Source organism: Aythya ferina (genome assembly GCF_964211825.1).
Source record: "Aythya ferina genome assembly, chromosome: 8".
NCBI classification, from domain to species: Eukaryota; Metazoa; Chordata; class Aves; order Anseriformes; family Anatidae; genus Aythya; species Aythya ferina.
In genome coordinates, this window is record NC_140304.1 from 32,104,720 (window position 1) to 32,243,866 (window position 139,147).

Below are 139,147 nucleotides of genomic sequence, written 5' to 3' on the forward strand. Positions count from 1 at the left end.
TGTCTTTGTATATCTTTATCTGATTCTGAACTGCTTGAGCACACTGTTCACTAGCTTTTGCAGCGAGAAATTTGCTTTAGTGTTATTTTGGAAGATTTACTCAAAACTGTAAAGTTGAATGAGTATCAAGCAGTCTAAACACCAAGGGTTTTCCAGAAGTATCTTCCCAGGACTGGCTGTGATTCTGCTCGGTGTTTTGACTACTAAATGTTAATTCTGTAAACATAATGAAAATCTTGGAAAGAACTGGGCTTTAAAACTACGTATGACAAGGTCCTACCCAACTAGCTGTTAAAGACATTTATTGCCCAGATCTAGATAGCAAGGAGCGGGTACACAAAATCCCTATCACCTTAAGCTGTCCATTGTTTTAGAATTGATATAGCCAGCCCTAAGGACCTTCATTAGCCCAACTTCTATGCAAAGGTCAGAACTAATACTGTCACTGTGATTTATAGGCTTCCGTGAAAGTCAGTGATTACAGAGTGCAAAATAGTGCCTGGAAGAGCATAACCCTCTCTTATTCTTGTGGTTTGGTCTCTTTGTGACTGCAGTCATCATGGCAGCTGAGCTCCAGCTGGAATAGCAAATATAGACTTAAAATACAAGATAATACTTTAAAGGCTACAGCACGTTACATCATTTCAGAGAGATTTGAAATCCTAAATTTTAGTCATTTCAGGATTTTTACCTATGTAGCCTATTCAATGTCTTGTTTGTTTGCTTCAAAATACAGTCATTAATTCTGCTCCCTTTTTTCTTTGACATCCAGTGCCCACTGGTCTCTTAGATGTCTGGTACAAAATGCAGGATGTGGACTCTCAAACACAGAACATTTCTCTTTTTTGGAAGGTAAGACATTTAGGTAAAACTAGAGCATATACAGTAATAATCAGCAACTTTGGAGAGTGAACTCTACTTTACATATTTGCTGGAAGGGTGTTTAACCAGATAGAGCACAGGGCTCTTACCACTGCTTTGTCCAGAGATATAGAATAACTCTGCTACCCGAGGCTTTCCTCAGCAAGATTTAAACAAATCTTTTTCTGTCTAGAATGTCCCTTTAAAAGTTTCCAAAGCTTTCCAGCGTATCATGTCAGTGAAAAGCAGATAATGGCCGCCCAAAGTAGAAGTATCACATTCAGTTACCACCTTTCTCTTGAAGACAGACGTTCCCTTCCCCCTTTCACACTGCGTCTAGAGGAGGTGATTTATTTTTAAAGGCCTTTATTATAACCAAACTATATAAAACTTTTTAAAGCTGGATATAGTCTGGGAAATTGAAATTGTTTTGTCTGTGTTGGTGCTTTGTCAGTGGTCAGTTGAATCTCATCATACTGCAGGAGCAGAAGGAAACTATTTTTCTGTACAGGTGTGAAACAAGCAACAGGCAAGCCACATGCAAAATAGTTGGCTAATAATAAAGCTGCAAATCTGAAACTGGACAAACTCAGTGCAAGTATTTTCATATACAAGGGGCAGAAAATATTTGGTTGTTTGGGTCTGCTCAGTAAGCTGGAGGGCTGGTGGCTGAGGCCTTATAAAGGAAATTATGATGTCCCAAATGGAAAGTAGCTTCAAAAGAATTCAGATTAAAACTCACTTGAATAACCTGTGGATTAAAAATTCCACATTACTACACAATTTGGGCTCTTTTCTAACAACATGCTCAGTGAAAGTTTGTCTTCAGGCAGCAAGGAGCTGTCAGTGACATCTCTCCCACAACATGCTTCAGATCCTGACCTCAGGGACCGCATTAACAGAGAGAAGCAAGGCAGCCAGCCATAAATAAAAACGCGTTGCTGGGCTTTACAGGCTCCTTATTGCATCCTTTCTGTGGAACTTGATGCAGAAAGGTGCCACCCAAGGTGCTCAGTAACTCAGTTTCTCCAGTCTTACTGATACAGCACTAAGAAGTCAGGTCGTAGGAGGGGTGTTCAGATTGTGGGGTGTTTGTTGCAGTGTTTTTTTCAAACCCATTAAGATTTTTATTTTTTTTTAAGCTTACATTTTCTTTGACTTGCAGTTTTCAATCTGTAGTTAATCTTCCAAATGCTATATCTTCTCTCCACAACAAGTAGTACTACACTGTAAGTGAAAGCAGCAATTCTCGGGTAATTATTTGACTTTGTGGCTTTAAGATGTTTACCTTGCAGTAGAGTGCTGGCAACACTTTCTTTATCTACACGGACTTCCTGTAGTATCATTCATAAAATGGGTGTGATACGTTGTTTTTATAGTTTTCAGAACAGACCCAAGGCAGAAGACGCAGACAGTACAATGTATTACCAGTGTATGTTTTCGTGTTTTCCCATTAATTAATACCAAGGAAACTAGTGCCAGTTTAGTTTCATCAGGGTTTCAGAAGGTTTTCAGAATAGGTTCAGACACTGTATTTGTCCTGAGACACTGCCAAAGTGTTTGCAAAACTGCAAACATTTTCCTATTTTTAAGGGTTTTTTCCCCACTTCCTTTTGTTTAGTTTTGTTTAGTTATGACCAAAAAAAAAATCAACAAAAACCCAAACAGCCAAACAAATTAACTAACTACGTAGGAACTGTAGGAAACTGTGAAACTGATAGTATGAAGAGTGCGTTCAGTCACCCAGAGTGGAAAAAACAGCTACAGAAGTGTTAAAAGTGACAGTATAGATTGACTCTTCAAAGCGATGTGTATTTAAGTGGTTGCGTTTAAATAGTTCTTTATCTCATTGTGGCTTTTATCAAAATTCTAGATTTCACCGAAATCAAAACTTGCTCATTTTTACATATCTAGCTATGAAGTCAGTGCTCTTTTTCCCCTTGTGAGAAGTGTGACTTCAATCTGAAGAAACAGAAATCGGTATCTTTCACTGCCCCTGGGTATGTTTCTGTTCGGAAGGGCAGCAGTTCACCAGCTAAAGAGCTTCACTAAACTGGACTTACACAGGAATATATAAATAAATAAGAAATGAAAAGAAAGATATGTAACCTTAAGAGAGAATTTCAGGTAAAATGTGTGCTCTTGTCCCTATAATTAGGGAATTAACTCAGTTACACTTTTGCTTCAAAAAAAAAACAAACCCAGCAATCTGGTATGAAGAACACCCAACGTGACAAAGATGCAGGGTCTAATAAATTTAGCGAGGGAGAGATTCCAGGGGTCCTTCTTTCGGAGGGTCATAACTGCTACCAGGGAACTCTGTTCGGCAACTGAACGCTGGGCATACAAAATGGGAAACATCTTTGTGGAGGCACTAAATCGTCAGGTAGCACATTATCATGTTGTGATCTGGAGAAGGAGAAGAATGTGGCACTTACCAAAAGGTGAGATGGGAAAAATGTGGGCAGATGCTGCGGATTCCTAAGAGAAGAGCAATGAAGGAGCTGGAAAAAGGTTTGGGAATGGAAAGGACAGGTCACAGGGCTGGGCTACAGCAAAATCAAAGGGAGAACTCAACATAGGTGTTACATCGTGCAGCTGTTACACAGACGTGCAAAATAATGGGAAAAGGGAAACTGCAGCCAGTATACTAGTCGATAAAGCTGGGCTGTTTGGAAAGTACATTTATTTATTTTTTTAGTAATAAAAATACCAGTTCATTTGTGAATAGTATTCTCAGGCTGGTACTGAGGAGGAACTATATTGTCTTTAAAATGCCATAACTATACTCAACAAGATGACCAAGCAATCCCTCTAGCATTGTCATGCCATATTTCATCCCTCTAGCATCGCCATGCCATGTTTCCTCTTGCTTTTAGAAAAGAAAATAGTAAAAACTGCTCATCTGATACCAAGAACATTAGCTGGAATTTGCTATTGTCCAGCCAGTAACATTGTCACTGTAACTAGCCTCTTCTGTGTTAGAACAAAAAGGGAGGAATAAAAGATTACCTTCAGGTGAAAGCTTCTGACTTACACTGGGTACCTTGAGCATTTGAACTGGGGAGATGCTCTGAAGCACCATCACAGGGCAGGAGATCTGGAGTTCCAGAAAAAGAGGCTTTTTTTGGAGGGCTGATAGCAGGCTGATAGCCTGTACAAGGCAGGTGATCTGTCTGATCTTCTAATTATGATCACTGGCTCCCAGGACGTGGTAAAATATTACTTTGGATGTAGTATTTCTTGGAAAGGAAGAAAAACATGTTGATTCATTATTGCCAGGAAATAATGAGCATCCCAGCCGCCTTCGCAGAAGGGTCTGAAAGTAGGGCTTGCCTCAGTTCATGGTCTTGTGTGGAAAAGGCTCCGTGGCCATTGCTCGGCTGGGAATCACGCTCTGAGTGCACAAACTGCGGCCAAGTGAGTGTGGGAGAGCCTTCAGGAGGCCTTACAGGTGTAACAAAGATCCCTTTCATGACAGAAGGTTAGTTTTGAAGGAGGTGAAATACTTGTTTCACGTTACTGGATTACCTGGCTGAGCTAGTCGCTTTGGTGGTGGCTGAAGAAAGGCTTTTTTCTGTGCTTAAATTCACCGTGGGGAGCTGCTTAAATTCACCGTGGGGAGCTGTGCAGGTGCTGCAGCTGTGGGGTGCACTCACTGCATGCTCATCCCGCAGAGAGGCAGCAAACCAGCTGGTTTTGGCAATGCACACCCCTTTTTGGGAGCCAAACCAGTGCCTCCCTCCTGGGGCAGTTCTGAAACCCTCCCAGGCAGCTCCTCCATTTAGTACAATCAAAGGGTGTTTGCAATGCACCGAATGATGGTTATTGTTTTATTGTTATTTATTATTCCCCCGTCTCCCAGTCCTTGCTGCTGTCAGAAGACTGAAAATGCTAAGAAATGTGTTTTCTTTTCAGGCTCTGAGCAAGTCAGAAGCAAAAGGAAGAATCCTGCAGTACACGGTGACCTTGGAAGCACTAAATCGCGGCGGTTCCGAAGCAGAGGTTACCACACAAACCAGTTACACCAGAACCACTGCAAAGATGGACTACAGGATAACAGTCACTGCTGACAACTCGAGGGGAAGCTCACCTCCTGCAGTCATCGTGACTGACCTAGGCATCGGGGGTAAGGGTCTGAGCCACGGGAAATAATATTCGTGCCACAGAAGCATCCAGATCCTACCACTTTGTGCTCCTTAGGGTTGATCTCAGTGAATCTGCAGTGGCTGGAGTTTAGATCCAGTTACAAATATTGTCAAGGGCAAGGGTGCAGGTTCGTGACAAGTCAAGTTGCCCTGAATTAGTCCAGCTGTGACTGTAACTCCTTCTGCTGACATGGGTGGAAGCCTCCCTGTAAGCTAGGCAGGCTGACACAGCAGAAAAGAAACTATGCAAAATTAAATAAAATAAAAATAAAAATCATGGGAGAGGGCAGAACTGCAGGGAGAGTGATGGTGAGGGGAAATCACAGCAGAAATAGAACTGCATGTAATTTCATGGAGGCAGTAAGGCAAGGACTGTTTTGCAGGCTGAGTCGAACTGTGTTTGTTACCAAAAAAAAACGTTCGGAAAAGATGTTGGTGTTTTGAAAAACTGGGGACTTTCCCCACATTTTCTCCTGCAGGACAAAGTAAGCAGGGCCTGTCTGTGAAAGGAAGAAGTTTGGTCTTGTGGGAAGCTTGCGTGTTTGTGGTTGTAAGGCAGGAGCAGGGGCATTACTGGGTGCTGTGATGGGATCTTTCTAGGGCTTGGGGGTGGCAGAAACAAAGCTATGTATGTTCAGACCACCACACCATGAGACAAGGTAAAGCTATGGCTGTATTCCTGTCAGCACAGGCAGATTTCACCCTAGTAATCACGACCTTTTCTTCCAATCTTAGTTTATTTTCATACACTGCATAGCATCAAACTGGATGAAACACAGTAAAACACATGTAGCAAACTTATCAAGTCAACCTGGCTAAGGCAGTTTGTGCTGATGGTGTGGTTTTTGTTTGGTTGTTCTTTCTTCCATGTAAGATTTACCTCCTCCTCAGAAAGTCTCTGCTATACCCATGGGAAACGGCAGCATCTTTGTCAGCTGGAAACCTCCCAATAAATCCACTGCATTCATCAATGGATATGTAGTGGAATGGATGGACACACACCGAAAGAAGAGCCTAGCACCTCCTCCGACCTGGATAAAGCTCGTAGCATCCAACCTGTCTACAGTGATATCAGGTAACTGCCACATAGAGATAGGACGGTGCTGAAGTGCCATTTTATTTTGGAAACTGTTTAGGAAAAAAGTCAGGTTCTAATTTTTACTTATTCAGCATAAGAAACTATGGTATTTAAAGCTTTCTATATAGGAAGAAAAAAAGTCAATGGCTGCTTGGAGTTCAACTCAGCAAGTCCCTCAACTGAGATTTATACCTTGTAAGTAGAATGCCTCAAAAAAAAAAAAAATCAGTCCTTCTGAAATGAAACAAGACATTCAAAACTCAGCTGGAACACAAGATGAAAGACTTAACAGTATTTCCATTGTAGCAGTTATTTGCTATCGATCCAAACCAGTGTCTGTATTCTTTATATCAGCTATAGCTGTGAAGTTACAGAGGGACAGCCAGTGTTGTTCTAGTTAGGCTTTCCCGTTTTCCATCCTGGTGTTGTGCCTCCCTGGATTTTAAATCCCTGCTCTTGGGCAACTGGAAAAAAACTAACCAGCAAGTTCATGCTATTACTTCGTAGTCCGTTTTGAAAAATAGAAAAATAAATTAATGTCACTCATTCATAACCCCCATTAAACGTTTTTTGGGGACGATGTTCGTATGAAGTCATGAGGAAGAAAGGTTGTTAGGTTTGTGTGCCTCCTTGGTGACCTTACACATAGCAAAACCCTCTGTGGCATATTGTAGAGTAATAAGCTGTGTAATAGCCACTTTCCTCCTCTGCTTACCTTGAGCACAAAACGTGGTCCAAGGTTTGCTTTGGAGGATCCAGGTCTTCTGACAGCCACTGCTTCATGAAACAGCAAAGGGTTTCACCCTTGAGGAGTGTCAGGATGGCTTTTTAATACACGGTGAGGTTGTGCCAAGCTAAATAGGAGACCATGATGCATTTTTTTTTCTTACTTTATGAAAGACGTGTAATAAATGAGACAGTTCATCTCAGATCTCTCAGGTAATAGTCTCATCTCATACTCATATATAACAGTCATCTCATACTCGCAGGTAATGAAAATATTTAGCCATAACTGTAAATACTTTCTTTGGGTAATTATCCACTTTTATTTTTATTTTTATTTAGAACACATAAAAGATAACGTGTGCTATGACATCAGTGTATTTGCACTTTATCAGGACAGAGCTGGACGAGTGGCATCAGTCAGGGGATACTCGAGAGAAAAAGGTAAATCGCGGTAATACCCTTCCAGAGATTTTTAAGCCAGCTTAAATCGTTCAGCTTTAAAAGTCAGTCTTGTCTTTTGTAGCACCATCAGCTGGGCCCCAGATGTACACAACACCGCAGACAAATGGTGTCCTGGTTTCGTGGGAGGACATCCCTTCCCACCAGCAAATGGGCTGCATCACGGCGTACAACATATACCTGCGAAAAAAGGACAGCGAGGTAGCTCCGGCTGTCTACAGTAGGTATCTGGTGAAAAATGACGTGGTGTGCACGTGCTGTGCATTGAGGGGAGAGAGGTGGGAGGCGAGATGCCTTCAGACAGCTCTATATTGCTGAGGAGTCACAGACAGACACTCTATAGTGAGGTTTAGCAGCAGGATTCAGATGCAGGGCTCTGCTACAGCTGTTCACAAACAGCTTCTCCATGCTCCAAGTTCTGGAAACCCCATTCTTTAGCATTAAACACAGTAAAAACGTGTGCTAGATGCTTCATTTTCTTCTCCCTCTTTTCCTTTCAGCCATTTCTAATGCAACTTCCCAACGCGAATTTTACATCACAAACCTACAACGCGGTGAGAACTACATCCTCTGGATGACAGCGTCAACGGCTGCTGGGGAGAGCCCCTGGGGCAACAGGGAGCTGGTTTGCTTGGAAAGTAATGAAGCTTTTGGTCTCTTGCCCCCAGCAGAGAGGTTCTGTCCCTGGCCCAGTGTTTTCCATACACTAGAAATGCTTTATGCACTTTTTAAGTGCTGAAGATCTCTTGTTTCAGCTGGGTTTAAGATGCACCATACTTTTCTTTGTCTCCCACCTCCGGTTTTGTGCTAAGCGTTTATCTGCATCATTGATAGTTCATGGCTAGCAGCCTTGCTTATTGCAAAGAGGGAAAGAAGGGTTTGACACTTTCAAATTGCTTGCCCAGGTGTTTGTGCACATCAGGTTCTGGCACAGATAACTATGTACACAGATATCTATGTACAGGTCTTGCTTGCCTCAAAGCCTCACATGGGAACCCTCACTGTGGTACAGGAGCAGCTGTCACCTCAAAGACATAGGGAGCACAGAATTACGAGTGAGCTTGTGTAGTGTGCAAGGCTATCTTATGTGGTCCCTGCTTCTGTGCTGCCCAAGGGATGCAAAAACAAGCCCCTTGACAAAAGATTTTTGGCCACAGACAACAGAAGTAATCGGGTTTTGTCCTGCAAGGTGAATTGTTTTGATCATGTTTGTTTTGAGCCCAGATTAAAAAAAAAAAAAAAAAAAATTAAAGGTATTAGATTTAAAATTTGTATTAATTTAAATTAAATTTGTGCTCAAGTACTGTCAAAAAGTTTTTTCTGCTCAATTTCCCCACAATGTGCCACAACAGGAATCAGGGTGGAGAATGGGAACCTGACCTGTACATACAGCACATTGCAGCAGCTGCAGCAGGCACAGGCTCATGCACTTGGAGCACGAACTATTGCCAACAGCTCTGGTTTAACAGCTCCATGCTGTGCAGACCCACATGCAAACTGAGAGAAGGCTCTAACTTCTAAGGAGCCGAGCTGTACGAGTTCAGAAATACATCGCCACAGCCTGGCGATGCTGCATAGCCCTCTGGAGGCACGCTTGTTTCATGGTCTCAGAAGAAGCCTAGGGAGTTAAAACAATCTGGACAAGTTAAAAGTTTTCCCAGCAGAAAAGTGTGGATTTCTGAAAGTTACATTTAAAATAAATGGTGCAAGCATATTGAAGCAAAGCTATTCACTGAGACCAGTTAAGCCAGTGATAGTTTATTAAACACGTACTAAAAAGCTCCCTAAGATCTTCTCTACTTAACACCACTCCCTTGACTTCCTCTGCCAGGGGCAGGTTCAGTACTAGAGGAGAGACCAGCAATTGCACGTTTTGGATTCAGGGCTATCTCGAGAGGCAGCAGTAGACCTTCTAATGTGACAATGGACCGTTTTCTCCAAAAGCCATCAGTCCATTCAGATTCCTGATTTTAAGCCTAAAAATTTTTGCTATCTTTTATGAGTACAAGCACTAGTCAAGCCATGGTTGTTGTCCAATTTGAACACAGATATTTATTTTTTTTTCTTATTTAAAAATACCAAAATGTGTGTGTTCTGTATTTCAGGTGCTGTGGACTGGCTCGTCGTCGTACTTACGTGCAGCTTCTTCGTGTTTTCAGTCTGCGTGTGCTCCATGCGTCCTGCAAGAAAAGTGTGAGTACATTGACCTGCTTTGGTTCAATAAAAGATAGCAGATAAATAAATAAAAGATAGTTCTGTTAGAAGGCGCAGGAATGTGCTTTCAGGACATCTTGGGGAAGAAAGAGGATTGTTTTGAAGAAAGGTTTCAGATTACGAGTGTAAGAACACAAACTGTGCTTAAAATACAGCAGTAGTTCATATCTCAGATGGTTTAATCTAGAGCTTAAGGCCTGCTTCCACTGAAATGAATTTGTACAATCCTTGGTAACTCCCTGGGAATGAAGTCAGACTGTGACTAAAAGCCATTTTTCTTTACAGCAACATGAACACCTCCCCAAGCTGCCCTTCCAGGACTGCAGGTCGGGGCCGTGCCTAGCACGCTGTGCTAGGTGCTGCTATTACTCATAAACAGCTAACGAGGGCTGGCAGGAAGAAGATGCTGTGCAGCATTTATTTTTGCTAAATCAGGAGTTGCTCAGCATTACCTCACCCCTGGCCTTGTACCTGGGAAACGTGAGCACCCAGAGCAAGCACCCCCTGATTTGAACTAAGACTGGGGGATTTGAACTAAGATTTGAACTAAGACCGGGGGAATTATTGTATGCTCTTGAAGTGTTGCGATGGCCCCAAACAGTTGAAAAAGCATAAGTCAAAAGCTGTTCTGTCCAGTCAGCCAAAACCAATGCATTCCCCAAAATTTCATCAAGATCCATCTGTCCCATGCAGGCTGGGTTTCTGCTGATCTCTGCTAACGCAGACCTGTGATTAACAGAACTCGTCAGTAATTACACGTGCAAGCAGCACAGCCCAGTGCAGCGGCACTCACAGGTATCAGCATTCATGCTTTTAATTTCTCTTGTTCCATTTGCAGATTGTACTCTCTGCTTTCTGCCACCGTGCCCCAGTGGCACAACAAAGCCATCCCAGATCCAGCTAACGCCACGTGGGCTAAGAGTTACGCTGCTGTGAAGGTAAATCACGCTTTGCTTCTTCTCCTAATCCCCCCATCTTCAACGGAAAAAGCAATCAGAGCCTTGTACGTCGGTAAGCTCTTAATGCAGCAAATCCAGCAATTTCTGGCGCTGGATAAGCCCTGCTCCACGTTGCATTGGGCTGCAGTGTGCATCACACAAAGGCAAGCACAACGCAGAGTTTTTTGCTTCTAGCAGTAGCTGCTGTGCGGAGGTGCTTGCATTTCAGGGGTGGGAGGTCGCAAGGTACTGCCTGCAGGATTAATGCGGCTGCTGTCCGTGTGCCCCTCACCAGGGCGAGCTGAGCGTGCCCTCCAGCCTGTTCCTGCGGGACACAAGCAGCTTCGAAGAGCCCGAAACCATAGAAGTAGAGGAGGGCTTCACGAAGACAGACTCCCAGATTTTCCACGACAAGCTCGTCCTCGGCAAGGTTCATGGCAGAGAAAATCACGACTGGCAATCGGAAAGCAGCTTCGGGAAGCAGGAGTCGGAGTACGAGGCTCTGCCCAGCACAACGGACGGGGACAGCTACGAACACCAGCTCCCGTATTTGTACAGAAGGATGGCAGAGGTGACAGAACAGATGCAGCCTGCTTCCGAGTACCTCGCCAACCCCATCTCCGACAGAGCTCCAGGCTACCTGCCCGCAGGCATCCTGGCCCCTGCCACAGACACCGCTGCCGAGCAGCAGGAGCTGGAGTGCAGCCCGATCTCTGTCTTCCCAACAACTTTTTTGACGCCCGTGTTTTCCTACGGAGGGAAACTGAATTTGGACACGGTGAGGCTGAACTGCAGCTCTTTCACGAGGTAGGGGGGCAGAACGGCCTGGCCTTGATTTCTGCACTTGGTGGAGTATTTCAGTGCGTTTCACTGCAGCCGGTACAACAACTTGTATGGGACACCTCCAGGGGACAACAGCCAACTCCCAAACCTCTCCAGCAGTGCCACTCATGCCTTACATCGCAACGCAGCAGCTCTTCGCCCACAGAGCACACTAAGGTAGAATTAAAGACAGAAGAGCCAGGATTGCTGGGGCTCAGCAGCCTGGCTTTTTGAGAGTTTAATTGCTCAGGCTGCCTTTATACAGACTGGGTACCCTCAGGTCCCTGTCCCACCAACCACAAGCAACTAAGTCTGGCTTGAACTACATCAGACAAGCTAAAAATCATTTAAAATGATGCTTGCCCAGAAGAAAAAGTGCTGATTTCAGTAAGGGTGAGCCCTCAGCATCTGACAGGATCACGGTTGCAGCCTGTGCTCCAGCTGCACCCAAGTGAGAAATGCAACATTTGGAAATCTGCATGAGCTGGTGCTAAACCTACATGCCCAATACCCCACAAACAGCATTCCTCAAAGAGAGGGAACACTGGCACGAAGTCGTTGCATCCCCATGACCCTGGTGCTACAGCCCCACGTGGGCCCCAAAGGATGTGAGATTTGTTTCTGCAGCAGGGCTGAGCAGCTCCATCAGCCCCCATGGCTCAGTTTGGAGAAATCCTCACCAGAAATAAAGGAAGAGGCAGCACATGGGTACAGTAAGTCAAATGGACCGTGGAGAATTTAAATGATTTATTGAAGCGTTCTAATTACAGGCTTGAAGCACGTGTTACACACGTAATGATTCTGTTTACTCGGTGTAGATATGTAATGCATATTTATAAATAGGATGTTGGGAACCTGCAGTTTTCTTGTTTTCTCTGTTCAAGCTCAAGTGCAGCTGGGCACAGGACAAAACACCCTTAAAAGCAAAGCTGGAGGTTTGCTCCTAGGGGTGAGGTTGTCCAGATTTGACCTTACCTGGAGCACCAGCTCTTTATCTCCTTTCCCTGTCTCAGGTGACTCCCCCACCCCCAGCCGGCCATACAAGCTGCTAAGCAGTGGCATAAATTCATGCAACAGCCTCCTGTGACACTAAAATCTGCTACCTAGCTTGAGGAGGAGACAATCCTTGGCAGCTCTGCAAACATCTCCTTTTAAAGCAGAAACAAATGTACCTGCAGCACAAGACTGCTGCTTCAAGGCCACAGCTCTCCCCACCACGTTTCCCTTAAATTAAAAATTTTAACTTCACCGCTGCATTAGGGGGATCTCTTTGCCCATTCCCCTAGTTTTTATTCCAGATCCAGCTACATTATCTTCTACAGGAGCTCTATAAACTGCGTACTGAGAACAAAGTAGAGCCAACATTGAGCCAAATGCTGGTAGATTTGCTCTATAGCTGTGCACCCCGCAGCAGCCCCCAGGAATGCAGAGCACACCATCACCCAGCGGCCTCGTGCTGTGCTCCTCGGGGCTCCTCCAACAGCAAAAACAGCTTCTGAGAAGCGGGATCCTGGGGAGCATCCCCCTGCTCTGCCTGCACCCGGCACGGGTGGGCGCAGTGCCCAGGCCCTCCTGCAGGCATCCCAAGGGATCCTCCTCTTACTGGGGCTGTGGCAAGGTTTGTTCTTCCCGTCCATCACCTCGGCAGTCCCTTTTGGGTGAGGATATTTCCCTTACTCTCCAGCCACTTGACACGAGCTCACCGCGTTCGTGGCAAACACTGTGATGAAGAAAAAGTGACCCCCAGATGTCACCAAGCCTCTTGCTCAGGACACACACACACACGAACTCATGAAGGCTCAGTGCAATCTGCCTCACCATGAGCAATGCACACTCCCCCCTTCCATCCCAAATTCCAACAGGGCTTTAAAAACCCGCGGGATCTGCTACCTGCAGACCCCAATGAAGCCACGTGCCAGGAGGCCCCACAGCAGCTCCTGCAGCACAGCCCTGCTCACGGCGTTGCTGCGGGCTTGGCCTGGAGCTGTATTTCCAAACAGTGTTTCAGAACAGTATTTGGAACAGTATTCCAGCTCTGGGACTCGCTCACCCCCTCACGGCCACCCCCAAAGCCCCGTAAGGTCTCCGAGCAGCTGGGCACAGCCTGAGCAGTGCATGGGCCCAGCAGCCCCAGCACCGAGGGCACCGGGACCTGCCCGGGGGCTCCACGGCCCCGCAGAGAACAAAGCAGGGCTGCTTGTGGGTTTGCTCAGCACAAGAAGGCAGCTTCCTTCCTGTAGTGCATTTTTTTCATTATCAGGCATTTCACCCTCAAGAACAGCAGACCCAAGAATCAGCTTGGAAAGTTCCCTTTTGGGATCTGCAGCTTGTCCCAGGTGCTGGCCCCAGCCCGGTGCTCAGACTGCTCCCAGGGGTGCAGGCATTGCCCAGCAGCAGACATCTCATGCCCAAGGTGTCAGAGCTCCCCTCTGCTCCACTCATCAGACAGCTCTCCATCTGTCAGCTGCACACAACCCAACCAGCCACCCCTTCCCAAAGCAGTTTTTCTTCAAAAAGGTTAGAAAAGAGCACTGCTGCCAGCAAATCGTCAGCAACCTACCTGTGCGCACTGACCTTCGACTTCAGGCACGTTGCTAGCTGCTTCCAAAATCACTCATCACAGCACGCCAGGACGCATTCATTCCCTTAAAGTACCAGGATCCCACATGGGGCTCCCCAAAAGTCCTGCTCCAACTTGAGGAGACAAACGGCACCACGGGTAGGGGTAAGAGCCAGCTACTGAACTCCTGAGGGTCTCCTAGCGAGGCCACACAACCCCTTTTCCCCCCGTCAGGCTCAAGCTCCCCAGCACGAGCACTGCACTCGGCTTTTCCAGCCAACCTCTGTGCCGGGGCACTCGGTCCTGGCTCAATTTTACCCCAAACCAGGCAAGGGCAGAGCAGACGCAGGTGTGCAATGAAGGCAGCGTGGTCTCTGTAGTGACTGCAGGACAAGCAGCAGGTTATAGCAGCTGCTGAAGTGTCAGCTCCAGGCGTACGTCCTGCATTTATTAAAGCAAGGTGTGGCTACACAAACCCATCCCAACGGGCAAAATTGCTATAGGTTTGAGGGGTGTCAACTCCCACATATTCACACCACTTTCTCATGTTCCATTTTCCTCAGAAAAACATCTTTTCTGACCTGTTCCCTGAGTCCCTCCCCAGCAAGGGGAAGATCTGGACCACTCAGGGCAGGACCTAGATGACACGCTGCTAACCTAGGCGTTTTCACCTCCGTGTGTTTCATGACATTTCTAAAAGAGCATGAAAATAAACCTTTATTTCAGTTAACACCCACCAGTATTAAAGATAGACGTTCACAGTTTTAGTTCTCGACAGGAATGGACTGAAAGAGGCAAATTTACATCTAGCAGAGCAGACAGACCAGGGATAAGCTCAAGCTGTCCTGAAAGTCATCCGTGACATGCCACCAGGAAACTGCTCTCTATCCTACAGCAGGGAGAGGGAAAGCTTCTGGCCAAGTCCAGCCAGCAGGGCCCCGAGGGACTGGAGGGCCCCGAAGTGTTTCTGCACATCAAGGTGTTTGTTTAGTTGTATTATAAGAGGTTTCCCTAACGCTGGAAGTGCAGCACGTCCTACCAAAGGAGGCAGAAGAGAAACAGCTCGGTGCCAGAAGTAGCACAGCCTGTGTCAGATCTGCTTGGTCAGAAGTGAACCGGGAGAGATCCCCATCCACTGCTTGAAAGCTCGCCCCTTCTCACAGCCTGGTACCTCCACTGACAGGTGAGCACACTAAGGAGTCTAATTGATGGTATTAACAGTGGTTTGCAACAAAAACTTCTGTAGAAAATAGCTCGGGTAAATCAAGCCAGCTAAACCCCGCCGTTAAGGAGTTGGGTATTACATATTCAAAGGTCTCTGATACTTTTTGCCTGTCCTGTACAGCTTTTAAAAAAATAGGGCATTACCATTTGTTTCCTACCTACCTAGTTAAGAAACTACAAATGTTATAAGCTGTCCAAAGTGTAAAACATTAAATAAAATGAAAACCCCGCTTCTAGTCTCCTAACGAATGCTGCAGATAAAACCCCAAGAAACCCTCGTTATTTGTCCTTCTCTCATCTCCTTTTGGGTACCGCGTGGTAATGTTCCTGTTCACAGGGATTAAACTAAACCTACGAGTTCCTACGGCAGTCTGAAGAACTTCTTACAATCGCTCTCTGGAAAACATTCCTTTGTCAGCTAGCAATCAGCACTGCACAAAATCCAGAACTAAATCCAGATGAAAAGGGGAAATGTCAGGGGTCGTTTTGCCTTTTTTTTTTTTTTTTTTTTTGTATCACACACAGATTGCAACGCCCCTGCTTGATACAGAAGCCAGGACTCCCTCCTGCCACACCAACCTCAGCCCGTGGCTGCTGCTGCTTCAGAACTGCCGCTGCGGGAGCGGTGCTGCGAGCACATCAGATGCTGATGCACTTCTCACTGCTGCTTAATCCCACGGCCCAGCCGTAGTCCGGACAGACTACCAAACAGCAGCTACCACCTTCCCCCCCTCCCGGCTCCAAACAGGAAAGGTCACTCATCTGCAGGGTGTTCTCCCAAAGAAAAAGCATAGGTAATTTAAAAACTTCTTTTCTTTTTGCCAACAAAGCATCTTGTTCTGTTGAAGGGACAAGGAGGAGGGAATAAAGGTAAAAAGGGTGAGTGAAAGGTGTAATACATTAACTTTAAAAAACTGTTTAGACCAATTATCCACACATCATCGCTGGATCGATACACAGGTATGCAACTACAAACCAATGTGCTTTGAGTATTTTTCAAGTATCTGGTATCAATTTTGTATAAAGATTTTGCGTAAACAAACTACCGAACAGATGAAAATGACTGCTTCTCCAAGTCTGAAATTAAGCTTAAAACTAAAGTACTCCAGGAGTTAGCACTCCGTACAGCACTACCAGTCTGCCAAATTAAAGGTTCGTGTATTCCAGAAGACCATGGGCTGGTAAAAACCCGCTGAACAGGAATTAAGGAAACAGGAATAGTGTGCAATAATTAAAAACCAGTTTGCAGTTTGGGGGGGAAAACGTCTAAAATCCTGAATTAAAAAACACAAATGAAGTGAAAGCTTTTAACTGGTACACACTGTTCACACCTATATTTCAAGTTTGGAAACGCATATTTTCAAGCAGCAATACAAAAAAGTATCCATGAAGAATGCATAATCTCTGAAAAAATTATGAAAACATCCCTGCTACCATTACATTTCTAAATACAAAACTGACTACCATATTGTTGCTTCTGTGTAGCGAGAGAAGTTCATTTTTCAAAACAGATAAAATTCAGTCTTTAGGTGTGAATGGTATGAATGACAGTCTCTTTTTTTCTTTTTTTTTTTTTTGTTTTAAATTTCTTAGTTGTTTAGGATCCTTAAGCATGCAAGCCTCGGAGAGGAAGGCCCGACGAGGGCAGGGTTGGCTTATGACATCCAGTTTAGGACAGAGCTGGGAAAGCCTCTGGGTCATCTACATCAGGAGCAGAAGCACTCGACTGGAAGAGAAACATTGGAGAGTTATTTTATTACCCTCAGCAGCACCAAGCCCTGCCACATCCCTAGCCCCTCGCCCATCACCATGTCCTGCTGTCAGTGCTGCCCACCTACCCCGCAGGCACAGCACCTTGTTTTCTTTTTCCTGAAGAGAAGTTGGCCATGGATATGTTTTTTAATTGAAACCATCTTTAGAGACACTGGAGAAATCAAGTGGGCTATATTTGTACATGATTATAGCACTAGCTTACATCGTGCTTTTTTTTTTCCCCCATTCTTCACAAGCTCCCTACAGGGAGCAGCAGCACACAACCATCAGCTCTTACTGATGGACACGACTGAAGTGTTACAGACAAGGCCTGTTCACAGCACAGATCGAGTTCCCCACATTTAACGTTCCTCATTCAGCAGCTGGTTGTTAATAAAAAAAATTTGTATCAGTCAGACAGTACCCAGAAATCTCCTCAGTACTTCCCTAGCAGTTTTTTTTTTTAAATTATTGTTGCTCTGTTTTTAAAAGGCTCTGTGCCACGCCTGAAAAAACAGCACTGCAATGAAATGCAGAAAGGAAGCACTGGAGAATCACCTTGCATGAGAAACGCGGATAGGAAGAAGAGTGGAAAGAGAATAGTGGAAATTTCTGTAAACTTCTACATTTAACAGGACAGAAATTAAACCATCCCGATAAAACCTGTGTCAGCAGCCACAGGAAGGACTAAGTCCCTGCAGAAGCGGCCAGGCCACAGACTGGCTGCCTCGCTGCGGGGTAGAGCAGAGGGCAGGCCGAGGCAGGCTGCCTGCTGAGGGAGGGGAGCTGCTCCCTGCAGCGGGACGGCCGTGCTCAGGGGTAGGGGAAGCGCCAGCAGAGATCACCAACCTGGTTGGGCGTGTGGATCACGTCAAACTCCTTCACCAACTGGAAGGAAAGGAACACCGTCAGCAGAAAGTTAGCTGCAGGTCTCAAAGTGCTTAACTACTTCATGACAGCAGCCTCGAAGAGGATGCCACGTTAGCGAGACAACTCGGAGCAAAACCCACCCCCGTTTAGGATCAATTCCTTATCATTTTCCTGAACTGATCTTCCTGTGCTGTTATCAGGGGAGATTTTCTAACTAGTAAATCTAAAAACTTAGAGATGCAGCAAAAAGAAAGCCAGCATCCTGCAAGAGGCTAAAACAAACAAGCCTGGTTTATGTGAAAGAAGTCAGGCCACCCAGCCTGAACTCATTTCCTAGCAGGCAGCGATCTGAGTAACTGCATTTATGGCAAGTAAGTGACCTGCATTTGGGCAGACCTTTCCCACAGCTGTCCTACAGCCCTTCAGCCTTACACGCTCTCCCCAGGCCCCCTGCAATACTTTTTCTCATCATTTCTTTAGGGCTTTAGGACTAAAGTGAAAAACTCCTGCACACTAGGAAAAATACAGCAAGTCCTACTTCTGCGTGAATGCCCCTCATTTCCTCAAATTCGAGGTAGATCACGCTGCCATAAAACTAGTCACCTTCAGCCTCAAAGGCTCACTGAGTACACGTGGCCCTGAGTGCATCCAAAATCTCCAGCACACCGTGGTTCTGCTCAAGTAGCAACAAGAGTGTCTGTCAGTGCTCAGACCCACCCACAGCAGAGCCATTTTTCAGGTTCAGATCCAGCTTTCCAAGAGGGGCCTTTTTTAGCCCAACCTACTCCCCACTCTCTCCCTTTTTGTGTGTAATAGGAACGCTGCTAAAACCCTCCTCCTTTTGCCCTAACAGTAAACTAGTTCAAAGTCAGCTTGCAAAAAACACACGTTCTACTTGGTTTTAACCTGCAGCTCAATTCCTGAGTGATTCCCCCAGAAATAAAGACACCCAGGACAGCATGCAAGAGCCCCAGTGTCATGTATGCTGCCCTGCAGACGAAGCTGCAGCTACCCACCTTGTCAGTCCTGCCTCCGCGGCTGGCCCTGCCACCACGCCCTCGGCCACCCCGTCCCCCTCGGCCACCGCGTCCGGGGCGGCCAAGGTCTCCAAAGTTGATCTCCAGCTGGGACGTGATGTCGTTCGCGGGCTTACGGAAGTGGTGATCCATTACAGAGTCCTCAGCATGAGCCTGCAACGAGGGGTGTGAGTGAGCGAGAGCAACCACCAAGGAAATGTCTTCAGCTGCAGCTGCACTCTCACCAGAGCAGGGCTGCTACGAACCGAGCGGTACCACAAAGCGCACACAGGTCACATTCTCTGAGTTTAAGCACTCCAACAAAGCCATTTCACATCTTCAGGATATTGAGGGAAAGTCTAGAGCTCCTTCACAGGAACGAGGCCAGGCTCACCTGAGACCAAACTGACTATGGAGCCAAAAAGAGCCCTACTTTCTAGCTTTTCACTTCCTATTCTGAGGAATCTTTGGGTTCTGCCAATTCATTTATTTTTAAGTACTCAGCAATCCATCTCAATTTTGCTCAGTGAGTGGTTTACACTCCATTTGCCTGGCTTTGTGTAAATATTTAAAGCAAGAGAGACCGCAAGGACCCCTTACTGTTTGTAGTAGCCACAACAGGCAGCGAGAAGAGGCACCACCACCCTCCAGATAGGGTAACTGGGGTAACCAGCACATTTCTGCTAAAACAGAGAACTGATCACACAAATCACGCTGAGAAATGACTCCTGTGACTCGTACCACCTCTGCCACGATCAAACAGCCTCTCACAGCTCCTTGTTCCCAATGCATGAAGGATGAGAAACCCGAGCCCAAGAGCAAGGTGTGTGCTGACCGGTTCCACCTAACGCCCTGGGCGCAGCTCGGCAGCACAGCCCTGAGCACAACAAGCACCAGCTATGTTTATTTCTCCTACTTTGCACAGAACGATTTCTCCGTCTGATAAGTCCGGTTTTGGCACTACAAAGACAAACAGAAGGCAGAACTGCCCGCACAGGATCAGGCTGGGTTTATCCTGCTGCCTCCTACAAAGCCCACTCGTGGTGTTTGGCAGCAGCCCTTCCTCCCCTGCAGCCTCCCAGCTCCTGCAGTATCAAGGGTAAGCGCCCTGCAATCAGGGGGGACACCTTTAATTACCACTTGTTGATCCTGCTCAAGGCAGCAGTGGATACAGAGGGGGCTGCAGCCCAAAGGCTGAAAGCTGCTCTCGGAGATGCCTCGGGTCAGCCCCAACACCCCAAAGTCTCTGCCCCCATGGATTTTTTTTTATTTATTAACCCCTTTCCAGGCCCAGCTGTGCCCGTGGCCTCCCCAGCACCCCGCAGAGGAGGGCACAGGGACAGCTCCCACTCCACGCTGCTTCATTTCAAACACATCCCATCGGGGTATTTATTCCAGGTAACTGCTGCTCCCTGGCCAATTCCACCAATTCCACTCCCACCCCTGAGAGCTCTTTTCCAAGCCCCAGAAGTCAGCCTCAGCAGGTTGTTAGGAGAACCTCGCATGGAGCAGAGCTCTGATAGCCCAGCGCAGGTGCTGCAGCAATCCCCAGAGCTGCCACCACCACCTTTTGGCATGGTTTCACTTCCTCTCTCGTTACCTACTGTTTTCACCTGCTGCTTTGGTCCCTGCAAGGTATTAAGATGGTACTTTCAGCTGTCTGGTAGTTCAACGACTTCTTTCTGAGAGGTGGTATCGTATCAGTGCCTTGGTACAGCAGCCCTGTGCGTTTCCTTCCCTACACTGTTACTGCACGAAAAATTAACTGCAGTCTACCAAAACATTGTATTTTTACAATTTCACTTGGATTTAACCACTAAACTCACCAAGCAGCAGATTTTATGTGTAACCTACGGAATTTTTTACCCCGAATAACTCAAGATGATGTAAAACACTAGATGATGACTTGGCACCTCTTCCTTGTTCTCTTCCCGATGTTGGGTGGTAACACACAGTCCCAGACACGCCACAGCACTGCTTATTGTGAATCAGCTTGGGAAGTATTTAATTGGCACGCACTGCAGCTCTCGGCCGTGCTCTGATCTAGTAACTGATAGCTTCCTGAAGGCATCGGGTGCTGCTCGTGTGGGTCCCAGGGAAGGCTGTCGAAAATGTTAAGAACAAGCTGCTAACGGGAAGGGAGCCAAAGCAGAGAGATGGAAAACAGCAACAACAAAACGCAAGAGATTCATGACAGAAGAATTTGTGGTAAGGCTGGAATTCAGCTTCGTTAGGAGCAGAGGTACTAATTACGAGGAGTCCTACGTGGTGCATGGTGAGACAACAGGCATGGACAGAAGAGCTTCGTATTTGCTAGTTTTGTGACTTCTTTGCATCAAAGACCTTCGTTTGAGAAGGGGCTCGGATCAAAACCCACACTGCCAGTTAGATATAAAGGATCAGTACCTCATTCGACTCCAGCTGACTCCCCTGCATTTCTGTCATCGCCTTTGTCTGATGAAAGTTGCGTGTCCACGCCCAAGTGACAAAAGAACAAGGGGAGAAAACAAAAGGGAGAGATGAGACTCAGCTACACACAGAAACAACAGGTAACAAGGTCGCACGAGCTTGGGTACGGGTGGCACTGAGCACTCGCGGCAGCAGAAGGATGAGAGCAAGTTGTGCAGCCAGAAGGAGCAGAGGATGGACTTGTAGGGGGAGACAGACATCTCGGATCAGGAATAAGAAGTTTAATGCAAGCTGCTGGGAGCTCCCCGAGGCACAGAGCTGCAAGAGATGGTGGAGCTGGGGGCTGGCTTTGTTCAGAATAATTCCTGTTAATGGAACAAGGCCTTCTGCACGGCCTGGATTCAAGAGCGACTCCTCTCCGTTTTGAGAGGATGAACTATTTTCCAAAACACGTTTCCCAGCCCTCCATTGTGATCTGCCCTCTAAGGAAATGATCAGAGCAGCAAGAAAGCCTCAAGTCCCGGAGAAGGGGCCCAGCACAGCAGATGAACAGAGCAGGAACCGATGTACCACGAGGTGAATTGTTCCAAGGAACTTGCAGCGAATTCTCAACAAGTTTTAAGATCTCATCTCAGTTTAACTCCTTCCCATTTTTTTGTTCAGCTGCATCAGCAGAACAAAATACTGAAGACATTACGCCAGCTGCAGAGAAGAAGGATCTCTTACGACGTGACCCAGCCTTCTGGAAGGAGGCTCAGCACACGAGGGCTGCCAGCACATTTGGATTTGAAGTAGACAGCAACAATCTGAGAGGGTATGAGGAGTTCACTGCACGTAATGTGTCACTTTCTGGTAACTGCATGGCAAGGGGGAAAGAGAGGGAAGACCCAAGACACAGCCGAGCATTTCAGCCCTCGGTGAGGAACAGGAGGAGGAGGAGGGCAGCCCTTTCACTAGACTGAGGCAGATGAGCAGTGCTAGATCCCCACATGCTTCCTAGGGCGTTCTCCCAGGAGATCTCGAGCTACAAGAACAAGGGAGGTTCTTGCAACACTGAACTCCCAATTTCTCAGAAAAATCTGCTGGTACACATTGCGATTACTCAAGTACAGAAGTTTTGGGGCTGAAACCCAGAATTTACCTACAAACCAAGTCACTTGCACGTGTCAACACCCTTCTTATCACTGTCACAGAAGCCTTACACCAACCTCACCTCAAGACTCAAAGGGATGTCCAAGAAGACGGAGAGCAAGAGCAGTGGATGATGAGGAGGCTTTGTTCCTAACTTCTCATCATTCCACCCTCTCTAACTCTTCACAAGAGAACTGCAGCCAAAGCTTTGCTAACACCTGTGTTTCAAGAACTGTCCTGCTCTAAAACTCGCAGAAGAACACACGCTGTCTCCCAGGGGATCAGCGAACAATGAATTACTGCAGTGGGCAGGGACGTTTGCTGGATAGAGTCTGGAAGCTTCTAGATTTGAAGGCACTTTTCTTGGTTTCTCACTTCTGTGCTTATACAGCAAGGAACAGTTAACTTAGGCAAGTGTTAAACGTACCCAATTCATTCATACCAGAGTAAATTAACTGGATAAACCTCAAAAAGAACAACCTACTAATTACTGAAGTAATTTGATTACTCCTTCTCCTTATCTATTAACTGATTTATTTTTTGGATGGAGTTTTGCAGCTTTTAACTACCCAAGAACACAACCATCTTCTTACATTTGTACGTTTAAGAAAATACTGCGTGCCACTAACTGAACATCACACACAGCTGCTCCAGAGACTGGAGCTGGGGGGAATTTCTTGACACTCGCAGGATTCCAGTTTCATACATCCTGGTAAAGTCAGTGAGACCTTCTGCTCAACTTCATTGTCCTAGTACGCAGCAGCATTGAGTCTAGCCCTGTTTCAGAGGAAGCAGCGTTTTATGAAGATTTCAAGCACTAAGCAGCTTCAGGAAAACAACAGAACTACTGCACACGGTAGGAAAAGAAAGTGGCATGGTTGTGGCAAACTCATTCTGAGTTCAATGAGATCAGAAATGGAGTTCTCATGGCAAAGTGATGAACAGCGCTTCCCATTGCACACCAGGCCCCAGCTTACAAGAAAAAAGTGACAAGGTGTAAACAGCAGAAATGCACATCGGAAGACCAAGCAGCACATTACACAGTGTTGAGTTACTTCAAAGGGAGTCAAAACCATCTGCTGAACAGAGCCAAAGGCCATCTCAGATATTACAGAGTGTTAAAAGCAAGAGATTAAAAGGTCCTGACAGTTCTGGAACTGAATCCAGCTGCCATCACCCTGCATTAGGGAACAGAGCTCTCAGCACCTCCCTCCCTCTGAAGTGGGACAGATGTGTCTCTCCCGGGCACGCTCACTATTTATGAAGGAAATTACACTTTGTAATGACCACAATGGGTACGGTTGAGAAACTACAGTGTTAAAGTGATTCTGCAGCAACTACGTGCAGAATCGCTGCAGCATACAAACATCATTCACCTGGTGGCTACAGGAACTTCAGAGGCACATGGCCATGGAGTGTTACAGAACCAGAAGCCACAAACTTCAGGCACCGAGGTGGCTGAGACACCACCACTATTTATTTCTTCAGTCTGACACAGAGTTTAGCAGGCAGGCAGTCTGCAGGCTGAGTGAGGCTAACAGAAGTGGGAACCCTTTTTAAAAAGCGAGAAAATTTAATTGTGATGAATGAACTTCTGAAGAAATGCTCACCACGGGACAGTCCTTACGCCATGACCCAGCAGCACTGCAGTCTCCACTCGGAGAGGTTAGGTTGTAACACAGCATTTACACATCAGCCCAAGGACATGCACCAAACACAAGAACAAACCATTTGAAGAGCAGCTACTGCTGCACAGCCTCAACTTTACGATGAGAAATGTTATTCTCACTCGATAAACTTTCAGCAGCAGGTCAGCCTGTTGGAGCAGAGCTTTCCCCTCCAGAAATATGCATCAATAGACAAGCCTAAACAATCTGGACACTAGCAAATATCGAAAATCACTTTACCTCCTCGCTCTTTGACTTGTGAAGAACAAATCCTTTTTTCCATTGCCCATCAGCACCCTCATTTGGTTTACGGATGTTGAACTCAACTTTTGCACGATCCTTACTTTGAATAGCTTTCCATTCGTCCAGGGTCATTTCCTTAGGACCTTCCTCCTTAACTTCTTCAACCTCATTCTCCCTGTGGTAAATTCACGGATACCATGATCATCACTTGGAATTCGTACTCCATACACAGAGAATTCAAAAGCAGTTCCTCATCAGCACCAGATTATAATAACCATTTCCATTGTTACAAAAAAAGCATTGAAATGTGTGTATTTATCTAAAACCCAATTCCCCCTCTCTCACTGATGCTGTCTGTTCTCCATATTAATTGCAATTTGCTTTCCAACGTGGGAGCCCACCTTCTCCAACAGACTGTAACAAGTTTCTCAACCTTTTCCAAGACCTTCCTCACGTTTCAAGTTGGACAGTGAGATGGAGCTTGTTCTTACCGTAATGTTCAGAATTTTATTTTTAATAATCAGCTTCCTTTATTCCAAGACAGTTATTAACATCCCAGGTAACCAATTTTTACTCTCAGCTAACTTGACAAAGCAAGCGCACACAACTCAGTGACTTGAGATGTATCACCTCATTGTAAATCCTCTCCAGCTCCTGCCAAAGAGCTATTTTTAAGTAAAACACAGCCACCATGTTCAGTAACAGATCGTGTTCCAGCTATACAGGCAGTCAATCCTCTCGTCATTCTTCTGCGTGCTTATGCAACTCCATTTGATTTACGAGGTATTTTGACATTACAGAAGGGTAGTGTCACATGTGCAGCACAAACATCACAAAAGCATCAACTTAGAAGAAAAGGTTTTTCTGCAGCCATTAATTTTGATGTAATAACAAAGAGGTTTTGCATCAAAATTATTCTATTTCAGATTTTTCGCATTCCACAGAACAGAATCATTTTTTTTAAATGTTACATATTCAAAAGCATGCTTATTGCTCGGTGCAAAGACACTACTCCTTGGTATTCCCCCTACTTTAATCCACTAAAACCTCCCACAGTTCTACTGAAATATTTAAATTAGCGATCCAGAATAGACAAACTGGAAATTAACCCGTGTGAAGATGCTTGTAAATGTAACTGTTGGATTGCAGCAGAAGTGGTATACTTGAAACCACAAAGAACACGCATTTTCTGCAGATCTGAGGAAGAAAAAAAACTCATCAGAACTTTGCAGATGGCTGATCTGCACAAGGACGGGCTGGTATCTGTTGAAGCACCAGGACACTACTACTGAAGACCCAGAAAATACTGCATACACAGCTAATTTCGTAGATCCAGATTTGTAACACAATTTTTTTCCAGGACTAGCTAGTTTGTATTTTCTGACCAACGCTGAAGCTGTAGTTGCTTAAAAATCCTTGGGCTCCTTCTGTTTACAAGACAACTTTACCCTTGGACACCCAGAACCTCAGAGAAATGACAGCATTTAGTGATGTAATTAAAAGTAATCACTTAATCTCTACTGAGCAGTTGTCTCCCCTTTACCACTAACTGAGGAAATCAAGCTACAGATGACTGCACACTAAAAATTGTGGGCAAACAAGTATTTAATATACCCATTTGCCATTTTCTTTTGAATGCACCATAGAACACGCATTAAAATACTGCACTTCCCTAAAAAATGGTATTCCACTAAATGAAGTTCAGGTCCCACAGCTGACCACTCTGCTTCTCTGAAGTTATCTGATTCACCCAGTCACTGGCTTCTTCTCTAACAGTGTCCAAGTGAAATGAGAAGCAACTTCACTTCTCAGCTGCCCAGAAGCCAGAGAATGGAAGAGTGAGACACATCCCTGCTTCCACAACACCAGCCACACTGTCTCAGCAGTTGTTTTGAAAAGCTAAGTTAAAAGAGTTGCCTTCCACTGTCAGAAGAACATCCTATCCCCTCTGCTTGGTTGTTCTAAGTAGTTATGAGCGTGGTTGCTTTTGGATTTGGTATTTGCAATTGCAATCCTGAGATCCTAAGCACATTACAACTGATTATTAATAACTAAATCTGAAAGTGACCTAAGAGCTTGTGTGACATTAACAGAAAGTTCAAGATAACTTCTACAGATGCAGATTATTTTTTTAAGAGACAGGTTTTCAGCTAGATTGTGATTCTGGATCTACTAAAGGACATAATCTGGATGTTTTAAAAGCAGAAGAAGGAAAATGATCAGAAGTTAAAGGCAAATCATTGATACCTTTGAAGCAATCAAAGAACATCTGAAAAGAGGGGGCTACTCACTTATTTTCAGAGTCAGCAGGCGGATGTTCCTCTCCCTCTGGCGTTTCCTCAGTTACAGCCGACTGATCCAACTCGCTGTAATTACATTTTTTAAATTTAAAGTTCATCCCTACTTCAAACTATGCAAGACGAATGACTAGGTTCTATAGGACATAGTTCTTTTTAAAGAAGAGTAGGCTGTGTCTGTTTCATTAAAAATTGCTGCCCTCCCCACCGGTACAATTCTGTCTTCCATCTTCCCTTGTTTTTCCCCACTGAGAAGCTCCCATTCTGAATGCCTCCCATTATACCTTGAGACACTAAAGGCATCTAGACATTGACAACATTGTTTTCTCTGTAATACTTGGAGAAAAGTATGCTTAACGTGATAAAAAAGCTGTGAAAACTCAGCTGTTCTTAGTAAAAGAAGTACAAGACAGCCCCCATTCCAAACTTCAAAAAAAAAATCCCCATTTTAGAAGTCAAAGCCATCTCATCCATTACTAAGTTTGTAATTTTTTGAATTCTGCAAAGGCTTCTTTACTAGTTTACCAAAAATTAGCAAAACCAAAGGCAAAAAAGCAGCCTTGGTTTACGTTTTGCAAGGTGTAGCAATTCAGATTTATTAACACAGTGCTAATTCTGAGGAATTAGTGATTACTAACGTTAGCTCATCTTTGACGGTTCCCCAGTTGTGTGATCCACTGCCACCACGCTTGTCCTCATGCTTCAGGCCGCTGAAATGTGAATGTGAAACAGAACTAACAAAACTGAGTTAACATCATAGTGTCCAGATACAGGAATTCAAAGGCAAACTTAAAAACATAATTACTGTAAAGAACAGCCAAAGAAGCAGTAGAGGAAGACTTACGATCTATCGCTGCCACTATGTCTGTCAAATTCACGCTTGCCACGAGAGTCAAACCCATCTCCTCTGCCCATGCCACGGCCACGGCCACGTCCTCTTCCAAGTCCACCACGTCCACGCATAGGTCGGTCAAGAATGGGTCTAGATGGAACAGGCAAACTGCAGTACTTCACCACCAGGAGTTTATGACACGGCTCTTACGGTTTTCTTTTTTTCCTCTAGTGAGGATTTTATTTACTTACTTCTCCTCTGATAATTATTTTTGTGCTTATGTCAGGACTCTCAACTTCTAAGGAAAAATTGCCTCCCTGCGTGGCGTGGGCTCCCTGGGGGCGGTTGGTGCCCCATGCCTGGCAGGGTGCAGGAGGTGTTTGGGTGACGGCCTCGGGAATGTGATGGCCTGGGGGTGGGCAGGCAGCTGGGCTGCAGGGTCTTTGGGGGGCCCTTCCAAAGGGACTCATTTTATGTGCAGTTCAACACCAAACCCACGTGCAGCCTGCATTTTACTATCTGGAAGAAACACTCTTCTGGGTTACTACTTGCATCTTCTGCCCACTATTCCAACCCAGTGTTTGTACTGTGTCACACCACTAGCTGATGCCATGATTTCCACTCATCTCATGCTCACCCAAATTTAGAAGTATTTTAGCAGTGACTATCACACGACACTTCGAACACCTGAGCCGTAAGATGGCTTCATCACTTCCAGATCTGAAGCCACTGCAGCCAAGGTGTGAACACCTACACAGCCAAACTTGAAGTCAGCTGTATGGATTTAAGCAACAGCCGTAAGAGCAAACATCTCAGGCTGCAGGCAAGAGCTACACTTGAGCTCCTCTTCTCTCTGAAATGGATTGTGAGGAGTGTGGTGGGTACCCAACTGATTTAAGCCATGCCTCCTGTTAAACCAACAGGACTGTTCACATTACGTGATTCCTGGTCTAGAACTTGAGCCACGTTTGCCACTAAGGTCATGCAAAAGGAAAGAGAAGTGTTTTGACACAGGCTCTTCTTGTGACTGACAAATCCAATTCCATCTATTAAATTTTGAGTGGAACAGTGGGGTTTGTTTTTTTTTTAAGCTTAGTAGCAGAAGATAGGACAGCCCCGCTCCAGAATATCACAAAGCTCCTCCTCACACAAGAGAAGTTCTTACTTATCAACGGAAAATTCTCCTCCTTCGCCCTTCTCATCAGCAGGTTTATCAAATCGGCGCTCGCGAGGAGGTCGCCGCTCCGGTCTCCTTTCGATGGGCTTGCCTTCCCCCTGCTGCTGCTGCTGCTGTTGCTGCTGCTGGTCAGGCCTCCTGCCAATGCGCCTTATCCCTGAAACATCAGGCAAAACACATCAGCAGAATGCGGAGCTGCTCCGGGAGAGATACTGGTTGTAGCACTGTGACTGGAAGCAGGAATTCAAGTTTTTCTTCTAACCCTGTGACCACACAACCACCGGAACAATACCTTTATAAAAAGGTCACTGCAGACCATTTGACTCTTCTACTCCACGTTTTTAGGCAATCAAGCTGCATTTCATACAAGCGTACGCTCTTACAGTGCTGCAGAAACCAAGACCTGTCAGAGCACACACACGTTAGTGACCTGTGTAAGCGGCCAGCTTGCAGAGGGGCGAGAGAAGTTTTGGTTTTCCCTGAAGGGCACTTCTCAGGCAGCCCCTGGGCTTCTCCTTTGGTAGGCACCAAAGGGTCAGCAACTTCACTGCAACTACGTCCCTGTGACAGCCGCCTTGCTTCATCCTAACGCGTGCTGCCCGGAGATATTTGTGGCCAGCAGGAGTACCCAGGCAGCAGGAGCACCCTAAGGAGCGGCGAGCCCCCTACAAAAGGGGCTGCTCACTGCGTGGAGCGCTGCCCCACACTGCCCCACGTGCTCCAACACACTCCCTTTGGGGTGCGAGAGGGCTCTCACACAGCTTTCTTCTCCACTCGCCTCCCGACAGGCCTGTTCCACAGCTCTTCCTGCAGAACTCTGCCACTCACCCCTCTCTTTATACCGCCCGATTTCCAAAACATTTAAGGAAGAAAATCCTCCCCAAACCGCCACCCACTCTGGCTGCCTCGAGAAGCGCGAGCTATCTTTTAAATTTTAAAAAAAAGCCACTTTTTAATATTCTCCAAGAGAGAAGTTCCTGCCTAACAAGCAATGCCGTGCTGGGTGGGGCCCCAGAAGTTGCAGCTGTAATGATATCCAAGCCAACACACCCAGATGAACAATGTCTTCCTCACCTTACAAGCTGTACTTAGCATGAAGTTTGCATGACATGCGCTGCTTTTAGGGAGCCCTCGCTCCCCGAGGAACACGGGGGGGTTAAATTTACCCTGAGAAGAGCTCTGGAGCTGAGAGGGACCATTTGATTCGGAGGCACAGGCTAGCAAGGGAAGCCAGCAGGCCGGTGGCAGACGGGAGGCATGCTGCAGGACTGGAATGAACAATCCACAGCTTTCAAATTTCAAGCCCTGCACTCACAAAAACCTGCTTCCAGGGGAGCCTCACCACAGTGAGAGATTTTTTGTGAGTAGCACAAAACTTTGACCTGGTATCTCACTAGCCAAATCACCTGCACCTCTCCAGAGCAGGGCAGTAGTTTGGACAGAAATATATTCACTCAGAAACAAACCCCGGCACTGCCATGGCACCCAACACCCTGCCAGATGTGACCACTGTCTCCTACAGCAAGCAGAAATTTTCAATCCGGAAAGTGAGTCTTCACTCCAGCGCTCCGGACACACTGCTGCAGAAGCAGGTCTGATTTTCTCCGTTTCACTGCTATAATAAGCCCCAAAATGCTATTTTTTTCCTCCGTAATGCAGTGTTTGCTCTTGAAAGTAAACACGAGAGCTGGGAGGTAAATATGAACAACTCGTCCTAGCAAAAAAACCAAGCCCTCGCGTTCTGTTGTGTCGGCCAAAAACACTGCCCATGTTTCAGGCTTGCCTCACGAGGGCTAACGCCATTAATCTGCATCTGACTAACATTTACAGAGGACGCAGGCTTAGTAAATTGCCACTTGGGACAAATTACTGCATTCCTCACGGGAAAAAAGCTCTCGAGTGTCACGCTTTAAAGTACAAAACATCCACAGGCAGCGAGTGCTGCAACACAGCTCCCAACTTCTGCTTGTTGCAGAGCGGTTTGGGGTTTTTTGCAGGTATTGCTTTGCACAGGAACGCGTTTTTACGCCGTATTAGAAAAGTTAAGGCGTGGTGGGGGCCGTTTGGCACTGTGGGAAGGGCGAAAGCGGCACCGCGCTTCCACGCAGCCCCACGTTCTGGGCTGGGGGCATTTCTGTGAAGATCAGGGGAGTGAACTGCAGTTAGAAAATCAGCTCCTCGCTCGCACACCGAGTTTTCCCCAGGCTCTGGCACAGCCTGAGGGCCCCAGCAGCTCGCTGGGCGCCGCGGCCGCGCTGCCCGCCACGGGAGCACGTGGAGGGCCGACACCTACCGCTTGTCACGCAGCGCCCTGTCACAGCCCTCGCTGCACCCTGGCTGTATTTATTTACTCTATTTGCACTCTGATTGCTTTTCTTTTACACGGAGTGAAGGCAGAACCCCTTGGCTCACCTGTCCAGAGAGGCCTGCTGGCTTCGCAGAGCCGTGTGGGGCGCACAGAGCCCACCCCCACCCCCATGGCCGCACAGCATTTTGTGGGGGACCTTTTTTAGGGCGTGCTGAGCCCCGTCCCGAGCCGTGCCCCCAGCCCCGAGCCCAGCCCCAGCCCCAACCCCAGCCCCGGCTCCATTTTGGGCGCCTCGCGGGCGGCCACGTGCGGCGGCCCCGCGGGGCTCCAGAGGCCGGGCCCTGCCCCAGCAGGTGCCGAGAGAGCCCCGCTCCCAACCCCATTCCCCTAGGGGGGCCTCCAGCAGGACCCCACCCCCCAAAATAACAAAAAAAACACCCCAAAACCCGCATCCCCTTTGTGCTGAGCCCCCCCCCCCGTCCCCGCTCACCCTCCTTGCGCAGCGGGGCTCCGGGCTGCCCGCTCCCCTCCTCACGGCGGTCGGCGGCGCCCCCGGCCGAGGCGGCGAAGGGGGGCAGCGGGTTCTTGCGCTCCTTCTGCGACTCCCGGCGCAGCTGCTTGGCCGCGCTGCCGGCTCCCCCGCCGGCTCCCGCCTGGCCCGGGCCTCCGCCGCCGCCTCCAGCTCCGCCGCCCGTGGAGCCGCTCTGGGCCCCGGCCGGGCCCCCTCGGGCCCCTCCGCCCCCTTGGTGGCCGCCGCCGCCGCCGCTCTCTTTCCGCCGCGTCTCGGCCGCCCGCAGCACCTCGAAGGGGTCGGACTCGTCATCGAAGAGCTGGTCGAAGCGGTTGGTGACGACGCAGCCGAAGCCCTCCTGCAGGTGTCCGGGCATGATGGGGCCCCGTCGGCGGGATCCTGCTGCGATGCTGCCGGGCCCCCCCCCCCCCTTCTCTCCGCGCCCTGCCGCCTGCCGCACAAGATGGCCGGCCCCGAGCAGACGCGCTTCTCTTCCGGCGCCCGGCCGCATCCGGGCACCTCGCCCCCGCGCGGGGACTCACGGGACTTGGAGGCGGCCCGAGCCCGCCGCCGCCCGCGCCCGCCCGCTGGACTACAACTCCCGGCGTGCCCCGCGCCTCCTTTAATGGGGGGGGGTTAAAAAAAAAAAGGGGGGGGGGTGTCATGGCGGTGCCCCCCCCCCCCCCCACCGAGGTGGCCTCAGGGAGGGCGGTGGGCACAGGGCGCTGCTGAGGGGGCTCCGCGCGCAGCCCCGTCGCCCCCGCCAGAGGTGGCGTGGCAGCGGTGAATTGAGTCAAATTCGAGGCCCTGTCAATAAACAGTCCCCAAATCTGGAGTAAAACGCCACGTTTTTGAACACACTGTGCCCCACAAGTGTCACAAAGCACCTGGACATGCGGGTACTGAGCTGGGAGGCAGGCCGGCCGCAGCAGAGCGCCGTTCCCCATACACCACCCCACCGTCCCGTAGGGTTTTTCACTGGAATGGCAGTCACAGCAGCTCTGTTTTGTTGGTTTTGCAAGGACCGTGCATATTTCACCTCCGCTTGTTGTACTGGTTCCATGCGAAGAGCTCTGCACTCTAGTGTCTTCTAGCCACCTAACAAAATCCCACTGTAGACAAAGCCAGCTGAAATATATTCAGTATTCCTATTGCTCTGAGGGGAATGTGCCCCAGTCATGGACCCACACATCGCCCTCAGACATGTCCAGAGGGAAAATTGTGCCCAGGGAGTAGCTCCATGTCCCTACAGCCACCCTGCAACCCCTAAAAATCTTTTGGGACAGGAAGGCCACGGGGGCAGGCGGTGGCATGGGTGCCCTGGGTACCCAAGGCCTCTGTGTGCTTGTCCCCGTGGCGGGTGTCAGCAGCACCGCTCCCTGTCCCCCTGTGGGGAGTCTGATTTTACAATAAAATCATGCACATTGTGAACATCACACGTCGTGCGGGTGAATATTGTTACAGGAACACACTGCACGTGGAGGCTGGGCAAGCTGGAGCGTGGACGCAGTGCTGCTGTCAAGAGATGGAGTTAACTGAGGGATGCGTTGCTCTTGGGAAGATAGTGTTTGTTTTTGCATTCAAAAGCTGTGAATCTGACGCCGCACACTAGCACTAAATGGCTTTTTAAAGCACGGCACTGCGATAAATGTGTCATTGAATGCAACTTCAGTGACACTGGTTTAAGAGGTTTGCTGCTATAACCAATAAAACTTGTTGTTTCACAACCTCAAAGATTTACCTTGAGCTTAGAGGTATAATATTTCCGTCTTCCATTAACAATTATGTTCTTCTAATTAGCAGATACAATTAGAAGACAATATCAAGTTGTCAGAAAAACAAGATGGTAAATATTAGCAGTACTAATTAGTCGTTAGTTCTTTTTATACTCAGTGGAAATTATAAACATCCTAAAAGTTAAAACATACGTAACTGGCACATACTTGACATCTCCTTCTAAAATACTTTTTTTCTCTACATATATTTATTTTCTAAAATACATGTTTTCTATATGTCAGAGCCTTGTGGTACCTGATTGTATATTTGTGTTTATCCCCAGCAAGGATAATATTTCTAATATCTCTGAGGAAGCCCCCCTTGAAGCTCCGGATCTCTCGCATAAGAAGCTCACGCTCTTCTTGGGATATTTTAAGTGATTCCCGCAAATGAAATCCTCAGAACTCAATATATTTTCCTCAAGCAAGCCTGTTTGCTTTTGGAATGAATCAAATACCACCAAATGATACATGCACATAATTAACAGTCAGGGCAAAAGTTTTCTGGAAAAAGCTGGAACCCATTTCAGCACCCTGCTCCGTCACAGGCACTGAGCCTGCATTGCATCACATACATTTTATTAATAAAATACAAGCATTCGCACTCAGAGCCTTGAAGCGCTGCTTGCCAGATGGCATGGACGGCTTCGTGGTTGTACGATGGCATTCGATTACACAAATGGATTTTTCAGTCACCTGCCTGTAGGATTTTTCACTCAAATGGAAGCCACAGCAACTCTGTTTTGTTGGTTTTGCAAGGACCGTGCATATTTCACCTCCGCTTGTTACACTGGTTCCATACGAAGAGCTCTGCACTCTAGTGCCTTCTAACCACCTAATGAAATCCCACCGTAGACAAAGAAAGCCGAGATATATTCAGTATTCCCAAATTTCCCAAGTGAAGTTATGGCCTAATGGGTTTTGAGTCACACCTTGAATCAAGCACACACAAAACAGATTCAAAATGCTTTAATATAAACTGAAAAATAAACTGGCTATTGTATTACATGCTCACCAACAGCCAGATGTGTTTATTCCACACAGCAAGAAGCCAAAGTTGAAGGGTGCATGGTAGGAAGCCGCGTGCTTTGTCACACACTGTGCTTGCACATGGACATTTGCAATAAAGAGGCCTAATTACCAGCCACACGGGGCCCAGTTTTCAGGCACTTTGTATTTGAAAAGCAAATTCATTGATCGCCACGTTCACAGTGATAACTTCTGCCTCTCTGGACAGGCACACCCAGTGCAGTGCTGCAGAAATCCCAACCCAGATGTTTACGTGGCAGCTCCCTTCTCCGGCCTCTCCTGCTCAGGACTGCACCTTGCAGTTGTGCATCATCCCCCGGAGAAATGCAGCAGCTGGGGAGGCCTCAGGTCCACGTTTACCTGAGGAACTAGGAGCTGAAAGGCCACCGAGGGGATCAGGCAGGGCTCTGGAGCCTGGCCAGGCGGGCGGGCTGTGGTCTGTGGGGAAAACAGGCAGGAAACGCGATGGGGTGTGAAGGGCGGCTGGCTGCATCCCTCAAACACAAAATGAAGAAAATGTTGGGTCTAATAAGTGACTGTGAGCTGCAGAACTGAAAGGCCAGGCTGCCTACACCTGGGGAGCTCTGGGTGGGCTCCCGAGGGCTCGCTGGTATCTCGCAGAGGCCAGAGCGTTGCCCTCCTGCGGGGGCATCAGCTGGGCCCAGCTGCCTGGTGCACAAGGCTGCCGGGAAGATAAGGCTCCCCAAAGCGCCGCTGCTCCGTCAAATCTGCTGGGCAGCGGGCTCAAAGGAGACCGGGAGGGGGGCTGGGGCTGGGGTTTGGGCATGCCTTGCTTCCCTAGCAAGCTTGGCCGACACACGTTTTCTCCTGGGCACAGCCAGGGAAAAAGGAATTGGTGGAAAAGGTGGTTTTCTGCCTGCTGTTTTTTTGGGTGGTGCTGCTGCAGATAAGCAGGGCCGGCTTCCAGCGCAGGGCGAAGGGGCAGCACCCATTGCACCGCACCAGGCAGCTCGGCACAGCCAGCAGCAACCACGGCCAAACCCTCCACACAGCACTTTTTGGAGAAATGGCCCCAGCTCCCCTGCAGGCCACGGGCACAGTTTGCTCACACATACGGGGACAGGCACATCCCTCCGTGCTCCTGCCTAGCAGAGCTGCTGGGGGATCGCAGCTCCCCACGTCCTGGTGCTCAGGACAGGGCTGATGGACACTCAGGACATAGCTGATGCTATGGCCAGCCCAGAGGAGGGCTGGTGACAAGGTTTGGGGCTTTGTGACTCTGTCGACGTTGGCTGAATGACAAAATTTGCAGCCAGAGGACCATTTGTGCACGCTCAGTGATGCCCAACTGCAATCGATCCTGAAAATCTGAACCGCGGACAGCCATAGCCTGGGAATTAAATAGCCAAGGACTATTAACACGGCACTTCGGCTTCTAATCAGGGCTGTAACTTTTATGTTACGGCTTCCAAATCGCCGAAACCCCGCACGGCAGTCTCAGGACAGTTATTTCGTTAGCGCTGTTTGCTGATGCGGTCGTTAGAGGCTGATTGAAACGCACACGGGCGGCTTCCAAGAGCTGGCATCAATGACAGGATATCAGTACTGGGTTTTGGGGGAGCAGAGCCTGATTTTATCCATTATTGCTCAGGCCCAGCACAGAAGCAGCGCTCCCAGGGGCTGCGGGTGCTATTTGTGGCCGGGGCAGGCAGCCTGAAGCTGGCCTATAGATAACCCAGCGAGGGAGCTCCTGCCCAAAAGAGGCTCGGCGTGCTGTGTGACACGCTGCACCCAGGCTATTTTCAAGCCTTTGCCAGCAGCTGTCGGCTGTCTGCTTATGAAGCAAGAGGAGGAAACGCGGCAAGTTCAGGGCAGGGGGAGACGAACCCGTCTGGGTCTTTGTTCCATCTCTGAGGTGCATTTTTCCTTTTTTTTTTTTTTTTTGGCTGAAGGACGTTTACAAAGCCGTGCTGCTGGTTTTCTCCAGATGCATGCACCCCTCCCCGCCAGAACACACAGCACGCCGAGCAGGAGGAGGTTGTTCAGGCTCTCTTCGAGGTGGATCTCTTCCCAGGCCGTACAAAACGCTCCGGTTTCTTATACAAAAAACCATGACATTTGCTTCTGAATGAAGTCAGGTACGGCCAGGACTTCAGAACAGGACGGAAAACTTCACATACCGCGCAATCACGGCACCACAAAGTACCTTCAGCAACTTTCTGCTCGTTTTTTTTGCAGTTGTTTCCACCGGGTTTTCGACTTGCTGCATGAAGACACCGAGTGTCCAAAACGCATTGCACAACTCCAGCAGGGACAGCTCGGGGGGAGAAGTGTGCCGGATGGCCTACTTGTGGCAGGTCTTGTGGGTGAAGAGTATGGGTGCCGGCGAGTGTGAAATAGCAGACGGTGGAAGAAAACCAAGCAGCCTACCTACGGCTAATTTTTTGCAATTAAAAGCACGCTGCGTTAACTCAGAGGCACCTGCTGCTGCTGGCTCACCGCGGTGAATACAGCAGGCAGCACGCACACCGAGCACTTTTTACGGAGATGTTCGCATCAGTGGGTTCGTGGCACAGGGCTTCTGATTGGGATAAAGTCCCAGGATTACACAGCGCTGAGCAGGGCAGCGGGGATGACCAGGAGGGGTCCGGCAGAGCTCAGGAAAGCTGCACCGCACGAGCTGCACCGCGGCTTTGTCCTCCCGGATATTCTGCTCATTTCAGCACGGCTCTGGGCTTTTTTTTTTTTTTTTTCAGAGCAGAAAAACCAGCAGAGGCATTATGAGGAGGGCTGTAAACACGCGGATAACAACACCAAGTACGTGCACGGAGGAGTAAAAAAGGCCCATCGAAATGTGCACCGGGCAAGGGAACACACCGTGCAGCCGCAGAGCTTTGCCTGCACATTCAGCCAGGCTCTTTCTTCCCTCGAATCCCAAACAACCTGCAAAGAGGGAGTTCCTCCTTAACAGCAGCCAAGGTAAAAGGTATTTTTAGCTCCGAAAACGAGCGCTGGAACAGTAAGAAAGAAGCAGAAGGTCAGGGAGCCCGAGCGCTGCTTTTATCAGCCCCCTCCGCGGGGCTCGTTCCTGCCGGCCCTGCTCTGCGCGCCCCTCGGCACTGCTCAGAAGATGGAAAAGGGGAGAGAAAAACATTTCCTCCGAGATCTGCAGAGCATTGGCTGGGGGGGAATTAAAACCCGCAGCGGTGGGGCGAGCGGTGCCGTGGGAGCCCAGCCCGAGCACGCAGCAGGCGCAGCACCCGCGGTGCCTCTTCCCACGGGTGGCACTGGGGAAAAGAGCAGGGAACGCAGAGGTGCCGCGGCGAAAGGGCCAGCAGCAGTGCTGGGAAGCCCGGGACAAGCCAAAGCAAATCCTGCAGGCTGGCGGGTGGCTGCCCGGGCAGAGAGCTGCTCTTCCCTGCCGGCTGAACCGGCCTCCGCGGCCACGGGCACTTTCCCATCGCCACGGCTGCTGTTCTGCAGGAAAAAAGCAAGCACGCTTTTTTTTTCTTTTTTTTTTCTTTTTTTTTTTTTTTTCCTTCTGGTCCGTGTTATTATTTTTAAGCTGGATCAGCTCTCTGGCAATACAAGGGGGAAAAAGGGAGTGGTGCTGCCTGGTTTTGGGGGCAGGCCTGGCCGCTGCTTCCCTGCAGCGCGTGCTCGGTGCTCTGCTGCTGCGCCGTGCCGGTGGCCGTCCCCTGGAAGCCGACCCAGAGCAGCCTGCAGCCCGTGCATTTTTGGGGAAAGCCATCGGCACGGCCCCCAGCGCCTGCCAGGCGTGGAGCCCACGGCTTCATGAGGTGTCCCCCTCCCCGTCCCCAGCCTGCCTGCAGCCACCGAGCCTCGCAGCCTCCAGGATCCAGCCTCACTGCCTCCCCGTAGAGCCCTCTCCGTGGTGCAAAGAGAAGGGACCTGCTGGTTTCGCCGTGCCAACATCTCCCCCGGCTCATTCCTGGTTGCGCTGGGAGCGTGGCACACCAAGAAATCACCTCCTTAACGCGTTAGAAAAAGTGCTCCCAGCCCAGCCCTGCAGCTCGCCCTCCCACCGCTGAAATTTTTCCTAAAAAGCAGCTCAGACTGACTGCAGGACCTTTGCCAGCACTGCCTGCACGCGCTGCTCCCTGCGGGGATGAGGACGGCGCACGGGCACGACCCCCAGCCCCCCGTGTCCCCCCACACCACCCCCAGGCCCCTTTTTTGAGGGCACAAACAGTGCAGGCGGCGTCGGGAGGCCAAGGGAAGCCCTCTGCCATCCCGCGCGGCGCTCCTGGGAAGAAGGCGTTGCACTTTGTGCGTTTCTGGGCGTTTTCCTGCATTTTGCCACTGGCAGACCCGAGTTTCGAGGCCGCCCTCCCAGCCGGAGGAGGAGCGAGGGGAGGACACGCAGCGCGTTCAGGCTGGGGGACGGGGAGCAGAGATGAGCCCTGGGTGCCCGTGCTGGCTCTGAGGCACCAAGCTTCATACGTGAAGGCAGCAAGAAGCAACAAGGGGAACCCCAAAACCTGCTGCAGATTCCCTTGGCACCAGCACGCACCGGGCAGGCGGGGGTGCCCAGGAGCGCCCTGCTCAGCCCCATGTCGGGCTGGGGCAATTAGCCCGAGCCATTAGTGCTGGTGCTGTCGCTCACTAATGAGGTTTGAGCTCCCAGGAGGCGAGGAGGGAGCACGCAGAGCGTTTCGGGGCGCTGCCGGACCCCGGCCCCGGTGAACGTGCCGCTGCTGGGCGCGCTCGGCCCGCACGTGCTCCGGCACGCACGCTGCGGCAGCAGGCTCGCCCCGGCGGGGAAATTCGGGGAGAACAAGATCAAACAGCCTGAAAACAGGTCACGGCATCGCCTCTGCTGCAGATGGGCAAGACAAGTGCTCATTAGGGTGATTACAGGCGGGGGAACTACCCCGGCTCTCTGCTAATGAGCAGCGTGGGGCTGCCTGACCGGTGCAGCCCAAACAAAGCCCGGGGCTGTTGTCGCATGCTGGGCTCTGCTCCCAAGGCTTCCTCCCTGCTCCTGCTCCTCCCCGTCCCCATCACAGGCACCACAGGTCCAGGTCCCATGGCTGCAGCGGCCAGGCCGGGAGCTTACGGGGGCCGAAGCATGTGGGAGGTGCCCCGTGGGGTCAGTCACTGCTCTGGGACCTGCTGCTTGGGGACATGCGCTGGTGGCACCGCCTGGCGTGGGCTCAGGCAAGGTTTGCAGAGATCCCGAGCATCCTCAGCTCCTGGCCGAGCGGTGCAGCCTTTGGGGGGGCAGTGCTGCTGGGATGGATAAAGCAGCACGGGGGCTGTTGGCTGTGATAAGCACGGTGCCGAGCCCGAGGTCCCGGTTCCCAGCACGGGGCACCCGCTGCGATAACGGGGTGCGTGTCCCAGGGCTGCAGGGGGCACGGGGGGAACACGCCTCGGCACAGCCCGACCACAAAAGTCTCCAGAGACAGATTTCGAGGCCTGGAAGAAGAGTTGGAGGATTCAGGTGGATGGGGTTGGTGCGTCCCTGTGCCCGATGCACGGCAAGGGACACCGGCGTGCCCGCTCTGCAACCCAGGCAGCGCGCACGCGTGCGAGAACAGAGAAAAAAAAAAAGCAAAAAAAAAAGCAAAAAAAAAAAGCATTTGCATTCACCGTGGGCGTGCTGCACACCCAAATCACCGCCCGCGAGTTGCTCCGAGTGCCGCTGATGAAAGAGGCGCAGCACAGGGTGCTGGGAGCAGCTTGGCTGCAGCAGGCGGCTACGTGGGGAACGGCACCCGCGCCCGGCCGGCCGCCCTGCGGGGGGAATGGCCGCGTCCTGCCCACCCCTCGGCACCCGGCCTGCCAGCTCCTCCAGCCCCAAGGCACCGTTCCTAAAGGGATCTCCTCTTCCTGGGCTTCAGCCAGCCCTCGTGTGGTGCTTAAATCCAGGGCCATGATGCCAGCATCATCCCCATCTCCTGCAGAGCATCCCCCCCATCCCGTGCCCTCCTTCACCTGCTCCCGTACAGCCTCAAAGCCAACCCATCCGTGGTGTGCCAGATCTGGCATTAAATATTTAGGGATATCGTTCCATACCCATATTCTCCACAGCGTATTGTTGCATATTTCATATATAATTATCCTATAGATGCCATGTGTGTATCATTTGCACACAGCTGTCAATATATGGACTACACCCCTATAAATCAGTTCAATATCAGCTCCCCAGGTGCACCAGCACCCCGTGCCCAGCCGGGAGATGGGAAAAGCCAGACCCCAAAAGGGATTCCCATGGAAAAGAGGAGCCCCCGGCCCGGCCCTGAGGTTCCAGCACTGCAGGGCCACGCGGGGGCTCGTCGCAGCCGCTCTTCCCCGGCGAAAATCCTGCAGTTAATTAGCTGCTGGGAGGTGCTGGCAGCTCCCACCGGGCAGGAAAATAAAACCAGCGGGGCCGGCTGCTGCCAGCATCCCGAGCGGGGCGGCCGGGGAGGGCTGGGGTTTGGGGAGGCTGCCTGGGGACAGGGGGGAGCCTGCGGCACCCCGCACCCGGAGCAGCACCAGCATTTTCTTAACCAAATAAAATGCTAATTTTATTAAAAATAATAAAAAAAAAAAAGATAAAATGCTGCTAATAATGATAATAACAACCCTTTTATGGCGCTCCTTAGGACCTTGAGCGGGGGCTCAGCCCCTGGCCGCCTTGCTGATGCTGATATGGGCAGGGGGCCGGGGGTCTCCGGGGGGGCTGGAGGGACCCCGAGGTGCCCCCTGTGCTGAGCTCCTACCCGGGGGATGCTGCGGGAGGAGGGATGCCAGGGGCTGAGCGAGCTCTGCGGGGGCTTTTTGGTGCTCAGCGTGCGGGCAGCATGGGTCTGTGGCCAAAACACAAAGCCCAGGACCCTCACGGAGCAGGGCTGGGGGAAAACGGGGGCTCAGCGGGGTGGGTGAGAGGCTCAGCCAGCCCCAAGGGGACACGGCCCTGGGAACGGATGGGGACATTGCTGCAAAACAGGGCCAGCAAGGAGCCAGGTGGAGGGGGAGCTGCAGGGGCAGGGGGCAGCCCGGGGGCAGGGGATGTGGGGTAGGGACGCGGTCAGCTCGGGGCCAAGGCAAACCCTGCAGATGGCATCCCCGCCCGGGGCTGGGGCAGAGGGCAGGCCGGGCAGAGGGATGCTGCTGCGGGTATTTTGCAGATGGGGGTGAGTAATGAGGACTCACTTCCCTCGCTCTGAGCGAACCAGCCTGATTTTCTCGTCCCTGCCTGGCTATGCCGGGTTATTCACCTGCCGGCCTCGGCCTTCCCTGCAGGCCTGGTGCCGAGCGGCTGCGCGCATCCCACCACGGCTGCTGGTTAAGTTTTGGGGAATTTAATAAAAACCTTAAACAACTCGGTGCTCTGACGTGCAGGACACCCACCCCGTGCTGGCGCAGCACCTCCTCCTGCAGCACCCATCAGGCACGGGCACAGGACCCCGAGGAGACCCCTCCTCGATCATCCTGCACCACCAGAGCTCCCCAGGGCCAGCAGGAGGCTGGAGACACGGCCCAGGGCACCGCCGATACCCGGCGAGACCCCGAACCGGCCCCGGCTGCTGGTCGGCTCCCTCCCAGACAGATCGGGGGCTCCGGTTGCCATGAGAGATGGGGCAAATGAAGCGGATTTAATTGGGAGGCCACCGAACAAAGCTCCCACCTGTTGCGCCGGGGCCCTGCCATCTGCCGCCCCCACCTGAGCGCTTCTCGGGGGTCAGGCAGCGCCGTGGGGCAGTGGGATCGGCCGGGGACAACCTTCGGGCACCCTCCTGGGGATCCCCAAAGGGGTTTGTTTGGCAGTGTCTGCACCCAGGGATTTGTGTTTGGCTGCGCAGAGCCCTTCCAGAAGGAAAGGGTGCCCTGAGAGGGGGTGAGGTGATGGCAGGCAGCATGCCCGGTGCTCAGCATCACCTGGTGCTGAGCGTATCCCAGAGAGGAGCATATCCTAAAGCTGAGCATATCCCAAAACTGAGCATATCCCAGAGCTGAGCATATCCTAAAGCTGAGCATATCCCAGAGCTGAGAATATCCCAAAACTGAGCATATCCCAGAGAGGAGCATATCCTAAAGCTGAGTATCACCCAGAGCTGAGCATTGCCCAGAGAGGAGCATATCCCAAAACTGAGCATATCCCAGTGCTGAGCATATCCCAGAGAGGAGCATACCCTAAAGCTGAGCATATCCCAAAACTGAGCATCCCTCGGTGCTGAGCACATCCCAGAGCTGAGCACATCCCAAAACTGAGCATCCCTCGGTGCTGAGTATATCCCAAAACCGAGCACATCCCAGAGCTGAGCATATCCCAAAACTGAGCATCCCCCAGCCATGTGCTGGGGTCACGGGCCCAGCTCCTGAGCCTTATCCTGGCACCACTTTGGGAAATGGGCACCCAGGAGCAGCAGCAGCAGCAGCAGCAGGAGGAGCAGGAGGAGGAGGAGGAGCAGGAGGAAGGCTCCGGGGAGCACCCGGACCCGCTGGGACCCAGCAGCCGGGGGGAGCCCGCGGCGCCCTGCCCGGGATGGCGCGCCGCAAGCCCCGCCCCTTTCCATACAGACCCCTCCCCCTTCCCCAAACCACGCCCCTTTCTTCCCTCATCCAATCAGCGGCGGCGCCCCCTCCGGTTCCCGTGGCAGCCTCGCGGGGTGCGCTCGGGGGATAAAAGGCGAAAGGCCGGGAGGGGGGGGGGGAGGGGGCGTGGCCTCATTTGCATGGCCCAATGGCGCGGGGGCATGCAAATGAGGGCGGCGCGGGGCAGGACAACGCCCGCGGGGAGCCTTTGTCCGCAGAGGCGGCGGCGGCGCGGGGCGAGCGGGGACGGGGCCGGCACCGGGATCGGGATCCGGATCGGGATCCGGATTAGGACCGGGATCCGAATCCGGATCCGTAATCGGGCCCGGGAGCGGCCCCGGGGCTGGCGGCGGCGCTGCCCTGCCCTGCTGCCGCACTATGACTCTGGAGGGGCTGCCTGGCGAGCACCGCACGGCCGGCAGGTAGGGACCGGCACCGGCACCGGCACCGGCACCGGGACCGGGGGGTGTGTGGGGGGTCTCCCGGTGCTCCCCCCGGTGCTCCCCAACGCCGTGTGCCCTCCCGCAGGATGGAGCAGGCGGGGGACGCGCTGGAGGAGGTGCTGAGCAAGGCGCTGAGCCAGCGGAGCCTCACCCTGGGCGTCTACGAGGCGGCCAAACTGCTCAACGTGTGAGTGCTGCCCCCCGGGGACCCCCCAGCCCCCGCTATTCCCGGTGACACCCCCCCCCCCCCCCACCCCCAGTGCTCCTGGTGACCCCCACGGTGACCCCGGTAACCCCCCCTTGGTGCTCCGGTGACCCCTCCCGGTGACCCCTTTCCCCCTGGTAAACCCCCCCCCGGTGCCCCCGCAGGGACCCGGACAACGTGGTGCTGTGCCTGCTGGCGGCGGACGAGGAGGAAGCGGAGGACGCGGCGCTGCAGATCCACTTCACCCTCATCCAGGCTTTCTGCTGCGAGAACGACATCAACATCCTGCGGGTCAGCAACCCGGCCCGCCTGGCGCAGCTCCTGCTGCCCCACACCGCCACCGAGCCCCCCACCGACCTCCACTGCGTCCTGGTCACGGTGAGGACGGGGGTGAAGCAAAGCCTGGGTCCCCGGGACCCTCCCGCTGTTTGCACCCGGATTTAGGGTTTTAATTCCCCGTGCTGACCCCTCTTCTCGTTCCAGAACCCCCACGCGTCCCAGTGGAAGGACCCGGCGCTGAGTCAGCTCATGTGTTTCTGCCGGGAGCGGCGCTACGCCGACCAGTGGGTGCCGGTCATCAACCTCCCCGAGCGGTGACAGCGCTGCACCGGGGTCGGTGGGATGCTTTCCGTGCGTTGGCGCTTAGCTCAGGAAGGAAAAAAAAATCCCCCTTGCCCTCATGCGAGGACGCAGCAGGGGAAGGGGAGGGGGGGGGGGGATAAAGGTTTTAAAAAAAAACAAAAAAAAATCGTCCAAAAAAAGGAAAAAAAAAAAAAAAAAAAAGGATTTAAAAATAATATCGAGGGGTTGAGCTGCGTGGGATGGATGGAGGACGAGCGACGCGGCCCGGGAAGTGAAGGGAAGGAGGCTGGGAGGAGCCGGAGCCTGCCCCAGGAGCGAGGACGCCGCCGAACGCCCCTCGAGGTTCCCTGAAGTGCGACTCGCTCGCAGGTTGTGGCTCGACTCCGCGAGGAGCTCGGCGGTTGATCGGAACGCTTTGCAGCCGATTTTTAGCGTGTTTCTGGGATGTTCAGTCTCGAGTTTTTAATGCTAAGATATATAGTAAGTTATTTTATGATATTGACTTTAAAAAAAAAAAAAAAAGTTATTTATACCCTGCGGTCTCTGAAGCAGGCACCCCTGCAGCAGCTGGTCCTGGCCGACGCCACCTCTTAACAGGAGGCTGCTGAGAGCTGCCCTACTGGCGGTGTTGGAAAGTGGATAATGCTTTGTTCTGGGGTGTTTTTTTCTTCTTTTTTTTTGTTTTTTCTTTTGTGTTTTATTTTTTTTTTTGAATAAAGTTGACTCTCGGATCCTCTGTGCTGTTGTGTTGCCTTCCTTGGCTCGCTCGGCGGGTCCTGGTCCTGGTGCACGGGTCCCGGAACGGCACCTGGGCTCCTGCCGCACCCCGCCCCAAACCAGCCACCGAAAAAGCAGCCGGCGCTCTGCAGGAAATGGTAGCTATTTTTCTTCCACCCCGCCACTTAAAAGCATAGTTTGAACACCAGGAAGCGTTTAGGGACGCCCTGAAAGCCCCGGGGGGGGGGTTGAGTCTTCTGGAAAATTGGGGGAACTCGGCTCCTTTCTGCAGGAACCCTTCATGTGCTGCGCCCCCAGCGCGGTGCAGCACGCCCCGCCAGCTGCGCCCCTTTCTTCCCTGCTGGCTTCGTTCCCCGAGCCTCTCCGCGGCCAGGCAGGGCCCCGCCAGCAGCTGCTTTCCTTCTTCTTGTCGCACACCACACAAAGCCGAGCTCCGCGGGGCAGAAATCCCCAATCCTGGCCCCAAAGGAGCCGGGCAGCTGGCGGCGGCACCGTGCCGGCACAGCAGCGCCCACGCTCTGCCCCAGGCCAAGGTGGGAGGCTCCGGGGACACCGCTGACCTACATCCTGCCTGCCGAGATGCCCTGCTTTCTGCAGCCCCGGCTCGGGGGGCTGGGACACCGACCCTACATTATTTTTTCATTATTTTTTCATTATTTTTTCATTATTTTTTTCCCCGGTCCAGGCGCTGGGGACAGCTCGGGTTGTGCTGGGGCACCGCCGCCGCACCGAACGGGAGCTTTCTGAGCTCGTTGTTTTTTTTTTTTAGCTTTGTTTTTACAGCACGTGGCCGGCGTCAGCACTTCTAAAGCCAACGTGTGTGCGTGTTCACACAGCCCCCTCCCGCTGCGTGGTGCTTGGGAAGCACAAATTTGGGAACGGGGGAAAAGGCTGAAGGTGGGGCCAAAGATACCTGGGGGTACAGCGCCGGGCCTGCCTTTCGGGACAAGCTGGGGCTGCTGCTTGGGGCCAGCCCCATAGCAGGGGGTGGTTCAGGCCCCACTTCCATAAACCCAGTAACAGACAGCTCCTGAAAGACCCCCCCCCATATGTACATATTTATGTGTATTTATAGACACGCACACGCATAAAACTAAAGGCTTTTTGCTCCCAAAGCCTCCTTTTCTGGGCTTGTAACAAACATCGGGCCTTTGCCTCCAAACCAAAGTGCCTCGATGAGAAGTACAGAGGAAAACAAAGCCACCTGAGGGGCTGCTTAGTCTGTGGGGCAGGACACCAGCACACAATGGGGTGGCAGTGGGGCCTCCTGGCATCAGGGCCTGGAGGTGGGAGCACCCCGAGGCAGGGCCCTGCCCCATCCTGCCCCGCCAGAACCCCCCGGCTGCTGCCCATGGCACTGGTTTCGTTTCTCCTTTTTCATTTTACTGATTACGAGTCCGTGATTCTTCAGAGCTGCACAACTCCTGTTGTTTCATGGAGTATTTATAGCAAAGGAGCAAAGTTACAAGCGGAGACGGGTGTGCGGCCACACCCCCCCCCGTGCAGTGCAGGTACAAGCACAGAAAGTACCTGAGCAGCCATAAAGCACATTGCCAGAAGCTGCCACCCGCGTGCTGCTGGGCGAGCTGACACCCTCGGGTGGGCTGCCTGAACTGAGAAGCACCTGGAGGAAAACCTGCAGCGTTCCTAATCCCACGTCTCTGACCAACGACGTGTCGCGCGCACGCATCATCTTCCAACGTGGAAGCAAGAACAAAGGAGATACTGGGATAAATCTTCGCCCCTGAGCTGCAAAGAGTTCAAAATTGTATGAAGAAGCAGAAAAATGCACCTTGTAGGGAACAGGTCTGTAGGACACGATGGATTTCCCATAGGCAGAGGCACCCTCGGCCAGCAGCCCCAGGGAAATGCCAGGGATCTGTGTGTGAGCAGTAACAGAGCCGAGGGCAGCGCCGTGCCAAATGTCTTTATTAGAAAGTACAAGGTTAGGCGCCTCGTGCAGCAGGGGGACGTGGCTCAGTGAAACAGTACAGGGAAAAAGCACGGGACAGGATGCCATCCTTGTGTCCACACAGCTCCAACAGGCTGGCAGAACACCCCGCGGGCAGCCTCCCCTCGCCCCCGAGCTGCTCAGGCCCCCTGGTGCCCCTGGCCCTTTCCACCCACCCGCAGCCAAGGGCTGTTCTCAGCTAGGTGCCTTATAAAATGAGAGTAAAAAAAACTCAGCGTGGATCTACGTCATTGTTGTGAAATTGTCACTAGAAAAATAGTTGTAAAAATAATTTGAAGGTGAGCAGAGAATGAGCAGTACGGCTCCCTCACTGCCAGCCCCGCGTTCGGATTTAGAGCTGTGGGTTAAGGAGGCTCGTTAAACAAAGATATCATTTCTCAATGTATTATCAACAGTGCGTATATAATTTAATATAGAAATGACAAATAGGCAATGTAAGACAGTAAATTACAAGTGGTTAATAAGTTCCGTAGACGTGGTTACAGAAATGCACGGTTATGGCAGATCAGGACTTCAGCCTCCCAACCACCGGCTACAGGGAAAGGCAAAGAGCATCGGGAGCCTGCTGAAGTCGGGATTGTTTCAAATCCCCTCGAAGTTTTCTGTTAATATGCAATGTTTGTATAAATATTCTATTAAAGTTTATACACACACACACACAAGGAGGTTTTTATTATGTATATATATAAAATCACGTACTTGATGGAAAGGCTCCCCAATTATATTTGCATAACCACAATCTGGAGACAATTTGGCATTTTTTTCCCCCTCTAAAAAGGAATTTAAAAGAGAGCCAAATTCTGAATCCCTGTGCAAAACACAGACGAGGCTTGGAGTGACAGAACCGTACCTCTACCTCAGCCACAAAGCCAGGGAAACGTGAGCTTGCAGCCTTTGATTCTTTTGACAACTTTTTTGAATACCAACACAGAGGTTTAATTAGAGAAAGCAGAAAAGCAGAATCGAGCAGAACTGAAGCTGAGAACTCTGCTTTTTCAACTCCTCTTGAGGAGCTACGAAAAACCCCTCAGACACCTGACTCCTGACACTTCAGGTTTCGCACTTACAAACCCATCAAGAGAAAGAGGCATAACAGAGATGTAGGCATGAGTCGCTGGAGCTCGCCAGCAGTTGCTACAATGGTTTTCAAGGCAGCTGTTGCTAAATAATGCACTTGGACGTGTGCATGTGCACGAGGGCACGGCTGTGCGCTCCCCAGGCAGGCAGCGCTGCCCGCCCTGCGTGCACGCACGGTCTAAAAAACTGAAACAAACGATGGTTAATTGGGATTCCCAATCTGTCCCTGTTCTGTCGGCAAAGCCAGGCAACTTTGGTGGTGTTTGTGGAACTCGGGAGCGGGGCCGGAGCCGAGCAGCTCCCCGGGCACACGGGCGGCTCTCACGGCGCAGCCAGCCCCGCGCCCGCCGGCCCAGAGGGCAATTAATTCTGTTTGAGACCTGCTTCCTAATGAAGACCGGGAAGAGAGGAAATGCTTTAGAAAGCTTAAGAAACCATTTATACACGTGGAAAAAGAAGAGTTACTAGCAGGTACCTTACGGGTTATTTGTCTATACATCTGCCTGCGCCTCGCCCCGCGTCGCAGAGCGGCGGTAGCGCGGGCGCTCCTATAACAACACGCACGTCTTCTTGTCCTTGAAGGGGTTCTCAGAGGCAGGAATGCCCATTAGCAACGGATCTTTCTTGGCATGCTCTTCGCAATAGAGCATTAGGTCTGCCGACGCCTTTGACACCTGCGGAAGACAGAAAAAAAGAAACATGAAATGGCCACGGATTTCCCCGCAATTAGCAAGACGAGCTGCCCACTGGGGAAAAGCCCTGTGCACAAACAGATTGATGCTGGGCATTCAACACGTTGTTTGGGCCCAGACCCTGTTTCCTGCAAAAGGCAGACTGCCCTGGGTGTCACGCTGGGGCCAGCTTTATCTGCAGGGAGAAGAAGAAGATGAATCCCGGTGCCATGCTCCTCCTGGGGCTAGCTTGCGGCAGCAGGTGAAAGTGCTGCTCAGCTTTTATGCAGCTCCTGCTGAAAACCATAAACAAACAGGAGGGGTTCGAAATATCCAGCAGCTTTGTAACAAGGAACTTATCACCTGTAAAGCTGGGGAGAACAAACAGAGGTGTCCTGAGATGACTAACACTTTCTACAATGCTGTATGCGGTCCCTCCTTGCGTAACGCCGCCCTGCAGCCAGCATGGACACGGCACCTTTGCTGCGTGCACCCGGGGCTTTGTGCTGCTGGCCTCCACGAGGGGCTGGGCAATAATTCGAGAAGCCAAACAGACAACATCTGTCCAGGCAATGTTAGCAACGTACCCAGTATCCCATCCCTTCCAGCTGGGAAAAGAGCCGGGCTTCTTTTGTGCCTTGAAAAGCCGTTTCAGTGACCTTCCTTTCGGTGACACAAAGGTGCAGACGCAACCTGCAGCCATTGGAAGGATGTAGCAAAATCCCACAAGGAACACAACACATCAAACTGGAAGCTTACACCTGGTTTTTGGTTGTTTTTTGTTTTTTCCCTTTTGACCTGCATTCACGTTTTGCTTCGGTCCATTTTGCAAGCCCAGGAAACACCGAAGTACCCGAGGCCACCTCTCAGAGCGGCCCCAAGACTGAGCTGTGCTCAGGTTTCCCGGGCTGCAGCACAAAGGTCAAGCTCCAAATGGGGAAAAAAAAAAAAATCAAACAGCGTGCCCCCACGCACAGCACTCCGAGGGCAAAACAGGAGGAAAGGAGGGGTGAAGCAGGACGTGCCCCCACCTTTATCCGCTCTATCGAGGCTTCTATTCTCAGCTGCTGGACGGTCCTGCGGGCCTGAGCGATGTTGTTGGTGGTGCTCGCCGTTTTGCCAGACATCTTCAGGGATCTGGAGGCGCTCTGTTGGAAAGACAGCGGGTTATTTGCCCAGGAGCTGGCCCGGCGCTTTGCACCCCGACAAAGAGGCAACAGCAACACACTGAAAAAAGTGTTTTTTTTCTTATTTTACACGATGGGAGCTGCCAGCTGCGTGTCAGCTAGCTAAATCCCCAGGAAAACTGCATGGAGCCCTCCTGTAGGATGCTGCCACCGCCACCCCAGCGGGTCCCCTGCCCTGCCCCATCTGCTTGGGCTGTTCCAGGCCTGCAGCAGCTTTGTGACACAGCCGAGGGAAAAAAAAAACCACCACGCACACACAGAACAACAGGCAAAGTTCACAGAAACACTGCCAGCTGCCGTCTGCTCCCATATGGCCGTGCAGGCAAAAAAAATAAAAGAGCAGCCCTGGGACTTTCCTGCTCTGGGTAAGAAGGCAAAGCACCGGCCCGGTGGCCTCCGTGGCTCTGAGATGACAGCAGAGCAGCCCCAGCTGCTGCCCCGAGCCCCCGAGAGCCCCTTGCAGCCCAAGCCCGGGGGTTCCCAAGGCAGGAACCCTGCTGCCTGCCCAAAGCCCCCCAGCAGGCAGCTTGCACCCGGGGCTCAGCCAAGCAGGCAAGAAGCAGGTTATCCGCCAAAAAGAGAGTGTGGGGAGGCCGTGACAGCGTCGGCTGACTTGGAGAAAACAACTTTGTATCCATTAAAGACATCTTTAAATGATTAACTAGGCTGCGATGATTAACTTTGGGCTAAGCAGCTCGTGGTGTGGCACTGAGGGCCGTACCAACAGGTATTTCACGCTTCGCAGCTCCCAGCTGCCTCGTGCAGCCCCTGGGGAGCCTCCAGCAGGGCACGGGGCAGCTTCTGAGCCTCCTTGAGCTCGGGTTGGGAGCAGCCGTGCTGGCAGGACGCGGGAGGGCTGCCTGCACGGCGCTGCCCTGGCTCACGGTGATCGCAAGGTGCGAGGGATGCCTCCTGCTCACACGCAGGCCAGCAATCACTGGTGCTGGGATTACAACCCTATATGACAATCCTGTGTCCCTAAACAACCAGTGAAACACTTTTACGAATCTCCCTGATCCTTGTGGCCGCAGAGCAGCCGCCTCCTGTGCTGCTGGCTGCTTTCCTGCTGCGTGCAGCCGGGAGGAGGCAGGCGCGGAGCAGAACCGGTTCAAACGCCACACGCACGCCGAGTGCCAACCCCGGGGTAAGCGGGGGAAGTGCATTTTTTTTTTTTTTTTTTTAAGTTCAGAGTCTTTAAACGTGTGCCAGTTCAAAGATCACGGCGCCAAGCAAGTGCTCGGCAGCAGACGAGGCTGTAGGTGGCTGCAGGAAGGCGCTGCGCTTGCAGCAGCAACCCTGAGCGTGCCCGTCCCGCTGTCCTGCCTGCAGCTGCCCGGGGAGAGCTGCAGAGAAGCTGCAGGGATGTGAGCAGAGGAGCCCCCCGTGCCCCTGGGCAGGGCAACAAGCAGCTGAATCATGGCAGCATGCAGCAGCCTGCATACAGGTGGCTGTGCTGCTGCCACAGCCGGGTCAACACCCGCATTTTGGCTGCCCCTCTCCCCACGAACCCCCCGCTCCCCAAAGCAGAAGCAAGGGAAGAGGAGCAGGAGGCTCCTTGCAGCGCTCAGCCCGCGGGGCAGCAGCACCAGGAGGTGCAGCAGGAGCCCTGCTCGGCACCCTGCAGGCTGAGAGCTGCTGCTGGGGCCGGGACGTGGCCGCGCTGGCAGCGCGCAGCGCACCGCGAGCAGCCCTGGGCGCAGGCAGCCAGCATCAAGGAGCATCAACGCCGCCCGCCGAGCGGGAGGCAGGCAGGCAGGCAGGGCTGTCTGCACGGCAGCAGCTCGCCCTGCAGCGCTGCAAGCCTGCTCCAGCCCGCATGGAGAAGCAGGAGGCGAGGCAGCCACGCCGTGAGTCAGCCAGCGCCGGGGCGGGGATGGCGCCGCGAGCAGCTCCGGCCGGGGAGCAAAGTCCGGCTGTGCCTCCGGGGCGAAGGGGGGACGTGTGGTGTCCCAGAGCTGTGCACACACCACCAGCAGGTCACAGTGACAGCCAGCTACGCCCTACACAGCGCCGTGCTGCTGCCAGGACCGTGCTCAGCACCGGGATGTGGTCCCCAGTGAGCACCGTGCGTGCTGGATCACCAGCGCTGCGCCGCCCGAGCCAGGCACGGCGCTGGGTGATCCAGGCTGCAGGAGAGAAGCTGAGTGACACTGACACCTTGGTCTGGGACAGTCACAGCCTGCTCACCCAGGTTCATTTCCAGGTGCTTCGCCTTCCTGCTGGGACAGGGGACGGCGCGGGGCCTGTCTGCCACTGGGAAGGGGAGGGAGGGGCACGCTGGACGCGTTCCACCTTACCTGTCAAATGCAATCAAAGTGAAAACGCTCCCAGGAATTCGAGGCAAAAGCCACGGCACATTAACCTGGAGACCTGTGAGTCACACGCAGGAGCCTTTTCCAACTGCAGTCGGTGACGGGCAGCCCAGCCAGCCAGGCAGGCTGACGCAGCAGCGCGCAACGCAGGAGCACGCCGGGGGTCACCACACAGAAAAGCAAAGCAGAGCTGTGTGAATTTGGGGGAGAGACCCTGCCCGTGAGGAGGGCTGGCAGGGAGAGGGGTGCTGAGCTCCTTCACCCGAGAGCAAGGGGAAGAGGCAGGACCAGCACAGGGCACGGGGCTGTTCCTCCGGGCAGGTCCCGCTGCTGCCCCGTGGCCCCCGCTGTTTTTTTTTGAGCAGTGCCCCCCTGGCACTTCAGTTGTAAAAACACGGGGTTAAAACCCGTCACCACAGACCTAAAACCCAGTTCTAAAAGCTCCCGTTTTGCTGGCAGCTGTAGGGTTTGTGCTGCCCCTGCTCCCCGCGCCCCCAGCCTCTGTCACCGAGTGCCCCCTCCCTGAAGGAACGGCCTCGTTCCCAAAGCTGCCGTGCTTATTTTCCCGGCTGCATTAGCAAATGAGATGTTTCAAAACCATGTAACATTAGAAAATCAGCGTGCTGCATCTCCTCCTCGCGCAAACAGAAGCGGCGTTGCCCTGACGGCCCTCCTAGGGTTACCGAACCCCTCCTGCAGAGATCTGCCAACAACTGGGTCAGCTCCCGAGCTGCTTCCCCGAGCCCTCAGCACGCCGGGCAGCTTTGATTTCCCCTTCTGAATACGAGGAGCCTGCAGGAGCAGAAAGGTGCAGCCTGATTGCTGCAAGATCAGCGATCAGCTTCTGCTGCAGGAGCCAGCACCCCCAGCAGGATTCAGCTCCAGATCCCAGCTCACCACGCACCGTGGCACAGCTGCCGTGCGCTCGGGGTCACCTCGTGCCCTCTGCCAGCAGTCCCCAACCCTCCTGCTCTGTTTGTTACTGCGTCTCCCACTCCTCCATCGTGAAAGGACGGCATTAACTGCCCTGGAGAACACTTTTACAGTCCATAATCCCCTCTAAAGGGACACAGCCCAGGGCACCAGATGTGCAGAAATGCTACAAGCTCTCCTGAGCACGCCGTGAGGCTCTAGGATGAAGTTATTACGGGGGAGGGATGCCCACCAGCAGCATTTTTTTTACTAAGTAAGACCAGAAATGGCCAGGAGCAGGTGGAGCTGCCTCTCCTGCCTCCAAGCACCCTGCTTGTAAGGCTCTGCCCTACCTCTCCGCGCAGGCGGTCAGCGAGGAGGTCAGGATGCAGCAGGCGCTCGGCACCACGGCCCGGCAGGTCCCCAGCTGGGCATGAAGGCAAATTAAAGCCCAATTTGTGCCTCGTGCTCCCCCGGCTCCGAGCGCTGGCCCTGCTGAGCTCGCTGTGATTACCCGGCCCCGCGTTACGTAAAGGCAGCTCGGGCACAGCAGCTGCACGGGGCTCAGGCGGGTGTCCCCTTACTGCTCCTGGGGAAGGAAAACAGCTTTTAAGCCGGGTAACTCAAAACTGCAGGTCAGCCAGGCAGATTAAACCACACCTGGAGGGGCTGTGATAAGAAAGGCGGCGTGCAGAGGCGCACAAGGTGCTCACAGCCCTCTGCGGGGACCTTACCCCCACACCGCCCTCCTGGGCACCCTCTCAGTAAGAAAACAGCAGGAAAACCCACATCCAGCCACCCCTCTCCTCTTACCTGCACAGTGCTAACAGGAATAAAAGGCCAGAGCTCGCTCCTACCTCCACGCTCAGCGATTTTGCTCACCCCTCTCCAGCCCCAGGCACTGAGGGCACGGCACGGCTTGCATCAGGAGCTGGAAGCCAGGACGGGCACCGAGCGTGGTGCACAACGTGGTGAGGAGGGAGAGGAAGGAGAACAGCTTCCCCCATCCGTCAGCCTGCTGACACCTTCAGCATTTCCCTGCCTGCCTCCTGGGCAGCGCTGCTCGTCCCATCCACAGCTCCAGAGGCCACGCTACGGAAGCCACCCATGGTGGGGACCCCGCTGTCCTGGCTGCAGCCCTAAATAGAGAGCACCCGAAGGAGGGGAGGTGTCCAGCCCTCCTCCAGCTCGGCAGGGGGGAACAGCACCTTCAGCACCCTGCCCCTGGGGCTGCCCGAGGGACAGACAGAGGGACAGACGGACAGAGAGGAGCTCAGCCCTGCGCGGGGCCGCACTGACACCCAGTGGAAAGCAGGGCGAGACGCCTGGCGGAGGGGAAGGCAGCTGCTGAGCCTCCTCCTTCTGCCAGACACAGCAGGAAACAGCGCTGGGTGAGTGGGAACACAGCCGAACCCTGCCCTCCTCACACAGCAGCGTAAGGGGCAAAACCCAGCGTGGCCTGGAGATGGTTTCTGACCCTTCTGCCTGCACGGAGAGGGCGCAGGGACGTTTGTGCACGGTGCTGCCCTGAGCACAGCTCCCTTGGTGCAAGCCCTGGGGTCTTGCACCAAGACCTGCTCCTGAGCGATTTCTAAATCGCTTTTTTAACAGGAAATGCACAGCAACCACAAACTCTCCTTTCACCTGCAGCTCTTTCTAACACGCACAGCAACCCCCAATAATCCGAAATGAAAAATAGACAGCTGCCAAGATCTTCACACGGATTTGGCCACCTGGGCTCTCCGTTAAGGACTTGTTCCCTCTCCAGTCCAACTGCTTTCCACCAGTTAGCCCAGTACAGCCCTGACTGAGGCTGGGCTCCAGCTACGCTGGATTTCAAAGCCAGCCTCCCAGCACGTGATTCTGACAAGCCCAATTTACTTCTTGGGAAAGGAGCAGTGGAAAAACCTGCTTGTATTTTCCTCTGTGTTTTTACTGCCTGGCCTTTTTATGTCTTCAGTGTAAATTAGAGCCATGAAAACTCACTTCCAGATCCAGGTTACCTTGAGAAACATCTGAGGATTGATGTTTTCAAGTCACCAGCCCGATGCCCTGAGGAAAGGCAACCTGCTCCCTGCCAAACGGGGGCGCAGCTTCCCCCGGGATGGGAGCTGCTCCTCCCCGCGCAGCGCTGCCCCGCTTGTGCACAACAGAAAAAGACAAAAACCATCTACAGAAACGTGCAGAGAGACGTGGGCTGTACCAAAAGCAGCTGGTCTTACGGCATGTAAAGCAGGAACAGCCCGCGGTCAAAGCTCCAGACGGGGAGGGAGTCACGAGATGCAGCCCGGCCGCAGGTTTTACGTGACCTTGAGCGAATTCTTCAGTCTGAAAGAGAGATAAAGGAGAGCTGGGTGGGAGATGCTCTGCGGAGAGCTCCAAGGCTCCTGGGTCAAAGCCACTAAAGGGGTGCACAGCAGCACGCGAGGTGCTTGGCTGCAGGATATCCGAGTGTTTCCTTTGAGAAAAGGGAGAATTAGGAGGAAATTAGTAGGAAAGCGATAATTAGGAATGCACTTCAAGTACTGAAGTTATGGAGGGCTCCGTGCCACCTCTGGCTAACTGACGCAGCCCTCTGCAAAGAGCCTGAGTGTTTTCTGATGGTTTTGCTCCAGAATTAAATGAAATCACAGGGGTTTGGGCCTTGCCGTGCTGCTTGGCGTTCTGCAATGAAGAAAGGAGCGTGTGTGTGCCGGACACTCACCTACATAGGCAGCCCCGGTGCTTGTCCGCCTGGCTTGGATTTTATTTGTGCAGCGAGCCTGAAACAGAGAAAAACAACTGTAAGGAGAGCAGGAAAGCTGAAGCAAAGAGGAAAGAGCACCTGGGGTTTATTTCTAGTCGCAAGGACGGCAGCATTTTGAGCCAGGCCCCCCAAAACATCTCCCTCAAGCCTTCCCTCCACCCAGCTCCGTGCCCCCTGCCAGCCGTGCGGGGAGCCAGCACATTCTCACTGCCACCACTGGGGAAGATAAGTAAATTAACAAGCACACTTGACTACAGGATTACAAGAAACGAGATTAACGCAGCACTGGTCGCAAACCTTGCTCTGTATCACAGAAAAATGAACGCAGACCCGCGGGTGGTGCTCCCCCACTGCAGGAGCCCCGTGCCAGCCTCGCAGCACAGCAGCACCACGCTCCCGCAGTTTGGCCAACCTGAAAAGCACAAAACTCCTGCTCCGGGCGCCGTTCCCTGCCGTAAGATGCTGGGGTGGGAGAGGCGATGCCAAGGCGACCCACCTGCTGTGGGAGCAAGAGCAGGGCCTTCTCTCCAGGCTGCTTTTTTAGTCTCCTTGCCTTGGTTCTGCTCTCAACTTTGCGACCCCGGGGGCGTGCAGCACACCTTCAGGCTGTGCAGCCAGCAGGAGGCCTCTGGCCCTGGCTGTGATCATCACATTCACCTCCCCTGGCATTTACAATGCAAATTTATACAGCCCTGTCCCTGCAGAGCCCGCACCGTGCCAGCCGCCGACCACCCGCCCTTTTTTCAGGGCAAATCCCCCCAATCTCACAGCGACACAAACCAGGGCAGGCTTCCAGAGCTGCCTTCTGCTCAGCCCGGCTCGAGCAGAGACCCAAACACCCGAGTCCTTTGGCTTGATCCTACAACCTTGCCATCGCGCTCGCTCAACTTCCCTCCGCAGCGCTGAGACCAACACCTCAACACCTTTCCCAGTGGTTTAAATCACGGATTCTCTTCTCATTATTTGATTCAGAAATCAGTGCCCTCTGGGCTTCTGCATCACCAGTACCTGGCTCTAAACCCACACCTAATGTTGGTTTACGTGTCCCTCAGGCACGGCCTGCAGCAGCGCTGTGCCCGCGGAGGTTCAGGCCAGCCGAAGGGAGAGGGCACAGCAAACTCTGTGTTTTTTTGGTGATTTCCAGGCTGCTAGATGCCCGAGAGGTTTTTACAAGCTCGGCACTAAACCAAACCTATACACAAATGCAATCTTACCTCCTCTCGTGATGCATTAGCCTGCCTAAACCATACTTGCCCGAGTCTGAAACTCTCTAAGAGTTTCGAGGAGGGGGCAGCCCCATCCCCACACACAGAGAGCACGTTTGAAGGCACAGCAGTGCTGCAAGGGCTCCTTCAGGAGAACCTCATTTCCCCAACACAAGCTGGAGTGAACCACCCTGGGCAGAACCTCTTCCACGTTTACTCTAAAGTGGCAGCACAGAAAAAAAAAAAAATCAGGTGTCAACGCCTCCTGTGTTGGTCTGATTTTATTTTTAAAACCAGAAAGGAGATTTTCTTCTGGAAGTACACCTCACTGAAGTGATTGATGGCCTTGCAAAGAGCCTTTTCCTCTTTTATTAGCTTAAAAGGCATACGCAGACACATCAAACTCCTCAGACGTGCAGACTGCACCACGATCGGGGAAGCTGAAGCACAGAGAGCTGAGAGGGCAGGACAGAAATCCAAACACGTCCCACGAGGGACAGGAGGCTCAGGAGCGGGCCTGCTTCCTATGTTATAACCTATTTAAAACCGAAGCTTTAAACAATTAAAATTGCCTTGTTGCTGTCCGATACCCCCGTGTAATAACGCACACGGTCGGTGCTGTGAAAGCTTTGCAGGGACACGAAGCAGTGAAAAGCAGCAGAAGCGTTGCAGTGACCACGGGCCGAGGGGTTTCTTCCTTACAGCGAGGCTCTGCGCTTCAGAAACGCTGCAGGCGCTGCTGCAGTCACTGGGTGATCCCTCCCAGCTCTTACACCCTTCCTTGGGGCTGGAGCTGCTGCCCGTGAGGCTTTTCCAACCCACCCAGGGCCGCCGCTGCAGGTCCTGCTCTGCAAGCCAGACTCCAACAACAGGTTTCCCCATCCCCTGCCCACACCTTCCCTTCCGAACGACACCCACTGCTTCCGAGGAGAACGCCCTGCTCACGCCCTGCCCGCCCCGCTCCGAAATCCCCAGTGTGAAGCCAGCCCTGGGCCCATGTGCATGAGGCTGGGGACGGTGCCACGGGCTGGGGACAGTACCATGGGCTGGGGACAGTGCCATGGGCTGGGGCTGGGGTCCAGCCCCTGACCAATGCTTACCTGGAAGCTCTGCTTGCACAGGGGTATGCTGGAGGAGGCACGACAGGCGAGGCAGTAAATGGGGTTTAGTGGCATTACCCACACCCTGCTGATTTATTCGGCAGGCAACCATCTGAATCTGTCCTCTCGCAGCCTGCCACACTACCCATTTGTCCATATTTAGGGTTTTCCTCTGCTAACCCCTACTTTTACCTGCCTCCAGAGAACCCCGCAGAGAATTCTAGTGTAGCTTCGAGGACTGCTGTCACTCCTGCTCCTTCTCATTAATCCTTAGAGAACACAGAGTAGAAATCTTTTGCTCATGCCTTCAGGATTTGCTCTTCTCCCTCCCTCCTATAATCCTCAACAGATTTCAGAGGAGAGCACCGTGGCAAACGCAGTGCCGGTGCTCGGGTTGGGAACCCAAACTCTCAGCGTGTGCGAGCACAAAACGCGGAGCACAGCCGCACGATTCCAGCAGCGATTAACTCCGGGCAAATCCCAAGAGCCACCCAACATCTGCAGCTGCAGTTTCCCAAGAACCGGCAAGCCCACAGCTACTTCCCAGATCCGGGGAGCTCGCCTGCTGCTTTCGTTACAGCCAGTGAAAGTTTTACTACCGATTCCTATCTCGGCGAGATAAGGGATTTTCTGTGCTGGAACACGAGCCCCGCTCCTTGCTGGGAGACAACCTATTTGCAGCAGTACAAGCCTTTGAAGCACGCTGCTAAATAATCTGGCCAATATTATCGGGGCAAGCTTCGGTGCTAATTAAAACTGCTTCGGAAGCCCCTCGTTCTGCCCCTGACGGCATGGCTTGCGCTGAGATCTTTGCCCTGGTGGGGGGACGAAGCGATGCAGCCCACGGTGGGGATTTACGGGGCTGCCCCGCGGGCTCCCGGAGAGGTCTGAACTTGCTTTTGCAGTGAGCCTCGTCACCAGACGATGCGTTTTGGGAGGAAAGCTCGCTCCCACCCGGAAGGGCCGTGGCGCTCGCTGTGTCCCCGGCGGGCTGAGGGCCTCGGGAACAGCCGGAGGTATTGTGGAGCCCGCGTCGCCCACGTCGCTGTGTAGGAACTCCTCGTGAGCTGGGCTCAAGTATTCCGAGTATTTGGAGGCAGGCAGCCTGCGAAATGAACTTCGAGCGTTCATAGAAGAGTTGTTACGTAGCCACGGGGCGAGATTGGAAACGGCAGCGGTGTCTGAAACGCGGTGGCTGTGCTAAAACACAGGGGATGCTGGCGGTGATGCCGATCAGCAGCGACTGCTGTCTGGGGGGCCTTGATGTCTTCGTTATGATGTTAACGAGTGCTTCGTTAGCAAGCAAAGGTGGTCCCCTCAGCTGTGTGACCACAGCAGCCAGCCTTACAGCACGGCTCAGCCCTCGCAAGGCACTCCCTTTTTGAATTTATTTCCCACTTCAGCGCTCGATCAAAGACACCCCAAGTTACCGCAACGCACCCGGAGCGAGGATGAAGCACGGGATTGAGAAGTCATTAACCGCGTGCTAATCCCTTAATCCCATTCAGTGGCACAGCAGAGGCACAAAACACCACTACAGCCACCCGGTACTCCACATTTACTCACACAATTTTCTCTCGAAGTGCCGGCGAGCAGCCTGACGGGGGGCACCCAACCCAACGCAACACACGGCTCTACCCAAACCGTGCCATTCACTAGGACCTCCTGGTCCCCCCGGTCCCACTGCAGCCCCTGGGCCATGGGGACGGCCCTGTCCTGGCCCCATTTCCCAGTGCTGGTCCCGGTGCTGGTCCCAGTCCCGGTGCTGGTCCCGGTCTCACCATCGCCCTCCTGCCGAGCACATGTGGCTGGCGGGGCGAGGCTGTGCAGGCGACGCCAGGGTTTGTACAGCCACGCCGGGCGGGCAGGGCGCATTTCCCCTTTTTTTGCCCCAAACCGAGCGAATCTCGCAGCGTGGGGGCAGAATTTCCAATTTACATCCTGCAGCCCCCAGCGGGGCCGGCACGCGGCGGGCAAAGCGTCAATGGGGACGGGAAAAAAAAAAAAAAAAAAAAAAAAAAAAAAAAGGAAAAAGGAAAAACCACAAAAAGCAGCAAAAAGCGGCAAAATAAATAAATAAATTAAAAAAAAAAAAAAAAAAAGCTACAAACTGCGCTCCGGGCCCACCCGAGGCCGGGCCCACCCGCTGCCCTGCGCCGCCACCGCCCCGGGCACGGCTCCAGCCCCCGACCCACCGTCGGTCTGTCCCTCGGTCCGTCTGTCCCTCGGTCTGCCTGTCCGTCTGTCCGTCCCCCGGTCCGTCCGTCCTTCCGGCCCCTCCGCCCGTCTCCAGGGGCGACCGGAGCGGGCGGGCGGCCGGGCCCCGCGCTCCGCCTCCTCCGCCCCGCTCCGCCCGCGCTCGCCCCGCCTGGCCCGGCCCCGGGAGGCCCCGGGGAGGATCCGGGAGGATCCCGGAGGATCCCGGAGGAGGCCCCCGGAGGCTCCGAGAGGCCCCGGTCCGGTCCCGCAGCGCCCCGAGGAGGCCGGGGCTGGGGCCGGGGGCTGCGCGCTGGGGGGTGCCGGGTGCTGCCGGTGCTGCCACGCGGTTTGGGGCTGTCGGAAATAAACGTTTTTTGTGTTAAAAATGAGGCTTTTCTCTTGTTTTGGGGGCGGTGAGGGGCTGTCGGAGTGCTGTGGTGTATGGGGGGCTTCACACAGCCCGGCTCCTGCTGTCCCCAGCAGCAGGACGGTGACAGCGGGGTTCGGGGTTTGGGGTGGCACAGCAGCCCCAAGCACTTCACAGACAAATTTTGGCAATTCTTTGGCGTTTTACCAAGCTCAGTGGCCTCACTCTGAGAGACCAGAATGGGGGCTGAGCGAGCCCTCAGAACCCCAAAAATACTCCATGTCTATGGCACCAGGCCCTGGCTAGCAGCCTCCATGGGGACTTGGTGCCAGGAGGCACCAACCACGGCACCACAGCCTGGCTCTGTGCCGGGACGCCCCTGATAACACCCCGATACAGAGCCAGGGCCTCCTCCAGCCCTGCGAGCGGTTGCGCCACCAAACCCGGTCCCTCCAGTTCCCCCAGTGCGGCTGCGGAGGCAGGAGCTGGGCTGTGCTGGGCTGTCAGGGCTTGCCCGGTGCCCCCGTGGCCTGAAAATCGTTGTTTGTTGGCAGGGGAAGGTGCTGGTGGAAATCCGAACGCAGGCCTGGAAGCCTGTGGCAATGCTTGTTAGATCACGTTCAGTTTGGGGTTTGTTCCCGGGTGATTTCTGTGAGGATCGAGGGGGACGCAAGCGGCTGCCTTCACCCTGCAAAGGGCCTGAAGGAGGCACTGGGGAAGGAGCAAACTGCGGCCCCATCGTGGCCGTGGCTTTCTGAGACCAATGCTGGGGAAGCTGCTGTGCTATCAGCAGGGATTTGGTGCAGAGAGCATCCCCCGAGCTGCAGCCCCGCAGTCTGGCAGAGGTGACGGTCCCAGGGACGGCCGTCCTGTCCTCTAATTCCCACAGCCGAGCTGGCTTTGACGCCTTCCCAGCGCAGCCAAGCCCTGATTCTCCTGGCAGAGCCGGGTCTGGGCACGGTGTCAGCCCCTCCGCAGGCAGGGAGGTGTCACCCCCACCGGGGCCAGAAACAACACAGCCCAAAAAAAGGGCTCTGCACCCAAAAACCATCACCCGACACACACCTGTGGGCATCCCACAGCAGGACGGTGTCCCCCTGCCACCTTGTTTGGTGTCCCCATTGGCAGGGAGGGATGGGGACAGAGCGGGCACAGGGCTGTGTGGCTCTGGTTTTCTGCCTAGCTTGGGGGAAAATGGGTCTTTTCACCCCAGGTGCACTCCCACTGCATTTCTGGCAGCAGTTTTTATTACAAACATAAGTTTTCAGGCTTCTGACAATGGCAAGAATCCTGATCTGGTTTTTCAAGTTTTTGTTAGGGCTTATTTTTCCCAAATTAGTGTAAAGGTGTCTGTTTTTCTCTTAAGTGAGCTGGCTTTTAAAGACCACTGTTTGCATTTTGATGTAAAAGCAACAGAGATTAAAAAAAAAAAAAAAGTCAAAAGAGAGTGAACTCATGCAATTTCTAATTAAAAAGACAATTTTCCTCCAGCTTCGCAGGCAGCCAGCTGGCTCCCAGGAAGCAATGCCCTCTCGTGGGCTAAAGCAGCAGCTATCCAGTAATTCATTTATAGTCATCAGCTTAATTAACCACCATTTACCTACCTGCTGACACATTTCCTCCGACGGTCTTCTGATGGGAGCAGGGGCTTTTGCTGGTGGCTCTCGCATTCAACACACAGAAGAAGAGGAGAAAACTGAGCTCAATTCCCATCTTTGGGCGAAATGGAGCAAGTATTATCTAGGTTTTGAAAAGCACTAAGTACACTCGCATCGGGACTATGCAAAAAATTCAGGTGTTTAGCAGCAAAATTGTGCTTCTTGACCAGCTGAATAATTCCTTTGATGAACGATAGGATTTGCTGTTCCAGCCGTCCTTGCGGTGATTAATGAGCTTCGTTTATTTTTATACACTTATCCTTTAAAAAAGGCATTTTATATGCCATCCACAACTACCAAACAAATAGCAGCCATATGTCTGGAGAATGACTACACTTGTATGAAGCCAGCAATAATTAATAGCAGGGCTGCAGAAATGTTGGCGTTTAAACCTCTCGGTCCAAAACAGACTGCCCTTTTTGGTGGCTCCTCCTTTCCAGGCTAAGCAATGCTACAGCATCTTACACCTTCACATCTTACACCTTTTCATCTCACACCTTTCCATCTTACACCTTCACATCTTAGAAAACAAACGAACAAACAAACAAAAAACCCCAAGTTGTACAAAATTGCCACGCATAGGACTAAACTTCCAGCTCTGGCTCAGAGCAACAAAACCGTAAAAATTTGAGCAGTCTGAGGTTTGTATTTTCTCTCTTAAACGTCTGTTTTCCTTTTTGGACAGGACTGCATAAGGACTCAGCCAGAGGAGACACTCCTGGCCCTGCATCCTTTTGGGATCTGATGTTTTCCTGCCCCAGAGCCCCTAAAGCAAGGGCTTCCTCACATTTGTCTGAGGACACAGGACTGAGTCCTGATCTGCAGAATGACACGAGCACTGTATTTCCTTTCTCCTCCACTACAAATAGATAAAGCTGTTACTGTTAATGTATACTGCAAGAGGACTAAGCCTAGAGTCCCACAATATTTAATATCCTCAGAGTCTTTGCCTCAAGAACTTTCCTTTTTCACTTTGTCCATCCAGAAGGACTTGGAGGAGACAGGGGAAGACAAAGTGACTTTCTCGAGGACACAAAGCAGAGCGGTGACAGCAACCAGCTCAGAGAAAACTGCAGAAATATGCCCTGCAGCGAGGTCAGTGGTGCCACAGCCCCGACCTCCTTGTCCTTCTGTCTCGGCATTGCTTCTACATGTACTTGTAACCACTTCCTTCTGGCACAAACACACACAAGGACAACCACACAACGCAGGGGTTTGTTTTTGCAGCTTGCTTTTTACATATATTGCATCTGTATTTCCACTTGGGCTACTGCAAGGACTTTTCTGTTGCTTTATTCTTTTACTTTGCTCCCCTTAACCCGTAGCAGGTCGCATGAACGCTGTTTTGAATGTGAGGTATCAGCACCAGCCTGTGGGATTTGGTGCAGTACCCAGGGCGTCATCGTGTCCACCACAACCATTTATCTTTGCTGAACTCTTACTATTCCATGTGTGACAACATCTAGAGTTCAGCCAGGGGACACACTGCAACAGCAAACCTGGAAGATAGAAGATCTGCTCTCGGCACGTCCTTTGGCCCTGCTAACACAAGGCAAGATCTCCTCTGAGTGCTCTGCTCCTCCTGTCCGGGTGCCTTTTAGCCAGTTCCAGTGCTGAAGAAGAGGAAATCTCTGTTGGCCTCAGGACAGTCAGTGCATGTGGCTCAGAGGTCGGCTGGAGCTGTGGGATGGGTGAGGTGTCACCCCACCTGTGATGGCAGAGCCCTGAGCGAACCCCGTGTCCAGGGGATGGGGCAGTGCTGGAGGATTTTCCCCAGGATTTCTTTCCTGAAAAATGTGATTTTTGTCTTGACGGCTCTGCTGAGGTTGTGCTTAACTATAAATACACAGAAAAGCTACTCAGAAAACAGCTAAGACCAGGCAAGGGCTTCCTCCTGGTTTGCACGCAGGGCCGAGGTGTGTGGCTGTGATTTCCTTTGGGAAGGGGCAGCCCCAGACCCGCGGTGCGTTTGGCTCACTGCGCAGAGCCTGGAGCAATATCTACAGGCAGGTACTTCGCGCATGAAACAGAAGGATGCCCGCAGCCAGCAGGGCTTTCTCTGGAGCAGAGCACTAATCCGATTCTGGTGGGCATCCAGGGCAGGAGGACCGGAGGTGCAGGAGACACGAGGCAATTTGCAGGTCACCGTCACCCATCACAGCGATGCGCTGGAGGCCAGCCCGAGCCTGTGGCCACAGTGTCCCCTTCTGTGTGTGTTTGTACACACGCTGGCATCGTGTCCGTCAGCAGAGCTGCTCCTCTGGTGGCTGTGACGCAGAGAGGCCCCATTTGGGGCTGCTCTGCAGCACCGAGGGGATCCCCCGCAGCTCTGGGGCAGAGCGGCCGGGGGCACTGATCCTCCCCAGCAGGCTGCTGCTCAAAATAGGGCTGCTGCTCCCTCTCCACCCCCGGCTCTGAGTCACGCCGGCTGTGGCATCACCACTGACAGAGCTGCTGACGCCACTGAGGGGTCCCACGGGTCCCAGCCCACCCCTGTCCCCCCCGATAACCCCATCCCACCACAGGGCAGCGTTCCCAGCCACGATCACCCCATGCCCCAAAGCTGCTGCCCGTGGGCTCCGTCCCAGCCACCCCAGCGCAGGACTTTCTCATTTTCGCAGAGCCTGAATTAATGAGCCAAAAAAAAATCAATATCTTGGCCGCTCTGCTGAATGCTGAACAGCCTGTGCTAAAGGAGAAAGAGCAGGAGGAAAGGAGAGGGATCGGGGAGCGGAGTTGTTCCCCTCCCCAGGGCAGCCCCAGCACACAACACAGCGGGGCTTTAACCCACGGGGAAGTCCCTGGGTACGGCCAGCCGGGCGAGCACCCCTCTCATCCCCCATCCCTCCCTTTTTGCTTTCTGAGCACGGCTTCCTCCGGAGCTGTTACAACAGAAATGAATGCCACGAAAATGTGAAATGCCAGGCATCCCACTGTTACGCGTTACTCACGCTGTGGAGAAGCACCGAGCCCCATTTAGCATCCCCTCTGTTGTGCACAGACCGTTTTTCACCCCCAAAAAAAGAACCCAACGAACCAATGCCTGGAGTTACGTCGGTGGAAAAGAGGAGTTTCGTATGGTCAATAGAAAGATTTGGGGATCTGCTTAACACGCAGCTCTGGTGAGGGGGATTTGGACGCTGTCCATGCTCATGAAGGGATGTTTCTGGTCGCTGTCCCAGTCTCACTCCCCATTCTGATCCCAAATGCTGGTGAGGGCCTTGCTGCCATGGGTTGTGCAGCGAGGGCCGCGCCGTGTCCCCGTCAGGTCTTTCTCCTTGGGCCTGTCTGGCTCTCCCTTCGGGAGCTGGATGCTCTCCAAGGCCACGTCCAAGAACAAGATTTAAGTGTTTCCAAAGAACACGAAATACGGGTGCTGTTTTATGGAGCGTGAGCCAATTTTATATATTTTTTTCGCCTCCCAGCCAGGCGGTTCCGCTGAGCCCCTCGGTTTGGGAGCGCACCCCAACCGATTTTCTCCTGGGGCACATTTTGGCAGGCCAGGGACTGCGGTACGGGGTGGGGACTGAGCCAGGGGATGGCGGAGCACACCCCCCTCGGCGTGGTCACTGCTTCCTGGCCCCAAGCAGAACAGTGCTGGGAGCAAGGACGGGTTCAGTGAACAGCAGAGCTTTCCTCAGAGATTTCCTCTGAAAACTGCAATCATCATACAAACGAATGCATTTAGGACAGATTTTATAATGCCAATTTGGGTGTTATTCCTAATTTTCCAACCTGCTGCTCCTTTTCTCCTCTCAGTCTATGCCCACGGCGTGCTTTGGTAAGGGTTCTGCCAAGGACATGGTTTTTTTCCTCCTCTGTCCCCAGCTGCAAGCAGGATGCAGCAGGAGGAGCACGGCTGGGCTGCAAGCTCGCTGCAACACGGGCAGCATTGTAATGTGCCACCGAGGCTCCTGAGCATTTCCTTCACTCGCTGCAGTGGTCGCACACATTTCCTTTATATTTCTCCTGCAGGTGCCCCCAGGAGACCCCCATCTCGCAGGCAGAGGACTCAGCCACGTGCCCTGGCATTCAGACACCAGTCCTTGAAGACCCCTGAGCACCAGCTGGGAAGCGTTTGCTGAGCAGTTGATGCTTCCCTGTCGGATTCTGCATATTTCTGGTCGCCAGACTGCAAACAACGTCCCTGCCTCCGCTAGGGGTCCTGGAGCATCTCTGCAAATTTGGGTTGCTCAGCCTTGGGACGCTGACTCGTTTTATGTCGGTCTCACCTCGAGGAGCAGCCAGCTGGCACCCCAGGAGTGCCCCTGCAGGAAAGCAGAGGTGAAGGGAGCAGCCCAAGATGCGAGGCTTTGGCTCCTGCCCTGCCCGGGTGTTTCAGCACGGTGGCAGCACTCCCAGGTGCACAGAAATGATCTCCCCCAGCTGGAGGACACGCCGTGGTCTCATCAGGGGTGTGTTAATAACGTCACTGTCAGTAAGATGTTTTTAATTGCACTCACTGAGAACCACTCCAATACCTTGCAGCAGGAGACTGCTTCCAACCAGGAAAGGGCACACGCCGTGCTCTGGGGTTTGCATCACCCCACTTCCAGCTCCTCCTGGAGGATCCGGCTTCCCTTATGGATTTTTCTAGATTTAAACTGCTGTTTTAGGAGCGAAGCAGCTCATAGAGAAAAGCTGCCTGGCTGCCCAGAACGAGAGGCTGGATTACTTCTGTGTGCTAAAGATGGCACGAGCTCTGTGCCAGCCAACTGCAGGCTGCTCGGCCGTATTCCCTAGGACCTCCTGCAGCCAAAGGGACTCAGCTACTGAGTCATTTATGCATTTCTGGGAAAAACTGCGCACGAGAAGTCAATTTGGGTTGGGTTCAGCTTCAGACTTTTTGCCAGCGCTTGCTTAAGTGCTTAATTTTCACTCCAGCTAAATAAAACAAACCAGAGCCTGACAGGTACAGATCATCGCATTTCCCAGAGCTGAAATGCATAAACAGAGCTGACCCTGAAAAGCTCGAGAAAATCCATCTCACTCACGTGGCCGAGTCCGGTCTTCAGCATTTTTGCCAGCTCTTGGGTGCATTTGGCATAGTTAACTCACTCCATAACCTGTAGAGGATGGCAGCTGATTAAGATGTGCTCGTGTTCCTCCAGCTCCGGGTATCTCGTAGCTGCAGACCGTGCACATAAAACAATATTGCGCATTATTCAGGGCTGTTTGTCACATTAATCATGTGCTTGCTGTGCTCCGGGAAGAGGAATTAGAATATAGCAATATTCTGGCTGCTTGTTTTTAAGATACTTGTGTGGGTGGGCGCTCCAGCTGCTGCTCACGTTGGTCTCTTGCAAGCTGCAGAGGAGCTGTTTGCAGTTCTCCTCCCTGGTGCTTTCTCTTGACACCAATTTTGCTGGCCAGATTCAGGAAGGGGCTGCCTCAAGCCAGTTGACAAGCGCTGCATGGAAATAATAAGTGCTGCTAATTGAGAAGTGTCTGAATTTCTGGGTGGCAGAGAGGAAGCCACGGAGCGGCTTTAAAATGAAAGCTGTCGATCATTTTTTTTCCTGGAGCAAAGAAGCAGAAGGCCTGCAGAGCTATTATCTTGGTCCATTAGGACAGAGATGATTTGACACCTCATCTGCATCCTGCCCACCAAGTCCGCAGGGGTGAATGAAGCCAGTGCAAGTTTCTGAGTTATTTAAAAGAGCTCTGCAGCCGTGGGAAGGAAGGAGCTGACTGAGCAAAACTGGAGCCAAGCTTTAGGCAAGCCAGAGGTCCTGAGATGCAGACGTACAGAAAGCCTGGGCTGATGCTCCATCCTTCCACCTCGCTTCCACCCTCTCCTGGGGCTCTGCTGGGTGGGCAGAGGCAGGGCTGGGGATTTTGTCATTTCACTGGTTCTGGCTGCATCAGGCATCCTCACCCACTGCTGGCCGGCCTGGAAGTTATCACTTCTGGCGTAGGAAGGAAAAATTTCCTTTCTGAGCTTCCCCGCTGCAGGGAGCCCAGCGCCAGCCAGGTTTTGAAGGAGCAAACGCTGCTGCTGCCCGCGGTGCTCCTCCGGGGGGAGGGAGGCACCGGGCAGGCACAAGCAGCTCTCAGTGCAAGTGCAGCCAGTTTGAGGGACCTGGAACAGGATATGGAAATAGCCCCATGAAAAACACGCTGATGGCAACCAGCAGTGAAGGACAGGGCTGGTAGCTTCCTACAGGAGCTGCATCAAAGCTGCCTGTTTGCTCCAGACAAGTGACTCTTCCTGAACGCCTTTAATCAGTCTTTTTTTTAGGAGATCTGTTTAAGAACCCCACCTATGCAAATACAAGGTTAAAGCATTTACTACCAACTTACGGTCCTTAAGCTATAAAGCATTTTAATACTTAAATAAAAAAAAACTATGCCTTTAATTCAGCTAAATGTTCCTGCATCAGAAAAACCTGCATCTGTGCAATAAGGCCCCCATGTGCTGTAAGAGGTGAGTAATGCTTTAGGGTTGGTGTAGCAAAAGCTCACCTATCAGCGCCCCAAAATGACAGATCTCCAGCTATTTGGTCATAACTCCGTGGTTATACTGTTTACTCATACAGTTTTATTAATAATTTTGGTTTACAGCTGTACAACTGCTGCAGTTGACCTAGCACACCCCAAATGCCCCTTTGCACATGGTGAGAGGCAGCCACCCATGCGGATGCCCCTGCACCACCCAGGGCACCTCCATCGTGCTCCACCACGCAGGACTTCCCATCTCACGGCCACCACAGCAGCTCGGGAGACTTGCTGGTGGTTCTGCTGGGTGCTGAGGGGTCTGTCTGTCCCCCTGGTATCAGGAATTCCCCGCGCTCCACCAGGCCCCATTCTGGAGCTGTGTCCATGGGGGACACAGGAGAAACACCAGAGCAACGAGGACACATCTCAGAGCACCCACGTGTGAGTAACTGCGGGTACGTGCTGCTCTGCCTTCGTGCAGACATCTCCACGAAGGCAGTGGGAGTTGTAAAGGCATTACTAGGTCTTATGACTTTTTAAATAGGCTTAAATAGGTAATGTCTTACAGGGCTTTCAAAGGCTGGAACGGAACTGGAATAATCTTTGCCATCAGAATTGCCAGACGCTAACAAAGGCCAACAGTTTGGAAGTGAAAGAGCACAGACCAAAATCCAGGCACAGAGAGGAAAAAGCAAATTGTTTTCAAGCAAAGCCATTATGGCTGCTTCTGCAGCCCCCCTTCAGTGTGAGCCCCCCGAGTGCAGGGCCCAGCCTCGCACCCAGTGCTGCGGGACGGCATCTCCAGGAAAAAGGTGTGGGGCCTCCGAATCAATGGGCCAACTTGGCAAACCCACTCTTTATTTTGGCAAAGAGGTTGAGCACATATGGGTGAGGAGAGAAAACTGCAAAACGTTTCAGCCTGCACCGAGCACTCCTGTTGTTCCTGCAATCAGCTCCTGAGAGCTTTCTGCTGGCTCCGTGGTGTGAGAGCCCCAGCTGTGAGGGGGGTGAATCCCCCAGCACACCACCACAAAGCTAACTGACCCCTTAGGTCCATGCAGGACCAGTCTAAGATGACAAAAAGCAGCTCACATTTTACTCATCTTCAACAATTAACTCCTTTCACTAGAAGTGCTATAAAAAAAGCAATTCATCTTCATGACTATATTACCCTTTAAAAAATCCAGTCTGCTGTGTGATCCTGAAGTCCTTACAGCCTCCTGCTTCACTCAGGGCAAACTTTGTAGGATTGCTCTCAGCTCAGGAGGCCCCATGGTTCTGAGCAAGCCACCATCCCCGCAGCTCTCCTGAGAGACCCACAGCAGCCAAACCAGCACCCAGCTGGCTCCAGGGGCCCCTCGTCCTCTGTCCCAGTCCTACAACCCATCAGCAGCCCACCCAAACCAAACACCCGTGGGGACAGAGGGAAGGGTAAAATTCAATTCTAAATCTGCTGGAAGTTGTAAATTCAACTGTGAATCCACCCTCCCTTCCTGAAGGCTGCAGCCCTGGCCTGATCCATACCCAAAGCAGCAGATCTGTGGCATACAATGAATACTTATTTCCCAGGTATCATTTTCAATCATGCCCTGCAGATGAGGCTTATCCTGCCTGTCTCTTGCTAAGAACAGCCCACACAAAAGAGGGAACACGCAAGAGGTAAACAAAATCCACATCTCCTGTCCTCTTGTTTGTGGAAAGTGTTTGCCAGAAGTTTCAGCAGGAGAGGAGCTTCCAAGCTCAGATGTTTCTTCCTGAAGCAGTGTTATCTAAAACAGCTTCTCATGAATTTCAACCAAAACCTCGGTAACTTGGATGAAATAAAGAGGTGCAGGGAAAAGATGCTACAAGAGTAACAGTCACACGGAAAGCCAGGAGGATGAAAGGTGAATCGCCAAAGTAGCCAGCTATTAAACCACCTGGTACTCAGAGCAGCCTGATTAACTTCACGAAGGATGTTGCTCTTACATAAAGATGCCAGGAATCACCTGACATGTGGAGCCAAAAAGCACAAAACCTCCTGCCTCAGTGAACGGTGGCAACACCTGGGCTGCACAGAGGCTGAAGTTCCCTCCAGTCTGTACCCACTGCTCCCCAGAAGCACGAGGACAGAACTTGCTCACCTTTTAAAGCTCTTACACGAGTGGAGTGTAAGAGCAACATACAAGTGCACAGCATTATTCCAGTCATTCAGGCTCACATTGGAAAGGAAGAATTAACTGCGTCTTCACACCTGCTGGCCAGGCTCCGAGATCTGAACTCCAGCTTCAAGCCAGCTCTTCTCCCACTACGTCCTGGAGGTGCTGTACCCCCACAGGGCTCACACTGGTTTGAGGGACAGAGGTCAACAAGGCAGAAGTAAAACCAACCATTAGCACAGCGCATTGGAAAATAGACATGGTAGCAAGGGGGGGGGGAAAAATAAGCAAAAACCATCCTGATTATACACAGGTATAGCTTTAATCATTCACAGAACTGCAGAAGTCTCGGGAACTGCAGAGCACACAGGAAAACAATTTCGACAATGAAAAAGTTATGTCTTTGGTAGGCAAGCCAGCCTTCGTGCCCAGAAGTGTAAGCATCTGGAGTCACAGACATGATCACTCGCAGTGCAGACCCCTAGCTTTTTTAGAGGTTTGCTCTGGTAAGATTCCTGAAAATGGTTTTTGAAATATACACTTTATAGATAAATTTTCTTTCAAGCTAACAGCCTGGAAATACTTAAAAACGAGCATGTACTCACAGGAATAGAGATGTTGGTTTCTAAGTGACATTTTTCTCTTCCGTAAACTTCTCGCATTAAAAACTTCATCACGTCATTACTAACATTGAACGTTTATTGTTTAAAAAAATAAACATGCACAAAGCCATCCCCTTTAAGACCAACACGAAATAATCCAGAGATTTTACAGAAAAGCAGTAGCCCTGTAAGGCAAGGATCCCTCTGAAGCGTATTTTCTCAGAGTCCACGCTCTGTTTACACCATGCAGCGTGCAAGTCCAGCCAACATCAATCACATAACAGAGCACTTGCCTTTCAGTTTGTCTTTCTTCTTCTGCTGCTTGGATTTCTTTCCATCCACTTGGAGGCTGACAGTTCTCCTCTTCTCCAGATTCAAGAGCTCCTGGAAGAGCTCCTGCACGTTGTAGTTCATTTTGGCTGAGGTCTCCATGAAGGAGCACTTCCACTTGCTGGCCAGCGCCTCCCCCTCGCTAGCATCCAGCTCCCTCTGGGTCTCGTCGCTTTTGTTACCCACCAACATGATGGGGATTTTTTGGACGTCCCCTTTGATCTGGCAGATCTGCTCGAAGATGGGCTGCAGATCCTCCATGGACTGCCTGCTGGTGACGGAGTACACCAGGATGAACGCGTGCCCCTTGGATATGGACAGCCTCTGCATGGCGGGGAACTGGTGGCTGCCCGTGGTGTCCGTGATCTGGAGGGTGCAGATGCTCTTGTCGCAGCTGATCACCTGCCGGTACGTGTCCTCGATGGTGGGGATGTAGGTTTCCCGAAAGGTTCCCCTGACGAAACGCAGGACCAGGGAGCTTTTGCCCACCCCGGCGGCCCCGAACACGACCACCCTGTAGTCGTTGCTTTGCTCGGGCATGGTTGCCGTGCGTGAGGCGGGGATTTTAACCCCTAAAAACCCCCGAGCTCTTCAGGCTTACACAGCCCTGCACAGCGACGGCCTGCGGAGGAGGAAGGGGAAGGGAGCCATGGGGAAAGGCAGGGAGAAGCAGAGCCGTCAGCCTCGAGCATCCCCTCCCCGGGAAGGGCTCACCCTGGCCGGGCTCACCTCCCCATCCCCATCCCCATCCCCATCCCCATCCCCATCCCCATCCCCATCCCCATCCCCATCCCCATCCCGGGTCTCACCCGCTGCCTGCAGCTCCCTCCCGCAGCCCGGCGGGGCCGGGCCCCATGGCAGCGGCACCCAGCAGCCGGCTGCGAGCTGGGGCCGCCTCCCCTTCCTCCTCCTCCTTCTTCTCCTTCTCCTCCTCCTCCTTCTCCTCCTGCCTCCTCTCCCCTTCCCTTCCCTCAGCCTCCATCCACCCGCCCCCGCCGCGGCCCCTCACGCCGCCCCCTCAGCCCCGAGCCCGGCGCCCTCGTGTGGAGCCGCCGCGGAGCAGCCCCGGCCCCAACCCCGGCCCTCAGGCTCCGGAGCCGGCCCGTGCCCCACCAACACCTCACAGACCCCCAGAGACCCCATGGAGCCCCCCAAGGAGCCCCCATGGCCCCGTGTCCCCTCGCCCCCCACCACCACCTGCACTCGGGGCAGACAGCGCCGACCCCAAACGCAGCACCCAGCCCAGCCCGTTAGCTGCTTAATAGGCATGCTGTAATCGTCCAGCCCTGATTTCCTGAGGAAATTAATAAAATATGTGAATGTGCTGTCTCCCCAAGGGAAGGTGGGGTGTGTTTAGTGCTCGGTGTTTTCTGTCAGCTGTGGAATTGACTCGTGGGTGGGTGCTTGTGGTGTGTGGGGCTGTGGGGTCAGCACCCCGTTAGTGCCTCCTGTGCGGCCCCTGAGCAGGGAAAGCTGCCCTCAGAGGGAGGCTGAAATGAGGCTTTTCTCCCCCCAAAAAATGGCTGCTGGGAGGCACGGCCCTTCCCGGGGCTGCCTGAAGAAGTGCAGCTGCTCTCAGCTTGTGCGGCATTTCCTACTGCGGCCATCACAACTCTCTGTGGGTCTGGCTGTGACCCAGGGGGGAGTATTGTGTTGCCTTGATAAAAGTTATTTTATTCCCCTTTTTTCTCCTCAAGAATGAGTCTTTCCAAACACATTTCCCAGCCAGGACCGGGGCTTCCCATCTAGCAGCCTGCAAAGGGCCGCGGGTCCCAGGGAGGCCATGAGGGAGTCATCGGCACCGCACGGCCAAACCTCAGGGAGAGGGGACGAGGACAGGCAGTCCCCAGCCCGTGCCTCAAACAAGGCCCTGGGAAAGCTGCGGGAGGGTGGGAAGCGAGGAGGATGCCAGCTTTAAAATGTGCCAAAGGGCATTTGTGGCGCTGTGCTGCCAGAGCACGCAGCAGGGAGCACGCAGAGGGGACAAACGTCAGCCTGGTAACGGGGATACCGTGGGTAAGGGGGGTCTTCAGCACCCAGTGAGGCAGCTTTGAGCTCTTTGGGTTGCAATCAGTGCTAAACCTGCCCCACTCTTCTGTGGGGAAGCGGTGCTGGGTGGTATTTTATGGGGTGGATCTGGCTGGGAGGGCGCTAGCTGGGCTGCAGGGGACTGCAGCGGCTTCCAAATAGCTGGCACGGACATTGAACTGGCAAAGAGCGGATTTTCTTAACAGATGTAACTGCGATTTGTAAAATAATGTGCTCTAAAGCATTAGGTCACCGGATCAGCTCACCAAAGCTATCCTACAAACTGTTTCTCACAGAAGCTGTAAATGAAAACGTGGTTGAAGATGGTGCCCCTGGTATTTCCCCTGATTCTGTGGATCACAGGTGATGGGAGGGAAACAGCTCTAAAAGGGGCAAATTCTGAAGGACTTATACTTCTGAAGGACTCCAGGGATGTGATTCTCCTCAGCTTCTACCTGCAGACCACCCCCACATATGACTGTGTGGCCCTTTGGTGGCAAGTCCTGGACATCAAATGCTCCCCCTCTGCCCCCATTCCCCCCTGCTCCCCGCACAGACTGGCAGTGACCGTCACTATTGCAGGCTGAACTCACTGGTGGTACCCAGGATATAATTGCTTATCTCAACATACAGAGCTGAGGATATTTAATAAGCCGTGGTCTCAAAGCCATAATTACAGCCCGGTCACAGGAGGGCAATGCTGCTGCTTCTTACGGGTCTGTAAGCAGAGGGCTTAAATCTCTTCTGGGGCATTGATCACTGCTGCTCCTGGAGAGCTCGGAGCCAGGGAAGGGAAGGATTGCTCCTGGTGGGATGTTGCTGTGCCACATTTATGCTCACAGAGCCACAGCAGCCTGAAGCAGTTGCAGAAGTCAGGTAGAGGAGCTGAAGGCAGGCCGTGAACGCCTGGACTGGAGCCCTGCTGGTGACAAACAAGGGTGGGAGGGGGCTTTGGAGCTATTTTGTTCTGCCCTGGTGTTTTTCTCAAGGAGCTTCCATGTTAACACGCTCCCTCCTTCAGCAGCCCTTTTCTCTTGGTGTTGATAAGGCTCCTGCCACCCCCAAACATCTCGGTTTTCGAACACCAATGTAATCCCAAACATCCCTGCCGCAGGGCAGCTGGCAGCCAACTCCTCCGTGCCCATTTCTGCCCTCCCATCAAACGTTCCCCCTGCCAGATCTGCCCTCCCCGGGCTGCGGCACGAAGGCTGAGCCCTTAATGCATGGTGCCCATGCCTGGCACGCTCCCCGTGGGCTGCTGACACAGCCACTGCTCCATCCCAATCCTCCCCGATGTTTTCTGGCAGGCAGAGGCCGTGCCCAGCTCTTGGCCCTTGGCTCCTGTCAGGCCGGGCAGGGAGATGTGCTCACAGCCTGCCGAGCATCCGCTTTGCCCGAATCCTGTCATTAACGGGGATTTCCAGAGACGATTTCTAAAACATCGTTTCTGGTGTTTATGAGGTATTTATTAGCCGCAAGGAAACGCTAACTAGCAATTATTAGCTTACCCGCTCTCTTGGCTAGTCCCTGTTGCTCGGAGGCAGATATCCCAATCCCAAACAACCTTTCCCAAGCGTGGCACGATGTCGAGCAGATCACCGCTCCCTGCCTGACCCTGGCCTCTCCCCTGAGTGCCATGGGAAGGGAGCTGCGAGCCGCCCAGCGGGGACACATCTGGGCATGGACATCGCCAGCCTCACCAGGGGAAGGGGTGGGAAGGGCAGAGAGGGTGCGGCGGGGAGCCCCTGCCTTGGGAAGGGCAGAGCAGGCGGCCGGAGGAAGGATGTGGCCGCCAGCTGCTGGCTCCGTGCCCCGCTGCTGGTCAGGGTTTGCTCGGGCCGGAGCTGACAGCCACCAGATTTTCCATTTGAAATGGGAAGCAGCCGCTTGCCAGAGCCCCTCGGGCGAGCAGAGCACGGTGCCAGGTGCTGGGGCTGCCCCATCCTCACTGCTCTCCATTTCCACTGCTTTTCCTCGTGGGACACAGACCTCGGCACGCCGCCTCAACGCCGGTTTGGGTGTTGCTGATGCCTACAGAGAGGTACGAGACAGCGGAGAAGGCAGAGAGGGGATTTTTCTCTGGAATTATACAAATGATTCTTAAAGCCAGAAGGTGCCTGCCACTGGTGCTGGCTTACAAAAGGGCTGTCCCTGCCCAGCAGAGCCCACTCCTGGCTGTCGCAGCGGGTGTAACCATCCCTGGCTCCAGGTGAAGACTCAGCCAAAGGGCAGGGCAGCATTTTGACCATCTCAGCCAGGGGATGCTGCCCCACGCCCCAGGCATGGAGGGATGGGGCTCAGAGGAGCTGTAGGATGCTGTCACCCAGCAGTGTGTCACCTTCAAAGGACACCACGAGGGCATCCAGCACCTGGAGCCACTGTGCTGCTGCACGGGGACATCCCAAGAGGCACCCAGCTCCCCCCGTGCTGCTTCACCCGGTGGGTGAGGATGCAGCGAGGTGGGAAGCGTTTCTTTCTGGCCCTATGGGACAAGACGTGCTGCTGTGGGATGCCAGGATGCTCCAGCAACGTCAGTGGGAGCCTGTTCCCTCTCCACGAGATCAGGCTGGCCCAAAACAGCGGGGAAATGGCCAAGAGCATCAGGAGATGCTCAGCCCCTTCCCAGCACTCGGGGGAGGCTCAGCCTGCGGAGCTGCGGCACCTCTCACACGTCAGAAGTTGAAGGCAGAAGGAGCCAGTAATTGCAGTCAGGCTAAAATCTCCAATCCCATATAAAACTCGAGCTCTGAAGCCCGGTGCCGGCAGAGGGCGGCCGAGGAGCTCGGCAGCTCCCGGAGCCCGCAGATACCGGGCGGCCTCGCGGCTCCCCGGCTCCCAAAATGTGCCCTGGGGAAACCAGCAGAGCCCTGCACAGCTTCACAGCCCGAGCTGGTGGCTGTCACACTGCAGCCTCCCCAAGCACAAGGGCTGGGAACCTTTCCCTCCCAGTTTACGGATGGAAATGGTGTGATGGTCGCTGCAGCATCTGCTTGCAGCTGCCTGAGCTGCTGGAATGGTGCTGGAACGGGCTGGGTTTTGTCCCGTGCTGCTAAAACCCCAGGACCCTTCCCAAAGCATGGGCAGCAAGCGGCTGCGCCTCCGAATTCAGCAGCAGATGGAGGCAGACGCCCAATTTCTGAGGTGGTGGAAGAGCTGAAGGAAAACCAAAGGGCTGTGCAGTGCCAAACCAACACCTCATGTCCTCTCCAGGCTGTCAGCTCCGCGGCAGGACCCCAGCAGAGCCTCCCAAAACGAGGGAGAAGTGGTGCTGCTAACAGTCCTGGAGCAAAGGGCTGAAGGACAAGCAGCCCTTGGTGCCAAAGCCCCACGCTTCTGCACCACAAAGTGTTTGAAGAGAGATGAGAGAGAAAAGCCAGGCCAATGACAAATCCACAATATGGTATATTTTATTTAAATTAACAAATCTACACGTTTTCCAGGTTGCTTAAAAGCATTCTGTAAAAAGTGAACTCAACCTAAACAAAAAAAAGAATATATTTTAATAAGACCCAGGGACTATTTCCGAGACAGATGAGTAGGGCTTAGGAATTAAGAAATAAAAAAAGTACACACGCACGCGCGCACGCTCACACAGACACACACCCCGTAAACAAATTGTTAGTGTTTGACACAAAATTTGGTTTTAAAGCTGCAATGCCCCGTCTGTAAAGAGCCTTTACAAAACGCAATGCTATCCTAAGCTGTAAAAGAAACCATGGACACATCTATGGGAACAACATAAATATCACGTAAGAACCCAAGGTAAAAAGAACGTTAACGTTGCAAAGTCGAGCGCTCAGCCAGGGCAATGAGGGAATTGTGGTTGTGGGCATTTGTGTAAGCCACTTTGCACCAGAAAAACTGCTGCTGTGCATCGTGCCTGCTCTCCCCAGCACTTGTTTCTGTAGGTAAATGGCATATGGGTTGCAGGTCACCATCTGTGCTGAAGGTGTGGTCCCAGGAGTTGCTCTGTGCTCTACAGTAAGCGTGCCCCCTTCCTTTTTCATTTCCTTTAACCATTCCCTATAACCATTCCCCCAGAGGCATCAGCATCCTGCTTTACAGAGATACAAACTTCCCCCATACGGTTGGTGTTCCAGTTCAAGTATCCCAAACCATCCAAAGCTCCTTCTTTAAGGAGCTTTTAGCACTTTTTCTGTGCTACAGCAATCCCACACGTTCAGACACAGCAGCACGAGGGACTTCACCTGGCGTGTGGCGTTCAGTGTCCCTCACAGCCCATTAACAAAGCCAGGGAAACCCTTCTGTGCATGGGGTCTGCTGGGCACGCTGTGCCGAGCCCCGTTTGATGGTGCACAGCCTGGGGCTCTCAGCAGCTGAGGGGATGGAAGATTACCTGTGCTAGCCTCTCCTTCAGAGCTGTAGCTCCAATTCAGGGCATCTTACTGCCACTCGAGAGTGCTGTTCTTACTGGGGCTGCAGCAGAGCAATGCATTTGGGGCAGTGGTCCCGCTGGGAAATGCAAGAGAGCAGCAGCAGGTTACCTTGTGGGGACAAAAATGGGGTGGGGAGGTTGAGCTGCGTGTTACTGGGGGGGTTTCAGACGTGCCAGTGCCAGGTACCAAGGCCAGCCGTGTCCTCAAGTTCTCTCCCAGGCCCTACAAGAAGGTGGGTCTGGAATAGCACCAACCCTTCTGGCTGTGTCCAAGCCACCAGCACATCTCGTGACTTGCCCCCAGCACAGCCCAGTTTAAGCTCTGAGTCAGACCAGCAGCCACAGCACGGGGTGCGGGACCACGTCTGAAGAGCAGATGCCTGCGTGAGTGTGTGCCACGTGGATTTCCCCTGGAAAGGGCCCGACTCCCGCCCACCCCGGGGCCCTGCTCTTCTGCCCCTGGTACGTAAGCAGCAGAAAAATGAAGGAGATGTATCAAAAAGGTGAGACAGAGGAAGACTAGAGCGAGGGGAGCCAACAGGGCTGAGAACAGGCAGGAGCTGGCTGTGAGATCAGTACCTCTGGGCACTGGGACAGGAGCACACATTTCTCCTGCAATCCAGTTTGTACATTCCCCTGTATTTAACAGGCAGCTGTGAAGCCTACCGAAAAAGCATGTAGCTGCTTCTTTTACATCTTAACTATGACCAACAGTCTGCCCCCTTCTCCAGCTCTGTTTCTTTCAAGTGACAGGTTTGCTGTGGGGCTACAGAGCTGTACCAAAGGCCTCGAACACTGTTCAATACAATTTTAGATGAGTGAATTAAATGTTTTCAAAACGAAGCCTTAGTTCTGCTCCATCCTCCCCATCCTCATGCGCAGGCACACACACACAGAGCCCAGCAGAAATCGCCCAAGGCCAGCTCTGCCACTTGTACCGCCCGAACGTGTGACTTTGCAACATTAATGCTTTCCTAGCAGATTTTTACGTGCTCGAGTGTAACACAATATACATATCCCTCCCCCCAGAAATAACTACAACATATTAAAGAGTTTACAAATGTTATGCTCGGCGTCACTGCTCTGTGAAAATACACTAGATGCTGGGTGCTCAGAAAGCAAGTTACGTCGGACACACCTCCTGCAGGAGGGCGTTGTGTCGTCCTGTGTACTCCACTTTGTCTCACGTCTCAGCCGCCGGGATCTCGGCCTTACTCCTGAGCCTCCTTGCGAGCCAGCTTGTAAACCTCCGTGGGGCCGTCCACGTGGGTGATGGTGGTGGTGAGCTGGAGCTCCTCGCCGCTGCCCACTCCCAGGTCACCTGAGAAACAGTGATGCCGTCAGGCTGCCCTCACCATACAGTGTTGTGCAATTAGAAGGCAAAAAGATCTCTTTTGTTCAGCCCAGGCTCTCAGGAGCTACCTGAACTATGTTCTATGCACAGTTTTTACGAACGCTTTTAATTGAGGTCATTTAGATGTGGGCATGTTGGCAGATGAAGATTTCCGTGCTACTGGAATCCACCAGAAGGAAACCAACAGCACTGCCATTCTCCCCTTGCCCCAGTTCCAACCCTTTTCCCACTCCTATGTTTGAGCTATGCAGTCACAACTGGGCAATAGCAAAAAATCACAAAAACCGAGCTAAAAGGTTTTAGACAGCCGTGCCTGAATACTCAAACCTGTCTAGCCTAGTCAATAATTAAAATGTCTGCTGGAACAGCAGTGCTTTGAAGAACAAACCCTCGTTTGCATAACATTTCAGTGTGCTGCATGGGCACTTTGGCAAGAAAGATACACAGAAATACCCCCCACTTTTTGTTGCTTTCTTCTCATGGTAACCTTCCCATGTAGATGATTCGGAGCCATTTACCGTTTGACTGATCCTCCCCATAGTTCTTGTGTGAGGGCGCGTACAGGAACATGAGCGCGAAGACGTAGAGGTTCCACATCCCGTAGATGCCGGTGAAGAAGGCGCTGTTCACCTGGATCGTGATGTCCCCCCACTTCCAGTGGCCTTCTGTCACCTGCCCGTGAGAAAGCAGACGGTCAGCGAGGCCCGAGTCACACACAGATGTGAACCCTAAGGCTTTGGCTTGGAGCAAATCCACAAAAAAAGCCTCAGTTCCCCAGGATGAAGACAACATGTGTACAACAGAGTCAGTCACCCAGGCAGGGGAGCACTCTCTTCTTCTGCCCCAGCATGCAGGAAAAATGGTACTTAGAGTGGTTGCACCAGGATCCCTATAACTTTGATTCCTAACCGTGGCACAATCCTTCACAGGCTGCAATAGAAGCTGTCAAAGCTGGCGTGTTCAGCAAAGGCTGGCACACGAAGGGCAGTACCTCAGAGACAACTCCTTACATCTGAAAACATCAGACTTCTATAAATAGGCCTCCTGTACAAGGGGAAGCAGCATGAATAATGTGAAAAGCGAACGTGCTGAATGCCTTCTTGCTGCTTCTGCCTCACGAGAGAGGCCCAGGCTGACTGCATCAGCCTTAGACATGGAGATCTGTCAAGACTTACCAAAATATCATCAATATTAATATCACTTGAAGACACACGCACTGTTCACAGTGCAGTGCTGGCTTGCCATTAAAGGGAGAGACACAAGGCAGCAGCATGCCTTTTCCTGACAGGAAGAGCTTTCCCGTGAAAACACCAGGACGTTCTGCTCCAAAGACGAGCCACAGCAGCACAACCTTGCCTTCAGGGCAAGACAAAAGCTCAGCTTGAAAAGAGGAGCTGGACAAGATCCTTTGTGTTACGCCCATACGCAGTGACAGCTACAGTCATTAATACTCGGTGATTAATTGAATTGCCAAGTGGCATTTCTCATACCAGTGCTTCAGCCGAACAGATTTTGACGAGCAAAATCATCTGCTGCTGTGTTTTCCACTGGGACCCACCACATACCCCAAAGCGTAAGGGATGCAGTGAGTGAGACCCTGCTCCTGCAGATGCTGTTCTGTAACGTTGGATTTGCAAGGCTGTACAACTGTTCTCCTGAAACTACAAGCTGCTTATGCTTAGGAACAACCATAAGATAGCATCTGTTTCAAAGATGTCACTTACCAGGAGACTGTTACTTGAAGTAAACCATCAAAGTGCATTTAAACAGCTAGATCAGCTCATGTACAGAGAGACTGCACCACAGCTCGGAATAACTAGGTATATATCTTGCTAGAAACAACAGGGTTGCAAAGTCAAAACCAGGACAGACTGAATTCTGGTATTTCTTTGTGGGTATAAAAGCCACCAGATTCTTTTAATGTGAACAGAACATTTTTGCTCTTGCTGAGTTCTCAGAAATGACTAAACTGTTTTGGCTGATATTTCAAAAAACACAGACCCTGTGTGCCAAAGGCCTTTGTGGAAGTTTCAAATACATGAAAACAACTTCTTAAAAAGCAACTTATCATAGCGAACTATAAGACAGAGGCCTGGTCTCTCTGAGCTGCAGGTAGCCCAACCTTCCTAGCACGTGGGGAATTTAAGGCTGATGCTCTCAAATGCAGCTGAATTTCGTCACACTCACCTGGCTCACGATGAAGAAGATGACTGTCATTGCTGCGCACGCCAGGGTGATGAGCATCAGGAACTTGAACCTAAAAATCAGCCCCTGTTTAGAGAGAAATGTCACTGGTCACGTTAACAGAATCCACAAAAACCCATTTTTGTTTTTAGCATGTACAAGACACGAGTATAAAAAAAAAAAAAAAAAGGAAAAGGAAAAAAAGGGTCCAACCCACGAAACCCCAAAGCAAAACAACCTCCACCCACTCCTTCGTGCTGCATTCATGACAGCCAATATTCTCCGTTCCCCACACACGTCTGCATTCCTCCCCGATGCTCCGAGCAGGGTGTGCATGTCTGGACAGCTCTTGCTTTCCATTACAGCTGCCTTTGTGACTGATTTACAAAGAGTTAATGTGAGAGAGGAGGCAGGTCAGTCTGAGCTACGGGTTTCGTCCAAAGGACAGCCTACCTGATAGCTCACAGCTTTCATTAAACAAACATCTGTGGAGAGATTTCGGGTTTTAGCAAGACAACGGGACACTTGTACGGTGATAGCAGGGGTCTGTATGGGCTAATCCCCACCTCCAGAGTCCCTCTGGCACGAAACTGCAGCAATTCTGAACGCTTGTCAAAATTACTTTGTGCACTACAAAAGAATGTAAATTATAAGAAACTTTATGGCTCAAAATCTCTTGGCTGGGAATCGTACCACGTACTGTATTTGCTCTTGATAGTTTTAAGTTTTCACTTAAAAATTGTTTTGGTTTTGTTTTTCTTCTTCTTTTTTTTTTTTTTAAACCATTTGGGGAATTTTGATGGAAATGTCTGTGTGTGCGTCATTACTGGGCTCCACAGTGACAACAAATGACCATTAGTTTAACTCTTCCAGGCCAGATTCGTGCTTTGCCAGATGGTTGTAGTTACAGCACGGCCGCAACAGCTCTACTACATAAGCTAACATCCTGTGCCTCTTGCTAAAGGGAAAGATGGAAAAAGAAAAAAAAAAAAAAGCTGAATATCTTGTGCAAATTCTCTCAAGTCTGATTTTCTATTTTTCATGTGCATCCCTGATGGGTGATAACCAGCCTGTTGAAACCAGAAGTGACCATCGTTATACACAACAATGCTGGTTATAAATATTTACACAGCCATGAAAACAAGAGGCTCTCCCAGCTCAAGCAGCTAGAGAGAGCTCCTCATGTTCTGCAGCAGCTTGAAGACAGCCAGGGCAGAAACAACATACAAAATTACAGGCTAAAAAAGGGGAAAATGAGCTGAGCAAGTCGGGTTTTGACCTTTGTGTGACAGTTTCTCTCCTGCGATTTGGTTAGGACTACCCCATAAATCTGAATGTGTGCCGTGGAAAAACTTGGTGGTTTTGGTAATACTTGCCATTAAACACAATCATTAATATTAGAGAAGGAGAAACTGAGGGACAGGGAGCACTTTCTCCCCGTAGTAATTTAAAGGGCAGTTTGAGCAATTTTATTCTATCCCCCAACACACATCGATAAACTGGGAGATGACAACCACTCAAAAAAAAAAAAAAAGGCAAAAAGAGAGCTGGCTTACACACCCTCCTGAGGGATTAAAATGTTGTATCAGGACCAAAGAGCCAAATACAGGAAAAAATGTAACAGCAGTTGAAGGGAACAAAAGGCAGCTGGGGGACTTGAGCAGCTGAGGATCAGGCTTTCCAGTTCAGGCCTGTATTGACAGCGAAGGGTTTGGTGTAGTCCTTAAGGGTGAAAACGCATTGTGAAAACACAAATGGTACAAGAAGGAGTGCCTACCTCATAATGAAGACAGCGAACCTTGCTCATTGCCGGCAGGCTTGACTGCTTTCCATTGATGTTTCTGAAAACTTGGAAGACCATAAAACACAGGAAGAGAAAATAAAGGCACAAGCAGATTCCTGCAACTATAATAAAGGCCATCTGAGCAGTGCAAGTTAAAGGAAAGTGACATGAAGTAGCAGAAAACATTATTCAGATGATTTACTTCTGATATGATCAGGAAAGTCATCAATAACCTCCCTGTGGGGTGGCCACGATGGCACCCTTGACCTGGATCTCCCCCTGCTGCCTCCCAGACCTCGACGTCCCCAAGCACAGCACCGGTGCCGGAGGTACCTGGCACCAAACCTACCACGACCACCTCTTGCAGCCACCACCAGGGTTCCCCACAACGCCCGAGCCCCACCACACAGCTCAGCCAGGAGGAGGAAGGTCTCGTCTCCCCCCTCTACCCACACCGAGCACGTGGGCCTGCCAGAGCCCGGTCAAGGATACAGCCAGCTCCGTGCCGACCTCGGTGGTCCAGATGCTGTAGAAGGGGTTTTTCAGCTGCACTCCCCTGCGAAGAGAGAAAACACAGAGCTGTCACGGAGGCCAAGAGGCTGGCAGAGCCCCGTGCTGCTTTCACTTGTGGGCGAGGAGGACACAAGGTGGACACGTGTCTTCCTAGGACAAGATGTGCTGCTGTGAAGTGCCCAAAGGCCTCAGCGTCTTCACTGGGAGCCCTCTCCCTCCTCATGAGGCAGGGAATCCAGCCCCAAGGACCGAAACCCTCGTTCCCCAAGGCACCTCGAGCCCCGTGCTCAGAGGTGGCCACCGGCCTCGGCCTGCCGTGCATCCCCAGGGCAGCACTGAACCCACCTCTCGCACATGTCGAAGATGAAGAGGCAGAAGGAGCCGACAGCTATGGGTCCAACCTGCTTCCAGTACCCCGAGAGGCGGTTCCGCTCGTTCTGGTCCTAATCGAAGGGTCAGGAGGTGGGCAGGAGGAGGAGAAATGAGGAAGAGCAAGTTAGCCAGCAGTCCTCTCCCCAGGAACGAAACCCCACAGCGCTGCTTCCAAATCCCAACCAGTGAGGAAAAGGGAGCTGCCAGGCATTGCTGCAAGGGGCAGGGGGCACGGCAACCACCTCCCTTTCTGTCACACCCACCATCATGTGCTCTCCGCAGAAGATGATCCAAAACGACAGGAGCATGGCGTAGAAAATGCCTTGCCGAATGTCTCCGAAGAGCAGCATCCACGTCCAGTCAAAGCCGATGGAAAACCACTCCACTGGGATGTTAATGAACGTCATGGAAATTCCCAGAGCAAAAATCACCCTGGAGAGGGAGAAACACCATCTCCATCTATTTCCAGTTTGCAGGGAGAAAACACAGAGCCATAGCAGCCAGAGATGTGCCCAGTGGGTGACAAGAAAACCCAGCACTGTTCAGGCAGGAACAGCAGATTGTCACCAGGGCCAGGAGGTGGCACCTCGTGCCAGCAAAGCCCCTGGCACTGAGCTCCTCCAAGCAGCCACGGGTAAAAGCAACATCTTCTCTGGGGGGTTAGTGGGGAAGCGGTGACAATATTGAAGTTTCTGGGTGCTCCTGGGTGCAGGGAGTGGACAGGAGAGGGAGAAGAGAGGAATCCTGTCCCCCAAAGACGTGCCCTGCCTGGGAGCAGCCACCACCTCGGCCAGGGTCACCCCACCCAGGCACACGCGCCCCCACTCACTTCTCCAGCAGGACAGGAGCCCGTGTCATCAGCGTGATCCTCCTCCAGTACCAGATCATGATGATCAGAATGCTGGGGGTGAGGAAGGTTTTCATGGCAAACCACACTTTCGTGAAGCCTCCGTTTTGATGGATACCCTAAGGAGGAACGAGGTGCAACGTGACAGCTGGACGGGTTTGAACATCATCACTCCGTGCCTGTGCTTACAGGGGTGGCAGGAGAGGCACGCACACCGCAGCGTTTGACACGCGAGCACATGCAGACACAACCACCCTTTGAAAGACGCGGCCTGACCACCACAGGGAAGGGAGCAGCTGCCCACACAGCATCCCGGCCATCTGAGCAGGCTTCAAAAGCCCCGTTGGAAACAAATGCCAAAACCCACAGCGTCCATCGCGAGGTGGGAAGCGGTCTACGAGAGCGGCACTTCTGACACAGCGTGGAAAAAGCTGACAGCACGGCTCAGACGAGTAACAAGATAGTCATAGAGCTCAGTCACCGCTGGTGGGCAACGCAGTGGCCAAATTAATGCATTTCTCCAGACACATGCCCTCCCACCGCCGTCTGCAGCCACCACAGCCTGCTGGCTGCCCGCTGCTGAAAGGGACAGCAGGAGGAGGCTTTCCAGCACGGGAGGGCAGGAGCAAGGACAGCTGACTGCCACCTCGAGCATCTGTTTGGCGATAGCCAGCTCTGAGAGAGAGCTGCTCCCCTCTGAGCCCTGCTGTTCTGTGCCTCATCTCCCCGTGCTCTCATCCGTGACAGGCAGACAGGTCCCTGCACCATCCCTCAGAGGGATGGACCCCTTGTGAAGGAGGAAAGTTGGGGTGTCATGAACATTTTCAGGCAGAAGCTACCCATGAAGAAGAGCAGGACTTCTGCTGTGGATCAAGGAGAACCAGGCAGGGGCTGTGGGTGCCCCAGCTGGTGGCAGCACCGCGGGGCGCAGTCCCTCTGAGGAGGGGCAGCGAGGCAGACACTTACCACCAGGCGGATGTCCTTGATCTCCCCAATGCCCACGTTGATGCCTTTCCTCTCGTTGACGGGCAGGCGGATGTTGATGAGGTAGTACTTGTGAGCCACGCTGCCGATCTCCATGAAGGGGAGGAAGTCGCAGTCGTAGTGACGGCCTTCGGACTCCAGGGTCTAGCAAAAGGGCACAAAGTGCCAAGACCGTGGTCAGCCACGTCCTGCGTGCTGGGCGGCCACACAGGCACTAACACTCAGCTTGCCCAAGGGCATTATTGGCACCAAGAGACCATCTGCTCACCCCCACCTTCTCTGAAGGCCTGGGGAGAATCTGTGCAAGTCTGGAGACTCATCAGTGGGTTGGGGACCTTTTTCCTTAAGTTTCTGATTGTTTTGGGTCATTGCTAGTTGTGCTCGTCGCTTATAAGATTGCAGCTTGAGGCATTAAGAAGTTGTTTTAAGAAACTCCCACCCCACCTCTCCCGGTTCTGTGAGTGCTGCAGTGTCCCTGATGGGCTATTTCCTTGCTCCTCCTGAAGAACAAGGTTTTGTCCACCACAGAAGCACCAAATGGAAAGGTCCAGGTTCTCTGGAATGGTTTTGGGTACACAGATCCCAAAGCCTTCAAGTTTCAGCCAGACCACAACGTTAGAGGACAATTCTGCCTGCACCTGGGTCTGTGCATTGACCTCCCACCTTTTCTTCCTCACCACCTGGCTTCACCCTTTCTCTTGTGCCACAAAGGGAACCAAGCTGCATTTAGAGCTCATCAGATTTTCAAAGACTTTAAGCCAAGAGAAAGGTGACAAGCCTGAAAGATACAACTGAACAACCCTACAAAGCACCACAAAGGAAAGGAAGAGAATGACTCCCACCCCAGCCCACCCCCAGCATCATCAGAACACCTTACTTTTGGAGAGCCAAAGGTGCATTTCAGCTTCCTGATCTCTATCGCGTGTGCTATCTCTTCCCATTCATCAAACATGTTATCGCGATACGCTAACGACACATCCAGGGTGATTTCTGCGTTTTCTTCTGCAAGAGGAAGGAAACACAGAGCTTGTTAGACACCGATGGTACAGAAAGGGAGGACAGCCTCTGTATATGGAGGGGACCTAGGAGAGGCACACGGTTATGGAGACAAATGGAAGTTTTTGCATTCTGAATAATATGTTTCAAATCCCATTTTTCAAAATATTTATCTCCCCTCTGGTAGAGAAGAAAGAACCCAATTCTTCCTGGTCATGGAGGTCTGATGTCTTGCTAACATACCATGATGTGCCGCTGCACTATGGTTGTGGGCGAAGAGCATTACTTATTCATATAGCATTAGGAACAATAATTGGCATAGAACTGGAGCAGAGGCAGTTGCAGAGACAGGCAGTCGACCAAAAGAGTCCATCAGACTTCACTGTGGGTTGGCAGAGCAGCAAGCAGCCAGGCTGGTAGCCACACTTTCTGCAGGTAACGCGAGGGTACGCAGCTGGAGGTCCTTCTGCTTCGGGAAGCAGCGACATTGCATTGCAGGATTTACCTTATATTGACACTAAAATAGCTTTGATTTACAGCAAACCACCCCAAAAAAGAACTATACAACAGTATATACTGCATATGGTTAGGTGTATAAAGAAGATCCATCTTCTACCCGGTTCCTTTAAAAAAAAAAAAAAAAAAAAAAGAAAAAATTAAAGTTGGCCCTGCCAGAAAAAAGAAAGTCCTGATAAACAACTCCACATGAAGGAACCGATGTCTCCTACACGTATTGTTTAACCCAGGCAATTCTACAGCAGGGCTTTGGGGTCCTCCCCCTGCACCCCCCGGCACTGGCTGCTTTCCACCCTCACGGCTGCACCAACTTGCACGCCAGCAAGCACACACGGAACGGAGGCACCCAGGTAGGGCAGCCACAGCGAGCTTGGCTCAGCAGTTTCGTACTCTCCCATAGCTGGAGGAAAAACTCGAGGGGCAAATCATGGATTAGGAGAGGTGAGGTGGATGATTCTTGGGCTTCGGGTGCTGCAGCAGGCCAGCAATTCCACCCTGAACCGTGGGGCAGGAGGGATGGAAGTGTCACATGGAAAACCTGCAGCTCCAGCATGTATTTCAGTGTTTTCAGCTCCTCAGAGCACTGCTGTTCGTGTTCATGTGGGAACAACCGACCCATCCTCTCCTGGGCCTGCTCACAGCACGAGCACGGGGTGTACCTGCCTTTAAACACGCTCTCGCTAGGGTGCAGCCAGGAGGTCGCTGCTGCAAGGAGGCAACAGGGCTGGAGCAGTCTTATTGAGCTCCCCAAAGCCAGCTCGTGAGACTGAAAGAGTTACAGTCCGAGCCTGCCAAGCAGCAACACACAAACACAGCTTAAAAACCCACGGCAAGCCCGCACCAGCTCCGCCAGATGTGAAATCCTCCCAATTACCAGGCACAGCTCCAAGGCGAGGCTCCGCCAGAGGCACGCGCTCTGCAGCATGCTCACGCTGCGGCCTCGCCTGCTTCCCTCGGCCACCCCAGCCCCTCGGAGAGCTGCCGAGGGCCGTGCCAGCTCCGTGCCTCGCTCCCCGTGCCGGTGCCGAGGTGCCGGCGGGTCCCCGTGCAGGGTGCGGTGGCACGCCTGCTGGCACGGGGACAGCGACGCCTCCGCGGGCAAGCTGACACACACACACACCTCCCAGCAGGGCTCCATCACCACCTGCATCCTGGGCAGGGGAGAGGTGGAGGCGAGCAAAATGTCACTGCCCACGGCTCTGCACCAGGGGCTGCGTGGGAAAGGGGCTGCCGGCTCTCGGGGCCGCAGCCCGCGCACGGGGAAGGGGCTGCGAGGGAAAACATCGGCGCTCGGTGAGCTTGGAAGTTCGGCACGGAGCGCTGCACCACGCCAAAAACAATCTGGTCCTCGGAGCTCTGGAGGGGGCTGCTTGGTGTCTGCGAGCGAGCGGGGACCTTTTGGAGCGCCGCATGTCCCACGTCTCGGCCATCTCCTTCAGCCTTCTTTGCGTGGGGGATATGTGGTGGCACACTCATCCGAAGTGATGGGAAGGGGCGTGGATGGCATCTGTGGTTCAGCCCTGCTATTTATACAGCGTTTGGAGGTGGCTCTGTTCTGCCTTCGTGTGGACTCAATGGGATTTGTCCGAGGGTTTTTGCGCGCACCCGCGATCCGTACCGGCAGGCTGACAGCGGGCTCCTCCCCGCAGGTCGCTGGGTTTCCACCAAACAGGCTCAGGTCCGCTCTTTAGGAGACCGGCAAAACCAGATAAATGGGAACATAAGGTTAAACTTGGCCCAATTAAAAAGGACTACAAACTTCATTTCAGAAGCCATAAAACCAACTGGAATGCTTGGGAGTAAATCCAAGGAAAACAGCTTTCATTATTTCATCTGGGTAATCCGAACGCTGCTGCTGCCATTGAGGATGAAAACCAGACGGCAGAAAACACACACCAGCGACCTCTTCAAAGCAACGCGTTACAACCCCCCTCTGAATTTCCATCACGCTCCGCATCGGGGGAACCTCTCCCATTAGGGCAGAGCCTGGGCGAAGGCCCTGCAGGGCCATCAGCTCCCGATACGTAAATCTTTGGAGAGGGGACGAGCAAGGACAGTGAGACGCAGTTTGGCAAGAGATGAATCTAAAGAAGGTTTGGTGCTAATTAATACTAAAACGGAGGGCTGTACGGACAAGGTGGGGGTGCCTGCCCTCTCCCAGCACAGCCACAGCCCTCGTAGTGCCCCGTGCCTCCTCCTGCCCGCAGACAGGCAGCAGCTGACACCCCGCCGGGCCCAGCTTTGAGATAAAGGCGAGGTGTTTCAGAGCTGTGCTGTTTACTGTCAAAACAGTGCATGGGAGGAAGGCGCAGGAGGCAGGAGACTGACAGTCAAGTTGGTTTTTACTTCTGCTTTCTTCTTCTTTTTTTTTTTTTTTCTTTTTCCCCAGACACTCAGCCATGCCCTGGGAACGGCGCGCTGCCAGAGATAAAAATCAGCAGCGGGGGGGAAGTCACGCAGCACCCGCACGAGCTGCACAAGGACGGTTTTCTCATTGCTGTGAGGGGATGGCCTCCCTGTGGGACACCTCGGTGCCCTCTGAGCACTCTCCTGGCAGCTCAGGCTCCTTGTCCCCAGCGCTGGGACCCCGATGAAGCAGCCTGTGGCCAGCTGGTGGCAGGAGGGACACAGCCCTGCGGGGGAACGCGGGTGTCCGGGGACCAGGCAGCATTAGAGCAGCCAAATCCTAATGGGGTCTCAGGTCGATGGCAGCAGCTGAAGCCAAGAGATAAGCAAACAGCTTCCTAATTTCCTTTCTATAAAGAAGCAGCAAAGGCAGGCTGAGTTCAGAAGAGCAGGGACAGGGAGCAGAGTACTGCAATTATTCAAGGCTGAGCCAGAGCAGAAGAGGGAAAATACAAGGGAGGAAGGAAGAGGAGAAGCTGGCATCTACCTGCACTCAGGTAGATGCTACTGGAGGGAAAGTCATTACTCAGTTCCTCCGTGCACGCTGAACAAGATTCTCCAGAATTTCCTGACGACAAAAGGTACAAACCCAGAGATAGGAATCTGTCTGACCCAGCACCGAGGGATGGAGCTGTCCGGGCCAGGCCTGGGGCAGAGCAATGCCTCAGCAAACCCGGCCACGCAGACCTCGGAGATAAGGGCTGCAATACCCCTGATACCAGCAGCTCCGGTACAGAGCAACAATCTCGCTGGTGTCACAGGTTTATCTTAATAAAAAAAAAATAATTAAAAAAGACAAGTTTGTTTAGCTAGCTGCATGTCCCACGGATGACCAAGCACAGTCAGAGATGATCTCGGTGGCGCTCCCAGCTCAGATTTCTCAATGACACCCCAGGCACAGGGCTACAGAAGCTGCAGGAAGGGCTACAGGGCTGCTCGGTGCCTCTTGTGCTCTCAGCCCCTCCACCCTCCCCACCCCTTTTTTCCCTAGTATTTTACTGCTGACTATTCAGTGCCCAAGATCTTTTCCATGATTCACTTTACAGTGTGTTATTCGCACAGGGGATCTTCACTCGCACAACAATAGTCTAAAAATAGAGAAGTTGTTTTGGGGATGGCTCCGTGCCAGCTGCATGCTAATACGGCTATCTGGGAAGAAGTGTGTGCTAGCAAACAGAGGTGTCAGAATTACTTACAATATGCCTCTGTGCTTCGCTGGCTCTCTGAAGTTACAAAAACCTCCAAAGAGACACAAATGACATGACTCCGAACAGGAGCACGCAGCACAGCCATGCTGTACGCCATTTCTTTCCAACAGCAAAGCAGCAAGAAGTCCCTCACGCATTAATATTTTAAGTTCACTAGCTAGAAAAAGGGAGGAAAGCATGTTTTTTTAAAGAGAAAACTCGCAGGGGCCCCTCCGTGCTGCTACGCCCTCCGATAAATAAAGGCAGCATTATCTGATACCCCGCGCCGCCGTACCCTGTACTCCTGAGGGATGGCTCGCTCATCGATGCCAAACCGCTATTAAACCATTTCATGTTTATTTTTCCCCGAGGTGACAGCGGGGCAGGGCAGCAGCTCTGCGGTGCCTGCGTGCCTGTGGCAGGGCCCTGCTCGGCGAGGGATGGAGGTACAGCTCGGTACGGACACACGGCCACGCTGCGGCACAGCTCGGGGAGCAGGGCCGACGTTCCCTGCTCAGAACACAACTGCTTGCCAAATGCACAGGGCCCGGGGCAGCGTGCCAGGCCAAAAAACAGCGGTAATAAAAAAAATAACACCCCTCCAGGCTTACAGCACGTCCCACCAGGGTGCGTCCCTGTGGTACCCCATCCAGGGCATGCAGCAGCAAGGAGCGGAGTGAAGCAGGAGGAGTGCTGGCAGGGGACTGCGGTGCTGGGAAGGCACAGGGGACCCAAGGGACCCTCCAGTCCCCCATCCCTTCTCTGGAAATGCCTGCTGGTTCCAATGATGGGAATGAGATGTAATTGCAGGGTAAGAGAGAAACACTCCAACTTCCACAAGCAGCCTGTATGTGAGCTGGTGGCTGAGCCCCAGCTGCTGGCAGCCGGCACGGTGCCACCCCACACCCTGTCCCTCCCACAGCTCTGTGCTCACCCTAACCCTAACCCACAGCCCCCCTGCCTTTGGGGGCAGCACGGAACCCCCCTGCCACTGCTTTTGTGATGGAGGTGTGGGCAGCACGTCTAGTTTCTCTTTGTGCCTCCTCCCCCTCTTCTGGAGAGGGTCTGCTTTTCAATGACTGAATGCACAGCACATTGGGAAAGGACAAAGACAACTTGGATGCGAGATTAAGTCCGAGTCGCTGGCAGCTCTGCACGAGGGATAAACATGAGGGAAATAAAATTCAGCTGTTTAACAGCTGAGCTATGTCCCAAGCAGTTGAATGCAGCAGGGCAGCTCCTCTGAAGGGCAGGATCCCAGCAGGGTGTTTTGGGTGCCCCCCAGTACACCCCACTGCAGGGAAATCCCTTCCCAGTGGGTGATGGAGCCTGGGTTCCCCCAGCTGCTCCCGGGGTGCACAGAGCACACAGATGTCCCCTATGGGCAGAGGCATCTTCCCAACACTGCTCTGAGAGAAGAAATAAGGTGACCACACCTGCTTTGGGAGATTATTCCAGTTGTCTGATAAACGAAGCTCGTAAAACTAACGCAGAGTTAGCAGCAAGATACAGACATGCATACGTAATTATTTTAGGTTAACAACTTTCTTGCTACCTTTTTTTTTTTAATTTATTACAACACAATTTAGCAAGCAAGAAGTGTGTTATTCACTGGTTGCTTAGATTTCACACTTAATTTACATCTGACTTCAGCTTGGCATAAAGTGTAGGAAAACAGCATTTTTAAGCTTTCCTCAGTCAATGAAAGAAAACCCTGAAGATGTGCCAAACGCTCACTGAAAACAAAGCATTGCATGCCATGGCTCCCAACACTTCTGACAAACCAGGAACACCGGCAGCCACGAGCAGAAACCAAGCCCCCCGGACTGCAAAGCTGGTCCAGCTCATCCCCCAGCCCTTGCTTTTGTTAACCAGAGTGTGGCAAAAGATGTGTTTTTCTGTTTTTTTCATCTCAAAGAAAATTTGAGTTGCAGTTTGGCACCCCAAGAGCCTCTCCAGGCGCAGCGGCCTGGTGGAGCCAAGGAGCCGAGGCCTTGGTGAAGTTACAGAGCCGCTCTCCATATGTTAGATAATTACAGGGTTAAGAACATGCACGCAAGCTTTAGAAGACCTCGTTTTTAGCTTCCCTCGATGACGACACAGCACACAGCTGGGGAGGAGCAGGCCCCTTTGACCAGGCAGGGCGGTGAGGGAGCCGCAGACGCTTTGCTCCCCGCAGGCACTCGAGTCAGGCCTGCAAAGAGGCAGACGGCAGCAGGCAGAGAGCTGCCAAAGCCCCGGGTTGGACCAGTTTGAGAAGTAAATTGTTTATTTGTTGTTAGGTTATGGCTGTTAGAGAGAGGGATTTTCCAAAACACTTCACAATGTGCAAACACGCCTACAGTTGTTCTTTCAGCAAGGGGCAGAGCAGCCTGCCCTTGCTGCTCCTGACTTCATCTCGCAGGCTTTTGTAGGGGTTTTTGCGTATTTCATCTTCTTCAGGTACTGAGGTTGAATTCCAGTAAGACAGCTTCTTCCACGGTTCCTGTACCTGTACAGTTCTGATGTTTAATTTGAACTCTGTCCTTTCAAGGCCAAGAAGTGTTTTCCATCTGCACTTATCAGACCCAAGCAAGCCCGTACCTCAGCATGTGATGGAAGGCAGGGCAGCTACTGCAGTTTGCCAGTGAGCAAACTCAAATTGCAGAAGAAATTAAAATTATAATTATGGCAAAGCCTCGTGTAAGCGTGTGGATGGATGATTTCATTTACTGACTACTTCAGCTCACAGTTTAGAAACTGACCATACAAAAGTGCTTGGTGAACATGGAGCAAGACACCACAGCTTAAAATCTATGGCACTGGGAAACAACCAACCAGTTAAACTATCTGTACAAAGGAGTTTTGGGGCAGAGATACAAAAAACATTTAAAATTATGTCCTGAAACCGCTTTTCACCACACCACCTCCATGCAGACTGAGGCAGGGGAACTAGAGTCCAGCAACGTGGCACAGCAGCAGGTGAGCAGCCTCTGCAGGGGTGTCCCCACTGCCACCGCCTCCAGCAGGTCACCGCAGTGCCTCCAGCACCTCCTCGGAGGCCAAACTCCTCCAGCCAGAGGCAAACTTACCCCATGGAGGATGCAGGATTCAACTCACCAAGCAGCTGCACGTGTGCAGAGCCTGTGCAAGGAGCGGGATGTTGATGCTCAGAAGTGGGACAAGTCCCTTTCAGCTTTTAAGAGTTCAGTGGTATTACCTACTGCAAATCATTGCTGCGTGCTCAGCAACTTGAGATACTTTGGAAAGCTTTCTGAAACCCAGGAGCGCATGCTGTGAAAGCAACCTGCTGGATTTAGGCCAGTGCAGGTCCTGATATTCCGCGTACTTTAGCACGGAACCTGTTCACCATTTGCTTAGCCACCCGCTAACGCAGCACAAGCAGCTTTCCCTGGAGACGCCCACGTTGCAATGCCTCGTTCCTCACCCCCAGCCTTGGGGCAGGTTGCTGCATTGCCTCGCTGCGTGCGGGCACGTCACCAGGTAGCATGTGGTGCTGGATAAAAGCAGGTGGATGAAAACAGACACTGGGAAAAAGAACAGCCCACAGCCAGCATGTGATAAAGGGCAGAGTGACTTACTCAGGTCGTTGTCCATCTTGAAGGCGATGTCCAGCTGCATGATGAAAAGCATGAACTGGAACCAGGGGCTCATCTCCTTGCTGGGGAGAGGGATGTGCACGGCAAACACGATGTCGTTGGCCTCGATCTGCCTGCTCACTGCTTCGTCGAAGTCTTTGAGCTTCTCACAGTGGTTGGGTCCCCAGGGCATCAGCCACTTGGTTTTGTGGTGGTTTTTTCTTACATCAATGCACTTCACTGACATGTAAGGGACAGCTGTCGTGGGGCTGGGAGCTGTAAATGAAAGAGAAAACCACATTTTTCGAATCTTTAGATGTTGCACGTAGTGGGTTCCCCACCAAAGTACTCAGCTCCCCATTCAGCTATTTGAAGGCAATTCAAAACAAATGCATCAAATGATGCTCCTTCACAGCTCCACGATCCCATAGTTAAGTAATTAAGTTTATTACGTCTACAGCTGTATTACTGACTTTGTAGTGGGATCAAATGAGAATTAGCTGAAGCAGCAGGAACCCGCCGGCGCAGGCTCTGACTCCTCAGTTACACCAGCAGCAGACTGGAAGTTACTGGCACCTTTCTCTGGGCACGCACCCTTCCAGCTGGCTCACTCAAGCCAACCCCTATGCAAAGCCCATCGCCGTATCACAAACCCAGACATGAACCCATCTGAAACCTCATCCCAGACTGCAGTGATCTGAACCACACGTAGCCAAACAACTCCCCAGCAGGAAGGCTTTGCTCCCTGCTGAATCAAAGCTCTTCCTGGAAGGGTGACAGTCCTAGGATAATGTGTCTGCTGGAGAACGGCAAGGAAGCAAACAGCTCCCAGCACCAACAAACTGAATAATGCTGCGTTTTTCTTTACCAAGTCAAGGCGTGATCAGAGAACCGAGCTGAATGCATGAGCACGAGACACCCGTTGGCATTATAGCAGGGATGTAAAACATCCCAGATCAGCTAATTAAAACTATTGGGGATTGTCCTGCTCTGGCTTTACATCCATGAGGAAACAGTCAGAAACACTGAAGCAGAACTGGGGATGCAGCATGCAAATCTCTCTAAGAGAAAGAAGCAGCTTTTAAACTCAGAAGTTTTTATCTCACAGTTCTGCCCTGCAAAGCCCTCTGGTGAAAGCAGCTCTGCCTTGTTTCTGCCATCATTAGGGACATGAATATTTTAATGCTACCTGCAAACATCGAGGACTGGGAGCTCTAACATAGCTGGTGTGACCAGGGGGTGCCCACGGGTCGGGGAGCTGAGGGGCAGAAAGAAGCTGGGTGACAATTCTCCTGTCCCTTATGGACCTGCTCCCTTTCTGTCACAAAAAGGAGCACTGTTCTGCACAACAGCCAGCTCAGTACTTTTGAAACACCCGGTATGTTTTGCCGTGATTAAACCAGAACTGTCTGATTTCTGAAATGCAATCTGCAAGTACTGCTGGATGTGCTTTAATTAATTTCTTCCAGCTTCACAGGTTTAGGAAAGCAGAAGGAAAAGGTTAACTCTTTCTTTATAAGCTATTAAAGTTTTATTTACTTCTGTTTTCACAGGAATTTGGAAAAATTAAAGTTATGTAATGCCACTTTCTTGTGGAATGACAGTTATTAAGGAAAACAACCCCCCACCTTTTTTTTTTTTTTAATGAAAACAGTGTGCAATTAAAAAGTTTAGGACAAATTTAATAATGTTAAAATGATCTAATGCAGATGAGAAGCACTGAAATGTTCCTATCCCGTGAACTGAAAGAGGGAGCATGTAGGATAACAGAATAACCCCCAGCCCAGGCGCATCACGGATCCGCAGCACTTTCAGAGCATTTTGAAGGCCCTGTGGTCCCCTGGGAGCCACCGAGAGCTGGTAGGTTAAGGCAGCTCCAAAAAAGAGCTTGATATGCCAGAAAGAAGCAGAAAAAAATATCGAGCATTCAAAATAAAACAGTTACAGGATGCTCCCACAATGTACCACGGGCACATTAAACATGCGACTCACGCTGCCACGTTCTTACGTCGTTTCTCGATGCAGAGCCTGGTGACAGCGGCTAAAACTGCAGCCCCACGTGCCTGTGAGGAATACTGGTGAGAAATAAGGCACGTGTGCAGGCTGGGCGCTCTCAGAGCTTTTGAAACCCTGAAAGATCTTTGTGTGATGCAGAAGTAGGCATCCCTGAATTAGGAGCCGTTGTTCCTCCTGCAGGGAAGGCTCGCGGTTCCTGCTTTGATGCAGCTCATTACAGCCATAAATACACGTTTTCATCACTGACTGATTATGATTTTAAAGCCTTGGCGTGCTGACACCCACAGCCCCTCTGCCAAAGCTACAGCTCGGAGGAGCAGGAGACAATCGCTATATATATTCCTTGTCAGGAACTGCACACCAAACAAACGTCGGCACTTGGCTTGCATTACTTGTTTGGCCCCGTTCCCATTAAATTCAAGCGAGTGTTGAACCAAGTGGAAAAAAAATGCTTTGTGAAGCTGCAGCCAAGTCAACTAACAGCATTACAAAGTGCTATGCAAAACAAAGCTAGCATCAAGGGATTTCAGCTACACGCTGGTGCCAAGCAGGCTGCTTTCAACCATTCTGGCTGTGGGCTGCTAGAGGGTTCAGTTTTACGCATTCGGCGATATATAATTGCCTGTAAATAATTAAATAGCAGCTTTTGCATAAGGGAGTGGAGGAGCCTCAGCCCCTGTCCCCAACCTGCTCGCTCGGAGGAGCAGTAACTCAGCAGGGAGCGCTGGGGTGTGCTGCAGGAGCAGGCGAGGACGGGGCTTTTGGCACAGCTCGGAGGAGCCGTGCTGCCCGTGGATGCCTTCCCAATGCTCAAGAGAAAAAGCTTCAGGGGACGAGCTCACAGACACAATTACTGGCTGCAGAGGCTTTCAGGGCAGAGGCACGGATCTCCATGGAGCCAGCACGCACATGCCCGCGGGGCGCAGGCAGGACCGTCCCCACCAAACCCTCCTCAGCCCGGCAGAGAGGCATCCTCACCCAATCCTCCCCAAACACCCGGGCGAGCACGTACATGAAAACGCAGCCAGCAGCTCGGAGCAGCCTGCCTTTTGTAGCTCTCTGCTTTTCATGCTAGTTTGGGCAGTGAATAGCATTTCCCGGCTTTGAAGCTTGTTTGCACGCATGTTACCAACACCTTTGTCCTAAAGGCTGCCGCAGCCAGCTGGGACAGCCTGCCCGTGCTGCTGGCAGGGCAGCAGGCAGCCGCCTTCCCCTCCTCCTGCCGCAGCCCACCCAGACCCCTCGCTCGCCACGGGCACCCCAAGGGCACCACTGAGCACCCGGTGCCAGGGCCAGCCCCTGCTATGTCCCAGGAGGGCGTCTGATGAGCCATCCACACCGCTGCTTCATGACTGAAGAAGTGCTCACAATTTCCAGCGAGGCTTTTCTCTCTTTTCTATTACGTACCATGCATATGTGGGCTCGAGCATACGAAATTTCTCAAGCTGTGCCCAAAGGAAAGGGCAGCAGTTAAAGGAACAAGCTAAGGAACAGAGATAAGTAATGCTGGACTGGAGGGGGCAGGTGGAAATCTAAAGTGGAATTGCTTTCAGCTCTGAAGGATCCAGAACTACTCAGCCTCACGTGAATCAGGAGCTGCGATTTGACTGAAAGGTAAAAGGCATCAAGGTTACAGAACAAATCCAAAGAAGAGGGGTTGCATGAAATATCTCAGCATGCTTTGTATCTTCGGACAGCAGCGGTCAGAGAAGTCCAAGATCCTAGGAGCTGATTCAGAAAAGGACTTGAGGATTTGTTTTCTCAGCACTGCTCACCATTCTGACTGCCAGACACCGAGGGTTTTCCTCCTCCATCTCAACTGGAATCAAAATTCTTTCACTTCCCATAGACTAAACAGCGTGAGAGCTGAGGCAAACAGCGAGAACGACTCATTGCACAGCTGGGGCACCTCCGGGCTCGCCAGCACTGCTCCCACCCCCGTGTTCCTGGGAGAAGTACTGCAGTGCTGGCTGGAGGAACGGGGCACCCCGTCCCAAACACCCCGGGAATGGGGCAGCAGCGATGTCCCTGAAGGGACAGGGACCCGTGGGCCCCCGGCGTGTCCTGCACAGGTGCCCTGTGCTCCTGAGCCCCAGGGGTGGATCTCGGTCACCACCACCCTCCCAGATCCGGCTGTCGGAAATCTCAGAACGGAAAGTTTTAATTCAGTTTGAGATGAGCGGAGCACTGCGGCCAATTAAATGAAACAAACAGAGTGAGTTTGGGATTGTTTTTGGCAAAAGTCTGAACTTCAGACTTAACCCTCCCAACTCGGCTGCTTAAAAAGGCAAGCAAACGTCCGCTCCCCGGCCAACACAAGCACAATTAGTTAACAACAAAATCTTCAATTCTGTTAGCGTACATTTTTAAACAATACCCAATGCTGTGTGTTACAGAACTGTGCTTCCTTGCCGGCACATTACAACGTACAACGCAGGTATTTGGGGATGGTGGGGAGCAGCTGCAGTGGTGGCAGCTCGGTGCGTGGCCCTGGCTGAGAGCACACAGCAGCAGAGGGGGGCTTTTAGTGGTAAGGAACCCTTAAGGAGCTGTCGAGCATGGAAATGTGACATTTCTCCTTCAGATTTCCGAGAGGAAACGTTAAAGCCATGAGGTCTTTAAGAGAGACAGAAGAAAATGAAGCCCTTTCTCCAAATGGACGTCACTTTTTCATGAACACCCTTTCACACCTTTGTTCCACAAGCCAAACTTGACCCTGTCTCTCTCAGGCTGGCTGGTGCTGGCATGTGGGACGGGCAAATGAAACAGAAAACTCTCCAAACTCCAGCTCCATTCGTGGCCCAAGCGAAGGCTGGAAAAAGCCTGAAGCAGCACCACACCTCTGGCAGTCCTACAGCCCGCAGGATCCTTGTCAGAGCTCAGAGCAGCAGAATGAGGGCACGCCTCGGGCACGAGGGGGGAATACAAACGACCCATTTGTCTGCTCTTGGGATCAGGGACATCACAGCTGATGTCAACAAACAGCACTGATGTGCTGCAGAACTCGTTTTTTGTTTAGTTCTCAAAGCCCCAGCTCAAATCGTGACAGGGGTTAGGACAGTAACCACGTAACCTCTCCAGCTCGGCAACGGGATTCTTCTGCTGGGCTCTGGCCAGCCCGTCCCGTCCCATCAGCAATCCACCTCCTCCACCGTGTGTGCGAGCAGCCACCTGCCCTGCTCTCTTCTGGGATGAAAAGCAGAAAATAAGATACTGACTGTAAGTGGGCTTACCTCAGGAACCAGTCCTCAGAGAGGAAAAACACCTGTATTTGGACTTAGCTTAGCTCTATAAGTAGAAAAAATTTAAACAGATTTACTATGAGATAAAAGAGCTCGAGGCTTTGTGAACTTTACAGTATTACATATGCCTATTTTTTTTTGAGTCACCATCAGTCAAATTACTAGTTTCAGTAAATTAAGTAGATCTTTTAAAAGTTCCTGCAATAAACTCTCAAATTCCTCCTCCTCATTCATGCAAACTAGGCATTCAGCCCACTCGCAAGAGCAACATCCACTCCTCTCCCCCACGTGCACTCACCTCTACGATATATATTTTGTACCTTCTCCTCTCGAGCACCTACAGCATTTCAAATTAACTACTGACCCTTGCTCTCGCACTATAAACAAGCCCTTTACAAAATCTCAATTGCATTGTGTCCACATTGATTAAAGCTTGAATCCTACTGACCTCATGTGGTGTTAACTTCTCCCATGCACCAGGAGCATTCTGCTTTTCTACTCAATTACCCCCTTCTGCGCAGAGCCATCACTACCCAATGAGCACACACAATGGACTTCTGCTTCATTACACTAACCAACAGCAGGGTAGGAATAAACAAGCTAATTTATCATCCCCCGGACTGAGGTTTTCCAGCTGGAGCGGTGAGAACCTGAATCATGTTATATATACTTATGTATGTTTACTGCAGCATAAAAGTCTTCTTTTCTTCTTCTTCTCTTTGCCAACCTTGCTGCTACCAGTTTAATGCTAGTGACAGTGATCACTAATGCAAACTTTAAATTCCTATTTTTTAATTGCTAGTTACTGTTTTACAAGCCTACATGTCTTTTTCTGAAGACCAACAGCAGCTTTTACATACAGAATTGCCGTCCTCTTAAAATAATCTAATTTATTTTCAAAACAAACAAACCCTACCTAGTAGAAGCCCATTCCTCTCGTGAAATGTCTTTCTTTTTTGTATTATTTGACTCCAGACTTTAAGATCAAAGTCCTTTCAAGCCCCAGGATTTATCAAAACCCTGCGAGTGATTTTCTACAAAGATAGCGGGACTCCAGCCCTGCTGGGGCCTCATCAGACACAGCACAGAGCGCGGCAGAGGTTTACCACGAGGCCCACAGCCACACGGCAAGTCAGAAACAGAGCCACGGACACCCAGAGGTGCCAGCTCCTGGTGCCTCACCCTCCGAGCTTTGGGGCTAGAAGCAGAGAAGGCATCCCGTGGTGTTCATCGCCTTTTATTCTGCTGTTGCTGAACCTGTAACTGCACTTCTTTCAAACAAAGCACAAACTGGGCTTACAACTGGAGAAGTAGTTTCATTCCCAGTAAAGAGGGAATGGGTTTTTGCAAGAGGGGCACTGCTTCCATCCACGGTCACAGCACCGCAGCCCAGCGTGGCTAGCTGTCTTCTCCAGTAGGTTTGCCAGCACTACAAGCTTCTTGCACTACTTTGTTTCAGGCCATGGAAACAAACCTGCCCAAGCAGACGAAGGAAGCCTGGCTGTGAGATTTCTGCCCCAAGCTGAGACGAGCTGCTGGATCCCAGAGGTCCCTGGACAAGCACTAGAGCCAGCAGAACGGCCCTACTGCGGCCGCTGGGACTGCCTGTGCTCGTTAACGCCATGCGGCACGACCGCAACAGCTCTCTGCCTGAGGTTTCTTCTTGGATGCCACTGCTGCATCCTCCTGCAGCAAGAGGCCGTGGAAAGAAGGAGCAGGGCCTCTCAGAGCAAGGCACGCTGGAGACTTCTTCAGCGGGTCAGTTCTCAGAGAGCAGCAGCAACTGAGAAAAGTACGGTAGAACTGACGTACTAATTGCCACGAAGGCCCTTGGATCTCCCTCCAAGCCATCCTTTGTCAGTTTTCAGCCAGGACCAAACACATTTCTTGCTATGCCTGGGCAAGATGCAAACCCTATGGAAACGACCCCAAAACAGCCACAGAGACCCGGTGTCACCCAGCAGTGCCTCAGCAGCATCTGTCCATGGGTGCTGGGACACAGCGAGGTCCCTGCGGCCCCCTCAGCCCCTCGCAGACAGGGGCTGGCACTGGGGTGCAGGCACACACCCTCCTTCAAAGGGCCTCTGAGCAGGCGTGGAAGACAGCTGCCTAGACTTCAAAGGCCGGCAGCTTTATGTGCTGCAGAAAAGACTTCCTGCTAAATCCCTACCCGGGCCTATTCAGCCAGCGTGGTGACAAGAGGAGGAGTGGAGCAAGAGCCCTTCGCGCTTCGCATCAGCTGGAGGCCTGCGGCTCCCTCATGCAACTCGCTGAATTAGCTGCAGCTCAGAGGTGATGCAACTGCGAGAAGCATGAAGTAAAAAAAAACAAAAACCAAAAAACTCACAGGATTTACAGCCCCTATTGCCTGCTCCTCAAAGCCCCAAGCGCATGTCTCTGCCTGAGAACCGCCAATTTGGGGTACGTTTGCCCATTTAGCTGCAGTTCCAGCTCTTAACAAGAAGGACCGGGCGGACACAAGCTGCACAGACGTGACCTTTCACGTCTGCTTTTTCCTCAGCTCCCAGAGCCGCTGCCAAGGCCGCAGCACCGGAGGAATGTGCCCGCACAGGGGCCGCTCTTGGCACCGGTGCCCGCGGCGCAGCCGGAGGGGCCGGCACCAGGCCCTGCTCCGCCACAGCCACCCAGCCCGGGGAGGTAATGAAATCCCACGAAAGGAAATGAAATCCTGGAAACTCACTGCTCAGGAGCCAAGTCAGACATTTAGATAATGACCCGGGATTGTTGATAGCTGCTCAGCCATTTATACTCATGACTCATTATCTCTCTGGGCGAGACACACAAGCAGGAGTTTTATTTGCTCCAGTCAAAACAATTCCAGTTTTTTTCAACCTTAAACCAAGGCAAGGAGGCAGCGAACCTGCTTGATCACAAATGCAGCCCCCTCATCCCAGAGGACTCAGGCACTAAAACAGACACCTCCACTTTTCCAAGCAGTTAATTTGTAAAATGCACGGGTGGTACGGGACTGCCGGCACTTTGCTGTGTGTGTGTGTGCCTGCTCTTTGGCTTGGCTACAGAAAAGTCCTCTTACATCCAAAGCCAGCTCATCTGAACGGAAAACAAGGTAATCTGAATCCTCACGAGGCATCCCTGTGGTCCTAGAAGTAGTGAGAAGTTGTCCAAGGGGGGGTTACTAGCTCCTAGGTGTGCATGCGACTTGGCTCACCCCGAGCCCTCCATCCCTATGGGGCCTCTCCTGGACACAAGGAGCAGCCCGAATCCCGGGGAGAAGAGGTGGGTCCCTGTCCCAGACTGTCAGATCGGGTCCAAGGGTGTGCAGTGCTTGATGCAGCTCTCACGGGGTCAGGCAGCAGCTCGCAGCCCGACGGGACACGTAAATCACTGCCCGCAGGCACCTGGATGGCAGCCTGCAGCAGGCTTAGAGCAACACAGAGTTCCCTGCTACGGCCATGAACTCCAGATTTGAGCAGTGGTATTCTTATCTTTAAGTAAAAAATAATAATAATAAACGGCACACATAAAGGAACTCCAGAATGCAAGGACTCTGCGAGCAGCTCCCACGTGGTACACAGAGGACAAAGATTTGTAATCCAGAGCTTTGGTTTAAACACAGCCAAAAGGCATCGAGGTCAGCCTGCCACTGACCGGTTCCAGCACCCGGCCGGCACTGGGGCAGGACACGGCTGTCCTCGCTTGTCTTTGTCCCACTCAAAACCTTCAGAAGCTGCAGGAACCGACCAATGCTGCTGCTGGTTCAGCAGGAGAAGCCCTGTCCTCACATCGAGCCCCAACCCTCCACGAGCTGCGGGAATGCCAAATGCAAAGCAGACCCAGCCTGGTTTCTCACCCATTAACACTCGACTGATAGCAGGAAGCATCCCTGTTTGATCCTTTTCTCCTCTAATACAAACACCCTGTCCTTTACAGCAGGAATGCAAGGAGGAGGCCTCATTGCGACTGTTTTTATGGATCCCATATTACCAATACAGCCTAACAGCAGGCACAGCACAGGACCCAGAGCAGAGCCTTGCAGGGGCCGCAGCAGGGCAGGGAGCTGGGTGCTCTGGGACAGAGGTGCAGCTACCTGGAGCCCACAGCTCCCCCAGCAGCAGGGCAGCAGCTCAGAGACACGACCCTGCAAGGGGTTTCTCGCTCCTTAGCTTTGCCGAGCTCCTTTGGGCTGCCACAGGAGCTTCACCCCCAGGCGATGACTCCTGTACGCGTACATCCCACGTGCTGCCAACAGGCACTTCAAGCAAAAATCCCAGGGAGTGCTGATAAAAGTCTTATATCTGAACGAGAGAGCTGGTGGAAGTCTGCAAGCCTGATTAAAGCTCAGGCATTAACACAGGTCGCTGTTCAGGAACTAGATTGAGAGCCACCCCTGGCAGAAAACACGATTTCAGGCGAACGAAGCCTTGCTGCCCTATCAGGTACCAACGTGCTGCATTTGTGTATTTCCAACTGGCAAAATAATCTGTTAAAATAGAGCACTTAGTCATTGTTTTGAAACATGACCTAACCGGCTGCTAAAGGAGCGGCTGGCTTCGCTTTGTAGCTGCGTCCCGGTTGTGTACATATTTTGGTTCGTCTAGACCTGGATAAACTAAAATAACCAGATTCTCGGTGCCCGTGCGGTGCGCTGGATCAAACCAGCCCAGGACTATTTCAGTGACCCCTCGGCTCGCATCCCACCGCGTGCTCCACCAGGAGCACCAGCAGTGCCCGCGGGGACGCTGCAGGGGGACATTTACCACCGACACGGCTCTTGGTGGGCTCCTCTTGGGAAGGGGCACAGGGCAGGGGCTGGGGCCGGGCACCCTGCGGTGGCCCCGGGGACACGGTGCCGGCCACCAGCCTGCAGCACCCAGGGCTGGGGACCCGGGGAGCGAGGCACAGGCCATGATTGCTCCCCAAAAATTGCACCAGGGAGCCCAGCAGCTCGCAGGAAGGCTTCCAGTGGTTCAGGGACAAGAGTCACCGTGGTAGGAGCCACGCGAGCCCCTAGGGCAGGAGGGGAAGAGCATTTTGGAAGCCTCGCAGTGGGGTTTTGCAGCAATTAAAGGAAGCCTGCCCCTAACAGCCCCCTGGGGCTGGCTGCCGGGGGGAAGATGCCCTTACCCAAGCCACGTGGAGCCGCCCTGGGTTTGGGTTGTGCGGCCCCGAGGCTCTCAGAGCAGGAAAGGCACCCGGTGGGAGAACAAACTAACAGGAGGCAGCGCTGGGGTTTGTAGGGACAGAGAAATGAACAAGAGGGCTGCTCGGACCCCACAAACACCAGGCTTATCACGCCTGCCCCCACACGAAAACAGCAACGGGGCTTGCTAATCAGCGTGCTCCTTTTGTACGTGCCGCTAGCGTTTTATGAACTTTAAGGGGTTTTTCTAGCAGTGCCCTAAGATGAAGGAGCACTGAGCATGGCTCCTCTGCACAGGCCAAGGAATTTATCTAGTGAATCAGCACGGAGCTCGGCAACGTGCGCCCGAACCAGCTCCTTCGGAAAGGAAGGGAATGAAAAAAAAAGAAAAAAAAAAAAAAAGCCAGTCCCGCTGGTATTCAGCACGGGGTCAGGCCCGCAAGACCAGAAAACGCTGGGTTTTAGCCCAAAGCCGGCCGCAGACGCCTTGGGGATGGAGGCGGGGAGGAGAGGCAGGGGAAGGAGGGCAACTCAAGTTTGGGGGATTTTGGGTGCGAGGCGGCCCCACCGCCTGGATAAGGGGCAGGGGGGGGCCATGGGGCCAGCACCCGGGACCCCCGGGCTCAGCACCCCCCGGGGCAGGGCAGGGGAGCCCGGCGGGGGGCGCGGGACCCCCGGGGCAGCTTCCGGCTGCACGGCCCCGATTTTTGCCCCCCCCCAACCCCAGCCCCAGCCCCCGGGGCCCCGAGCAGCGCCCCCGGGGCGAAGCCGGACAAAAGCGGAGGGGAAAGGGGTGGAGGGGAAGGGAAGGGGGTGGAAACGGGGGGGGGGGGCGGCCCCGGCGCAGCCCAGACAATGGGAGCGCCCCAAGCGGCATGGCCCCCCCCCCCCTTCCCCGGCTTTTATTAATTTATTGCACTGATTAATCTCATTTTTTTCCGTCTGGGGGCAGGGAGGGGGCTTCGTCCTCCGTGCAAACGGAGGTGGTGGTGGTGGAGGGGGGGGGGTTGTTCCTCCTCTTCCTCCTCCTCCTGCGGCTGCAAAGCGAGGAGGGGGAGCAGGGGGAAGGCTCCGGGGGGGGGGGGCTCCCAAAAAGCAGCCGAGCTCCCCGCGGCCCGGTCGCCATGCTGAGCGCCTCCCGTGCCAAAAAAACAAAAAAAACACACAAAAAAAACTTTTCTCTGCCCCTCCTGGCCGGGCTGGGCGGCGAGGGAGGGGGGGGGGGAGCAGCGAGCACAAAGGGACCGAGAGCACCGAGGGGTTTGGGGTGGGGTTGGGAGGGTCCGGACTCACCGATGAGCCCCCCCACGAGGAAGGCGATGACCTGGAAGACCAGCAGCACGCCGCCGACGATGCAGAGCTTCTTGGTGCTCATGTTCTCGATGATGGCCCCGGCCATGGTCGCGGGGTCGTGGGGTGCCGGGCACGGAGTAGCCCGCAACCCCCCCCCACCCCCCCCCAACCCAACCCTAAGCCCCCAGCCCCGGCAGCCGCCGCCGCCGCCGCACGGCCCCGGCCCCGCGCCGCGCCCGCGCCGGGATGGGGTGGGAGGGGCGGGGCCGCCGCGGGGGGCGGCTGCTGGGGGGGGAGGAGGAAACGCACGGAGGGGCGGGGCGGGGAGGGGGGGGTATGGGGTATGGGGTGGGGAGGGGGTATGGGATGGGGATGGGGTATGGGGTGGGGATAGAGATATGGGGTGGGAGATGGGATGGGGATACGGGATATGGAATGGGATGGGATATGGGATGGGATATGGGGTGGGATATGGGATGGGGATGGGATGGGGATGGGATGGGGATATGGGATGGGGATGGGATATGGGATGGGGATGGGATGAGGATAGGGATGGGATGGGAATATGGGGATATTGCATGGGGATATGGGGTGGGGATATGGGATGGGGATATGGGATGGGATGGGGATGGGATAGGGATATGGGATGGGATATGGGATGGGGATATGGGATATGGAATGAGATGGGATATGGGGTGGGATGGGGATGCAGATATGGGATAGGGATATGGGATGGGGATATGAGGTGATGTTATAGGATATGGGATGGGGATATAGGGATATGGCAAGGGGATATGGGGGGGATATGGGGATGGGATATGGGATGGGGATATGGGATATGGGGTGGGGATATGGGGTGGGGATATGGGATATGGGATGGGGTGGGGATATGGGGTGGGATGGGGATATGGGGTGAGGTTATAGGATATGGGATGGGAATATGGGATGGGGATAGAGATATGGGGTGGGAGATGGGATGGGGATACGGGATATGGAATGGGATGGGATATGGGATGGGATATGGGATGGGGATGGGATATGGGATGGGATATGGGGTGGGATATGGGGTGGGGATGGGATATGGGGTATGGCGTATAGGGTGGGGATGTGGGGTATGGGGTGGGATATGGGACGGGGATAGGGATGGGGATATGGGATGGGGATGGGATATGGGGTATGGGGTATGGGGTGGGATATGGGGTATGGGGTATGGGATGAGGATACAGGATGGGGATACAGGATGGAGATATGGGGTGGGGTATGGGATGGGATATTGGATGGGATGGGGATGTGGGGATTGGGATATGGGAAGGGATATGGGATGAGGATATGGGGTATGGGGTGGGGATATGGGTTGGGGATATGGGGTGGGGATGGGGATATGGGGTGGGATATGGGATGGGGATGGGATATGGGATGGGGATATGGGATGGGATGGGGATGGGATAGGGATATGGGATGGGATATGGGATGGGGATACGGGATATGGAATGGGGTGGGATATGGAGTGGGATGGGGATGGGGATATGGGATGGGATGGGGATATGGGGTGGGGTTATAGGATATGGGGTGGGGATATGGGGGGGGATATGTTATGGGGATGTGGGGATTGGGATACGGGATGGGATATGGGGTGGGATGGGGATGGGGATATGGGATGGGATGGGGATGGGGATGGGATACAGGACGGGGATGAGGATATGGGATGGGATGCAGATATGGGATGGGGATGGGATGGAGGTGGGGATATGGGATGGGATGGGGATGGGGATACGGGGTGGGATGGGGAGATGGGATGGGGATATGGGATATGGAATGGGATGGGGATGGGATACAGGATGGAGATTGGATGGGGATATGGGATGGGATGGGGATGGGGTGGGGATATGAGATGGGATGGGGATATGGAATGGGATGGGGATGGGGATGCGGATGGGGATGAGACTAGGGAAGGGGATGAGGATGGGGCCAGCAGCCAGGCTCTCCCCTCACCAGCTCCTTACCCCACTGACCCCAAGCACTGCCCATGGGCTCGTGCCCTGCAGCTCAGCATGGGAGCGCGGCTCTGCTGCGTGTCCTTGGGGGCTGCAGTGAATCCCACCAGCCAAGGCTGGTGTTGGGTGGGGGCAGCTGGAAACGCTCCTGGGGAGTGTGCCCGGGAGGGAGACAGCCGGTGACAAACGGTGACAAACTTGTGCAAAGGAAGCAGCAAAATGAAGGGTGGGTCAGCCATTTAGGGGTGCAAACAAATAATAATCTAAAGCAAGTGGTTGATAACAAGAACAAAGAGAAGAAACATGCAAAAAATCTACAGTAATCAAAGATGGTAAAACTGTGTAAGTGCCAGCATCACAGTATAGGTGGTAGCTGCACACCCAAACCAGCAGGCTCCAGTGCCACCTTTGCTGGGGATGCAGACATCCCTGTTGCAGTGTAAGGACAGCTTTGTGTGCTACGAAATGCAGGCAGCAGTGACAGCAAACGCTTTTGGTCATTTTTTTATTATTATTATTCTTTTACATTACAGTTATGACTTCATTTTTAAAAATAGCTCCTGATGGCCACGTCCTTTGTACCCGTTGTGAACCCAACAGGATCATTCCCACGACGTGCTTGCAAAATCAAAGCCCGTCAGTGGATTTTTGCCGAGACAATTACCAAGTACTTTGTACAAAAATGTAAGAGGTAGAGCTAAGACCCTGCCATGATAAAAGCATCTTTAGTGAAAAGAAAAAAAAATAAAAAATAAAATAACAGTAACACTGGAAAAAACACTTGGCATTATAAGACACTTTCTATGTGTACCACATTCCTACATCTCTAAAGCCACAAAATTTGGGCACTTTAATCACGTGTGACTTTAGACACAAGCCCAAAGGGGGCAGAGCAAATACCACAGCGAACTGGGGCCTCTCTTTCGCCAAAAAGTGACCCCACAAAACTCTCAGAGAAGAAACTGGCCCAAGGTGGAGCAGAAAGCACACCCCGAGCCATCGCTTTTCCTTTCCAGCTGTTTACAAATAACAATTCCACCTCCCTAAGGTCTCCAGAATCAATCACCTCCTACCTGCTGGTTATTAAATTACTTTTTCCTTACTGCCCCAGGCTATTTTGAAAGCCTGAGCTGCAAAAGACCTGTCTGACAGTCAGCTCGGGGCAGGGAAGGAGCCTTTCCACAGAGAGCTCCTTGCAGCACTGGGCCTAGAGCCCAGGCTTTCAAAGGATTTAGGGGTTTAAAGCTGCAGGTAAGTGCTTAATGGGATTGTCACAGGCTCCTTATTTTGGTGCTACGTATCCGTGCTAAAAGTGACTGCAAAAGTTTTAAGAAAACCATCTTTGGATGCTCAGTTTTCAAAGAGATCAAACTCGCTGAAAGTTTCAGCATTTTCTTTTTCACCCATTGTCTCATTTCAGTTGGATAGCTAATGGAAATTGTCAGGCAAAAGTGCTAGAAATTAGAGGCATTTTTCAAACACAATGGTAGGAGGACACGCGCTGCAAATGCAACGTGCAGGCTGGACAGAGAAGCATCAGTGACCAGAACGTGGAGGCCAAATGGCATGACCATAGTGATAATTTCTGTCTTTAGAAAGCTAAAAAGCCAACCCACCCCGAAATTATTCGGACCTATCTTGCTGCATGGAAGCTTTGTATTGAGCTGCTTCGTTTTCGCTTTACAAGAGCAAGTTTTTTGAACATCAGCAGCAGCCCGCCAGCCCAGCGCTGGGCTGACTCCATAGGTATTTTACAGAGTAGCAGCAGACAAAAATCTGGGTAAATTATGGCCATCCACAGCCAGAAACACTCGGCTGCCCCATGTGAGGCTGCCCTGCGTGCCGGCTGCCCCTGGGCTCCCCAGCACCTCCCTGGGGGCATGGGCCCTGCTGGGCACCAGCACTGCAGCTGCCTGGGTTTTTGGGAACAGTTCACACACAGCACCGAGTTACTGCTAAAAATAAATAGTGGGCAGTTTGCTGCTACAGGGGAAAGCCGAGGAAAAGCCTCGCAAGCACTGCTCACTTCTCACTGCTCGCTGCTCGTGTTGGTGACTTCACCTTCCTCGTCTTTTACAAGTGCTGGTAGCAGGGAAAATTTTCTCAGAGAACAGGAAAAGGGCGTTTTGTGTCATTTCCAGTGCACAGATGGAGAGGAAAAATTTATCTCTGTGAGAAAATCCTTTTCTGTGGGGTGTAATGATACTCAAATGTCAAACTTGGTGTGGTGTCTATCAAAAAAGAAAGGAAGGCAGGGAGAGGATTCAGATGGGTGAGTAGATGGAGTCCCATGGCTTGTAACTGCCCGTTGCAGCTAGGATTAGGAAGAAAATTGACAAATAAGCAGTGTTTCATCTTAAAAACCAGGCAGACGTGAGTGTGTTCAGCTCCTGAATCAATTTCTCTTCAGCCAGCTTGGCTTAAGTAGAACCTTGCCACTGTTTGTAGCCCTCGATCCACAAAGTGAGGTGCTTTATTATTATTATTATTATTATTGTTATTGTTATTGTTATTGTTATTGTTATTGTTATTGTTATTGTTATTGTTATTATTAATATTATTATTATCATGTATTTGTTTATTATTATGGCAGCTTTTACTGGAGTGCCCCCAGCCTGCTGATCTGAGATCCCACGCTGCTCCTCAGCCCTTTACCCGCCCAACCCAGAGCTCCATCCCTGCCGCGGCCCGGCCTCCTGGCACCATCTCTCTGATGACAACACAGCAGGACAGAAAGGAGCACAAAATTGGCAGGGGAACTACCCAGCCACCATGAATACAACCCTAAAGCCCACAGGACCTCAGACAGTGAGGACAAAAGACCCGTGCAGGACGCTCCCATTGCCTGCTCTGCCCATCCTGTGGGTGCTGAGCCCCACAGCAGCACTGGGGGTCCCCAGCATCCCCCCAGCCCCTCTCCATCCTGTGCTCCCCACCACGTCCCATGTGCCTGGCAGGTGGCTGAGCAAAGCATCTATTATCCACTGAGCGTGGGGCAGGTGAGAGAACTGCCCAGGTAACTCCTGGTGGCTTTTCTCTGCTGTGCTCTGGGCGGATGGCAAAGCCTCCCTCGCGTGGTGCGGTGCCCGAAATGCCCCAGAACGGGGCTTCAGCGGGGGCACTGGGGCCTCCAGGCCGTGTGTAAGCCAAAACAGAGCTCGTAATTTGACAGAGCACATTTGAGCTTGTCAGCCTGAAAGTGCAGACTTGTGATATCCTGAAGGAGGGGCCAATAATAGTGCATTAAAATAATTTATATTTTATTAAAGATTGCTTAAACCGGATTATTCAATCTTGTTTATAGTCTTTACAATTGCCATGTGGTTAAAAGGCTCAAGCCATCAAAAGCGAATCTGTGGAAAGCCTGAATTTTCAGCATTTTTTGGAGTCTGCCAAGCTCTCTCTTTTGACCATTAATCCAATCAGCAGGAAGCGAAGCTTCTGCAGCAGGATATCTGAACAAGTCTAAGGCAGATCCATCATCAGTCTGTCACCAAACTTCCAAGTTCTTCCTTCCAAGCCCCTTCCATGACATAATGATCATCTGGCAGTACGTACAGCTCTACTTGAATCCTTCAGCTTGATTCATTAAGCAATCAGCCAGCGGCCCCGGAGCTTTCCCTCATGCAAAGCACCCTCGCCCAGCCCCGCGTCACCGCCTCCCACCTCTCCAAAAACATTTCAAGAAAGCCACGGTTCCAAAGCCACAGGAGCCAGGTGGAAGGTGCTGCTAACCCACAGCTGGGGGCTGAAAGTGGTCCGAATTTGTGGTACCAGTCAAAATGGCATCACTGACATTTTGGACAAGAGCGATTTCGTGTGGGCAGACTTTGCAGAGGGCCGTGCATCACCAGCCGAAGCTGGTGCATGCAAGCGTGCAAGGCGGCCTTCTCCCAGGTTTGTGTCCTCCTCAGCAGCAAGCAAAGTTATTTTTCTATGAGATACAGACACTTTAATATCACAAAACGAAGTCCAGCTTGCTATCACAGCACAATAAGCTTACCATTAGCAAATTCCTTCTACAAGCTGAGCTGCACAGTTGTTTATACTAAAACCTTCATGCTTCCATCCCTCCTGTGTTCAGAATAAAAAGAATAAATTTCAGAGTTTTTTTGACAGCCTCTTACCATTTTTCTCTTAAGCCTTTGTTTTCCCACAAATCCAATCCTTTCCAAGTTCAGCTCTGAGGACCAAATTAGCAGATACAACTAAATGTAGACCACAGCCATTTTTCATAGTCCCACGAGAAGTGAACAAATGTGCACATGCTGAACACGTGCGGCTGTGGTACCTGCTTCAGAGCTACAGCACCAAGGAACAGACCTTAATTGAGTTTTAGTAAAAGCTGATACTAGTTAATTCACAAGGCAAAAGCAAGGGAGATTTAATCATATTCCAGTGGCAACATTACTGTAGATGAAAAAGCTGACAAATATGAACTAGTTGTGTCATTTTATTTCTCAGTTAAATAAGATACAGTTAGGTAGTTTGGCTATATCGGTTGTTGTTGAAAAAGAAAGAAAGAAAGAAAGAAAGAAAGAAAGAAAGAAAGAAAGAAAGAAAGAAAGAAAGAAAGAAAGAAAGAAAGAAAGAAAGAAAGAAAGAAAGAAAGAATCCCAATTCTCAACGTTTGCGTTCTCTGTACACAGAATTATCAGTTAATGCAAGTTGAAGACTTGGAAGTCTTGAGAAATGAGAAATTTAAAGTTAGACCAAACCAACATATGCACCCAGCTAGTGTCCTTGTGAGACATTCTCGAAATACCAGCTAAAAGCAAACATGAAGTATGTATTAGTTTTAAAGATCTCCTAGAAAGAGACATCTGTTTTGGAACAACCACAAAGGGCTAACGCCAAAACTATCCCGTAATAGTTATGAGCTGTAATTTGACATTTCAGATACACATTCCTCTTGCCAAATAATCTCATATTTTTGCTCTTGGCAGAGAAAATAAAGAGAATCATATATCCAAGATGAGTAATTTAGTACAATGTAATCAAGGCAAGCTGCTCCAGACTAGGGACTGAATTAGAGTGAGTAAGACAGGGTTTTTTTATCCTTTAAAATACAAGTGTGTGCAGTATATGGGGAAATATTTAGAAAGAAAATGGTTTTCTTTTTAATCTTATTTTCCATCTGAGCCAAGTGTAGGCTCCGATTCCAAGAGCAGATGATGAGAGGTGGGGTGCCCAGAGCAATGCTGCTGCTAGCTGTGCTCCTCGGAGCTTTCCGTCCCTGTGGACACATCCCAGCCAAGCAACCTGCTGCTCCCCAGCTGTCCCAGTCCACGACCCAGCACGTTCCTGTGAACTGCCACGGATGTCACCTTACATCACTACACAGGGCTGCAAATGGAGCTGCCCCAAAACCCCTGGCAGATCCCTCTCCTGCTAGGAGGTGATGCACGGCAGCAGAGCGCAGCGTGCAGCTCAGTAATACCTGCCCCAGCTGTCACCAATTAATCCACCTGTAATTATGAGTTAGAGCTCTGTGTCCCAGGGCAGGGAAGTGCCTTGTAACGGGAGTAGCACATTGCTGTCTCTGTGACTTTTTCAGCGTCATTCAACTCCGCTAACTAACAAGAATAGTTAATGTGCATATAAGCAAAAGAGCCAAAGGAATTTGTGTTGCTGAATCTTGTAAGCCTCGTTTTACTCAGACTCTAAAATAAATAAACAAGAGAAGAGAAGAGAAGAGAAGAGAAGAGAAGAGAAGAGAAGAGAAGAGAAGAGAAGAGAAGAGAAGAGAAGAGAAGAGAAGAGAAGAGAAAAAAAGAAGAGAAGAGAAGAAAAAAGAAAAGAAAAGAAAAGAAAAGAAAAGAAAAGAAAAGAAAAGAAAAGAAAAGAAAAGAAAAGAAAAGAAAAGAAAAGAAAAGAAAAGAAAAGAAAAGAAAAGAAAAGAAAAGAAAAGAAAAGAAAAGAAAAGAAAAGAAAAAAAAGGGCCTTCTCTAGTCTTAACGCAGTAATTCACTTCCATACACAGCAGTTTGAGTTCCCAGCCAGCCCAGCTATCTCCTCTGCCCTTCTGCTCCCAAATGCAACTTGGAGAAAGGTCTGCATCCCCGCTGCCCCGGTTAACAGCTCGGTGTTTCTGTGCAAACCCACCTCGCTCAGCTGGAAGGCAGGATCCTGTTACATTACAAGGGGTGGACTTGCTGGAGCTTGTCTGTCGGCATTCCTTGAGTTCTCTGCCCCAACTGCAAGAAGGAATGACCCAGATACCTCTGAATATCGACTGCTCTCACATTCCGCAGTTGGTTTTTTGTTGTTGCTGTTGTTGTTTTAATTAGAATGATTTCCACAGTTTGCTGTCAGGCACGGCTTTAAAGTAAAACCAATTAGTGTAAGCACAAATCTTAAACTCTGACATGGATTTCCTGCTTTATTTAAATGCTCGTTCACTTTTCTGGGAACACATCCCTGGCAGGGAGCAAATATATCTGTTAAACGCTATTATTTTTAAGAGGTCTTAAGTTACATTCAAATGAATCACTCTAAGCAAAGGAAGCACATCACTAACAAAATGACAAATTCCAACATTTACATGTAGATCTAATTTGTACTGTGATGGAGCTGACGTTTACCAAATGCTACAGTACATGCTGATGCAAATCACTATAGTTATTTTGTAACAGAATCACAGGCATTTCAGCTGGAAAAGACTCATTTGGTTATCCTGTGTATTTCATCGCAACTTTTTATCAAAGTGTATTTACCCATTCAAGCACTCGTAGATAACGAGACAAAAGGGTGAGAAAAGTAAATGCAGCTCCTTAACTCCAGCGCTGCTCATGGCTTTGGAGAATGAATGAATTTCTAGAGACAGCCACATACGATGCCCGTCTCATGTCAGGGACTGACAAGAATGGAAAATCACAGGAAAAGTTGTAAGAACATATACTCAGTCAGCCTACATAAAAAGGTAGTATATTTTCAGGCCATCTGATTTTGTAACTGTAATAAGCCCTGTCTAGAGGAATAATGCAAACCATGCAGAATGTGTCACAGAAGACCACGTTTCCTCCTCAGGCAAAAGAGAAACCTGAAATCATTGTCCTGGAATGCGCTGAAACCTCTTAGCACAAGTTCCTGAAATATTCATGAACATTAAGAAAAGAGCAAACTTTTTGGAGAGCGTACTACTTAGAGGTAACCTGCCATGTACGTGCCATCCACTAAGCTCTGAAAATGCAAGAGGAAGGCTTTTTGCAGACAGTAAAGGCAGCAACACGGGCGTGGGAATTTTATCTTCTGGCTGCCATAATGTTGATTAATTCAATTCCTCAATAACTCACGCTAACTGGGGAAATTCTTATGGGACAGGTAGTTTGCTAGCGTATAGAAGTGAGTAATTCAGCATTTCAAGATGAACAAAAGAGGCTAAATGTGTATATTATTAATAAATAATAGAGGAAGCACTGAGCTCTAACACGCCAGCTGGACTGAGCTTTTAACATTAACTGGGTCTAAGGCTGAGGTACAGAACAGTGTATGATGAGGTAGAGGAGGGTCTGATGCTGCCCCCCCAGCTTCGGGGCTCAAACTGCTCCCCGACTTCTGGTACTTCTGAACAGGACAGAAACAGGCACCTTTTCAATCTCAAATTCCCACATTAAGCACTGTGGGAGTAGATAAAAGAGGAAAAATAAAGGGAAAAGAGAAATAAGGTGATGAGGATGCTTCTTGGAGCTCATTTCTCCTGCCGTGGGGCTACGCTGGGGCTACGTGCCTCTGGCTGGGCAGGTCAGGAGTTCGCCCAGCAGGAATTAGTCATCTTTAGGGAGGTTTGGGACCATGGAACACAGCAACTTCACATTAAGTGCTGGCAATAAGTGCTAAAGAGACCGCTGTTGAAATGTTTATGCCTTTTGCAGAGACATAAATATTTGGAGTATAGCAAAAGACACTGCTTGGCATCAGCAGGCAGTAAGCATTTTACCTGATTACTTGGCTCCCTTTCCAAAGGCATTTCTTTTGGCAGCAGTATCAGCTCAGACAGCCTCGGCCGTATGAATTATCCTTGCTCCATGCTGGTAAAGCAGGTTGTGCTTTAGAGAAACCCGACAGAAAGAAAGCTGCAGAGAGAAAGAGAGAAAGAAGGAAAGAAGGAAAGAAGGAAAGGGAATAGAGCTATAGAGAAAATCACTTCCAGGTGCAGCCCCAGACTGTCTGACATTCAGTGTCCGGGTTTCTCAGGGTGCAGCTCCCGCAGCCACCCCGTCCTGTCTCTGCACAGCTTCTCCTACAAGCACAGCATGAGACGGACGGAGGAGCTGATCTGGCTGGAGGATAGTTGTTTTGTTGGGATGGGGAGTTTTGGTTTTCCTGCTGTACTGTTGTCCCATCTGGGTCACCAAGAGGCTGTGCAAAATCCTGTACCAGCGTTTCGTGGGGTGAACTGGATGAGGAATTCATCCACCTTAAACATAAAGAAGGGGAGGACGGTGTGCGGGATGTCAGTACTCCCAACCTAATTCTCAGCACAGCTACACAAACAGCTTCACCACGATCGCAGCATGACGCAGGTCGGAGCAGCAGGGTGCTTCATCGGGCCCTGTCCTCAAAGGCAACGTCCCCACAGCGTGGCCGCGGCTGCAGAACCACTGCGCAGACCTCGGCCAAGCCGGCACACCCTGCAGGGCCTGGCTCCCTCCTGTCCCGAGCACTTTGTGTTTTCCTAAATGGAGGCTACCGTGAAGTCCTGCAGTTCTGCTTCCTAAAAAGTGCCCCTTAAAGCTGGAGTTTGGCACGCACCCGCCCCAGAGCACCACAGCTCCCTACCAGGGTTTGCACTGACTTCAGCTGGCAGCAAACGGCCCCGTTCTGCTTCCAGGGTCACTCTTTGATGTCTGATGCTGGGAAGATGAAGATATAAGAAATAAGAATTCGCCAGAGTGGCCTTGGCACAAAAATTCATGTTCCCCCTACCAAAGCCATTGCCAAGTTCTCTCATAACCCAAGTTCCTCCTCCCTGTCTGCTGCAGACATGGCAGATGGAAGCAGTTTTTCACGGATCCCTAAAGCAGCTGATCCCTAGGTGTAGCTGGGCTCACGAGCTTGTTTTATCCCTGTTCCTCTTACCCAGGGCCCTCGCATGGTGCAGGACGGGCGCAGCTCTGCGTCCAGGGATGGCCCTCACCCAGCCCCGAGCATCACCTGGACACCAGGCAGCAGCATTAGGTCCGGGCACAAACCCTGCAGGTGGTTCAAAGAGATCCGCATCTGGGCCATCAATTTGTAGGCTTACAATAATATAAATAAATAAATAAATAAATAATAATAAAAAACCCACATAAGTTCTGTGGAACAGCTGCACAGGCAAAAGCTTCCCCCTGTTTTTAATCTGCTGATTTATAGTTGCATAAACACAAGTATTCTTGGAATGAAAATTGCTTCATAAGGCGAAGGCAGAGTTAAAGGTCATTTCCTTCTAGTGAGCAAACGATACTGCTATGCAATCTATGAACTTGGAGCTTTTTTTTTTTCTTCTTCTTCTTCTTGTTCTTTGAGTTGCGTTGAGTGACTTTGCTTCTTTCGTATGTATTAGGAAAAAAAAAATCCAATAGAAACGTTGCAGAGTGACTGGGTCACGAACTATTCTGAGCTAGCAGGAAGCAAGTGCTGCGTACACTCACCATGGCAGGACTATTTGTAGCAACATTCTCTTGCAGATATTGATCACACGTCTAATGCTGCACATAACAGTCTGGTCTAAAAGTCTGTCTGTAATTGCTGCCTTTTATAGGTGCGGCTAAATTTCTTTTGGATTCACTTATTAAAAAAAAAAAAAAACAAAAAAAACAAAACCAAAAGCAGGCAGGCCTCCTCAGCTGTGGTTAATAAAGTTGTGTGAATATCACACAATGATCACACGTGATGCTCAGTGAGATCCCTGGGTTGTTTCTGAGTGCATGTTACTGCCCCATCCTGCTGGGACGATGAGAACCGCCTACGCCCCTGCACCAAGGAATGCTGCTCGCGGGAAGCCAGGAGCTGTTTGTGGAACAGCACCCATCTGATACCAAACAGAGAGGTCACAGAAAAGAAATAGTCCTCTTGTGAAGATGTTTCTAAAGAAATTCGTGTTTCTGTCCAGGTGTGATCACTTTTGTTGACGCTGAATGTCCATTCAGCATGTCCATTACACTCAGTTCGTTAGCTCTCCTCAAATCAAACTTAGCACTGGTTTTTAACCCAAACCTCTCATTTTATACCATCATTTTACATGTGTGCATGAAATAGGAATAAGGGAAAATTATTTCTTTACATACATTTGTAATGTTTACGACCATTTAGTGACCAAAGGCGTTATCTTCTGAGGTTGTTATCAGGACCTATCTCAGTCAACAGGAAGAAGGAAAGGGAATTTTTACAGTGGGCATTCATCATCTTTACAACTGACCTATCACTATGAAAAACCCCTGTCAAAACATGTGAAATTTAACGTACATAAGACACATTATTCGTGGAACTTTATCAGGGAAATGGACATAATCAGCCAAGAGAGGTCTGTTGGGGAGGAACAGGAACTCTCCTGACCCGCTGGCATCAGCAGCTGAGATCCGTTTGTTTTTATCCTGCTGGTCTCCTCGTCCTGCACCAGCCTCTGACTTTGAGAACCCGTTCACTTCTTCTTAACCAGCTGTTTCGATTTGGCACCTGGTGGGAAGCTCAGGGGGAGGTTACAGGAGATGGAGCGAGCTGCCCTGGTAGCCTTCTGACACTGCAGGGGGAGGCACCGTTCCCCTTCCCTCAGCCACACATTCCTCAAGCTTATCACACATACTTGTTGGGCCCCTCCAATCGCCAACCAAGCAGAAAGTACATTTCTATCTTACAGAGCCAACAGTTTCTTGCCAGACTGGAAGTTAAATCAGCTCACCAAAAGGTAAAATGAGTATTGTACTTTGAGCTATAGAGACGCTTGGACTAAAGGAAAGGGAGAAAAAAAAGGAATACGACCTCCTCCCCTTAGATTGCTCATCAAATCGCACAACAGTCCCTGCACGCCTGTCATCTGTAAAACAAAAAATCTGTAAAAATTAACAACAAACTGGCCCCAGTCCACCTAGCACAGTTATTCCAGCAGCTAGGAGTGGTCAGCGCTGCAAAGATATTGCAGTGCCATCAACCTGCTGTTAAAAACAGTTTCAAATCTTAATTTTGGTGCCTAGTAAGACACATGCAGCCACAGCCCCATGGTGAAACATGGTACAAGCAATCCTGACAAGGTTATGATGAATTAGAGCTGCCCCAGTCCCGTAAGAAGATTTTGCCAAAGTCCAGACTTGCAGCCACTCCGTTCTTGTGCGTTGGCAAAGAACAGGGATCGCGACAAGCAGGTAGTTTTAACATCTTTTAATCATTAGGTAGCCCTAAGATTCCTTGTCTGTTGGGCTGTACAAGGGCACTGCCTCAGCAGTAAGAGCTGTCGGAGGAAACCCAGGAGAAAGGGAAGCACCATAAGGCCTCCTGCACCGCTGCCCTGCTGCCACCGCTGCACCAGCTCGGGGCCTCCGACCGATCCATTTCTCTTATCAGAAAAACACTGACTAGCTACAGGGAAGATCTTACAGAGCATAGCAAAGCCTGCTGCTGCCAAGGAGTGATTGCTGCTAGCTAACATTTATTTTTCCACAGTTATATTCAGGGCTGCTCAGGGCTCGCTTGTCCTTTCGAGGCAGACCAGACGAAGGAGTGGTGCGCGCAGTACCTCATCCCCGGGTAAGGCCGGGGAGGCTCTATGACTCATTTCTGACTCACTGCTCCTCCTCTGTTCCTTCCAGACTCTTGGGGGCGTACTAATTTATTGTTGGTCTGTATCTGCACTAAATTATTCCCCCCAGCTCAGCCATCCTGCGCGGAAAGAAGTCAGACAAGCGCCGCTCACCCCTCGCCTCTCGGACGGGGTAACCGGGTGAGCAGCACACAGCGAGACCTCCGGCCTTCATACCCCCTGGAGAGGTTTTAGAGGAAAGGAGAGAAATGGCAGAGTTATTTTTTCTTCCTGGGATGACACGCCATCCGAGTCCATTATTTGCAACTGGGCTGTTCCTACCAACCTCAGAAAATCCCAACTGCTAAACTAAGGTTAACCTTTCAGAGAGTTATTTCGAAGAACGCGGGTAAAATAAGATAGTATGACTCAAATCAACAGGAGGAAAGTGTTGATCACAGTTAATCACAGTTAATCCACACGAATTGCTTTCCCTGACAGAATCAGGTTTTCTTTAAAAAGCCCAGGAATGATTAACCTTTCTTTCCCTTTACTGAGACAGATTGAAGCGTTCAGCAGAGCGCGGCAGGAAGTGTTTTAACAGTGCCTGCCCGGTGCCGAGCAAGCATGCACTGGCAGGAGTACAAGCTTTAGGTCAGAAAAGAAAACAATAACTAAAATAAGAGATTTTTATATACGCGTGTACAAGATCAGTATATTCAGAGGATCAGGGAGAAGCATGAAAAGCGACTGAATAGCAAAGAGGCCTGCTCGGCTCCTCAGAGCCAAAGCTCAGAGGCCTGAGGACATGAGGTTACAGCAGAAAGGCATACAAGAGGTTACAATAGAAAGGCAGACAAGTATAATTTTATTTTTATTTTTATTTTATTTTTTATTTTTTTTATTTATTTTTTCAACAGCAAAACCAGTTTAGGATTTTCTTCCCCCAAGTCATTAATCTTCATCCCCATGCTCCCTCTTCCAGGCCCCCAGCTGTGGTTCCGTGAGAGCTTTCAGTGGTTTGAGGTATGATCCCTTTGCCAGCTGCTTCCCCCCTTAGCCACATCACCCTGTGCCACACGGACACAGCTGGATGTGGGAGCTCCTGCAACTGCAAAGCCCCCTGATGTCCTGCAGGACTTCAGCCAGCCCCTATGGACACAAAGCACTGCACTGGCTTCACCGGCAGCAGAACGTGAGGGCAGGAATGTGTGAAAAGGAAGGAGCTGCTTATGCTAACACTGCTACCAAAAATAAATATTTACTGCACTCTTATCTTAGGAATCAATTCTCGGTCCTGACGGAAACTGACAATCAAAAGATTTTGCTCTCAAGCACCTAAGGTCTACCTATATCCAATGAAGTGTGAACACAGCAAAGCATCTGAAGGAAAATTAATTTTCCTGGTATTATATTATTAAAACAATATTTGAATTAAAATTAATGTTCTTGGCATAATAGCACTTTGGAAAACTAATCCAAATTAATGCCTTTTTCTGATAAAAACAAAATGGTAGCCGTGGCCTGAGCTGCTTGCAGTCACATAGTGTGCTCAATTGCCTTTGATGCCTAAAAGTCTTAAGGAAATGCTTTGAAACCTTTGGAACCAAGGAATCTTTGAAATCTAAGAAAAAACATATATACAGTTGCAAAATGGCAAAAAGCAATAAAGAATCTGAAAGAGAATGAAGCTTTTTGGAGTTAGATATGTTAAGCTGGAAATGATTCCCCAAATCCCAAATATTTAAATATTTGTGGCCAGCACAGCAGGGAAATCGCTGCCTTAATGCCTGAAATCCTGGAAGAAAAGCTTTCTGAGCAGTGACACTGCAACCCTAACCAGTGCCCAGCCTAACACGCTGCTCCAGTGTTCATTTATCGCACTGATTCTGATACGTGATCACTGTTTGCCTTTCAGTAGGGCACTCTTATGATAAATATGCTACAACAAATGACTCCTAACAGCATGGGTGCTACCCAGTGACTCCTACATACAATCACAGCACAGCTAGGTAACAGCAATACATATGGGACTGGAGAAAATAAAATGATTAATACATGCAATATTAATCATTTTAATGATTCATCAAAAAGAAAGGCAAGGAAAATTCCCACTCTATTAGTTGATATTTTACCAGTATTAAGAGCTACAGTAATAAGTCATAGCTAAACAATGACATCCTATAGAAACCTATTTCCCATTAAAAAAAACCTCCTTGAGAACAGCTTTCCTGCTATATCACGGGACCCTCATTTAGCAAATTTAAGATCAGAAAGAGATCAGCTCTGAAGCGGAAAGAAGACAGGCTGTTAATAAACCCTCCCATCTCTGGTGTCTACGATGCTGTGGTCTAACGTTCAAAAATGCATCCACTCAGATTTTGTCTTGGAGAGTTTGGTAATTCCTAAAAATAGCCTGAAAACTGGACCACCGAGGTGTGCTTGGATTTGGATTCCTCCTGCATATAACCTGGCAGGAGGAAGCAGCACCAGAGCTACCAAATGAGGCCAATTCGTTCCCTGGAATGCAGCCGCACAAGTAATGATGATGGATGGTGACAGCGCGGCTTTCATGTGGCACTATCCCCGCCACCAGCTGTGCCAGGGAAAGAAAGAGCTCGCTGGAATTCACAGCATTCCCCCTCCGATTAATCCCCGGCCTTCCTGCTGCGCCTGAATGAATTGTGCTGGGTATTCGTAGCTCTGCCGGGGGAGCTTTGCTGATTTCTTTGAGCCCCCTGGGGGGAAGTGATATAGAGAGCAAATAACCAGCATGCAGCACCGAAGTGATGTAATGGGCAGGGGCGTGAAAACCGCTCACCTCGCCCTGCTCTGCCCACGTCTGCTGCTCTGGTCTCTGTGCTGCGGGCTGGGGGCAGAGAAACGCCTCACGCTGCGTCCCCAGCTGCAGCTCCAATTAGTCAAGTCGCAGGGAAACACACACACGGTGCTCAGGGCAAGAGCTCGGGAGCACAAAGACAAGCTGGCTGCAAACCGAGATGGGTGGAGGGTGAAGACAGGAGGGTCAAGGGTGTGAGGGTGTGAGGGTGTGAGGGTGCTCCCACCACAGCTGCCCCAAGCCCTGTGCCCAGTCCCCACCCTTTTTGCCATGCGAGATAAGGACGAGATACCACATTACAATGTCTCTTTCAAATGAGAACTAACAGAGGTAGAACAGCAGGAAGGCTCCGTAATGCCACACTGCAGACTCACCCTGGTCTTAGAGGAGAGTCCGTAAGGGATCCTACTGATTGAACAGGCACCAAGGGATTATTTGGAAATGAGCGGTTCAATCCTAACTATAATTATACAGGACTTGCTATAAAATAACATCAACGCAGTATGCTGATGCTTGAAAAAAATGGTAAGGTTTCAAACGCTTGTAATTAAGACGAAAATAGATTTTAGGTACGTGCAAAGGTTCACATCTCTCACTGCCACTCTCACTAACTTCCCCCCCAGGTTGAGTTTCTCTAAAAGCAAACTTCCTTGCAGAGCACCCCCGCACCAGTGCCTCTTTGTGCTTTCAAGAGGACGGAAATGTGACAGCTGGCCTGTTTTTCCCACCTGTGATTCACTGCAATCTCAGACATTTACAGAGCAGCAAATACCACAAGATTCTGTAATTGTTTAGTCTTCCTAATGTCATGCACATGTTTTGAAATCTAGTATAATTGTGAGAATAAATATTGCTTTTGTATATACATGTAATAAATATAATTCATAAATAATCACGGAGAAAACAGCAACTAGCATCTGGATTGTTTGGCCAATTATAAATACGAAACAGATCGTTCGGAATATCACATTGAAAAACTTCACCTTGGGAATCACATTGCAGAAGTGAAAAGGCATCACCTCAAATATATCAGCATTCTGTTACAACTCAGATCTATGTGCAGAGAAAGCGGACTCGCAGGGTAAGCCACTCCTGGGGACGAATTCCTCAGACCAGACAACAGCTCCCACTTCTGCCTTAGTCTTTGCTGGGAATGGATGGACTGTGACTTATCCTGAGCAGCTGGAACTACCCCATCACTTTGCTGGGCTGACAGTCTCTTCTTCTTTTTTTTTTTTTTTTTTTTTTTCTTAATACACAGATACTGTTTTAGACTCAGATTACAAAACCCATTTCACTAATTTTGTACTTTAATGAACATTTTTCCCAAGTTCTGAAGAATCATAATGCTATGGGAGTTCTGGTACAAAAATTCCCAGTGTGATAGCCACTCCTGTGGTATGTAATTATTACTCTGGCATTAATAGAGCTGTTAAATACACTGCTATTCTTCTGTTGAGACCAGAGGATAATCAGATTCCTAAAAATAAAAAAAAAAAGCTGGATTACATACTCAAAGCCATAAACATTTACCTGGAAATCTTTGAGGTTCTGTGGAAAATTCACTCTGCTGCACACAGCATATTTCTTGGCTTTCTGGAATATCCTCCCTGCTAGAATATCCAGCTCTTCTCTTCAGCATCACATGTAGGCTAGGCCTTATTCAGACAGACTTCTCAGCCCAGCTTCAAACAGAGAGGAAGCCAGGGCACCGCAATGTTACTGAGCTCTTTCTCTTATAGTCCTGATTTTACAGTGCTGCTAGGATTGTATTGAAGTGTCTTGCAAGGACATTTACATTTCCTTCAAATTCTTTGGCTCTGCTCATTCAGCTATCCAGAATGGCTTCTTAAAACTACAAGGTTGTTTCTGATTTGAAAGCCAGTGTTCTTTTTTTTTACTTTATTATCAATAATAACACCTAAAAAATGACTCCATCAGAACTGAGAACACACTGTTAGGTGTTTCTGTCGTCTTGAACACATAAATTGTGGTCATGAAGGATGAATGCTGAAGAAAGGATTGTGTCAGGCAAAATGGGTGACATTTGAAGGCCCTTTTTATGCAACAGAGAGCCTGAGAGCTGCAAAGGAGCCATAGGTGACCGTAGTTCAAATGGATTCCAAATCAAAAGATGTACCCAGTGACTTACACAGAGGTTTCAAGAAGGCTTTATCCCTTGCTGTGCTTTAACAGCTGTATTGAACAGTCTCTGTGAATCTTGCAGTCCTCTCTTTCCAGCCCAGCCGAAGAGCTCCCCTGCAGCATCGGTGCCTGCAATTGTTGAACAAATATTTCTCACACCACAATGCAGTGAGTCAAGGATGCCAGGCAGAAGACGAGCCAAGTCACTAACCCGTACAGGAGCAGTAACCCACGGGAGGCTGGAGAATTCAAAGCCATTCCCCCAATCTGTTAAACATACTACAAGATTTCACAAGATGTTCTGACTCTGTTGTTCGACCTTTTTCTGGTGATAGTAGTTGCTCACTCCGTTACACAATCAATGTCATGGATCACATACATAATTTGTAGTGCACCAAACTAAGCTAAACTTGTTACCAGTAAATAAAATTCTAACAAAGCAGTGAACCAGGGTATAATATTGCAAGGGAGTGCATTCGAACCAAGTCTAAACCACTTCCATTAGGAAGATACAACATAATTTTCTGTGAAGATCTACCAAAATATAAGCTTCAAGTAAAAGATCAGAGATGACTATTAATTTTTTATCATGTTTCCATTTTAGTCGTAAATGTTTACAGAGGTGGTTTCCACCAGGACAAACGTCATAAGTTCATTACTTCCTAAAGATTGTGGTTTTCTAGTGCTGCAGCACGTCATGGATTTAAATGTTAAATTGACTTTTCAGAGCACCGCTTCGTATTGACTTTTGTGCGCTCTGTTCTTCTGCTGTTTCAAAATGTTAATTCACATGTTACCAATTACTGGATTTTAACAAAAACAAGTAGCAGCAAGAAGAAACCCCTGTGGTTTTTATGGCAATACTAACTAGGAGTCAAGATAACATTTCATGGCATGCGGATCGGGAAAGCAGTAACTGGAGAAGAATTTTATGGTATCACTGCAATATCTTACCTTATTTTCTATGTGTTGCTGTTTAATATTCAGTCCCTTGCCAACACTTTGCGCCAGATCTCAAGTTAGAGATATTCTACCAAACACACAGAGTTCAAAACTAAGGCATGTCTTTGTCTTTGAAAAATGTCTTCAGTGACTTGAAAACAGTCCAACTTTGCTGAGAAGCTGAATTTTAGCTTTTGGGGAGAATGAACAGAGTTACTTTTAAGGCTCTGAAAAGATAGAAAATTCTAAGGACTAGGCAAGTTTTTGAGGATTATGTTATGGCAAAGGTCAGTGACAGAGCAGGACCAGACATTTGAGAGCTGGGGATGGAAACTGAATGGGACACATGCATGTAACTGCACACACATGAATGGAGTGTACCAATCAGACATTAAATAAGTTTTGATCTTCCTTCTAAGTAAAGATTTTTCACTGCATATAAAATAAACACTAGGGGCTTGGAGTACTCATTTTGGCACATACACATACATACATATGTACTGATCACATATCTATGTTTATTAACTCAGTTGCAACAGGGAAATCAAACATTTAATTTGTCTTCTAATCAGGCTTTTTTTAATGGTTAAATCCTCATCAGGAATGAACAGACCCTTTACTTGGGTGCACACAAATGTTGCCATCAGCCATTCTTCCTCGACTCCTCTTCCCTCTCAGTGCAGCCGATGGCTCAGCCAGGGAAGGGGGTCCAGGCTCCAGGCTGGATGGCTCCAGGCCAAGCATCAACAGAAACGTAAGGCTCTGCAGGTTTCGGGTACCTAGTAAGATCCTGAAAAATTGCAAAAGGGATAAGAAAACTACTTGAAGGGCCTTTCTCAGTGATTTTTATACTATATCACTCTCTTCTCTTTTTGTGGCACCAAATCACAGTAGAAGGTATTTTTAGCACTTTCTATGTCATGTGGGCGCAAACGTTGCTGACAGAGAATGCCAATGTGCTCCACTAACAAATGTAATACTGTTTTACTGCCATAAATGCCTTTTCACAGTAAGGCAGGCTGTCTACTTTAGGGGCTCTTAATGATGCATCTGCACTGCTATTTACAGCAGTGTAGGCTTCTCTACTATGCCTTCAGACTGATGGACCAAATTCTAAGGGGTTTGTAGGAAGAAGTAGTGCATGTTAAAAGCTGATAAGTGGTTAGGAGTCTAAGCTGAAGCAACATATGCATCTAGAAGGTGTGGATATGCAGAACTGGAACTACATGGTTAGATGCAATTCTTCTTTCAGGTAACATTTTCCTGATGACAGAAAATAGGTATGTCTTATCTGCCACACATGCACTGCATCAGCAGTTCCTGCAGCATCCATATGATATTTTCTTAATGATTCATCCTCTTCCTCCATATGTTTATTTCACTACCCTGACCACATCCAGTTACCAATTACTAGCTAGAAAGAGCCTTATAAAACCATGTTCTGGAGACTGTAAACAGCCCAACGCGGTCTGAGGCTTTGGTGTCACCACTCATCAGCAAACATTTGCAGAGGAAAATAAACCGATCGGCTCTTGCCCAGAATAAAAGACCAGCGAGAAACCTAGCTGTTTGGAGCTGAATCTCCATCTCCTCTAAACAATAAAAAGCTTTCAGATGACTTCAGAAGAGTCTTAATTAGGCTTTTAAAATGGAGGAAGCAGTAGATCTTCACATAGTTGTTGCTGCATATTGAAACTATAAAACGGTTCCTCAGAAGCCATTCCATGATTGAGATAAGTACATGGCTAAAATCAGCAAGAGATTTGCCAACTCTGCCATTCCAATCCAAACCATGAAAGTCAAATTTATTTTTCCTCTGGCTCTTATCGCCAGCTACGTGGACTCCCAGAACTGAATTCTCTTCTCATCAGCGTGTATCAGCGCAACTCAGGACAGAGCCCAGTCCTGCAGCTGGGACTGGATGTGCTGTCAGGCTACTCCTTTAGTTCTTTGCATTTTACAGGGATAAAACAATCGGTGTCTTGCATTTTTCATTACTGCAGCAAGCGCACACACTCCTTGTCTTTTCCACTTGAGCTGTTTTTATAATTATTTTTATTATTATGTAATTATTCATGGCTTTGTAAGTAATTTGTGGCAAGAAACAAGTACCCAGCCCAACTGCCTGCCACTGTCACAACTCTCCCTCATCTCTTTTAATCTCCCCAGGGATTTCAGTCTCCCAGCACTTCTACAAGAGGGGCAGTCTGAGGCAGAAGAGCTTCCACATATGAACTGAGTTGCATAGGACTTCATTCTTTTGGGACCTTCTTTTTTAAAATACTCCCAACACACATGTAGTCCTACATAACAGTCTGTTTCTCCATGAGAACAACCTCCCAACGCTCCCTCTGCAGTCAGTGCAGAAATGAACATTTCCACATGCCTGTCGCTGGCTACCTTGCTTTCTCCTCCCTCTCCTGGGACTTCAGAGGAGAGCGAGGGAGGTTAGTCCTCCTGAGCTGTCAGAGCAGGCCAGGAACATCCAGATCTCTGCTTACCAGCTCGCTTGTCTACGTGGCTGTGAGAGCTGACATCTTGTGCCTCTTGAGCTAATGCATCTGTCCTCAAAAATGCAGCAGTGCAGTGACAGAAGTAGCACAGCTAGCGCTCCCGGGCTGCCAACTACCTTCCTCTCTTCACAGCTTTCAGTTCCTTCTGGCTTTATGTGCTCATGGGCTTTTCCTAGGGACAGACTGAGAGTCTGGGAAGGACAAACTGCAGTTAAAAACAGTGATTCTGCTTTTTCTTGTGTGATAAATTAATGCGAATAAGGATTTGGTGCTAATATGTAACTTTTATAGGTGTTGTAATGCAGCTCCCCCATATAGCTGTAATGAACAATGTAATGTGGGAATTCATAAAACTCCGAGTAATCCGAAATGAAAAGCTAAACGGCATGGGACCAGCCTTACATCCATCTGATATATTCTGTGGAACTGAAGGGACTGAATGTCCTTAAATTTACTTACGTTAGCTGGGGATCTGGCTCCTAACTTCTCCTGCATTCAGTCTCACACCTTCAGACCAGTTCATTTAAACCCTGTGTTCTCTCCTATCTTCCAGCAACCAAAATAAGCTTCTTAATATTTCATATCAATTCCAGATACCGTGCTGAGCAAACCAGCCAAGGCTCAGCCATTCCTTTTGTATTTATACAAATACTCCGAGTGGCCAAAGAAAATTGCTTTTTGTCAAATTTGTTTTGAATCAGTTGAGCCCATTTCAGAATGATGTAAGCCCTGAAAAATGCTGTGGGGCTGTCTGAGTCTGTTAGTAGTAATAAGTAAACAAACAAAACCTGCTTTAATTTAGATGAATTTCCAGGCCACAATTGTCAAAATGCCACTAAAAGCTTTTCAGTATTAGGAAACAGAATCTAAATAAGAAACAGAAGCTACATAAGCAGCAGGGCCCTGTGGGAACCTTCCTGCCTTTGGTCTGACAATCTAAAAAGTGTGTTCTGGTTTCCCCGAGCATCCGGTGCACTCCAGCAAGTTTCTAAATAAAGTTGAGTAAAAACTTAACTCAAAGCTTTAGTGTTCTTTAAATGGCATGTTTCTTTGTTGGCATAGCTGCAGTTCATGTTAAAGTAGGCAACCACATTAACATTTTTCCTAAATGCTACTCTATATATTCTAAATTTTCATCATTCAAAAGTCTCTAAAATAAGCACTTGAAGTAACAACTGCAAACACTTGCACAGGGCTGCACCCATTCAGAAAAGCTATTTTTTACTACTTCACTCAAGTTACCTTCCGTGTTCATTAACCAAAGGATGCTCCATGCTATGACAACAGAGTAAGGCTAGACTTCAGCCTGAGGGCTAGCATAAATAAGTTAGAATCCATCAGCTCCTTATTACAGGATTTGGTATTCACACCAGGATGCCTCCCAGTACAAAAAAAAAGGGTGACTGATGCCTTATCTTTGTGATAAACTTTCACTCAGGTACACGTCAAGGCTGAAGGCAATGAAGAGAAAATCTTTATTTATCTGTTACTCTGAGCAAGCAGTGTTTGGCTTGCATGACAATGCTTAATCCCCTTTTAAATCCGAGTCAAAGCAACCTGTATCACATACAACATATTCTCACTGAGAACACAGGTTCTGGGAAACCTGTTAAATAAGCCAACACATTAACTGAGAATGATATTCTTAAAAAAAAGAAAAAGAAAAATCTCCACAAATTAAAATCACATAAAATGAACTTACTGTGCAACACCAGCATTTAGAGATAATGGAAGTCTAGCACTTAATTATGGAAAATGAAATAAGAAGCATGAAAATCATAATTGAACAGTAGTCCCTCTAACACATTCACAGAACAGAGTACTAAAAAAAAAAAATAAATCCAGGGAAATGATATATGGGTCAACTTTAAAAAAAAAAAAAAAGAAAGAAAAAAAGAAAAGGATCTCACTTTAAATACATACCCAGGCATTTCCATCAGCAATTCCCCCTTCGGAAAGCTGAGCACCCAGCACTGTCACTGCCATCAACACATCTTTGAAGTTCTGACCTCAGATACATTCTCCTGCTTTACATCAATTTCTGTCACCACTCTTTCCTTCCCCATTATCACCTGCTCCACAAAGAGCTCAACATTTCACATAAAATCCCCTAGGAAATGCCAGAGCCCTATGTAAAGCTGCGAAGTGTCTTCTGCCCTTCACCTTCAGCGCTTTAGAAGTTTCTCAAAATGTTGGGAGAGGGGAGTTCTGGTTATGCCATGGAAGGAGGAATGATGTGAACCGAAATAATCACAACCCCCACAATAAATGCCCCAGATCAGCCTGAATAGGGGGTCTCCCTGCCGTCCCCAGGCCACCACAGGGAGCCTCCTGAGCAGCTCCTGGCTTTGCTGAAGCCCCACAGGGCCACAGGAGAGGTTTCCTGCAACCCATCCTCAATACGAGGGAGAACATCACAGACACTCCTGCCTGTGTCCAGTTTAAACGAGAAACAGGGACTATTTTAAATTGCTATAGTGCATCGAATCTTAATGATTATTGTCAAGATTTTTTATTAACATATACAACGTATTTACCTACAAAATCTTCCTCCTGCCTATGCTGGATTCTTACATTCACCAATGTATTAGTCACTGCTTAATTATCCCTGCGAAGCCTCATTAATATGTATGGCCGAGAGCTCTCTGGCAGGAGCGCATTTTAATGAAGCGGCTGCAAGGCAACAAGCTGTAATTTCTCGGGGGTTATGCCATGACTAACAACAGCAAACTGACTACAGCGGCCCAGAAACAGTGTGAGGTACGGAGGCAAGGAAATAAAATTCATTTTAATATTTTAATTATACGCCTAATTAGAAAGCGTTTATGCATCTCAGCTGAGCAGTTGCGGCACCGAAGGATGGAGAGCTATGGACAGCAAATGTCGCTGAAAAGTGTGGATTTCCTGCAATCTGCAGCTTTTTGTGGTTCAGTGGAGGACTTGGGTTAGGTCAGGGGCTGGGCTGGGTGATCCTGGAGGTCTCTGCCATGGCTCTGTGGTGATTCTGTGTAACGCGCTGCATGAAGGGGGGACGTGGAAGACCAGGCACTTTGCAGCCATCCTTTACCATTCTGTATTTAACAGAATACAGAATTCTGTACTTAACAGAACACTGAATTCTTTATTTATTTGGTGAGGTCCCAGCGTGGTATTTCTGAGGCACCATTCTATAAACCCCGTGTAATCTCCACACCAACCACTCTGTGTGTATGTGCGTTGTGCTTATCGCCGACACCGGCAACTCTGCCGCTACTGGTACAGCCCCGGCACTCCAAAACGCCGTCCACCATCAACTTTTTTTGCCTCTTTTCCCCAGGACAGTCCTGGAGGACACCGTGAGGCCGCCCTGAGGCCTCCGGGGCCGGGCGGGTGGCGGAGCCGCCCCCGGGGCGGGCCCGGTGGGGAGGACGAGGCGGCGGCTGCCCGCGTAAGGGTCGCTGGAGCGGTGGAGGCCGCGGCGGGTGCGGGGAAGGAGAAAGAGAAAAAGAAGGAGAAAGAAGGAGAAGGGAGGAGGCGGTGGGACGAGCCGAGCCGAGCCGGGCAGAGCCGGGCAGGCGGAGCGGGGCCCCCGCGGCTCGTCCCGCCCGGCCTCGGTGCAGGCCCCGCGGCTGCCCCGGGCGGGCTCCATGCGGGGTGTCCCGGAGCGCAGGGGCCGCGCTTGCAGCTCGGGGGCTGTAACGCAGAGTTTGGGAGGGGATTTTTGTGCCCCCCGCCGCTCTAACAGCGCTAAACAAGTTGTTAAAAGTGGAAGTTTCACCATTCGTGGCCGCACTCCTGTAGCAGCTGCCACCTCGCTGATTTCTGCCTGTTAATCCTTGCCTTTTCCGCCCCGGGGAGGCTGGATTTTAATTTGTAAATGCGGTTTCTCCTCTCTTTTAACTCCTAGGGCCATGTGGAACAATCTCACCTTCTGCTCCGTGTGCAAGCTCGCCCCTAAGCCCACGCCGCTGCTGCTGCCCAGATTCCTGCCTTTAGCTCATGTCTTCAAAAGGAGGTGTAAGGGCCTCAGTGGCAGCAAGCACCCAGCACAGACACTGCAAAGCGAGGGGCTGAAAAGGACGTGCAGCCTGCTCCCCGCTCGTTTAGTAAGTAGCAAAGCAAAATGTAGGCGGTATGCAAAAACCTACCCTGTGTTAGATGGACGCGTCCTGTCCGTGTACCGACATGTGTTTGAAGAAAATTTAAGGAACAGTGAGGCTGTTGTTAAAAGGTAATGACTGATTTTTGTGACGTTTTCAGAGTGTTGATACGTGTGAGGTGGTGTGAGCGTTACTTACAGGTGCTTTTAGCAACTTTGAACCCAGGAAGATCGCTAGTTCAAAACTCCAGAGATGAAAAATAATAATAATAATAAAAAGGTTGTTAGTATTTTTTTCTGACCACTTTGAAGCTTTAGTTTCCTTGTTGTCTCCTGGTCAGTTTCTGTTGACTGAGGTGCCTGAAGCTAGGTGCAGGCTGTATTTAAAATACTGTCATATGACATTGTTCTGCACATAATGCCAAGAACTATTTTTAGGCCTTCATAAAATTTACTCAGGTTTGATTTTGAATGTAAAGAGGTAAATGGTGACCCGTGCACTTAAAGATTGCTCCTGAATGAGGGGGTAACAGTTACTGAAATTAATCACGGTTCACTGATAAAACAGGAAAACGTGTTTCATGCATTTGGCCTTAAGGATCAGATGGCAAAAATTCAAAGGCCTTTGTTCAGAGGAATGATAGGGGAGCTGAAAGCCCAGCTATGGAAAACACACTGTGCCCTCCTGTGGTGGCATTTACAACACTATTAAAATCCTTAGTTTTTTCCTGCTGAGGTTTTTCGACCTCTACAGTCTGCAAGAAGCCATAAGAAAGTAATGGAGTCATGCACAGAGTGGTTTGTAAATAGTTACATCAGATGGTATTTTTATTTAAAGATGATGCATCTTGGTGAAAAATATTTGACTTAAAATAAATATAAAGCCTTGCTTGTTTAAGACCAAAGTTATTGGAGGTACCACGTTTGTTTCCAGTTTTGCTCAGTTCATTATCTGTATTTTATGCTGCCCTGATAATAGCAAATGGTAATCAATGCCTCTTTTTGATGATTGTAGTGACACTGCAGTGTTCACTCTGTTAAAGTTCATCTTCCATGCTGTTGAGTATACGTCAGGCCTGTCAAAAAAGCTTTCACAACATGTTGAGGGGGAGCAGAGGAGGAATTCATTGGATGGGTTCTTCCCTAGAGTAGTTGGAACCTGGAGTTAAATGTCCATGCTGAATTAGGAATAGCAAATTATGACAGCCTTATCAGTATTTGCAAGTTTATAGGCTAAAGATGTAGAGCAGCATCTCTCAAAGTCTGCTCTGGTAGCTGATGGTCAGCCCCTCCTCAGGCCTCCATGTCTGGGGTTGCTGACGGTGATTGAAGTAGGGTCATATATTGTGAAATGCTGTGTTGGATGCATAAAGGCAGCACCTGGGAGGGACAGGTGTTAATTAATATGGCTTAATATTGTCTCCTAGCTATGATCAAAAAGCTACAGATAGAATTGTATTATTTCTGTATATGTGTTATTTCTGTATAGTTCTAATATAATTAATTTATATGATATTGTTTCACTTTTCTTGGGGGGTCTTTGTTGGGTTTGGAAATGTGACACCTGAATAATGAAACTAAAACAACACATCTCTGCTTTTTGTTACACTTTGGAAGAAAACTTATGCCTTTGAATTGAGTGCTCTGTTAAGCAGACCTTAACTGTCATTAACAAGCTCCTTTCACAAATGATAATCTACAAATGTGAATTAATGTTGTTCATGGCGTTGGTATGAAAGCTGTGCAATACGTTTAAGTCCTGTGCTAAATCTCCGGAAGATTATCTCGTAAATTAAGGTGGCTTTCATTAATTGAAACTTTCTTTTCTAAATCAGATACTCAGAATTGCTAGATTTGGTCAGTAAAGGAGGGGGAGAGAATGCCATCTTGCGTCATACTCAGAGAAACAAGAAGCTGTTTGTTCGTGAGCGCCTGAAGCTGCTTCTTGATGATGAGTCTTTTCTCGAACTGTCTCCTCTCGCAGGCCTCAATATGCCTTATGGTGATGTTCCTGCTGCTGGATGCCTTACTGGTAATTGCTGGAAAGTTTCACGTTAGAGGTTATGGAAAATTCGTGAAGTTCATTTGCTTAATTGTTTGTATCTTTAAATATGATTCAAGTTAGATCTAAAGATGCGTATAGGCTGAGGGTATGGGCTGAAGCAGCCCATGCTGGAGATGCAGCCCAGAAGGAAGAAGGGTTTTGGGCCATTGTGAACCTTAACGTAATTTGAGGGGTGCTGTCTGGGTGCACTGAGTATGTAGTGTACGTTAGTTGTGGTCTGCGTGTGCTGCACACCTTCCCATAGCATCTAGCCTTCCTCTCCGAACTTAGGGTGTTTGTTCTTACTGGGAAACGAAGAAGGGTACGTGTAGTCAGGTTTGTGGAATATAACATGGAAGAGCTTGGACTCTTCCCAACATGGAAGAGTTCAGCCACTGATGTATTATTTTCCGTTGTTCTTTGCTGGGAAATCTGGAGGAAACCTTTAAAGAAAAAACTGTTTTAATTTCTTCTAGATCTAATGATTTATTTGACATACCAGTTACTGATTTTTGTGTCAAAAAGTTAGAATGATGAGTCATTTAAGCTGATGCCTGTTGAATGAAAGGGGACCAAGTCAATGTGTGACACAGGCACTAAGACATTTATTTTGTAATGCTTTTCAAATTATGAACAATTCATTGCACTTCAAAGAGCAGTTCCAGTTCAAAAAACAACTAGAAGAATGGATTGTGAAATCCTGTCTTTTCTTGTGTCACAGACTTACATTTTTCAGTTTTATGTAGGTAATTTTTAATTGCCTTCACTGTTAACTCAGTCCAAGAGCTGTAAGTCAAATTAAGTTTTTTTTTTTTTTTTTTTTTTTTTTTTTCTCTTATAGTGATACCAGGAATAAGTTGTATTTCAAGGTCAGTCTTCTGTCATTTAGATTTTTTTTTTGTGTATGTGTGTCGTTAGCTTTCATTTTCTTATTCCAGAGAAGAGCTATGGATTTCTTCCCTATGTGGTATTTGCCAGTTAATTTGCAGCTTATTGATATCACCACAATGACATCCTAGCTAAGATTTGGCCTCCTTGTTTCCTCTCTGGTGTCTCAGAGAGTCCTGATAAACATCTGTGGTATCACTTGTAGGAATTGGAAAAATCTGTGGGGTTTGGTGCGTCTTCACGGCAAATGATGCAACTGTAAAGGGAGGAACTATTTATCCGATTGGAGTGAAGAAACAGCTAAGAGCTCAGGAAATAGCCATGCAGAACAGACTGCTGTCTGTGTACCTTGTGGACAGCGGGGGAGCGTTCCTACCACTTCAGGTAACATCTAGAACCAGTTCATAGAGGAAAATACCTACTGCTTGTTTCAGTCATACTCATTTTCTAGAAATAAATCTCAGATTTATGTTTTGTTTTCTTGGCTGCCTGATTTTCATTCAATTTAAGTTGTACTTAAATGGAGTTTTGCCTGCAAATCTGAGTCTAGAACATGATTTAAAGATACGTAACAGTAGAGACAGCTTTGACTAATCTTTCATCTAGCATCTGATCAAAGTTTAAAAGCTTGACTATCAGCATTGGGAAGAAAGTGCAGAGCAAGCCGGTATCATGGATACTTCTCAGTGTGCTGAAACACATTGGTGTCCTTGAGAAATTAGAACATTGTTTGAAGTTTCCATTTTCAACTTCAGAACCTTTAAAATTAGTCTGTATTTTGTTATGAAGTCTGTTACAGTGATGCGCAAGCCTCCATGGCCTTTAAAAATGCAGTTTTTAAAATTCTTGCTGTAGTGGAAAAACTTGTGCAGGTTAATTTCCAGTGCACAGAGGTCACATTATCACAGACTAGAGCTATTCCCTCTCCAGAGTGAAACCAAACGTGTAGAAAGAGGTTTTATCCAAATTCAAGATCTGAACCGAAAAGTAGAGTAAAAAGGGAAATTGTTTCACAGATAAAGTACGAACATGAGCTTCCACTTCTCCACATTTAAAGTTTAAGCCTGTCTAGAACAAATGGTTTTCATAAAACATCGGAAGACTTCCTCTGCTTTTGAAACATTGATGGCCATGGGTGCTTTTGGGGAATTGTGCAATGTGTAAGGGTAACAAATACAGCGGAGGGTGCTGCATGTAAAAGTTTCTGGTATGCTTGTTAGCGGTGACCTTCCCAGAATCAGTTACAATGCTTTTGTGAATGAATGAAGCAAAGAGGAAGTGCTGGCTTTTACAGTTAATACTGAAACTCGTTTTGTTTTCTCCTGTCAGTCAGAGCTGTTTCCTGACAAGTCACACGGTGGCAGAGTTTTCTACAATGAAGCAATAATGTCTGCTATGAAAATCCCTCAGGTACAGTGTCATTTTGAATACAAGTGTAATACGGGTGATAAATAGAGTTCTGAAAAAAAAAAAGAAGTTTTCTTAATAGAGTTTATAGGAGCAGCTGTCAAGCATGCAAGAAATTTCTGAAAGCTGACCTTTTCTGTTTGTGGGGTAGGGAGATGTGAGTAGTATCTCACAGACAGGAACACTTCTCCCTTAAGGGAACTTCTAAGTGCATACTGACTGATTTTGATGGAAAGCATCACATCATGAGGTGGTTTCAGGGTAAACATTGAGCTCTGTGATGTCAAGAGCAGCAGCGTTGTTCATGCTGGTATTTGTGTCTGTAGTTCGTGGTTCTCCAGGCTGCAATTTATCCTCTTGAACATTCCTGAAATAAAGGTGATGGCTTTGCCCTTCCATTCCCTCTGCAGCACAGTGGTTTGTTTTCGTTTGTGTCCTTCAGGTGGCAGTAGTGTGTGGCTCCTGCGTAGCTGGAGGTGCCTACGTTCCAACCATGGCCGAAGAAGCTGTGATTATAGATAAAATCGGCACTTTGTTCCTTGCTGGCCCACCCCTGGTAAAAGCTGCTACTGGAGAATATGTCTCTCCTGAGGACCTGGGAGGAGCGAAACTTCACTCTAGGTATGTGAAATAATTCTCAAATTATTGTTGTTGAGAGCTCAGCACACGCAGCTTTAAAGAACGGATCATTCTGTTACAAGTTAATGTGACTGTTTTTGATGTTTTCAGTGTTTAAGAATTTTTTTTTTTTCTGCCCTAAACTAATGCATGCAGAGGTGGCTGAAAGTCACCTCTGCATGCATTAGTTTAGGGCAGAAAAAAAAAAATTAGTTACTCTACTGAAGACAGTAGAGTAACTCGCTGCAGAGAAGAATCTGGATGCTTGTAAAAGTATCTGAAGCAAAGAAGGAAAAAAAAGAAAACCTATCTGCCTCTGCTGTTGATGAGGGTTTCATAGCAGGAGATGAGCAAGCAGGAAATAAACCTGACAGTAGTAGCTATGTAACTGTTTCTTTAATGTTATTTTTCTATGTCAGATATTTCTGTAGTTGTCAAAATAGTTTTTCCCTTCTACACAGGGGACAAGGGTGGATTTGCTTATTTGTTTCTGGCATTCATTACTTTGTATGCAGAAACAAATTCCATGCCTTTCTCACAAAAGCAAGTATTAGTGACAGCCAGCTGTGTTTATATATTGTATATATTGTTACTGTGTTTATATCCAAGCTGGAAGTGCTGCTACAGTGATGCAATTTTTAGTTTGTTTTACCTTTATTGTTTCCAACAACATCATCGTGAGAATAGAGGCCTTTCTTTCACATATGTAGAAACAAAAGTCATGAGGAAGGACTTCTCTCTACTGTGAATTTGGTTTTGGTTTGGATTGCGCAGAAATTCCTCTGATGTACTGGTTTGAGCTCATTTGTACAGGAATAAAAATGCACAATGTTTTCAAGGAGTTCAGAGATTCCCAGGACAGATGAAGGTTTGTCTTTCACTTTGGGTTCTATCAGAATTCAGATTTAATTAATTCAATGCTATTTCCTGTCGTTCTCTCTCTTAGAGTCAGCGGCTGCAGTGACCATTTTGCATCTTCAGAAAAGGAAGCCTACGAGTGTGTTCGAAATGTTATCTCAACGCTGAATTACGAGCCTCTGCCGGAAGAGCTCACAGACCATGACGGTCCTCTGTATAGCTCTGACGAGCTCTTGGGGCTGGCACCGCGGGATTACAGGTGTACTCTCCCTGTGAAATTGGTAAGCTGGCAGATAATACATCCCTTCATCCTTTTGGTCTGCTTTATCTAGTATCTCCAGGTTAACAGGCAACAGGCTATTCCCTCCAGGAGAAATGAAGTACATGAAGAATTTCATATGATTGCCTAATCATTGCCAAGCGGTCTTTAGCCGCAGCAAAGCAGAATGGCAACAAGTCTGCAGAGCTGTTGAAAATATTTAAACCAAAAACCTGCTAGAGATAAGATAATTACAGATTATGCCAGCTGATCCCCATCTGTTTCCACTCACTGTTTGAGATGCTTTTACATCAGTGTATCTTGTACTGTGTTGGCTGCTTTTAGAACATGCATCCCTTTAGAAAGGGGTTTGTGCTCTTATTCCTCCTGTCTCCTTTGTTTTTTAAGGGGTTAAGGCTTTATGTTGTAACTTAACTGCTTAATGCAAGTGTTGACTGAAAAAGCAATGAAGCTCAAACTAAATTTGTTTGAGGTTGAGACAGACATCTCTGCAGAAACATGTGGAGTTGCATGGCGCTATTTTTATTGTGCAGTTTTTGGAGAGGTTTGGTCTTTCTAAGGATGCGAATCC

General features: G+C 50.5%; 7 protein-coding genes and 1 long non-coding RNA gene across 22 annotated transcripts in view; 4 read left to right on the plus strand and 4 right to left on the minus strand.

Moving 5' to 3' along the window:
- The window catches only part of IL12RB2 (interleukin 12 receptor subunit beta 2), a 21,303-nt gene extending 9,203 nt beyond the window's left edge, over nt 1–12,100 (plus strand). For both annotated transcript variants that reach the window (XM_084527691.1, XM_084527692.1), the window contains exons 9-17: nt 773–852; nt 4,780–4,990; nt 5,884–6,084; nt 7,153–7,254; nt 7,337–7,492; nt 7,773–7,910; nt 9,378–9,465; nt 10,325–10,424; nt 10,720–12,100. In XM_084527691.1, coding sequence (XP_084383817.1) covers nt 773–852; nt 4,780–4,990; nt 5,884–6,084; nt 7,153–7,254; nt 7,337–7,492; nt 7,773–7,910; nt 9,378–9,465; nt 10,325–10,424; nt 10,720–11,235 — 1,592 coding nt within the window. In that variant the 3' untranslated portion in view covers nt 11,236–12,100. The remainder of the gene's footprint in view (nt 1–772; nt 853–4,779; nt 4,991–5,883; nt 6,085–7,152; nt 7,255–7,336; nt 7,493–7,772; nt 7,911–9,377; nt 9,466–10,324; nt 10,425–10,719) is intronic.
- A 4,235-nt stretch (nt 12,101–16,335) lies between these two features.
- On the minus strand, nt 16,336–31,737 carry SERBP1 (SERPINE1 mRNA binding protein 1). 8 transcript variants are annotated; one of them, XM_084527696.1, is made up of 10 exons: nt 31,223–31,737; nt 28,413–28,581; nt 27,260–27,415; nt 27,054–27,125; nt 26,410–26,484; nt 24,116–24,293; nt 21,075–21,122; nt 18,669–18,842; nt 17,632–17,670; nt 16,336–16,756 (listed from the first exon to the last, which is right to left on the minus strand). In XM_084527696.1, exons 1-10 carry the CDS (start codon nt 31,617–31,619, stop codon nt 16,700–16,702), a joined length of 1,365 nt encoding a protein of 454 aa, XP_084383822.1. In that variant the 5' UTR covers nt 31,620–31,737; the 3' UTR covers nt 16,336–16,699. The 8 variants fall into 8 exon arrangements, with proteins under 8 accessions (XP_084383822.1, XP_084383821.1, XP_084383823.1 ...); XM_084527695.1 differs by having other exon boundaries at nt 27,054–27,149; XM_084527697.1 differs by having other exon boundaries at nt 27,260–27,397; nt 31,223–31,735.
- An 11,026-nt stretch (nt 31,738–42,763) lies between these two features.
- On the plus strand, nt 42,764–44,521 carry GADD45A (growth arrest and DNA damage inducible alpha). Its single transcript, XM_084527852.1, has 4 exons — nt 42,764–42,977; nt 43,084–43,185; nt 43,368–43,581; nt 43,687–44,521. Exons 1-4 carry the CDS (start codon nt 42,934–42,936, stop codon nt 43,798–43,800), a joined length of 474 nt encoding a protein of 157 aa, XP_084383978.1. The 5' UTR covers nt 42,764–42,933; the 3' UTR covers nt 43,801–44,521.
- Nucleotides 44,522–46,878: 2,357 nt separating this feature from the next.
- Nucleotides 46,879–60,038, minus strand: GNG12 (G protein subunit gamma 12). 2 transcript variants are annotated; one of them, XM_084527792.1, is made up of 5 exons: nt 59,901–60,038; nt 55,359–55,416; nt 54,877–54,982; nt 49,275–49,391; nt 46,879–48,246 (listed from the first exon to the last, which is right to left on the minus strand). In XM_084527792.1, exons 4-5 carry the CDS (start codon nt 49,368–49,370, stop codon nt 48,121–48,123), a joined length of 222 nt encoding a protein of 73 aa, XP_084383918.1. In that variant the 5' UTR covers nt 49,371–49,391; nt 54,877–54,982; nt 55,359–55,416; nt 59,901–60,038; the 3' UTR covers nt 46,879–48,120. The 2 variants fall into 2 exon arrangements, with proteins under 2 accessions (XP_084383918.1, XP_084383919.1); XM_084527793.1 differs by having other exon boundaries at nt 54,858–54,982.
- Nucleotides 60,039–68,288: 8,250 nt separating this feature from the next.
- Nucleotides 68,289–71,311, plus strand: LOC311440655. Its single transcript, XR_014695521.1, has 2 exons — nt 68,289–69,866; nt 69,898–71,311. It is a non-coding gene; the product is annotated as an uncharacterized lncRNA (long non-coding RNA).
- Nucleotides 70,806–75,136, minus strand: DIRAS3 (DIRAS family GTPase 3). 5 transcript variants are annotated; one of them, XM_084527796.1, is made up of 3 exons: nt 74,974–75,136; nt 74,097–74,384; nt 70,806–72,059 (listed from the first exon to the last, which is right to left on the minus strand). In XM_084527796.1, exon 3 carries the CDS (start codon nt 71,975–71,977, stop codon nt 71,381–71,383), a length of 597 nt encoding a protein of 198 aa, XP_084383922.1. In that variant the 5' UTR covers nt 71,978–72,059; nt 74,097–74,384; nt 74,974–75,136; the 3' UTR covers nt 70,806–71,380. The 5 variants fall into 5 exon arrangements, with proteins under 5 accessions (XP_084383922.1, XP_084383920.1, XP_084383924.1 ...); XM_084527794.1 differs by lacking the exons at nt 74,097–74,384; nt 74,974–75,136 and adding an exon at nt 72,635–72,745; XM_084527798.1 differs by lacking the exons at nt 74,097–74,384; nt 74,974–75,136 and adding an exon at nt 72,661–72,720.
- Nucleotides 75,137–76,847: 1,711 nt separating this feature from the next.
- Nucleotides 76,848–106,411, minus strand: WLS (Wnt ligand secretion mediator). Its single transcript, XM_084527799.1, has 12 exons — nt 106,255–106,411; nt 94,585–94,857; nt 86,776–86,900; nt 85,881–86,042; nt 84,897–85,033; nt 84,331–84,499; nt 84,041–84,138; nt 83,675–83,738; nt 83,177–83,320; nt 81,403–81,486; nt 79,734–79,887; nt 76,848–79,182 (listed from the first exon to the last, which is right to left on the minus strand). The coding sequence occupies exons 1-12, from the start codon at nt 106,358–106,360 to the stop codon at nt 79,073–79,075; spliced, it is 1,626 nt and encodes a 541-aa protein (XP_084383925.1). The 5' UTR covers nt 106,361–106,411; the 3' UTR covers nt 76,848–79,072.
- Nucleotides 106,412–131,780: 25,369 nt separating this feature from the next.
- The window catches only part of LOC311441026 (biotin-dependent 3-methylcrotonyl-coenzyme A carboxylase beta1 subunit-like), a 12,667-nt gene continuing 5,300 nt past the window's right edge, over nt 131,781–139,147 (plus strand). The window contains exons 1-7 of one of the 2 annotated variants that reach the window (XM_084528665.1): nt 131,781–131,830; nt 132,290–132,613; nt 134,317–134,513; nt 135,619–135,797; nt 136,743–136,823; nt 137,263–137,441; nt 138,385–138,577. In XM_084528665.1, coding sequence (XP_084384791.1) covers nt 132,294–132,613; nt 134,317–134,513; nt 135,619–135,797; nt 136,743–136,823; nt 137,263–137,441; nt 138,385–138,577 — 1,149 coding nt within the window. In that variant the 5' untranslated portion in view covers nt 131,781–131,830; nt 132,290–132,293. Of the gene's footprint in view, nt 131,865–132,289; nt 132,614–134,316; nt 134,514–135,618; nt 135,798–136,742; nt 136,824–137,262; nt 137,442–138,384; nt 138,578–139,147 lie in introns of both variants that reach the window. The other variant, XM_084528666.1, reaches the window with a different exon arrangement.

Excerpts from the sequence above, each read along its gene's own strand:
- SERBP1 (XM_084527695.1), bottom strand. The coding sequence starts at position 31,619 with ATGCCCGGACACCTGCAGGAGGGCTTCGGCTGCGTCGTCACCAACCGC. Across the intron at positions 27,416-28,412 it reads GGAGAATTTTCCGTTGATAA|TTTGCCTGTTCCATCTAGAC; the intron begins GTAAGAACTTCT and ends GAAGTACTGCAG. Across the intron at positions 21,123-24,115 it reads ACAAGTCAAAGAGCGAGGAG|ACAAAGGCGATGACAGAAAT; the intron begins GTAAAGTGATTT and ends AACTTTCATCAG.
- WLS (XM_084527799.1), bottom strand. The coding sequence starts at position 106,360 with ATGGCCGGGGCCATCATCGAGAACATGAGCACCAAGAAGCTCTGCATC. Across the intron at positions 94,858-106,254 it reads CCTCGTGGGGGGGCTCATCG|CTCCCAGCCCCACGACAGCT; the intron begins GTGAGTCCGGAC and ends TTTCATTTACAG. Across the intron at positions 86,901-94,584 it reads CAAGATGGACAACGACCTGA|AAGAAAACGCAGAAATCACC; the intron begins GTAAGTCACTCT and ends TTCCTCTTGCAG.
- GADD45A (XM_084527852.1), top strand. The coding sequence starts at position 42,934 with ATGACTCTGGAGGGGCTGCCTGGCGAGCACCGCACGGCCGGCAG. Across the intron at positions 42,978-43,083 it reads GAGCACCGCACGGCCGGCAG|GATGGAGCAGGCGGGGGACG; the intron begins GTAGGGACCGGC and ends GCCCTCCCGCAG. Across the intron at positions 43,582-43,686 it reads TCCACTGCGTCCTGGTCACG|AACCCCCACGCGTCCCAGTG; the intron begins GTGAGGACGGGG and ends TTCTCGTTCCAG.
- DIRAS3 (XM_084527796.1), bottom strand. The coding sequence starts at position 71,977 with ATGCCCGAGCAAAGCAACGACTACAGGGTGGTCGTGTTCGGGGCCGCC.
- GNG12 (XM_084527792.1), bottom strand. The coding sequence starts at position 49,370 with ATGTCTGGCAAAACGGCGAGCACCACCAACAACATCGCTCAGGCCCGC. Across the intron at positions 48,247-49,274 it reads CCTCGATAGAGCGGATAAAG|GTGTCAAAGGCGTCGGCAGA; the intron begins GTGGGGGCACGT and ends TGTCTTCCGCAG.